Below are 144,179 nucleotides of genomic sequence, written 5' to 3'. Positions count from 1 at the left end.
GGTTTGGAGAACGGTGCACATGGATACAGAAGTTTTTTTTATCCAAGGGTATCTGAAGATTCAGACTGAAAGTGAGTTGTATCTGCTGATGGTTGTCCAGCGGTCAAAGGACTATTTCATTTAGTTGAATGGGCAGTTATTAAAGATTGATGCGATTGTTGGGGGGGCTCAACAATTGGTCTACAGGGAAACTGCCTGTGTCAAGCTCACCATTGTAGTAGGTCTGCTCTACATTCAAAGAATGACAGCAGCTACAGGCAACAGCTCTCAGAAGAACCCAGTTTCATGGATTCCGGATTCAAATCCAATGCTTGTATGGAGATGTATTCTGGTTGGAATGTGTGTGTTGCGCTTTGATAAGACGTGTGTGTGTCTGACTGTCGGTATGTTTCTGGGGGTCTAAATGAATAAATCATGGTTCCTGCCTGTCATATTAAATACGTGTGTGAAGAGGGGGGAAGGGGGGAGAGCGCGCGAGGTCAACCTCAATCTTCTGCTTTTTAACACACCAGACGGAAACAGCGGGCAGGGAATTCAGCACCACGGAGAGAGCACAAGCATTTTAACAAGACAGATGTACCCCTCTCGCTTTGCTTCCCTTGTGTGTATGTGTTCTTTCTGTTTCGGTAAACCTACTAAATTGATGTCAAACCCCCCAGTTAATTCCTTATTAGAACCACCATCCATTGTGTCCGCAACATCCAACCCACACGCCTCAATCACACCGAGAGCCTCATTGCATAACATCGTACGCAGCATCATCTGGAGATGTGTGCAACAAAAGTTCCAACATTCACTTTTTGCTACCATTTCTGTCAAGCCGTCTACGCATAGAATATGATGCATAACACTGTAGGTGTGATCGAGGCTTTAGGCAACCAACTACACAAGAAGTACATTCATTTCCAATGGAACGCTGCGTTTGCCTTGCAGCATTGCGTTGCAGAGGCAGTTGCAATGCGTTCTGTGTGGTCAAATTGTGAGTGGACTTGACAGAAATAGTAGCAAAAGGTGACTGTTGAACTTTTGTTGCACATATATCTACCAATATTCACCTTCTGCTACCATTTCTGTCAAGCCAGTAGTCTACACATACAATTTGATCCATATTTTGATACATCCATTTTATGCACCACACAGCACGCATTGCAACTGCCTCTGCAATGTAATGCTGTATGTGCGATCAAGGTGTTATGATTTACTTTTGCTGGATGTCTAGCCTTATTTTCCGTACTTGACTGCACGTGGTTCGCTTTTCAACTCGCTAAAAGCTAGCTAGTTGGAGTGTGTGTGTACATCAGTTGAAAATATTAAACGCATGCGTACCGCAGCATTTCGGGAACACCAGAATTACATACATTTCCAATGAAACACTGTGTTTGCCTTGCAGCATTGCGTTGCAGAGGCAGTTGCAGTGCGTTCGGTGTGGTGCATAAGTTGTATTTATCAAACGTATGCCTCAAACTGTATGCCTCAAACTGTATGCGTAGACGGCTTGACAGAAATGGTAGCAGAAGGTGAATGTTGAACGTTTCTCGCATACATCTCCAGATTAGATGTCGGCCGATTAATCTGCATGGCCGATTAATTAGGGCCGATTTCAAGTTTTCATAACAATCGGTAATCGTCATTTTTGGATGCCGATTATGGCCGATTACATTGCACTCCACGAGGAGACTGCATGGCAGGCTGACTACCTGTTACGTGAGTGCAGCAAGGAGCCAAGGTAAGTTGCTAGCTAGCATTAAACTTATCTTATAAAAAACAATCAACCTTAACATAATCACGAGTTAACTACACATGGTTGATGCTATTGCTAGTTTAACTAGCTTGTCCTGAGTTGCATATAATCAATGTGGTGCCTGTTAAATTATCATCGAATCACAGCCTACTTCGCCTAACGGTTGATGATTTAACAAAAGCGGATTCGCGAAAAAAGCACAATCGTTGCACCAGTGTACCTAACCATGAACATCAATGCCTTTCTTAAAATCAATACTCAAGTATATTTTTTTAAACCTGCATATTTAGTTAAAATAAATTAATGTAAGCAGGCAATATTAACTAGGGAAATTGTGTCACTTCTCTTGCGTTCCAGTGCAAGCAGAGTCAGGGTATATGCAGCAGTTTGGGCCGCCTGGCTAGTTGCGAACTGTGTGAAGACCATTTCTTCCTAACAGAGACCGTAATTCATTTGCCAGAATTGTACATAATTATGACATAACATTGAAGATTGTGCAATGTAACAGCAATATTTAGACTTAGGGTTGCCACCCATTCGATAAAATATGGAACGGTTCCATTGTCAAGTTTGTCGTAGGAAGGAGTGGACCAAAGTGCAGCGTGTGTATCGTTCCACATTTTATTTTCACTGTGAAACTATGCAAGATATACAAATAAACTAAAGAACAAAAACAACAAACCGTGACGAAGAGGTGCAACATACACTAACTCAAAAACAATCTCCCACAAACCCAGGTGGGAAACACAACTACTTAAGTATGATCTCCAATTAGAGACAACGATGACCAGCTGCCTCTAATTGGAGATCATCCCAAAAAACAACAACATAGAAATACAAAACTAGAACATAACGACATAAAAAATCTAAACTAGAAAGAAAACCTGTCACGCCCTGACCTACTCTACCATAGAAAATACCCCCCCCCCCAATGGTGCGGACTCCAAACGCAACCTAAAACAACAACAACAAAAAAGAAAAAAAGGGAGGGTTAGGGTGGGTGACTAATGTCAGTGGCGGCTCTGGTGCAGGACGAAGAACCTTCTCATCCCGCAGATCCTCCAGCAGAGGAGGCGGCTCCGCCCACTGATCCCTCCGCTTTTGTGTCACCGGACCCTGGATCGTCGCCGAAGGACCTGGACCGTGGATTATCACCAGAGGTTCTGGACTGCAGACCGCCGCTGGAGGTTCTGGACTGCAGACCACCGCTGGAGGTTCTGGACTGCAGACCGCCGCTGGAGACTCCGGACTGCAGACCGCCGCTGGAGACTCCGGACTGCAGACCGCCGCTGGAGACTCCGGACTGCAGACCGCCGCTGGAGACTCCGGACTGCAGACCGTCGCTGAAGACTCTGGACTGGAGGACTTCTCAGGAGGTTCCGGACTGTGGGCCGTCTCAGGAGGTTCCGGACTGTAAAACGTCGCCGGAAGCTCTGGACTGGGAACTGTCGCCGGAAGCTCTGGACTGGGAACTGTCGCCGGAAGCTCTGGACTGGGAAATGTCGCGGGAAGCTCTGGACTGGGAATGCGCACTGGGGGCCTGATGCATGGGGCTGGCACAGGTGGCGCCAGACTGGTAACACGCACCTCAGGGAGAGTGCGGGGAGCAGGAACAGGACACAATGGACTGGAGAGACTCACTGGAGGCCTAGTGCGTGGAGCTGGGACAGGTGGCCCCAGACTGGTGACGCACTTCAGGGCGAGTGCGAGGAGCCGGGACAGGATATACTGGGCGGTGGAGGAGCACTGGAGTTCTGGAGCGTATGGCTGGCACAACCCGTTCTGGTTGGATGCTCAGTTTAGCCCGGCAAGTGCGGGGCGCTGGCACAGGATGAACTGGGCTGTGAAGGCGTACTGGCGACACAGTGCGTAGAGCTGGCGCAGGATATCCTGGATCGAGGAGGCGTACTGGAGACCAGGAGCGCTGAGCCGGCACAATCCGTCCTGGCTGAATGCCCACTCTAGCACAGCAAATGCAGGGCGCAGGCGCAGATCGCACCGGGCTATGAAGCTTAACATCCTTATCATTTATCGCCCTCCAGGTTCCCTTGGAGAGTCCATCAATGAGCTTGACGCCTTGATAAGATCTTTTCCTGAGGATGGCTCACCCCTCACAATTCTGGGTGACTTTAACCTCCCTACGTCTACCTTTGACTCATTTCTCTCTGCCTCCTTCTTTCCACTCCTCTCCTCTAATTGTCATTATTACAAATATATATATATATATATTTGTAATAATGACAATTACAACAATACTGAATGAACACTTTTATTTTAACTTAATATAATACACAAATAAAATCAATTTAGTCTCAAATGAATAATGAAACATGTTCAATTTGGTTTAAATAATGCAAAAACACAGTGTTGGAGAAGAAAGTAAAAGTGCAATATGTGCCAAGTAAAAAAGCTAACGTCTAAGTTCCTTGCTCAGAACATGAGAACATATGAAAGCTAGTGGTTCCTTTTAACATGAGTCTTCAATATTCCACTTACATTCCATTTACATTTACATTTACGTCATTTAGCAGATTCTCTTAAAAATCGTCCAATTAATCGGTATCGGCTTTGTTTGGTCCTCCAATAATTGGTATCAGTATCGGCGTTGAAAAATCATAATCGGTCGACCTCTAATCCAGATGATGCTGCATACTATTTTGCGCAACGACACTGTCGGTGTGTTCGAAGCGTTAGTGGAGCACCCCAACGTAGCATTGTGGACTGCTCCAATGAAAATGAATAACTTACGCCAGAACGCAAAGAGTTTGATACATCTGGTGGACATGAGGCGTAACGCTACAGTACGTTGGGGGTGCCACACTAAGCTGCGGTACGTTCTGTGTCCCGGAGTCGCCTCTTCAATGTTGACGTTGAGACTGTTGTTTTGTGGGTACTATTTAATGAAGCTGCCAGTTGAGGACTTGTGAGGGGTATGTTTCTCAAACTAGACACTCCAATGTACTTGTCCTCTTGCTCAGTTGTGCACTGGGGCCTCTCACTGCTCTTTCTATTCTGGTTAGAGCCAGTTCGCTCTGTTCTGTGAAGGGAGTAGTACACAGCATTGTACGAGATCTTCATTTTCTTTGCAATTTCTCACATGGAATAGCCTTCATTTCTCAGAACAAGAATAGACTGATGGGTTTCAGAAGAAAGTACTTTGTTTCTGGCCATTTTGAGCCTGTAATCGAACCCACAAATGCTGATGCTCCAGATACTCAACTAGTCTAAAGAAGGCCAGTTCAATTGCTTCTTTAATCAGAACAACAGTTTTCAGCTGTGCTAACATAATTGCAAAAGGGTTTTCTAATGATCAATTAACCTTTTAAAATGATAAACTTGGATTAGCTAACACAACGTGCCATTGGAACACAGGAGTGATGTTTGCTGTTAATGGGCCATGTAGATATTCCATAAAAAATCTGCCGTTTCCAGCTACAATAGTCATTTACAACATTAACAACATCTACACTGTATTTATGATCAATTTGATGTTATTTTAATAGACAAAAAATGTGCTACCTTGCTAGCTACATGTCTAAACAAAAAACTCCATCAAATTACCAGGTGTGACTAGGGGTGATAACGGCCATTTGTTGTATTTTATAAACATGTGTACATGTCTAGACAACAGCGACCCATCCACTTAGCTAGATGTGGGTGAGGGGTAGTTATAGCATTTACTTCACATGACCCATCAATTTAGACAAGTGTGTCGGGTTAGCGTCATCTAATAACGATAAAATATTTATAAAATATTTTTATCTGGACACTTTCTGTGTTTGATATTGCTACTATGCAAGTACTATCACTGTACCATTTACACCTTCTGTATCCTGTGGATGTGACAAATAAACATAGATTTTATTTGGTATAGCGTGTGTTTACCACATGGCCTCACATGTGAATCCTTAAAGAGATGGGTGGGACTAAGGCTTAAGAAGGAGTGAACAATGCTGAATGGACGTAGACAAAGAAGCGCTCTCCAGTAGGTGAACAAAAACATTCATGGCCCATTTTCTAAAAAGTTAGGTTTATCAACTTTCAAAGCAGAATTGCTTTCCCGTTGTTCCTCAACTGCAGTGTCTGATATACCATTTTCTAACTCTGAGTCTCTACCTTTTAACCTCTCTAGGGTAGGGGGCAGTATTTTCACATCCGGATAAAAAACGTACCCGATTTAATCTGGTTATTACTCCTGCCCAGAAACTAGAATATGCATATACTTGTTTGATTTGGATAGAAAACACCCTAAAGTTTCTAAAACTGTTTGAATGGTGTCTGTGAGTATAACAGAACTCATATGGCAGGCCAAAACCTGAGAAGATTCTATACAGGAAGTGCCCTCTCTGACCATTTCTTGGCCTTCTATAGCCTCTTTATCGAAAACAGAGGATCTCTGCTGTAACGTGACATTTTCTAAGGCTCCCATGGGCTCTCGGAAGGCGCCAGAACGGGGAATGATGACTCTGCAGTCCCTGGCTGAAAAACAGTAGCGCATTTGGAAAGTGGTAGTTCTGAGAACAATGAAACGGGGGCGCGCGTGCACGTGAAGAGTCCATTTTCTTCTTTGAGTCTTTGAACGAAAACAAGTCTCCTGGTCGGAATATTATCGCTATTTTACGAGAAAAATCGCATAAAAATTGATTTTAAACAGCGTTTGACATGCTTCGAAGTATGGTAATGGAATATTTAGACATTTTTTGTCACGACATGCGTCCGCGCGTCACCGTTCGGATAGGGACCTGAACGCACGGACAAAACAGAGGATATTTGAACATAACTATGGATTATTTTGAACCAAAACAACATTTGTGGATGAAGTAGATGTCCTGGGAGTGCATTCTGACGAAGAACAGCAAAGGTAATCCAATTTTTCTTATAGTAATTCTGAGTTTAGTGAACACCAAACTTGGTGGGTGTCAAATTAGCTAGCCCGTGATGGCGAGCTATTTACTCAGAATATTGCAAAATGTGCTTTTGCCGAAAAGCTATTTTAAAATCTGACACCGCGATTGCATAAAGGAGTTCTGTATCTATAATTCTTAAAATAATTGTTATGTTTTTTGTGAACGTTTATCGTGAGTAATTTAGTAAATTCACCGGAAGTTTTCGGTATGTTTGCTAGTTCTGAACGTCACATGCTAATGTAAAAAGCTGTTTTTTGATATAAATATGAACTTGATTGAACAAAACATGCATGTATTGTATAACATAATGTCCTAGGAGTGTCATCTGATGAAGATCATCAAAGGTTAGTGCTGCATTTAGCTGTGGTTTTGGTTTTTGTGACATATGAAAAATAGCTTGAAAAATGGGTGTGTGATTATTTCTGGCTGGGTACTCTCCTGACATAATCTAATGTTTTGCTTTCGTTGTAAAGCCTTTTTGAAATCGGACAATGTGGTTAGATTAACGAGAGTCTTGTCTTTAATAATGGTGTAAAATAGTCATATGTTTGAGAAATTGAAGTTATAGCATTTTTAAGGTTTTTGAATATCGCGCCACTCGATTCCACTGGCTGTTGACTAGGTGGGACGATTTCGTCCCACATACCCGAGAGAGGTTAATGTATATTTTCCCCCCTTTTTCTCTCCAATTGCGATCTTTTCTCATCGCTGCACCTCCCCAACAGGCTCGGGAGAGGCGAAGGTCGAGTCATGCTTCCTCAGAAACATGACCCGTCAAACCACGCTCCTTAACACCCACCCGCTTAACCCAGAAGCCAGCTGCACCAATGTGTCGGAGGAAACACCGTTCAACTGACCACCGAAGTCGGCCCGCAGGCACCCGGTCCGCCACAAGGAGTCGCTAGAGTGCCATGAGCCAAGTAAAGCCCCCACGGCTAAACCCTCCCCTAACCAGGATGATGCTGGGCCAATTGTGCGCCACCCTATGGAACTCCCAGTCACGGCCGGTTGTGACACAGCCTGGGATCGAACAAGGGTCTGTAGTGACACCTCAAGCACCGCGATGCAGTGCCTTAGACCGCTGCGCCACTCGGGAGGCCCCCTGAGTCTCTACTTTTATCCAACATTCACCTTCTGCTACCATTTCTGTCAAGCTGTCTACGCATACAGTTTGAGGCATAGGTTTGATAAATTCAATGTGTGCACATAGCCGTGGGAAGTAGTTTGGGGGTGGTGGTTGATTCATATATTTTTCTGCAGCACCCTCAGCGCCCCTACTTCCCGCGGCTATGCATATGCACCACACAGAACGCATTGCAACTGCCTCTGCAATGCAGCAAGGCAAACGCAGCTTTCCATTGGAAATGAATGTACTTCTGGTGAACCAAAAGGCAATGTCGCTGTCAGTGTGATCGAGGTGTTAGGCCTATACCTAAACAGCGTTGCATCAACGTTGCTGCTAGTTGATTTCATTTTAAACAAGATTTATTTTTTTAAAGAAGAATTGTAGGTTATTAACTAAATCAGTTATGAATCATAGACTATTGAATGTTGTCCGGACATCTTTGCCCTGTGTTCCAGCTGCTAAATAGTGTTCTAGTTCACCGCAGACAGGTTTGGATGATTAATGCTGGGTCACGACCACAATTATATTTACCACGGATAGCATATCTTCAGCGCACTTCTGTCCGAAATGAGGCTCCTAAAAGACCCATAAAAATGTCAAACACACACTGATTTATGTCGTTTCCCCCTATATCTCAGCGTTCGGTTTGTGCTGTGTGTGTGTGCAGCACACTACTTCCAGAAATTTGTTACGGGTCCAATTATGATGACGATTTGTTCCGTGTGCCAGCTTTACTCAGATGACCTAATTTCCTAGTTGAGTGTGGGGAGAGAAAAACAAGCATTTGTTTTTTTTCTCTCCTTTTTTCTTTTCTTTTCTCCTTTTCTCTTCTGCCATGAAGCTGCATTCAGTCGTCCGTCTGGTGACAAAACAGTGCTCTGTCATGCATTCCAACGGTGACAACGTGATGTGCCTCTTAAATCCGCGTCACCACCCCCCACCACACACACACACACACGAGTAGGCCCTGTGGAAGCAGACAAGCTTCTATAGGTAAACCCGTGCAAAGTGCTCCAACAGCAAATGACATCTGAAGGACTCAGTGGGCTTCATACAAATGGACACATGGACCCAAGTAAGCCACATTTGAGATTTCTGTCATTTTCTCCCTCCCCCCATCTTCTCTGTGTGCCTCTGTCGCTCTCTTTCTGGTGTTTGATCTTCCCTAAGGCTTAGCGTTCATCTCCAGAAGGAAATAGCTTGACAATCTCTTTCTTCCTCTACCTCTTTCTCTCCATCCCTTTCTAAAAAAGCACCGAACCTTCTTTCACTTGTTCTCACTTGTTCTCTCTCTCCCTGTTCTGTTCCTCTTTCATTCAGAGTGAACTGTGAACTTCTGTCTCTCACCCTTCACCCTCTGTAGGTCAGTTTGCTTCCCAAATGAGCACCAAAAACTAACCCTGGTCGCTGGCGCTTTTAAGAGTGTTTGACAAAAAAATGCAAAACAATTTGCCACTACAACCAGGGGTGATTGATTAAGAGAGATCACAACAAAATACAGGTAAAAGGTGGAGCAGAGTTCCTAAAATAGTTTCCTTCAACCTCATACACATAAACAGAGAAGAGGAGTAAGCTTGGGGGGACTGATAGGAGTGCAGAGGTGATGACAGGGTCATCTGCCTAGTCAAGCCCAGACCCCAAAACGCATTCTGGGGTCTCCCCCTCCCTCCCTCCTTTTCTCTCCCTCTTTCAGACTCAGTCATGTGGTAATGTCTCTATTGTGGCAGACTGAAGGCTAAATGGCTGACAGCTTGGAACTGGCATTAACCAGAAAGAAAGACTTCCAGCCCTAATCAGGCTAGTGAGAAGTGAGGGCCTTTAGGAAGAACTGATGTCTGGGTCTGGGTAAGAAGGAACAACACTGGCTCTGATTAAAAAAGAAAAAGCGAGTGTTGGTCTCTCTCTCTCTCTCTCTCTCTCTCTCTCTCTCTCTCTCTCTCTCTCTTTCTCTCTCTCTCTCTCTCTCTCTCTCTCTCTCTCTCTCTCTCTCTCTCTCTCTGTGCTTAGTTTCGCTCTCTTTCTGTCTCACTCTTTCTCAAACACACACTATCTATCTCTATCTATCACATATGCACACACACACACACTTTTTCTATCTCTCTAGTGACATATACACACACAGCTCTTTCTCTTTCTCTCATTCACTTTCTCTCTTTCACACACACACACCCGCACACGCACACGCAGGCAGACAGGGCGATTCGTCATGTCAGAGAAGCTCACAGTGCCGCCACACAAAAGGTGAGTGGGAGTGTGGGAAAGGCCAGTGCACAAAGCCAACCTTGCCCCCGCCTGCCTCCTCTTGGCTGGGGCAGGCACAGCCCTCAGCCCCTCTAACCCCCATCCTCCTCCACGTCCCCCAATGCAGTACCCCAATCCTCAGCCCCTCAACCTCAGACCAGACTGTCATCCAGCCTCCTCCACAAAGACAGAGGATCAGTCCCAAATGGCACTCTATTCCCTATGTACTACACTACTTTTGACCAGGGCCCATAGGGAACAGGGTGCCATTTGGGATGCATAGAGACCACTGCTCTCCAACGGCTCTGGCAGACAGAGATAGAGAGAGTCCGCTCTAACCTCTTCATGCTGCTACTCACAAAGAGAGAAAGTGAAGAGAGAATAGATCTCTACTCTTCGCCAGCTCAGCTGTCCCTACAAAGACAGAAAGAAAAAGAAAGACTCTTCCTCTCCCTTTGTTCTCTCTCTCCGTCATCCTTCTGTGCGTACCTGTCTTCCTGTCCATACCTATGCTGCAGTTGTGCGGCTGGGAAGGGGAAGACTGGACACAAAAAACACATACACACTGGTCTAACTGCTGGGGAAAGATTCACTTACATAACGAGTCATTATTTAATATTTGATAAAAGCTGACCTTTCTTTCCTGTATCATGTTCATGATCCTTGAGGAGTAAAGAAATAAAGAACGCACAGCCTAGAAGCAAGGTGGACACTGCAACAAGGTCTCACAGTCTCTCGTCAGAATTAGACGTTTCCTAAACGTCACATTTCAAAGTTGTTCCAAAAGTCACATTTCTAAGTGTTTAACGTTAAGTTTAGGCATTAACTCCGAAAGGTTAAGGGATCGGTTCAAAGTTTGGCATAGGCTTAAAGCTAAAATCTCAAAAACTACTTTCTATTGCTGGATTTGAACATGCAACCTTTAGCACCAGAGGCAGATGCCCATCTGCCATTCCCGTCTACACCGCTCTAGCACAGAGTTTCCCAATCTTGGTCCTCGGGGGCCCCAAGGGGTGCACATTTTCATTTTTTTTGCCATAGCACTACACAGCTGATTTAAATGATCAACTAATCATCAAGCTTTGATAATTGAATCAGCTGTGTAGTGTTAGGGCAAAAACCAAAATGTGCACCACTTGGGGTCCCGAGGACCGAGTTTGTGAAACGCTGCCCTAGCAAAACCGAAACCTACTTGAAGGTAACAGCACTCACTGTTGCCCCTAGTGGCCAGTTACTGCGTCATCTCCCGACATCCTCAGACATAGATGGACGTCAAATACCGACTTGTATCACGGGTGACATGATTGGGACAGACTGGCAGAGCTATCAGTGAATCAGACAGGTGGACAAATGAAACTGCCGTGAAGGAGCACTGCTGATGGACACCATTTTGTGCCTGTAATCTCCCCACACGGATCTGAGGGCCTGAGTGACAGGCAGCTGGCAGTGCAGACTGTTGAGTCAGGGGAAACTGCACTCATATCCTGCTTGTTAAGAGCCCTATCGATGGAGGGATGTCCAGAGCGAGATAAAGATTCATTTGATTGTATGAGGGATGTCAATCAATCATTCTGCCTCTCACGCTCCACTGTACTCCTCTTTTCCAGCGATTCTTCCTCTCTTCTCCAATTAAACTGATATATCATCACAAAGAAGTTTCGAACAAGGGCAGAACATGTAAGATGAAATGGTTTAATATGTCACCAAACGTTCACAATCTCTCCCCTCATCCATTGTATCCCTGGGCAGACCTAGGAGAAAGAGATATACATGTGTATCTAGCCAAACACACATGATTTGTCACCATCTCTCTCGGCACAGAGTGGCCTGCACTAATGGACACACACTGTGTGTGCTAAACAAATTAGACCCATTACTGAGAGAGAGAGAGAGAGAGAGAGAGAGAGAGAGAGAGAGAGAGAGAGAGAGAGAGAGAGAGAGAGAGAGAGAGAGAGAGAGAGAGAGAGAGAGAGAGAGAGAGAAGAGAGCAGAAGAGAGCAGAAGAGAGCAGAAGAGAGGAAAAATGGTACAGAATGAGAGAGAACAGGAGAGAGCAACAGAGAGAAGGAGATAAAGGAACACTAGATAGAGTGACAGATGGAGGGAGAAGAGTGAAAGTTAATACAGACAGGGGAAGAGTGAGGGGGGACAGAGCAAGATAGAGATTTATGAGAGCTAATAGAGAGAGAGAGAGAGACAGGAGCAGATATGTGAGAGGCACAGTAATGGTTATTGGGCACTCTGCAGTGTGGGTGTGTGTGTGAATGTGTGTGTGTGTGTGTGTGTGTGTGTGTTTCTGTGTCTGTGTTGGATAAGCTGGTCACTGGTTCCCGGAGGTGTGTTCTAGGACCATCACCAAGTCTAGATGTCTGAATAGTGAACACACTCTCATGAGGGGGAGTAAATGCATTATCATTCATCACACATAACTCTCTCTCAATCACGCATGCACACAAACACACAGGCATGCTGGCACCCACACACACACACACACACACACACACACACACACACACACACACACACACACACACACACACACACACACACACACACACACACACACACACACACACACACACACACACACACACACACACACCACACACACACACGTAACACTACACTGACTGTGAGCCAGACTCATCTATCTCCATGCATACATGTGTGTGTGAGGTGTGATTAATTGAACCTGGCAGGGTTGGGAGGGTGATAGCCGTAGTGATTCTCTCTCACGTCCGATTGTTCCATAATCAGATTGACACACAGTCAGACAGGGGGGGGGGGGGGGGGGGGGGTATTCCTCTCCTCCGTCTCCCTTCTCTTCTTTCTCACCACCTTACCCTTTTTTTCTGTCTCCATGCTACACTTCCTCTCCTCCTTGCTCCTTCCCCCTCTCTCATACCACCTCGTCCTCCATCTTCCTCTCTCTTTCTGTCTGCTCCTCTCTTCTCCTCCCTCCCCCTCACTTATCCTCTTTCCTCCTCCCTCCCCCTCGCTCCCCCCATGGAGATATAAACACATCATTGTGTCTGAGCACTGATCACATTACCTGTATTAATGTACCCAATAACCACAGCACCTACTGAGTGTGTGTGTGTGGTGTGTGTGTGTGTGTGTGTGTGTGTGTGTGTGTGTGTGTGTGTGTGTGTGTGTGTGTGTGTGTGTGTGTGTGTGTGTGTGTGTGTGTGTGTGTGTGTATTTGTGTGTCTGCGTATGTTTGTGTGTACAGGCTTACCAGTTGCCTCAGGTCTACAGTGATCTATACAGCTATCTCACTCGCTGATTAATATTTATATTTCAGAGAACACACACACACTGGCGAGAAGGATCCTTTTATATCGGAAAACATCTGATAAAGCAGATACGGTGGCAAGAGCTCTAAATGAAAACACTTCATTGGTAGCACTGGTGCGCCCAATTTAAACAAGTTAGGAGCACCACGTCAAATTTATGAGCACCCGATTATATTTTTTCAATTGATTGATGTACTTATTAAGCACATGTTGTGCCCTAACACTGTAAATATGTGTATGTAAAATGTGTATGCAAAATGTGTATGCAAAATGTGTATGTAAAATGTGTATGTAAAATGTATATGTAAAATGTATATGTAAAATGCGTATGTAAAATGTATGTGTAAAATGTATATGTAAAATGTATGTACAGTCGTGGCCAAAAGTTTTGACAGTGACACAAATATAGATTTTCACAAAGTCTGCTGCCTCAGTTTGTATGATGGCAATTTGCATACACTCCAGAATGTTATGAAGAGTGATCAGATGAATTGCAATTAATTGCAAAGTCCCTCTTTGCCATGCAAATTAACTGAAACCCCCCCCAAAAATTCCACTGCATTTCAGCCCTGCCACAAAAGGACCAGCTGACATCATGTCAGTGATTCTCTCGTTAACACAAGTGTGAGTGTTGACGAGGACAAGGCTGGAGATCACTCTGTCATGCTGATGGAGTTCGAATAACAGACTGGCAGCTTCAAAAGGAGGGTGGTGCTTGGAATCATTGCTCTTCCTCTGTCAACCATGGTTACCTGCAAGGAAACACGTGCCGTCATCATTGCTTTGCACAAAAAGGGCTTCACAGGCAATGATATTGCTGCCAGTAAGATTGCACCTAAATCAACCATTTATCAGATCATCAAGAACTTCAAGGAGAGCGGTTCAATTGTTATGAAGAAGGCTTCAGGGCGCCCAAGAAAGTTCAGCAAGCGCCAGGACCGTCTCCTAAAGTTGATTCAGCTGCGGGATCGGGGCACCAACAGAACAGAGCTTGCTCAGGAATGGCAGCAGGCAGGTGTGAGTGCATCTGCACCCACAGTGAGGCGAAGACTTTTGGATGATGGCCTGGTGTCAAGAAGGGCAGCAAAGAAGTACCTTCTCTCCAGGAAAAACATCAGGGACATTCCGCAAAAGGGACAGGGATTGGACTGCTGAGGACTGGGGTAAAGTCATTTTCTCTGATGAATCCCCTTTCCGATTGTTTGGGGCATCCTGAAAACACCTTGTCCGGAGAAGACAAGGTGAGCGCTACCATCAGTCCTGTGTCATGCCAACAGTAAATCATCCTGAGACCATTCATGTGTGGGGTTGCTTCTTAGCCAAGGGAGTGGGCTCACTCACAATTTTGCCTAAGAACACAGCCATGAATAGAGAATGGTACCAACACATCCTCCGAGAGCAACTTCTCCCAACCATCCAGGAACAGTTTGGGGACGAAGAATGCCTTTTCCAGCATGATGGAGCACCTTGCATTAAGGCAAAAGTGATAACTAAGTGGCTCGGGGAACAAAACATCGATATTTTGGGTCCATGGCCAGGAAACTCCCCAGAGCTTAATCCCATTGAGAACTTGTGGTCAACCCTCAAGAGGCGGGTGGACAAACTCCAAGCATTGATTATGCAAGAATGGGCTGCCATCAGTCAGGATGTGGCCCAGAAGTTAATTGACAGCATGCCAGGGCGGATTGCAGAGGTCTTGAAAAAGAAGGGTCAACACTGCAAATATTGTCTCTTTACATCAACTTCATGTAATTGTCAATAAAAGCCTTTGACACTTATGAAATGCTTGTAATTATACTTCAGTATTCCATAGTAACATCTGACAAAAATATCCAAAGACACTGAAGCAGCAAACTTTGTGGAAATTAATATTTGTGTCATTCTCAAAACTTTTGGCCACGACTGTATATGTAGTAAAAAAAAGTTGTAAAAAAGGGGGGTTAATAAAACATAAAAATAAATAAAAAATAAACATTGGAAATACAGTAATTTATCATAAAAGCTCAAATATCATTGAAATAACAAAGATATTTGTGTAATATTAGGTTTCTACATTGTGTAAAAGCACTATTTTCCTATTGAGATGCAGTACGTTGAACATTGTACACGTCTCTTTAAAAACGTCAGGTTTGTGATGATGACATGCAAGAGATCTGTCATTCATTCATTGCTATGATCCTTGATATCCTGATGAAGCTACCTCTTTTCCTTTCTTTCTGTGCGACCAAATGTTTGGATATACTGGTAAAGTTACCAGAGGTGTATTCTACCAACAAAGCTATTGTCACAGGATCCAACGAAAGTGGCGCCCCTCCTCGGTCGGGCGGCGCTCGGCGGTCGTCGTCGCCGGCCTATTAGCTGCCACCGATCGTTGTTTCTGTGTCTTTTGGTTTTGTCTGTCTGTTCCGCACCTGTTTTGTGTATGTCATTAGTGGGGGCTTATTTAGTGTGTGTTTTCAGTTGGGGTTTTGTGCGGGATTGTTTATTGTCCACTCAGGACGGTGGGACGTGATTTGTACATTTTCACTGACAGTTTTGTCAGAAGATTTACTGGGCTGCGCCCCTTGCTTTTTGTGCCGTGTGATATATTTTTCGTGTTTTATGGGAATGTGTTTTTTCCCAGGCAGACTGTATGTAGCGCCCTGTGCCTTACGGCCTTTTGTGTGTGTCGATTTATTAAAAGACACTCACCTCCAGCACCTCTGTCTCCTGCATCTGATTCCGCCTCTACACTAGTCCAAGTCAGTCGTGACAGCTATACTGAACAAAAATATAAACTGAAAATGTAAAGTGTTGGTCCCATGTTTCATGAGCTGAAATAAAAGATCTCAGAAATGTTCCATATGCACAAAAAGCTTATTTTGCTCAAATTTTGTGCAAAAATTTGTTAGTGAGCATTTTTCCTTTGCCAAGATAATTCATCCACCTGACAGGTGTGGCATATCAAGAAGCTGATTAGACAGCATGGTCATTACAAAGGTGCATATTGTGCTGGAGACAATAAAAGGCCACTATAAAAGGTGCAGTTTTGTCACTCAACGCAATGTCACAGATGTCTCAAGTTTTCAGGGAGCGTGCAATTGGCATGCTGACTGCAGGAATGTCCACCAGAGCTGTTGCCAGAGAATTGTGTGCCCTCTTAATTTTTTTACTTATCGTCAATGCCGTCTTTGCTGTGCTTGTCAATGCACCTTTTTTCCTACTCCTATTTATATTTGTTTTATTAAGTCATACAAAAGTGTTACATTGCGTGAAGTTTAAAATGCTAAATGTTTAACGTGATATGTCTCAATACAAAAAAATAATAAAATAAGTGGATGATGACACAATTATAGCAATAGGGAGGGAATATGATTTCATTGGTCCTCATCTCACGGCTCAGTCATTTCATTTAGGGTAAGTGGACTTAGCTGTGAGTTAGCCTGCGCCAGAGCAGGTTAGTTCTGAAGCATAACCATGTGAAGGAGGAGTGCTGAGGTTGCTATAGCCCCCAACCCCACCCCCTCTCCCCCACTGGAATTACGAACCGCCCTTGCTGTCTCTGCCTGGCCGGTTCCCTCCTCTCCACTGGGATTCTCTGCCTCTCTGCCTATGTCCCTATTACGGGGGCTGAGTCACTGGCTTACTAGGAGGCCTGCTCTTCCATGCCGTCCCTAGGAGGGGTGCGTCACGTTGTGCCAGGCTTTTTTTGTGCTATACTCGACTTGAGTGGGTTGAGTCACTGATGTGATCTTCCTGTCCAGTCTTGTGCCCCATCGGGCGGTGGAGGATATCTTCATGGCCTATACTCAGCCTTTTTTCAGGGTAGTAAGTTGGTGGTCTGTTGATATCCCTCTAGTGGTGTGGGGGCTGTGCTTTGGCAAAGTAGGTGGGGTTATATCCTGCCTGGTTGGCCCTGTCCAAGGTATTGTTGGACGGGGCCACAGTGTCCCCCAACCCCCCCCCCCCCCCCCCCCCCCCCCCCGTTCCAGCCTCCAGTATCTATGCTGCAATAGTCTATGTACCGGAGGGCTATATCTGGTGTAATGCTGGTGTCCTGTGTGAATTTAAGTATGCTTTCTCTAATTCTCTCTCTCTCCCTCCCCTCCTGGAGGACCTGGGCCCTAGGACCATGCCTCAGGACTACCTGGCCTGATGACTCTACCTGGTTGTGCTGCTGACCAGTTTCAACTGTTCTGCCAGCGGCTACGGAACCCTGAACTGTTAACCGGACGTGCTACCTTGTCCCAGACCTACTGTTTTCAACTCTCCCCTCTCTCTCTCTCAATCTCTCTCTCTCTTACTCTACCGCAACTGCTGTCTCGACCTCTGAATGCTCGGCTGTGAAAAGCCAACTGACATTTACTCCTGAGGTGCTGACCTGTTGCACCCTCTATAACCACTTTGAGTATTATTTGACCCTGCTGGTCATCTATGAACATTTGAACATCTTGAAGAACAATCTGGTCTTAATGGCCATGTAATCTTATAATCTCCACCCGGCACAGCCAGAAGAGGACTGGCCACCCCTCATAGCCTGGTTCCTCTCTAGGTTTCTTCCTAGGTTCCTTCCTTTCTAGGGAGCTTTTCCTAGCCACTGTGCATCTACATCTGCATTGCTTTCTATTTGGGGTTTTAGGCTGGATTTCTGTATAAACACTTTGTGACATTTGTTGATGTAAAAAGGGCTTTATAAATCAATTTGATTGATTGATTGACCTGCTTCTATCTGGCACTCGGAAACAACAGTACAAGAGATTTTTTTCACAGTTGAACAGTGCTCTCAAAATAACTCCTTGTCTAACAGCAAAATATTTTGTTGCATATGCAACCAAATTGTATGCACTTTAGAGCACTGATGGTGGCAGTGGTTCAGATTGGGCCCTGTTTACCTGTTTTTTTCTAAAGGGGATTGGGACACAACATTTTCACTGTCAATATGGGTTGTTAGTAAGCTCCAAGTCCACATTTGGTGGGTAGCTGCAAGTCCACATTTGGTGGGGTAGCTAGCTGCAAGTCCATATTTGGTGGGTAGCTGCAAGTCCACATTTGGTGGGGTAGCTAGCTGCAAGTCCACATTTGGTGGGTAGCTGCAAGTCCACATTTGATGGGGTAGCTAGCTGCAAGTCCACATTTGGTGGGGTAGCTAGCTGCAAGTCCATATTTGGTGGGGTAGCTAGCTGCAAGTCAACATTTGGAGGTGTAGCTGCAAGTCCACATTTGGTGGGGTAGCTAGCTGCAAGTTCACATGTGGTGGTGTAGCTGCAAGTTCACATTTGGTGGGTAGCTGCAAGTCCACATTTGGTGGGGTAGGTAGCTGCAAGTCCACATTTGGTGGGGTAGCTAGCTGCAAGTCCACATTTGGTGGGTAGCTGCAAGTCCACATTTGGTGGTGTAGCTGCAAGTCCACATTTGGTGGGGTAGGAATCCATACCTGCTAACAACTGAAAGTATTCTCTGATAAGCAATGAGTCCTTCTTTATCCTTATGCTACCAGCTGCTCAAAGCCAAGTCTCTTCTGTCTACAGTGCTGGACCCTCGACACTGAGGATCAGCAGGCCAGGTCCATCCAGGGGCTTGCCTGAGGACACAGGGCCCAGAAGGAGGCTCCCTGCTGGGCCAAAGGGACACAGTGACTGCCTGTGTTTCCAAACATGGGCCTCTCAATGCCCAGAGGTCAGGCCTTCATTATAATTTAGGCCAAACAGAGGGGCCCTTGCGCTTTCATAGACACACACACATACACACACAAACACACACACACATACACATTCAGAGTTAGAGTTTAAATTCTGACCCTATTTAACCCCACAGCGACAAGACAGAAAGGAAAGAAGGGAAGGAGTGATAGGGGAGGGGCATAATTAAAAAGAGAGGGAGTTAGAGAGACAGATGGGGGTAGTTAGCACTGAGGAGTGTGTTAATAATTTGAAGCAAGTGCGAGAGAGAGAGAGAGAGAGAGAGAGAGAGAGATAAAGAGACTGACTAGATCCTAGATCTGTATTGTTGGTCAACAGGAGTTACACTGTGGAGTGTAGGATCAAAGAAAAAAAGTCAAAGTTAAACCAGAAGAGAGAGATATTAAGTCTAGATGCACAAAGCATTAAAAGGGTCCTAAGAGTAGGCATGTTCTTTGAGCTCAGCAACCATCCACTCACTGTCAGATGTGCGCCATCTAGCGGTACTGCAGTGAAACATCATGATGGAGACCTGTGTGTTGTCGAGGACACTGACATGACTGAATTCACAACTGTTGTGATATCTTGGGGAAAAACAAAGAAAACATTTGTTTGAATTCTGTACGAGGTGTAAGTATCTAGATATGAGTACTTTAAATGCATTTTACAGTCCAAAAACCCCCAACAAAAACAGCAACATAACCATAACCCTCTATGCCTCTGCTACCCCAACTCCTTTTAACAACTTGAAGATGAGGAGAGAGCCAGAGAGGGCAATTTGTGAGCTATTGAAAGGCTAGTGACCAGCAGCCACTGAGGCGGTAAAGACCTCTCTATCTAAAAAGATCGTTTCTGGATCAGCTGGCGGCATTAAGCTGAACTGAACCATGAAGAGCCGTGAAGCCGCGTGCTCTCCCGTAATTAAAGCGCTTATTGATTACCGTGCTTCAGCGTACCATGGACCAGGACCGCAGGACTCGAGGCAGGTCGTGACTGGCAGCAGCTGCTTTGTCAGCCTGATAGGATACTTCAATTGTAGCCTTTACTATCTGAATGGTATGCTAATAGCTTATAGGATTAGTTTCAGTCGATTATTGATGGTTTCCAAGTGGACGGTTGGTCCACATTCGCAGCATTGTGTGGGTAACGTCAAATCGAGAGAAGAGGAGATGGACTGGTGTGAATTCCACTTCAAGTCCATCAATTCGAGAGATTGACATTTAAAAAGTAATCTCTTAAAATGAATGGCACTTGTGGATTCTTCAATTGGGACTTCATTCCATCTCCAGAATTGAATGCATTGAATTGGAATTGAGTCCAGCACAGATAGCTACTTCTGAAGAGGGCTAATTTGCCCTGACGACAGAATGTTCTTTGCCAAGATGTTACAAGAAAGTAGAAAAGCAATTTGATAGGCAGCCTTTGATTCAATCAGCCATAATCAATTCACTGAGAGAAAACATTTAAAATAAGTGTGTGTGTGTGTATGTGTGTGTGTGCGCGTGTGTGTGTGTTCGTGCATGAGAGAGAGACAGAGAGAGAGAGAGGAGCCGTCATATCTAGTATTTATGAACAGAGGGGACACTGTAGAAAGATGACAGCTGGCCAGAGGACAAAGAACAGAGTCTTCTCAGATCAATCCTTGAAAGGTCTGCGTATCGATCTGCGTGACATCTCCACTGTGACATATCAAAACATCGCTCCAGACCTGAACACTTCTGATAGCACAAAATGACTTGGTTCCAGTGCTCTTTACAAAAAACACAAAGAAAGACGATCATCTCCATAGACTTTATATTGCCTTTTATGTCCTATCAAAGCACCTTTTCTCCTTGCCCACTCATTCACGCACACACACACACACACACACACACACACACACACACACACACACACACACACACACACACACACACACACACACACACACACACACATCTGGCAGTCACCTGAAAAAATCTGAGCCGATGTTCTCTATTTCTCTATCTTCAGACATGCAAATGAATAAAAGACTACAGTGGTTCCCTCTAGCCTGATAATAGGCAAGCAGGCTCTAATCATGGCTGCCCAGTCCATCAAGTTGCTACTGTTACTTTATGGATGATAGACAGCCAGACCCCCTTGGCAACGATCACTGTTTTACTGATTAGAGACAGACACACACTGGATCTCAGGGTCCCATTAGCAATTCACCAGTCAGGCATGCATGCTGTTTGAAGGAGCGGACCAAGATGCAGCGTTTGTGTAGTGCCACAAATTTATTAAACGTGAAACTGAATGCAATACACTTAAATACTTGAAAATACAAAAAACAAAACAAAAACAAACCGTGACGCAGAGAGGAAAACACACTACTCAAAAGATAATCACCCACAAAACAGGAAAAGAAAAACCCCTACTTAAATATGATCTCTAATCAGAGGCAATGAGGATCAGCTGCCTCCAATTAGAGATCAACCCAAACAATCCCAACATAGAAATAGAAAAACTAGAACTAAAACATAGAATTAGAAAACACCCCCTGTCACGTCCTGACCTAATCTACCATAGAATATAACAACTAACTATGGTCAGGATGTGACAGTGTGTGTGGGCAGCCACCCAGGGCGGCATCTTGCCGGCGGCGGCACAGGGCGCCCGCACAAAAAAATGTGGAATGGTGACATTTGCGCAAATCAGTTTTCTATCACTCCTTTGCACGTCACGTGAATGATATGTCACCGTGTGGGACTGTGGGTCAATTAACCTTGTCGGAGTGGGTGCCCTGATTCTAGTTTGTGAGCTAGGCAGGCTACTGCCTGGGAAGGTCTCCCACTCAGAAGTATGAGATGAGGAGGGGGACGGGGGTAGGTTGACCTCAGGTCTCCCCACTGGAAGCCTGAGGTAGGGGGAGCGGGGGAATCTATCAAATAGCGCACCTCTAACTTTGTACAGTAATAATGCAATTAGGGTGTCAGACTCATATATTGTATTTCAATGATAATTCAGGGGCACTTCTGAATACGAGCTAGAACCGCCACTGTGTGTGTGTGTGTGTGTGTGTGTGTGTGTGTGTGTGTGTGTGTGTGTGTGTGTGTGTGTGTGTGTGTGTGTGTGTGTGTGTGTAGCGGTGGTGTGTTTAGTCTTGAGCCAGGCAGCGGCCTGGTGAATAATCGACAGATCTGTTGAATCTCAGAACAGACAGACATTCAGTCTTCTCTCCATCTGACGCTGCATCTCTCACCCTGCCTGCCTAGCCACTAATCATACCTGCCTCTGTAATTGACGAAGGCCACACAGACAGCAGATACGCAGAAACAGGGGAGTGAAGAAGGGATTCAGAGGGGGATAAAGAGATAGACTGATACGATGCAGATGGACAGAGAAAAAGGGAGAGAGAACATTTAGAGAGAGAAGGAGATACTGTACATGGATAGTCAGTGTGTTGTCTGTTAATTAAGCTTAGAGCAATGTTCAAAATGTTCTTTAGAAATGAAAACTCCCGCACTAACTTTTTGTAATTTCTTTCCCTTTATATGACTGACCTTTTCACAAAACTGATATCACCAACCTATTCAGTCTAGCTCTCCATATCTAGCTAAGATAATATCTACCTCTCCCTCCCTCACTCCCCCTCCCATGACGATTTTTCCTCTCCCCCTTCTCTTTATTCTCTCTGTCTATCCCCCCCCCCCCACACACACTAGCTACAGTGTGAAGTAGGAGCATCACATTGTACCTCCACAGCCACTTTCTATCTGTGGAATAGTCATTGGGTAGGAGGCAGCCAGTGTTTTGGTACTGTGTTATAATAGTTTACGCACGGCTGCTCTACAGAAGTGTAATTACCTCTGCAGTGTTATTAAGCTGTTTTATTACACACATTCACACTGCCCACCCTCCTGCCTGCCTGTCTGTCTTTCTGTCTGTCAACTCAACCAGGAGTCATAGGTTTTCCTCTCTCACAGAGAGGCCAAATGAAAACATGTAATGAATGCTCAATGTGTCTCAGATAGTGCAGCACACTTGTCAATGTGAATCACTTCTCATATTTCCTCCCTTTCGAAAGGTTCAGGCCACTTGGGATGATGGTGGTACAGTACGTTGCCTCACCTATCTTTGTAGAATGTAGCCTAGTTTTTATATACATTTCTCAGACTGTCATATGTGTCGTCGTCAGACGAAACAGAGAAATCATCGTCTGAGAAAGTTCACCAATACGCAGCGGGTTGCATGCTCATCATGATATTTATTAAACTGTGAACACCAAAACAAAAAACACGAACAACTCCAGACAGGCTAACAGGCTACTTACAAAACCATAGCAGTGTTAACACAACCACCCACAAACCCAAGTGACAAACATACTCCTAAATATATGACTCCCAATCAGGAACAACGATAACCAGCTGTCCCTGATCGGGAGCCACACAGATCAACACAGAAACACAACACCCAGAACAAACAAACACAGATATCTTCTGCCACGTCCTGACCAAAATACTACACAACTACACCCTCTGCTGGTCAGGACGTGACACAGACCTTCTGATAAATGACTAGAATGTACATCTCCACATGGCCTATCTTTCCTATTGGCCTAGACTTACATTAACATGCAATCAAAATGCAAACAACACAGTTCAAATCATGTCATATGTTTTCCTTTCATCGCTGATGTGTCAGTGTGAATCGTTATTCATATTTCCCCTCTTTAAGGGATATAACATTACAATTGTGTAGCTAATAGGCTTTGTGTTTGTAGATCGACTGAGGTGAATGAACCTACTGCAGCCAAGGTGATCATGGCTGGGGTGAATTTTGCTTGTTTTTGCAGTTCTCTAAATACAATTACGTTTTTTTGCATAGAAATGTTTTAAAAGTTGAAGCTTATTTACTGCATCCAGCCCTCACTAAAAATCTAACCCTGGTTACGATCCTGGCAACATGTGCTGGGGGTAAAAGTATGGGTAGAAGTGTATTTAAGCTGAAGGAATACAATGAAAGTTCATGTAACAGTCAAGTGGTTGATCTGAATACCATATAACCCACACATCCCTGCTCACTTCAACAGCGCCATGATAAATGAGTAGAATGTACACTACTGTTCAAAAGTTTGGGGTCACTTAGAAAAGTCCTTGTTTTTTAAATAACATCAAATTGATCAGAAGTATCTCAACGTCAACAGTGAAGAGGCAACTCCAGGATGCTGGCATTCTAGGCAGAGTTCCTCTGTCCAGTGTCTGAGTTATTTTGCCCATCTTAATCTTTTATTTTTATTGGCCAGTCTGAGATATGGCTTTTCTTTGCAACTCTGCCTAGAAGGCCAGCATCCCGGAGTCGCCTCTTCAATGTAGACATTGAGAATGGTGTTTTGCGGGTACTATTTAATGAAACTGCCAGTTGAGGACTTGTGAGGCGTTTGTTTCTTCAAACTAGACACTCTAATGTACTTGTTCTCTTGGTCAGTTGTGCACCGGGGCCTCCCACTCCTCTTTCTATTCTGGTTAGAGCCTGTTTGCGCTGTTCTGTGAAGGGAGTTGTACACAGCGTTGAGGGTTGGTACACAGCGTTGCTCAAGATCTTCATTTTCTTTGCAATTTCTTGCATGGAATAGCCTTCATTTCTCAGAACAAGAATAGACTGACGAGTTTCAGAAGAAAGTACTTTGTTTCTAGCCATTTTGAGCCTGTAATCGAACCCAAAAATGCTGATGCTGCAGATACTCAACTAGTCTAAAGAAGGACAGTTTTATTGCTTCTTTAATCAGAACAACAGTTTTCAGCTGTGCTAACATAATTGCAAAAGGGTTTTCTAATGATCAATTAGCCTTTTAAAATTATAAACTTGGATTAGCTAACATAAAGTGCCATTGGAACACAGGAGCAATGGTTGCTGATAATGGGCCTCTGTATGCCTATGTAGATATTCCATAAAAATCTGCCGTTTCCAGCTACAATAGTCATTTACAACATTAACAATGTCTACACTGTATTTCTGATCAATTTGATGTTATTTTAAAGGACAAAAAATGTGCTTTTCTTTCAAAAACAAGGACATTTCTAAGTGACCCCAAACTTTTGAACGGTGGTGTACATGTAAATAACATGCTTGTCTGTGTTAAAGTTATATTTGTATCTATTACCTACCCTGATACCTCTTAAATGTTCTTTATACTTGTAAATCTTGTACTTGTTAATAAATCAATAAAACTATATAATCATCATAACTTTTGTCCCCTGGTGGTCATGATGTATTTTAATTCTTAACAATACAATAAGCCACTATCACATCAGGTCAAACCACAATGATAATTGTCCCATATGAATAACTACTCAAAAACATTAAATATAAATCCAAATAATGACTTCATCTCCTTTCATTACAGCCCTGTAATTGCTATATGTGTTCCTGAAAAAGTTTTTTTTCATGATGTTGATGTGTGCTTATTTCTGTACTGTGCAGTAAGTGCTTTAAGAACTTATATCGAACCTGGCCCATATTTTAGCAAGCAGTCTCTTGAGGTTTGGGGTGGACTTTGGGGTGGACTTCAATTGTTTTAGTAAAAGACCATGTTCACAAACCTCAAACCTGGTAAGGTACCCAATTGTCATACTTGAGTAAAAGTACAGATACAACGCCCTCCTTTCGGCATTTTGCTCCTCCCTTCCTATAGGTAGAAACTCGAACAGGAAGCACCCATGTTAAGGACTATTCAACGATGGTCTGACCAATCGGAATCCATGCTTCAAGATTGTTTTGATCACATGGACTGAGATATGTTCCGGGTAGCCTCTGAGAATAACATTGACGTATACACGGACACGGTGACTGTGTTCATCAGGAAGTGTATAGGGGATGTTGTTCCCACTGTGACTATTAAAACCTATCCAAACCAGAAACCGTACATAGATGGCAGCATTTGTGCAAAACTGAAAGCGCAAACTGCATTTAACCATGGCAAAGTGACTTTGAATACAAACAGTGTAGTTATTCACTCAAACAGGCAAAACGTCAGTACAGAGACAAAGTGGAGTTGCAATCCAACGGCTCAGACACATGACGTATGTAGCAGGGTCTACAGACAATCACGGATTACAAAGGGAAAACCAGCCACGTCGCGGGCACCGATGTCTTGCTCCCGGATAAAGCTAGACACCTGTGTCGCCCGCTTTGAGGATAACACAGTGCCACCGACGCGGCTCGCTCCCAAGGACTGTGGGCTCTTGTTCTCCGTGCCCGACGTGAGTAAGACTGCCGGGCCAGATGGCATTCCTAGTCGCGTCCTCAGAGCATGCGCAGACCAGCTGGCTGGAGTGTTTACGGACATATTCAATCTCTCCCTATCCCAGTCTGCTTTCCCCATTTGCTAAAAGATGTCCACCATTGTTCCCGTACCCAAGAAAGCAAAGGTAACTGAACTAAATTACTTCTGTCATCATGAAGTGCTTTGAGAGGCTAGTTAACCTGTTATGGCTAGGGGGCAGTATTTTCACGGCTGGATAAAAAACGTACCCGATTTAATCTGGTTACTACTCCTGCCCAGTAACTAGAATATGCATATAATTATTGGCTTTGGATAGAAAACACCCTAAAGTTTCTAAAACTGTTTGAATGGTGTCTGTGAGTATAACAGAACTCATATGGCAGGCAAAAACCTGAGAAGATTTCATGCAGGAAGTGGCCTGTCTGACAAGGTGTCGTTCTTCTTGTCTCTGTTTATTGAAGAGTGAGGATCTTAGCTGTCCCGTGACACTTCCTACAGCTGCCATAGGCTCTCAGAAGGCGGCAAAATGCTGAATCGTGGCTTTGCAGGCTCTGGCTGAAAAAAAGTAGCGCGTTTGGGTAGTGGCTGGTTACAGTACTGTGAGACTCAGGCTCGTGCCCGCGTCGACCGAAAGCTTTGTTTTCTTTCCTCTGTTTAGCTAAATGGACATTCCCGGTCGGAATATTATCGCTTTTTTATGAGAAAAATGGCATAAAAATTGATTTTAAACAGCGGTTGACATGCTTTGAAGTACGGTAATGGAATATTTAGAATTTTTTTGTCACGAATTGCGCCATGCGCACGACCCTGATTTACCATTTCAGATAGTGTCTGGGACGCACAAACAAAAACGCTGGATTATTTTGGACCAAACCAACATTTGTTATTGAAGTAGCAGTCCTGGGAGTGCATTCTGACGAAGACAACAAAAGGTGATCAAACTTTTATAATAGTAAATCTGATATTGGTGAGTGCTAAACTTGCTGGGTGTCTAAATAGCTAGCCCGTGATGGCTGGGTTATGTACTTAGAATATTGCAAAATGTGCTTTCACCAAAAAGCTATTTTAAAATCGGACATATCGAGTGCATAGAGGAGTTCTGTATCTATAATTCTTAAAATAATTGTTATGCTTTTTGTGAACGTTTATTGTGAGTAATTTAGTAAATTGTTAGCAAATTCCCCGGAAGTTTGCTAGTTCTGAACGTCACATGCTAATGTAAAAAGCTGTTTTTTGATATAAATATGAACTTGATTGAACAAAACATGCATGTATTGTATAACATAATGTCCTAGGTGTGTCATCTGATGAAGATCATCAAAGGTTAGTGCTGCATTTAGCTGTCTTCTGGGTTTTTGTGACATTATATGCTAGCTTGAAAAATGGGTGTCTGATTATTTCTGGCTTGGTACTCTGCTGACATAATCTAATGTTTTGCTTTCGCTGTAAAGCCTTTTTGAAATCGGACAGTGTGGTTAGATAAAGGAGAGTCTTGTCTTTAAAATGCTGTGAAATAGTCATATGTTTGAAAAATTGAAGTTTTTGTATTTTTGAGGAATTTGTAATTCGCGCCACGCCTATCATTGGATATTGGAGCAGGTGTTCCGCTAGCGGAACGTCTAGATGTAAGAGGTTTTAATTAAGGATCATATCACGTCTACCTTACCTGACACCCTAGACCCACTTCAGTTTTGTTACCTCCCCAATAGATCCACAGATGATGCAATCGCCATCGCACTAATCGCCATCGCACTGCACACTGCCCTATCCTATCTGAACAAGAGGAATACCTACGTAAGAATGCTGACTATAGCTCAGAATTCAACACCATAGTATCCCTCCAAGCTCATCATTAAGCTCGGGGCCCTGGGTCTGAACCCCGCCTTGTGCAACTGAGTCCTGAACTTCCTAAGGGGCCGCCCCCAGGTGGTGAAGGTAGGAAACAACACCTTGCTGATACAGTGATACAGTTGAAACAAGATGGCCCCCATCTTGAGACCTCCACTTTCCCTCTCTCTGAGCCATAGAAATATAATTCTTAGTCTAATTCTAGAATGCACAGTCTATGGTTGAAACACAGAGATCACTAGATGGCCATGCTAGACTGCACAATCGTGTCAACATGGTCAGATTTGATGAGCAGGTACTAGGTAGAGCTTGTTCTTTATCAATTAGGATAAGAGGTCAAATTCAGGGTAAGGTTGTAGTTCAGGTTTGGGGTTAATAGCATTTGTATAACATTTGTGTCTATCCATCTGTCCTTTCTAGCATGGCCTGATGTGACGAGCATGGAACTTATGGGTCATATAGGTCATCAGTTGTGGAACAAAGTGACTAATATCCACAGCTAGAGGTCAGCAGAAAAAGTCACCTTTAACATCAACATCAATATCTCTGTTTGTCTGTTGCCAGTTCGTTTTGTTCGTCAAGCCTACCAGTGTTTATTCCCTTGCTCCTGTCTGTTTCTAGTTCCTGTTTTCTAGTTTTCCCGATTTTGACCATTCCGCCTGCCCTGACCCTGAGACTGCCTGCCGTTCTGTACCTTGTCACACCACCCTGGATTTTTGACCTCTGCCTGCCCTGACCCTGAGCCTGCCTGCCTGCCATTCTGTACCTTGTCACACCACCCTGGATTTCTACCTCCGCCTGCCCTGACCCCGAGACTGCCTGCCGTTCTGTACCTTTTGGACTCTGATCTGGATTACTGACCTCTGCCTGCCCTTGACCTGTCGTTTTGCCTGCCCCCTGTTCTAGTAATAAACTTTTGTTACCTCGACACTGTTGGCATCTGGGTCTTCTCCTGAAACGTGACAGAGGATGACAGCGGACAACAAATCACCCATTTAAAACTATTATTTTATTAAGAAGCATTATACAGTTGAAGTCGGAAGTTTACATACACTCAGGTTGGAGTCATTAAAACTCGTTTTTCAACCCCTCCACAAATTTCTTGATAACAAACTATAGTTTTGGCAAGTCGGTTAGGACATCTACTTTGTGCATGACACAAGTCATTTTTCTCACAATTGTTTACAGACAGATTATTTCACTGTATCACAATTCCAGTGGGTCAGAAGTTTACATACACTAAGTTGCCTGTGCCTTTTAACAGCTTGGAAAATTCCAGATAATAATGTCATGGCTTTAGAAACTTCTGATAGGCTAATTGACATAATTTGAGTCAATTGGAGGTTTACCTGTGGATGTATTTCAAGGCCTACCTTCAAACTCAGTGCCTCTTTGCTTGACATCATGGGAAAATCCAAAGAAATCAGCCAAGACCTGAAGGTACCACATTCATCTGTACAAACAATAGTACGCAAGTATAAACACCATGGGACCACGTAGCCGTCATACCGCTCAGGAAAGAGATGCATTCTGTCTCCTAGAGATTAATGTACTTTGGTGTGAAAAGTGCAAATCAATCCCAGAACAACAGGAAAGGACCTTGTGAAGATGCTGGAGGAAACAGGTACAAAAGTATCTATATCCACAGTAAAATGAGTCCTATAGCGACATAACCTGAAATGCCGCTCTGCAAGGAAGAAGCCACTGCTCCAAAAACCGCCATAAAAAAGCCAGACTACGGTTTGCAACTGCACATGGGGACAAAGATCGCACTTTTTGGAGAAATGTCCTTTGGTCTGATGAAATAAAAATAGAACTGTTTGGCCCTAATGACCATGTTTGGAGGAAAAAGGGGGAGGCTTGCAAGCCGAAGGACACCATCCCAACCGTGAAGCAAAGGGGTGGCAGCATCATGTTATGGGGTGCTTTGCTGCAGGAGGAACTGGCACTTCACAAAATAGATGGCATCATGAGAAAGGAAAATTATGTGGATATATGAAGCAACATCTCAAGACATCAGTCAGGAAGTTAACCTGTTAGGGCTAGGGGGCAGTATTGACACTGCCGTATAAAAAACGTACCCGATTTAATCTGGTTACTACTCCTGCCCAGTAACTAGAATATGCATATAATTATTGGCTTTGAATAGAAAACACCCTAAAGTTTCTAAAACTGTTTGAATGGTGTCTGTGAGTATAACAGAACTCAAATGGCAAGCCAAAACCTGAGAAGATTCCATGCAGGAAGTGGCCTGTCTGACAAGTTGTGTTTCATCTTGGCTCTTTTTATTGAAGACTGAGGATCTTTGCTCTAACGTGACACTTCCTACGGCTCCCATAGGCTCTCAGAGCCCGGGAAAAAGCTGATCGATATCGAGGCAGCCTCTGGCTGAAACACATTATCGCTTTTGGCAAGTGGCCGATCAGAGTACTATGGGCTTAGGCGCGTGCCCGAGTCGACCCCATGCTTTATTTTCTTTCGTCTGTTTACCTAAACGCAGATTCCCGGTCGGAATATTATCGCTTTTTTTATGAGAAAAATTGCATAAAAATTGATTTTAAACAGCGGTTGACATGCTTCGAAGTACGGTAATGGAATATTTCAAAAAAAATTGTCACGAATTGCACCATGCTCGTCACCCTTATTTACCCTTTCGGATAGTGTCTTGAACGCACGAACAAAACGCCGCTGTTTGGATATAACGATGGATTATTTTGAACCAAACCAACATTTGTTATTGAAGTAGAAGTCCTGGGAGTGCATTCTGACGAAGACAGCAAAGGTAATAACATTTTTCTTATAGTAAATCTGACTTTGGTGAGTGTTAAACTTGCTGGGTGTCTAAATAGCTAGCCCTGTGATGCCGCGCTATCTACTGAGAATATTGCAAAATGTGCTTTCACCGAAAAGCTATTTTAATATCGGACATATCGAGTGCATAGAGGAGTTCTGTATCTATAATTCTTAAAATAATTGTTATGCTTTTTGTGAACGTTTATCGTGAGTAATTTAGTAAATTCACCGGCAGTGTTCGGTGGGAATGCTAGTCACATGCTAATGTAAAAAGCTGGTTTTTGATATAAATATGAACTTGATTGAACAAAACATGCATGTATTGTATAACATAATGTCCTAGGGTTGTCATCTGATGAAGATCATCAAAGGTTAGTGCTGCATTTAGCTGTGGTTTGGGTTTATGTGACATTATATGCTAGCTTGAAAAATGGGTGTCTGATTATTTCTGGCTGGGTACTCTGCTGACATAATCTAATGTTTTGCTTTCGTTGTAAAGCCTTTTTGAAATCGGACAGTGTGGTTAGATTAACGAGAGTCTTGTCTTTAAAATGGTGTAAAATAGTCATATGTTTGAAAAATTGAAGTTTTTGCATTTTTGAGGTTTTTGAATAACGCGCCACGGGATTACACTGGCTGTTACGTAGGTGGGACGATTTGGTGCCACCTACCCTAGAGAGGTTAAAGCTTGGTTGCAAATGGGTCTTCCAAACGGCCAATGACCCCAAATGGGCCAAAGTTCCAAAGTTGTGGCAAAATGGCTTAAGGACAACAGAGTCAAAGTAAAAGACCTCAAGACCTCAATCTGATAGAACATTTGTGTGAAGAACTGAATATGCGTGTGTGAGCAAGGAGGCCTACCAACCTGAGTCAGTTATATTAGCTCTGTCAGGAGGAATGGACCAAAATTCACCCAACTTATTGTGGGAAGCTTGTGGAAGGCTACCTGAAACATTTGACCCAAGTTAAACAATTTAAAGGCGATGCTACCAAATACTAATTGAGTGTATGTAAACTTCTGACCCACTGGGAATGTGATGAAAGAAATAAAAGCTGAAATAAATCATTCTCTCTACTATTATTCTGACATTTCACATTCTTAAAATAAAGTGGTGATCCTAACTGACCTAAAACAGGGAATTGTTACTAGGATTAAATGTCAGGAATTGTGAAAATCTGAGTTTAAATGTATTTGGCTAAGGTGTATGTAAACTTCCGACTTCAACTGTAGATATAAACATACATATAAATACATACATATCTTAGGTAACAATCCTTTGCACAAACTGCTGACATTACTACACATATTAATTGTTAATGATGGAAATTAAGATATCCAAGATATTTGAATATATACAGTATATATTTTTTAACAGCTATATTATAGCTATTAAAAAATAAACATAATGTATATATTAAAATATGATTCTAGGATATGCAAACATTTCCTTTCTCACTCACTTAACGCCATACTTTTCTAAACACCAAAAACACACACCAGACCTTACATCACAACACATCCCCACGTACCCACATCCCCACATACCGTGCCTTCTATGTCTTCTGTCTGCTGTCTATGTCTTCTGTCTCCACCATGCTGAATTAGTCATTTGTGTTCCAATCAGTCATATTTGAAGATGTGTTATTTTGCTAGTTATCCTTGCTTCTAATGCTGTCTTGTCCATTTATAAAATACTATAAATGGAAAATGTAATACAATTCTTTTTTTTACAACATTCCCTATCTTGAAAGGTACAGTGTAGTTGTACTTTATTTATTTAACAATCACTTTATTTATTGCGTTTCTATCATTATTTTTTTCTATTATTACAATCACTACCATGGCTAGTATTTGGTGTTTCATTATTCGCCTCCTCTATGAGAACTTTGTAATTTTTTGAATAGCCATGGTGTAGTCTTTGTGTCTCGGAACATTTGGCTGTCAATATACAGTTTATCGACTACGAGAGCTACACAATTCCCTTTCAATCTATTCTCCTTGAAGATTGGATACAGAACTTTGCGCTGTTCTGCAATCTCCCTCGGGAACTGATCATTCGTGCCTATTTTCGTGCCAGTGAGTGAATATTTTGCCCAGGCTTTTAACTATTACTTTATCCTTAAAGAAAGCAAATTTGGCAACGATTGGGCGTTCCTATCTCTGCAGCCATGTTGATAGGGTGAGCAAAGTGTGTAGGAGAGAATTGGAACTCTGTAGTCCATTATCACAGCCCATGTGTGATCAAAAATACACACTGCACGTTGCCCACACACACACACAGGCCTCTGTTCTAAGCCCGGGGGTGGCTCTCCAGCTGAGAGACAAACAGAGTATAGCCTTAGGGCTAGTCTATGTTAATGTGCCACCAGGATATATTAGCTAAGTCATAGTTAACATACTGTATATGTGCAGAACTCAACTGCAATGTAATTCTCCCTGGCTATATTGCATCAAATAACAGATGTTGTGACTGTATCACCCTGTCTGTTCTATTTCTGTCCGTCTGGGGATTCCTATGGTGGGAGAGACATTGGGACACTCTGACCATCACTTCCCCTCTCTCTCTGTTGTCCTTCCTTCCCTCACATTTGTGTATGCAAATGAATGGGTAAGCATGGAGATAGTCATTTCCAAACTAGTTCTCTTTAAGCCATGTTCTGGGCTGGGATAGGCCTATCTACAGATAACTTCAACTCCTAGCCAATCTGGACACTGAAAGTAATAAAGGTTTGATGAAAGGTTGCACATAATAGTCAGAAAAGGGCAGAGAAGTAAATAACACAACCAGGGTTGGGCTTAATTCCACAAATGCTTTTCTAGTTCAATTCCCCCTCACTGTAAATTCCATTTAATTCAATTCATATTCCTGGTCAGTCTCTGAATTCAGAGATGATTCAATTCCTCCCAATTACAATGTTAAGTACATTCCAAGAATTCAATTCCCCAACAGTTACACAAACTCCAATTATAATTCCCTCAGGCATTCAGGCTGATCATGTCACTGTTAGCTACACTGGCAATATATAAATCCACGTAAAAATGACTTAAAACAAGTCAAGCAGTCAATTTTTTTTATACTAGCTGGAATTTGACATGGAATTGGAATTGACCCCAACCCTGGACCCAACTAGACAGACATCAATTAAATAATAATATAATAATAATAATCATCATCATAATATTATAATATACGCAATTTAGCAGATGATTTTAGCCAAAGCGATGTCATTTGATCATATTACTCCAGTGGGAGCAAGGGCTGATTTCAAGGTTTTACTGCTAACCTACAAAGCATTACATGGGCTTGCTCATACCCATGTTTCCGATTTGGTCCTGCCGTACATACCTACACGTACGCTACGGTCACAAAACGCAGGCCTCCTAATTGTCCCTCAAATTTCTAAGCAAACAGCTGGAGGCAGGGTTTTCTCCTATAGAGCTCCATTTTTATGGAATGGTCTGCCTACCCATGTGAGAGACGCAGACTCGGTCTCAACCTTTAAGTCTTTATTGAAGACTCATCTCTTCAGTAGGTCCTATGATTGAATGTAGTCTGGCCCAGGAGTGTGAAGGTGAACTGAACCGCCCTTGCGGTCTCTGCCTGGTCAGTTCCCCTCTCTCCACTGGGATTCTCTGCCTCTAACCCTATTACAGGGGCTGAGTCACTGGCTTACTGGTGCTCTTCCATGCCGTCCCTAGGAGGGGTGCGTCACTTGAGTGGGTTGAGTCACTGACGTGGTCTTCCTGTCTGGGTTGGCGTCCCGCCCTTGGGTTGTGTCGTGGCGGAGATCTTTGTGGGCTATACTCGTCCTTGTCTCAGGATGGTAAGTTGGTGGTTGACGATATCCCTCTAGTGGTGTGGGGGCTGTGCTTTGGCAAAGTGGGTGGGCTTATATCCAGCCTGTTTGGCCCTCTCCGGGGGTATCATTGGATGGGGCCACAGTGTCTCCTGACCCCTCCTGTCTCAGCCTCCAGTATTTATGCTGCAGTAGTTTATGTGTCGGGGTCTAGGGTCAGTCTGTTATATCTGGAGTATTTCTCCTGTCTTATCAGGTGTCCTATGTGAATTTAAGTATGCTCTCTCTAATTCTCTCTTTCTTTCTTTCTTTCTTTCTTTCTTTCTTTCTTCTCTTTCTTTCTTTCTTTCCTTTCTTTCTCTCTTCTTCTTCTCTTTCTCTCTCTCTCTCTTCTTTCTTTCTCTCTCTCAGAGGACCTGAGCCCTAGGACCATGCCTCTGGACTACCTGGCATGATGACTCCTTGCTGTCCCCAGTCCACCTGGCCGTGCTGCTGCTCCAGTTTCAACTGTTCTGCCAGCGGCTATGGAACCCTGACCTGTTCACCGGACGTGCTACCTGACCCAGACCTGCTGTTTTCAACTCTCTAGAGACACCAAGAGCGGTAGAGATACTCTCAATGATCGGCTATGAAAAGCCAACTGACATTTACTCCTGAGGTGCTGACCTGTTGCACCCTCGACAACTACTGTGATTATTATTATTTGAACATCTTGGCCATGTTCTGTTATAATCTCCACCCGGCACAGCCAGAAGAGGACTGGCCACCCCTCATAGCCTGGTTCCTCTCTAGGTTTTTTCCTAGGTTTTGGCCTTTCTAGGGAGTTTTTCCAAGCCACCGTGCTTCTACACCTTCATTGCTTGCTGTTTGGGGTTTTAGGCTGGGTTTCTGTACAGCACTTTGAGATATCAGCTGATCTAAGAAGGGCTATATATATACATTTGATTTGATGAGTGCATATAATTTTACGTACGAGTGGTCTCAGGAATCAAACCCATTATCCTGGCGTTGCAAGCGCTATCATGATCTACCAACTGAGTTGCAGGTCAACATACTTTCCATGACACAGCACTAGATATGATACATCATCATCAGTCATTAATAAAGGCTTTTCTAGAGCTCTGACTGTAGAGTGGGTTAGAGGTCAGGTCAGATGGATGCTACATACTAAATATTAATACAGAGTTTCCTAGACTGAAGTAGGTGAGAGGTTCACACAGCCAAAGAAAAATTAGACAAGATCAGTCATTGACAGAGGCTTTGCTAGACAGCATGCGACATCACATATTACAGTATGTATTTTTTAGCGTACCCTGTATTTACAAAGATGTTCAAATAAACCTAGATCTAAACTAAACCTAGCATGACATTCCCAGGTAAGAGATAGGTCAAGCTCTAACAACTTGGCAACGATCAAACTCTGGATTATGAACGGGGATTTAGAGAATGCATGAAAAAAGCAGTTCTTCTGTTGTTACACTTTCTCTTTCCTTTCTAATTCATAAACTTAAGACGTTCGCAATAGCTTAAATTACATCTTCATTCAGATAAACGGATCTGAATGACCAAACTGCTGGTAAAGTCTAGGCCTACTTCTGCTTTTCATTAACCGGGAATCACAATGCAGAACTAGAGAATAAGGGTGTTTTCAAACATGAATTCAAGACATTGGTAATTTGTCATTCAATATTTCAGGGTGCAGTTTATCTGAACGATTCTATTATTCAACGACCACAACACCAAAAAAACACCTTGCCCAATGCAGTCTGAAGACAGGCCGTGCCCTGAAAGGCATGACTACCCAACCCATGGGTCCAAACATGACTCAATACCCACACCGTCTACCTGTTTCCTGTCACACCAAACTCATATGTAACACAAACAGACACAGAGCTGTCTCTAAGGAAATCAATGGGACGGATGCATCTCAATAGTGTGAGGCAATACGTTTCTGCATATATTATGAGTTGCCTTTTTATCCACAAAGGCATCTTTTCGCTCAATTCCTATCTTTGCCAAAAAAGTGCAATCTGAAGTACAGAAGAGTGCAGTCTGCAAACTGGAAAAATACATCATCCATATTCACTGTTGAGGTTAACCTTTCTGCCTGATAAGATGCTGCTGGTGGTAAGCAGCTTCCCCTAGCCCAGGGATGGGCAACTAGCCGCCCGCGGACCATTTAAAGGCCCTCGGATCATTGTAATTATTTATTTTTTACTGTTGAGAGTTAGAATAGTAGAATACACAAGGTGACATTTCGTAATATGGTTGTGCATCAGCTGTTTTTCTCTTGTTATGTCAGTCACTGACAGTCTATCTAAACTTGTTGTTATGGTTGAATTACTGACCTGGCTAAGAAAACAAATATTTTGTTAGTCAGTCTCACTCAGATATCAAATTAAAAACTGCAAAATGAGCTCAAAATTATATTTTTTATCTCAGCTGTCAAGAGGAGGGACACTAGTGTGTGTGTGTGTGTGGGGGGGGGGGGGGGGGGTACACAGACCCGCGAGCAACTGGCCCAAATTTTTTGTGTCCCCTACCCCTATCAAAGTTGCCCTTCCCTGCCCTAGGCCAACGGATTGGTGTGGACTGGGGTTGGTGCACTTGGTTTGAGGGAACGGAAAACTCTCCCTTTCTTCCTCTTTTCAGTTTCCTGCTCTGACCGCAAAGGACCGATATGGATGGAGGGAGGAAGGATGGAAGGAGGGAGGGCAGGCAGGCGGGAGAGGAGGAAGGAGGGCTGCGAAATGTGTGCATGATGAGTTGGGCCCTCATGATGAGTTCAGATTTTTGGTGTCCCCCACCCCTATCAAAGCTGCCCTTCCCTGCCTTAGGCCAACCATACCAAACTTCCCCAAAGGATTGGTGTGGTCTTGGGCCGGTGCACTTGGTTTCAGGGAACGGAAAAGCATGCCCAAACACATCTGCTGACATCCTCACTTGTGGACCCCGTCCCCTCACGATGGCACACATACACATACAAATACACGTACCGCAGTTTTGCGGAGCCCCCCTGTAAGGTCTGAGCAAGGATTCACTTCCTGCAATTTTACACATATTGCCATGAGGCATAAAGAAAAATGTGCAGTTTTATAGCTAATGTCATACTATTCTACATATTTTGCAATGAGGCCGATCATTTTTTTAAAGCTAATTCTCTGCTATTCTACAGATTTTGTGTCGTTCATACACACACACACACACACACACACACACACACACACACACACACACACACACACACACACACACACACACACACACACACACACACACACACACACACACACACACACACACACACACACACACACACACACACATCACAATCTGGTCATGGTAGAAAGGACTTGACACTTTCTACCCACAAATGTGATTTTCACCACTGAACTTGACCTTAACCCCTGGCCTTGGGTTTGTTTTGTTCAATGGACTAGGCCCGTGCACATTCAGGTCCCTATAGGACTCATGAAAGAACCATCCCCTAACCTAAATCCAACATAAATACTACATTTTGCAACACTAGAGAAATCCATAGGCCTGAATTCATCTAGTCAGCTGCCTGACCACACATTTTCGTTTCATTCAATAGTTTCATTCAATAAGCACACCATGGTCTTAATTACACAATCTTTACAGGAAACGTCTGATTAAGCAGAAGTTTGTTGGGTGTTCCCCCCCGTCCCCCATCACCCCAGCCAACCCCTTTCTCACTCTGAAATAGAAACACAGATCCAGACGTACCAGATCAGGTTCCTAATTTTAGGGTTTAAAAGCTGAGGCTCTGGCCAAGAAAGATCAGTCATCTCCTCTCCTCCAGCCGGTTCTAGCCTTCTGAATCAGACAAGAACACAGTTGAGAACACTACAGAACATCTCTATGGCAACCATGCAACTGTGCTACGGACCAATGGCGTGCCTCGCTCTCTTCACTGTCGTTCTCTCGTTAACGACCACTGACACTGGTAAGTACAGTCTACTACTGTAGTGAATTTAGGGGGTATAGCCCTTGCAGGACTTGAACCAACAACTTTTCATCTGTTTTCACCACTGAACTTGACCTCATCTCAGGGTCCCATTAGCTATTCACCAGCAAGCCAGGTGCGTGTGTGCGTGTGTGTGTGTGTGTGTGTGTGTGTGTGTGTGTGTGTGTGTGTGTGTGTGTGTGTGTGTGTGTGTGTGTGTGTGTGTGTGTGTGTGTGTGTGTGTGTGTGTGTGTGCGAGCTGTGGTGTGTTTAGCCTTGAGCCAGGCAGCGGCCTGGTGAATAATCGACAGATCTGTTGAATCTCAGAACAGACAGACATTCAGTCTTCTCTCCATCTCATGATGCATCTCTCACCCTGCCTGCCTAGCCACTCTGTAATTGACGAAGGCCAGACAGACAGCAGATACGCAGAAACAGGGGAGTGAAGAAGGGATTTAGAGAGGGATAGACTGATACGATGCAGATGGACAGAGAAAAAGGGAGAGAGAACATTTAGAGAGAGAATGAGATACTGTACATGGATAGTCAGTGTGTTGTCTGTTGATTAGGCTTAGAGCAAGTTTCAAAATGTTCTTTAGAAATGACCATCCTTCCCACCTCGTGCCTGGCGACGGCACTCAGCTGGGGAATAGGGAAGTATGTTCATGAGGTGCAGCATTCCCATCCGAACCCCGGGGGGGGGGGGGGGGGCAGATATCCGGATGTTTGTTCCTGACGCGGTCCGCTCCTCGGTCCTGGAGTGCCTGCCACCCGGGCTCCCGTCGGACCCTGGCCTTTGTGCGACAACACTTTTGGTGACCTACCATGGTTCCTGACACCTCCGCGTCAGAACAAGACTCCTCGGCAAGAACAAGACTCCTCGGCAAGAACAAGACTCCTGTGCAGAACAAGACTCCTCGGCAAGCTCCGACTGGTCTCCTTCAACCTCTGCCTGTCCCTCACCGTCCCTGGTCTCATATATCCCTGGAATTTGTCACGGGTCTCCCCCCGTCTGATGTCAACACTGCCATCCTGACGTCAACACTGCCATCCTGACAGTAGTGGACCGGTATTCCAAAGCCGCCCACTTCACTCCTCTCCCCAAGCTACCCTCTGCCAAAGAGACGGCCCAGCTCATGGTGCAGCACATCTTCCGGACGGATCCATGGACTCCCAGTGGACATGGTCTCCGACCGGGGTCCTCAGTTCTCGTCCCGGTTCTGGAAGATTCTGCACACTCATTGGGTCATCGGCCAGCCTGTCCTCTGGGTTCCACCCCCAGTCCAACGGCCAGTCGGAGCGAGCCATCCAAGACCTGGAGACAACTCTTAGCTGCCTGGTCTCAGCCAACCCAACCACCTGGAGCCAGCAACTAGTGTGGATCGAAGACGCCCGCAACACCCTTCCTTGCTCTGCCATGGGTCTCTCGCCCTTTGAGTGTTCCCTGGGTTATCAGCTCTCGCTCTTCCCTGAGCAAGAGGAAGAGGTTGGCATACCTTCAGCCCAGATGGTTGTCCGCTGATGTCGTCGTACCTGGAAGAGAGCCCGATGGCTCTTCTCAAGACCACCTCCATGTATCGATGACAAGCGGACCGCCACCGGACCCCGTCTCCCCGGTATCGTCTCGGTCAGATGGTATGGCTGTCCACCCGGGATCTGCCTCTCTGGATGGAGTCCCACAAACTTTACGCCCGGTTTATCGGCCCTTTCCCCATCTCCAAGGTCATTAGCCCCTCTGCTGTTTGTCTTCTGTTGCCCCGTACCCTCCGTATATATCCCACCGTTCATGTGTCAAGAATCAAACACATGTCTCACAGCCCTTTGTCTCCTGTTTTTGTTCGTCAAGCCTACCAGTGATTGTCCCCTTGCTCCTGTCTGTTTCTAGTTCCTGTTTTCTAGTTTTCCCAGTTTTGACCATTCTGCCTCTCCTGACCCTGAGCATGCCTGCCGTTCTGTACCTTGTCACACCACCCTGGATTTTTGACCTCTGCCTGCCCTGACCCCGAGACTGCCTGCCGTTCTGTACCTTATGAATCTGACCTGAATTACTGATCTCTGCCTGCCCTTGACCTGTCGTTTTGCCTGCGCCCTGTTCTAGTAATAAACATTTGTTACTTCGACACTGTCTACATCTGGGTCTTCCCTAAAACGTGACAGACTGACCTTTTCACAAAACTGATATATAATTTATAGATCATTAGGTAAGGGTGCTCTCGAGCGGCTAGATGTTCTTTACCATTCGGTCATCAGATTTGCCACCAATGCTCCTTACAGGACACATCACTGCTCTCTATACTCCTCTGTAAACTGGTCGTCTCTGTATACCCGTCGCTTATTTATAAAACCCTCTTAGGCCTCATTTCCCCCTATCTGAGATACCTACTGCAGCCCTTATCCTCCACATACAACACCCGTTCTGCCAGTCACATTCGGTTAAAGGTCCCCAAAGCAAACACATCCCTGGGTCGCTCCTCTTTACAGTTCGCTGCAGCTAGCGACTGGAATGAGCTGCAAAAAACACTCCAACTGGACAGTTTCATCTCCATCTCAAGACTCAATCATGGATACTCATACTAACAGTTGTGGCTGCTTTGTGTGATGTATTGTTGTCTCTAACTTCTTGCCCTTTGTGCTGTTGTCTGTGCCCAATAATGTTTGTACCATTTTTTGTGCTGCTACCATGTTGTGTTGTTGTCATGTTGTGTTGCTACCATGCTGTGTTGTCATGTGTTGCTGCCATGCTATGCTATGTTGTCTTAGGTCTCTCTAGTGTTGCGGTGTCTCTCTTGTCGTGATGTGTTTTGTCCTATATTTTTATTTATTTTTAATTTTTAATCCCAGCCCCCTTCCCGCAGGAGGCATTTTGCCTTTTTGTAGGCTGTCGTTGTAAATACAAATGAGTTCTTAACTGACTTGTCTAGTTAAATAAAAAATACAGTCTAGTTCTCTTTATCTAGATAATAGAATACCTACCTCTCCCTCCCTCCTATTTTTTCCTTTCTCCCTTCTCTTTCTTCTCTCCGTCTAACATACCCCTCTCTCTTTCTCTAGCTAATTAAATATCTACCCCCCCTCCTCTCTCCGTCAAATCCTCCCGCGCTCTCTATCCCCCTCTCCCTCGCCTTTCAGACGTTCACTACCAGCAGGGGGTAAGAGAGAGCTCAGAATTATATTTATTTATTTATTTAACATTTATTTAACTAGGCAAGGAAGTTAAGAACAAACTCTTATTGACAATGACGGCCTACCAAAAGGCAAAAGGCCTCCTGCATGGACGGGGCCTGGGATTAAAAATATATATATACACTACCGGTCAAAAGTTTTAGACCACCTATCAATCAAGGATTTTTCTTTATTTTTACTATTTTATATATTGTGGAATAATAGAGAAGACATCAAAACTATGAACCAAAAAAGTGTTAAACAAATGAAAATATATTTTATATTTCAGACTCTTCAAATAGCCACCCTTTGCCTTGATGACAGCTTTGCACAGTCTTGGCATTCTCTCAACCAGTTCCATGAGGTAGTCACCTGGAATGCATACAATTAACAGGTGTGCAATGTTAAAAGTTAATTTGTGGAATTAATTTCCTTCTTAATGTGTTTGAGCCAATCAGTTGTGTTGTGACAAGGTAGGGATGGTATACAGAAGATAGCCCTGTTTGGTAAAAGACCAAGTCCATATTATGGTAAGAACAGCTCAAATTCAAAGTCAGTTAAGAACAAATTCTTTTCTATAAGGACGGCCTATCAAATTCACTGCGTTGTTCATGGGCAGAAAGACAGATTTTTACCTTGTCAGGTCGGGGATTCGATTCAGAAAACTTTTGGTTACTGGCCCAATGCTCTAACGACTAGGCTACCTGCCACCCCAAATAAACAAAGAGTAACAACAGTCCATCATTACTTTAATAAGACATGGTCAGTCAATATGGAACATTTCAAGAACTTTGAAAGTTTCGTCAAGTGCAGTTGCAAAAACCATAAAGCGCTATGATGAAACTGGCTCTCATAAGGACCGCCACAGGAATGGAAGACCCAGAGTTACCTCTGCTGCACAGGATAAGTTCATTAGAGTTACCAGCCTCAGAAATTGCAGCCCAAATAAATGCTTCACAGAGTTCAAGTAACAGACACATCTCAACATCAACTGTTCAGAGGAGACTGTGTGAATCAGGCCTTCATGGTTGAATTGCTGCAAAGAAACCACTATTGAAGGACATCACTAAGAAGAAGAGACTTGCTTGGGCCAAGAAACACAAGCAATGGACATTAGACCGGTGGAAATTTGTCCTTTGGTCTGGAGTCCAAATTGGAGATTTTTGGTTCTAACCGCCATGTCTTTATGAGACGTTTTGTGGGTGAATGGATGATTGCTTCATGTGTATTTCCCACTCTAAAGCATGGAGGAGGAGGTGTTATGGTGTGGGGGTGCTTTGCTGGTGACACTGTCTGTGATTTATTTAGAATTCAAGGCACACTTAACCAGCATGGCTACCACAGCATTCTGCAGCGATACGCCATCCCATCTGGTTTGGGCTTGGTGGGACTATCATTTGTTTTTCAACAGGACAATGACCCAACATACCTCCAGGCTGTGTAAGGGCTATTTTACCAAGAAGGAGAGTGATGGAGTGTTGCATCAGATGACCTGGCCTCCACAATCCCCCGACCTCAACCAAATTGAGATGTTTTTTTAATTTCTTTATTTAACCTTTATTTAACTGGGCAAGTCAGTTAAGAACAAATTCCTATTTACAATGACAGCCTATGAACAGTGGGTTAACTGCCTTGTTCAGAATGAAAGATGTTTACCTTGTCAGCTCGAGGAGTCAATATAGCAACCTTTCGGTTACTGGCCCAACGCTCTAACCACTAGGCTACCTGCCCCCGATGTGGGATAAGTCTAACCGCAGAGTGAAGGAAAAGCAGCCAACAAGTGCTCAGCATATGGGGGAACTCCTTCAAGACTGTTGGAAAAGCATTCCAGGTGAAGCTGGTTGAGAGAATGCCAAGTGTGTGCAAAGCTGTCATCAAGGCAAAGGGTGGCTATTTGAAGAATCTCAAATATAAAATGTAACACTTTTTAGGTTACTACATGACTCCATATGTGTTATTTCATAGTTTTGATGACTTCACAGTTATTCTACAATGTAGAAAATAGTAAAAATAAAGAAAAACCCTTGAATGTGTAGGTGTTCTAAAACTTTTGACCGGAAGTGTACATATATAAGTATAGGACAAAACACATCCCGACAAGAGAGACAACACTACATAAAGAGAGACCTAAGACAACATAGCAAGGCAGCAACACAATATGACAACAACATGGTAGCAACACAACATGGTAGCACAAAACATGGTACAAACATTATTGGTAATAGACAACAGTACAAAGGGCAAGAAGATAGAGACAATAATACATCACGCAAAGCAGCCACAACTGTCAGTAAGAGTGTCCATGATTGAGTCTTTGAATGAAGAGATTGAGATAAAACTGTCCAGTTTGAGTGTTTGTTGCAGCTTGTTCTAGTCGCTAGCTGCAGCGAACTGAAAAGAGGAGCAACCCAGGGATGTGTGTGCTTTGGGAACCTTTAACAGAATGTGACTGGCAGAACGGGTGTTGTATGTGGAGGATGACGGCTGCTGTAGATATCTCAGATAGGGGGGAGTGAGGCCTAAGAGGGTTTTATAAATAAGCATCAACCAGTGCGTCTTGTGATGGGTATACAGAGATGACCAGTTTACAGAGGAGTATAGAGTGCAGTGATGTGTCCTATAAGGAGCATTGGTGACAAATCTGATGGCCAAATGGTAAAGAATATCTAGCCGCTCGAGAGCACCCTTACCTGTTGATGTGTAAATTATGTCTCCGTAATCTAGCATGGGTAGGATGGTCATCTGAATCAGGGTTAGTTTGGCAGGTGGGGTGAAAGAGGAGTGATTACGATAGAGGAAACCAAGTCTAGATTTAACTTTAGCCTGCAGCTTGTGCTGAGAGAACGACAGTGTACCATCTAGCCATACTCCCAAGTACTTGTATGAGATGACTACCTCATGCTCTAAACCCCCAGCGGTAGTAATCACACCTGTGGGGAGAGTGGCATTCTTCTTACCAAACCACATTACCTTTGGTTTGGAGCTGTTCAGAACAAGGTTAAAGGAAGAGAAAGCTTGTTGTAGAGCATTTAACACAAATTCCCGGGAGGGGCCAGCTGAATATATGACTGTATCATCTGCATATAAATGGATGAGAGAGCTTCCTACTGCCTGAGCTATGTTGTTGATGTAAATTGAGAAGAGCGTGGGGCCTAGGATCGAGCCTTGGGGTACTCCCTTGGTTTATATTTTATTTTTATTTAACTTGGTAAGTTGACTGAGAGCACGTTCTCATTTACAGCAACGACCTGAGGAATAGCTACAGGGGAGAGGAGGGGGGATGTGTAACGTCTGCAGTAGTGGGTGTGGAGTCAGACGCAGGAAACAGGAGTAGTTGCTAACGGGCTTTTAATGAATTGCACCGTAACAGGAAAGTACACCCACGAAAACACAACTGGGTGTGATCCAACAAACACAATGATCCAATAACACGTACCACTGCATAAACAACAGTCGACAACAGAAAGTAAGCCCGCACACAGAACAGGTGGGGAAATGGGCTTAAATACTCCACTAAACACTAATCATACACAGGTGCAAACAATTAAGACAAAACCAACAGAAAAGGGAAAAAGGGATCGGTGGCAGCTAGTAGGCCGGTGACGACGACCGCCGAGCGCCACCCAAACAGGGAGAGGAGTCACCCTCGGCAGGAGTCGTGACAGGATGAATGAGCCAATTGTAAGCTGGGCATGATTAGGTGGCCATGGTGGTATAAAGACTAGATTGGGAATTTAGCCAGAACACCTGGGTTAACACCCCTACTCTTACAATAAGTGCCATGGGATCTTTAGTGACCACAGAGAGTCAGGAGACCCGTTTAACCTCCCATCCGAAAGACAACACCCTACACAGGGCAATGTCCCCAATCACTGCCCTGGGGGATTGGGATAAAACAAATTACCAGAGGAAAGGGTGCCTCCTACTGGCCCTACAACACCACTTCCAGCAGAATCTGATCTCCCATCCAGGGACTGACCTAGACCAACCCTGCTTAACTTCAGAAGCAAGTGGCTAACTTTATACACTGCACTCTTTGAGAGAGGTAGCAAACCCCTCAGAGACAACAATACTCCTTAGCCGGCCCACAAGAATGGAATGGTCTACCATATCAAAAGCTTTGGACAACTCAATAAAAATAGCAGCACAACATTGCTTAGAATCCAGGGCAATGGTGACATCATTGAGGACCTTTAAGATTGCAGTGACACATCCATAACTTGATCGGAAACCAGATTGCATACTCATTTCTCATTTTAGTCATTTAGCAGACGCACTTATCCAGAGCGACTTACAGTAGTGAATGCATACATTTCATACATTTTTTTCTCCGTACTGGTCCCCCGTGGGAATCGAACCCACAACCCTGGTGTTGCAAACACCATGCTCTACCAACTGAGCCACACGGGACCAGGGAGAATATTATAGACATCAAAAAAGCCAGTCAGTTGATTATTGACAAGTATTTCCAATACTTTTGATAAAGGGCAAAATAGAAATATACCTATAACAGTTAGGATCAGCTTTAAGTAAAGGACGAACCCTGGCTGCCTTCCAAGCAATGGGAACCTCCCCAGAAAGGATGGACATGTTAAAAAGGTCAGAGATAGGCTTGGCGATGATAGGTGCAGCAACCTTAAAGAAGAAAGGGTCTAAACCATCTGACCCAGATGGTTTTTTGGGGGTCAAGTTTCAGGATCTCCTTTAACACCTTGGACTCAGACTGCCTGCAGGGAGAAACTTTGTAGTGGGGCAGGGGAAAAAGAGGGAGAAAGCAGCGGGGATAGTCGCATTAGAAGGGGGGGGAGATGAGGAAATGTTGGACGGGAAATGAGGCATGGCTGAGTCAAATAGGAATCCTGACTTAACGAAGTGGTGATTAAAGAGCTCAGCCATGTGCTTCTTGTCAGTAACAACTACATCATCAACATTAAGGGACATGGGCAGCTGTGAGGAGGAGGGTTTATTCTCCAGGTCTTTAACCTTTTTTCAGAACTTCTTTGGGTTAGACCCACAGAGAGATAACTTCTCCTTAAAGTAGCTAACTTTGGCCTTCCGGATAACCTGAGTGTACTTATTTCTCATTTGCCTGAACAACAGCCAGTCAGCCTGAGTATGCGTGTGCCGAGCCTTTCGCCAAATGCAATTCTTGAGGTGGAGTAACTCTGCAAGATCACGGTCGAACCAGGGGCTGAACCTGTTTTTAATTCTAATTTTCTTTATGGGGGTGTGTTTGTTAACAATACCACTGAAAATATCGAAAAAGAAGGTCCAAGCGTCTTCGACAGAGCTGATTCTATACCATTTTACAGAGGTCAGTTCATGAAGGAAGGCTTGCTCATTAAAGTTTTTTAGTAAGTGTCTATGACAAATCAGGACAGGTCGTTTCACTGAGCAGCTACATTACGAACACATGCTGTAAAACAGTGATCACTAAGGTCATTACAGAAAACACCAGACTGATACCTATCAGGATTATTTGTGAGGATAACATTGAGGAGAGTAGCCTTTTCTGGGTGTTTGGAGTCATACCTTGTGGGATTGGTAATAATCTGAGGAAGATTTAGGGAGTACCATTGCTTTAGGAATTGGTCAGGTGGTGTAAGCATGTCCCAGTTCAGGTCACCTAGCAGGACAAATTCAGACTTAGTGTAAGGGGCCAGGAGAGAGCTTAGGGCAGGTAAGTGCCATGGGTGGGTACAGGGTACAGGCCGGTGCTGATGGAGGACGACAGCAACAGGCCGGTGCTGATGGAGGACGATAGCAACAGTCAACAAAGAGCTATTTGAAAGTTTAATGCTTAAAACCAGCAAATCAAATCGTTTGGGGACAGACTTGATGGAGACAACCGAGCACTGAAGGTGATCCTAAAGTAAAGATTGCCACTCCCCAACCTTAAGAATAACAGTTACATGTAGTGGAGTTACTTTTAGTCATTTCCATATTAATTCAACATTTACCAATATTTTTTTTGGCAACATCCATATATGTCATTTACATTCATGTTATAATATATTAACATTAAGATTCATATGTAAACAGAGCTTATCAAAATGTAAACTACATATTTAATCATATTCAGAGACATTTTTCCAGTCTGTTGATACATGGATAGTCAGGTTTCACTAGCCTTATCAACTTGACAGTGTCCATCCCAAATGGCACCTTAGTCACTAATTAGGGAATCTGTCTTGCCGAAAAAGCTTATAACCAGAAAGGTTAACATTAGTAATCAAAACACTCTTCCTTAACCACATCTCAGTAATGACCAACACATCTGGATTGGAGCTGTGAACCCACGCTTTCAATTGATCCATTTTAGGTAATAAGCTTCTAGTGTTAACGTGCAGAAAACCCAGACTTTTACGAGAGCAGAAATCAGTGAAACAGATATCAGAGCACAAGGCAGAATTGGCGCTAGCAGCATTAGACAGGCCAGGGTGTACATGCACATTTCCAGATATCATCAACAGTAATACAATCAAGGCACGGCATAGGACAGGAAGAGCTCTGCAGTGCTGATTTATGACATCTGAATGTGCATCAGATGGCAACAAGATCATATTGTAACAGCAATTTCATCAGGTAACATGAATACAAAGCCGGCGAGAGGTGGTTAGAATAGGATGGGAGGCCAAAAGTCTATGTAACCAATAGAGAGTCAGAGTCCCGAGTGTGGGAACAAACATAGTCTGTCCCACAGTTGGGTAAAGATAGTTCGTAGTCAACAAAGCATGCAGGAGTCATGAGGCAAATAGCAAAATGCACAATATATATATATATTTTTATATATAACGACTTGGGGCTAGCCATTGTAAGTTCCGAGTCACTCGCCCCAACAGTGCTTGTGTGCTGGAGGCGAGCGAAAGCTCAGGAGAGAGGGGGGAGTGTGGTGAGGGTACCTGTACCAGACAGGGGGAGACAGGCCAGGGCAGACGGTGAACAGATCGCCAGGTGGAATCCAAGCAGTGCAGCAGGCAACGGGAGTAGGTGTCACACCCACTTGGGAGAAACTTTTATTTCTGGGGGCAGATTTCTTGTAGAAAATTCCAGTGGATGGTCTTTGAACAGCGGGAGAGGGCTTCAAATGGGGCTTCAAAGACTCCTGCCACTTATTTGGGCCCAAAGGCCTCGGGAAACCTCTCACTTCACACCTCAGTGCTAATTGAAGTTGTATCTGGTCTGTCCTAGCAAACCTGGGAGCCTTAACTCAGCATTCAGTCCCCATAAAGTAAAATATATCATTGTAATGTACTTTATTTTTCTTCTTGGCTTTCAAAATAGCATCAGACCAAACACTACTCACTCAGTTCCAGGTTGGACGGTGTCCTCAGGTCTCTGCTGTTTGTTTGCTAGAGCACCCTCCGTATAGCTTGGAAAAAGGAAACCTTGGTAGCAGTAATCCCTCCGGGTAATTTTGGCCAAAATTTGTTTGTAGGTTTGGAGTTTTGATCTGGAGCGAAGGCCATGCTGTTAGGGGTAGCGTCCTGCATTTGTTCCTTGGCTTCCCTGAAGGAGCAAGGTCATCAACATAATGACATACCATTTAATCAAATAAAATACAAGTTTATTTGTTACATGCGCTGAATACAACAGGTGTAGGTAACAGGTGTTACCGTGAAATGCTTACGTACAAGCCCTTAGCCCTTAACCAACAATGCAGTCCAGGAAATAGAGTTAAGAAAATATTTATTAAATAAAGTAAAAAAAACAAAAAAAAACAATAACAATAAAAGAACAATAACGAGGCTATATACTTCCATGCACACTCTAGTCTAGCCACTACATCCACCCACAGAGAAGTACACACACACACCATGCTAAACATGCAAATGATAAAAGGCTAGAGGAATCAAAGGTTCTGCCACCCCTGTGGGCACTCTCAGTCATGAAAAAGGTTGCCTTGGGGTGGAGCTGACACACACACACACACACACACACACACCTAGCTACAGTGTGAAGTAGGAGCATCACATTGTACCTCCACAGCCACTTTCTATCTGTGGAATAGTCATTGGGTAGGAAGCAGCCAGTGTTTTGGTACTGTGTTATAATAGTTCACGCACGGCTGCTCTACAGAAGTGTAATTACCTCTGCAGTGTTATTAAGCTGTTTTATTACACACATTCACACTGCCCACCCTCCTGCCTGTCTGTCTTTCTGTCTGTCCACTCAACCAGGAGTCATAGGTTTTCCTCTCTCACAGAGAGGCCAAATGAAAACATGTAATGAATGCTCAATGTGTCTCAGATAGTGCAGCACACTTGTCAATGTGAATCACATCATATTTCCTCCCTTTCGAAAGGTTCAGGCCACTTGGGATGATGGTTGTACAGTACGTTGCCTCACCTACCTTTGTGGAATGTAGCCTAGTTTTTATATACATTTCTCAGACCTTCTGATAAATGACTAGAATGTACATCTCCACATGGCCTATCTTCCATATAGGCCTAGACTTACATTAAAACTTCTTCGGGTTTCGGTGTCCCTTCCACGGGATGGTTGAGCTAACGTAGGCTAATGCGATTAGCATGAGGTTGTAAGTAACAAGAACATTTCCCAGGACATAGGCATATCTGACATTGGCAGAAAGCTTAAATTCTTGTTAATCTAACTGCACTGTCCAATTTACAGTAGCTATCACAGTGAAAGAATACCATGCTATTGTTTGAGGAGAGTGCATCATTTTGAAAATGAAAAGTTATTAATAAACAAATTAGGCACATTTGGGCAGTCTTAATGCAACATTTTGAACAGAAATACAATGGTTCATTGGATCAGTCTAAAATTTTGCACATGCACTGCTGCCATCTAGTGGCCAAAATCAAAATTGCACCTGGGCTGGAATAATACATTATGGCTTTTCTCTTGCATTTCAAAGATGATGGTAGAAATTGTATATCTTTTACCAGATCGAATGTGTTATATTCTCCTAAATTCCTTTCCCATTTCCACAAACTTCAGTGTTTCCCTTCAAATGCTACCAAGAAATATGCATATCCTTGCTTCAGGGCCTGAGCTACAGGCAGTTAGATTTGGGTATATAATTTTAGGCGAAAATTGAATTAAAGGGGCGGATCCTTTTAACATGCAATCAAAATGCAAACAATACAGTTCAAATCATGTCATATGTTTTCCTTTCATTGCTGATGCTATGTGTCAGTGTGAATCCGTTCTCATCTTTCCCCCCCTGGCAACAGGTGCCGGGGGTAGAAGTGTAGGTAGAAGTGTATTTAAGCTGGCTCTGAAGGAATACAATGAAAGTTCATGTAACAGTCAGGTGGTTGATCTGAACACCATTCAACCCACACGTCCCTGCTCACTTCAACAGCGCCATGAGCTGACTTTTTTTATAGACAAAACAATCATGGCATGTATTATTATTATTATGCATTGTGTTTACATCTGTGTGACAGGCCAAACTTTGATCAGCTATAATCAATTCACTAAGAGAACAACAAACAAATCTGTTTGTTTGTGTGTGTGCGTGTGTTGTACGGTGGAGATTTGTCTGGCTCTCATGCGCTTATCTGACTCTCCTCAGGGTTCTATAAAACAATAAGCCCATTTAATGCAGCCCTTCATTTGTGTGCATGTGTGTCAGTATTAGCGTATATACGTTTATGTGTGTGTGTGTGTGTGTGTGTGTGTGTAGTGTGTGTGTGTGTGTGTGTGTGTGTGTGTGTGTGTGTGTGTGTGTGTGTGTGTGTGTGTGTGTGTGTGTGTGTGTGTGTGTGTGTGTGTGTGTGTGTGTGTGTGTGTGTGTATGTGTGTGCATTGTTCTATCTCTGTCATGTTTGTTTCCTGGCTGTTTACGATGAGTCTCTCCTCTCAGCTCCCAGATCGATGTCGGGTGAGGATATGAGAGTCAGTATTGATTGTAATTTCCTGCAGCGCTCATTCCAATCGCCTGCCTTATCACCAATCTAATTTCTATCTGCAGCGCAGTCAGTGATCCAAAAGAACCAGGGAATAACCAATAAATGAATAACAAATAAATGAATATTCTACCAAGGCATTCTCACTCCTGCATAGATAAACAGGGTTCTTGTATGGAGAGTTGACAATGACTCTCAAAGTGTGTGTGTGTGTGTGTGTGTGTGTGTGTGTGTGTGTGTGTGTGTGTGTGTGTGTGTGTGTGTGTGTGTGTGTGTGTGTGTGTGTGTGTGTGTGTGTGTGTGTGTGTGTGTGTGTAAGAATATATATCTCCACACAGATTGAATGAGTGTATAGGGAAAAGCAGGTGCCAAGTCCTAATCTAATGATTGGATGCTTGTGATTCAGGCTTTTATGTCGCCGGAGATTTGATGTTGTGTACTGATGGACGAGAAAGGAAACTAATATTTGGGATGCATTCAGCTGTATCCCACGTGGGACAGGATTCAAGTGTTTACTCCTCCTATCAGAGCAAGCATTAGAGTTAAGAGTTATGGTTGAGAATACAAATGTGATGATCATCTCTTTTCTCCAACTGGGGCCTAGTTATTTTCTCCCTCCCTTTTTATTATACCTCTCCTTCGGCCCCTCTCCCTCTCTACTCTTCTTTATCTCTCTCCTTCTACCCCTCTCATTATATACCTCTCTACATCTCCTCATTTCACTGCTATCTATCTATCTATCATCTATCTATCTATCTATCTATCTATCTATCTATCTATCTATCTATCTATCTATCTATCTATCTATCTATCTATCTATCTATCTATCTATCTATCTATCTATCTATCTATCTATCTATCTATCTATCTATCTATCTATCTATCTATCTATCTATCTATCTATCTATCTATCTATCTATCTATCTATCTATCTATCTATCTATCTATCTATCTATCTATCTATCTCTTCCTTTCTCCCCCTCTTTATCCTGTCATTCACCCTCCTCTCGCTCTGTGTGTCTTGTTCTGTTCAGTTAGACGTGGTAATAAGATGGAAAGCAGGTCTATTATACTGCCACTCAGCCTGGCATTAAGTACTTCTCTCCGGAGTGGCTATACTGCTGTGCAAAAGTGTGAATATTTGGGGCTCTGCCCTCTCTCTCTTTCCCTCCCTCCTTCCCTAGCCCTGTCGATCTAGTGCTGTGTTAAAGTGGATATGTGGCGTCCGTTTCAAAGTCCATCCTCAGCAAGTATAGCTGCCATGCACCCTTGCCCACGGTAAACACATCCTCTGTCTGTCACATAGGAAGCCGATGCCACACAACTATACTAAATTGAATTGGAGCAGTGAAGTTTAACTCAGACCTGGCCTGAGCTAAGGACATAATGACATTGACTTCACTGTATGGGACAAGGAGAGACAGTGTGCAGCTATTGTAACTCTACAGGCCCCATTTAGACAATGTACAAAAGCTCTGCTACTGTCACCCACCCACACCCTCTGAAAACCTCACTCCATTTCTCCACTTCAGGGGGGAAAGAATTCACACATTACTACTGCACAGCGTACACTATCATATCACACATTCCCAGTGTCCAGCGTTTAATATTGTACATTGATGGCAGCTCTGTCCTTGAGTTGTTCTTGTCTAATGCCGTTCTGTATTGTGTCATTCTGTATTATGTTTCATGTTTTGTGTGGACCCCAGGAAGAGTAGCTGCACCTTTTGCAACAGCTAATGGGGATCCTAATAAAATACCCAATACCAAACTCACGCTGTCTTCTATGTCTCTAAATAGAAACCTGTGGCCTAGTATAAGAGGTGTGTGTGTGTGTGTGTGTGTGTGTGTGTGTGTGTGTGTGTGTGTGTGTGTGTGTGTGTGTGTGTGTGTGTGTGTGTGTGTGTGTGTGTGTGTGTGTGTGCGTGTGTTAATGCGTTTGTTGTGAGGGGTCTTTTTGTCACAATCTTCCGTTCATAGTGAGCTCTCATATTTTCCTCTCCACCACCACAGCAGAGTTACTCTGTTAGTGATAGACCACAGGGTGGGGGGTGAAATAGTTTCGGAGGAAGAAGAGGAAGATGAAAGAGGGGGGGCTATCAGACCTAATGGTGTGGGTGGAACTTTCTCTTCCTATAAGGCCAGGGCTAAGAGATAACCGATCAGTCAGAACGGCTGGGCAGCACATGAAGACTTCTATACCTAAAGACTTTCAAATCTGAAAACTTCAACACCTGAAAATGAGGTTGAGTCTGGTGTTCTCCTCTCTGCTCTGTGTAGCCACATGGATGACCGGGGTCGATGCAAGTGAGTTCTTACCTCTTATTTTACGGCTGAGAGTGTGCGTGTCGACGGTGTACGTATGTAACGTGCAGCTCTGTGTAAACCAGTAATGTATTGCCATGTATAACCCTGTATAGGCTTTGGACCAGTCAACACTTGCTGTCTTAAGATGACTCAGAAAAGAATCTCTCCTAAGAAAGTAGTGGACTACACCGTACAGACTACAGCACTGTGTCCCATCAAAGTCATAGTGTGAGTACCCTATATTCATACTTCCTACAGTCACACTACACCGTAAAGATAAGAATTTGTCCTATTGAGAGTATCCTACAATGTCATACATAACCCCTGGTTTTACTTCACTAGCAATGTTGTCATCAGAAAAGGACAAAGTGAATAAAAAATAACCTCACCAGAGGAGACAATTGACCTCTTGATTTATCTACTTCCAGGTTACACACCATAGAAAGGAAGAAGATCTGTGGTGACCCAGGAAGTGATTGGGTAAGGAAGGCCATGGGAAAGGTGGACGAAACCAAGACAATCAAGAGAGAGGAGGAGGAGGGAAAGGAGGGCAAGACAGTGACCATGGCACCGGCAGTGCCACATAAGCAGAGAAAGGGACAAAAGAAGGGAGCCAAAAAGGGAAAGGGGAAAGGAGGGAAGAGGGGAGGAAAGAGAGAGGGAAGAGGGCGCAAGAGAACTGGTGTAACAAACCAATTGAGTAACTGAGCACAATTGATGTTAAGTCTAAATCCGTGGACTTCTGCCTCTAGGAGGAGAGCAAGAAAAATTGTTTTTGTAAAAGCAGTACAATGGCAAGGACATCTGCCTATGTTGGCATGTTGTAAATAAATACACATTTCAATGAGGACTGGACACAAAGTTGTTTTTTTACTCTCTGTGTCATTGATATATGGGACCAATGCTGTTTTAGTAAAATATTGAATAAAAAAATCATAGCACAGAACTTTTAAATCAAATTTTTATTCTTGCACTGGCTGCCACTAGCGCATGTTTGAGAAAGGTTCAGGCCACTTGGGATGATGGTGGTACAGTACGTTGCCTCACCTACCTTTGTGGAATGTAGCCTAGTTTTTATATACATTTCTCAGACCTTCTGATAAATGACTAGAATGTACATCTCCACATGGCCTATCTTTCCTATTGGCCTAGACTTACATTAACATGCAATCAAAATGCAAACAACACAGTTCAAATCATGTCATATGTTTTCCTTTCCTCGCTGATGTTATGTGTCAGTGTGAATCGTTTCTCATATTTCCCCCCTTTAAGGGATATAACATTACAATTGTATAGCTAATAGGCTTTGTGTTTGTAGATCGACTGAGGTGAATGAACCTACTGCAGCCAAGGTGATCATGGCTGGGTCAATTTTGCTTGTTTTTGCTCTTCTCCAAATACCATTTTAATGTTGTTTTAGTTGTATAGAAATGTTTTGAAAGTTGAAGCTCATTTACTGCATCCGCACCTCACTAAAAATCTAACCCTGGTTACTGCCCTGGCAACAGGTGCCGAGGGTAGAAATATGGGTAGAAGTGTATTTAAGCTGGCTCTGAAAGAATACACTGAAAGTGTATGTAAGTCAAGTGGTTGATCTGAATACCATATAACCCACATCCCTGCTCACTTCAACAGCGCTATGATAAATTAGTAGAATGTACATGTAAATAACATGCTTGTCTGTGTTAAAGTAAAATTTGTATCTATTGCCTACCCTGCTACCTCTTAAATTATCTTTTTATTTGTAATTTTCTTCTCAATATTGCATGTTTATGTTAAGTCAATAAAACGATATAATCATAACTTTTGTCCCCTGGTGGTCATGATGTATTTTAAGTCTTAACAACACAATAAGCCACTATCACATGACAGTTGTCCCATATGAATAACTTCTCAAAAACATGAAATATGAATCCAAATAATGACTTCATCTCCTTTCATTACACAGGGATGTAAACTGGCGAGGGCCCAAAAAGGTGACACTTTTGTTTTGCACTGAAACATGCAAAGAAAATCGCTGCAGGGGGAAATGCAGCTTTAAACTAATTAAACAACAAATAATATTATCTATTGTACATGATCAGTCTCTGTGTGTAAAATAAAAAGTGGTTAATGTGAACCTAACTCACAGCAGAATGTAAAGAAAGCAATCCAATGTTATTTGTTGCCTAGACTTTACTGCAAATGACACTCAAGTCTCGGGGAAAAAAACAATACACTAACATTGCAGCCATAATAATAGAACGCTTGTGACCACACACATCTAAATATCACACTTATGATTATTTTTTTTTAACTAGGCAAGTCAGTTGAGAACAAATTCTTATTTACAATGACGGCCTACGCTGGCCAAACCCGGACAATGCTGGGTCAATTGTGCACCACCCTATGGGACTCCCAGTCACAGCCAGTTGTGATACAGCCTGGATTTGAACCAGGGTGTCTGTAGTGATGCCTCCAGCATGGAGATGCAGTGCCCCAAACCACTGCGCCACTCGGGAGATAGCTTAAGAAGAAATAGAATGAAACAAACAGGCATTCAATTTTTGCTCTATTATAGTGGCCACTATAGTAGGGAAAGGGAAAGGGGGATACCTAGCCAGTTGAATGCATTCAACTGAAATGTGTCTTCCGCATTTAACCCAACCCCTCTGTATCAGAGTAGACATAGTTCAAGTGCACAAGGCTACAGGTGTGCAAAAATAACATTCACTGAGTAAAACATTTAATAATCCCCCCTCGCTCACACAAAGTGTTACTGTCAAGTTCAACTGGCCCGCAATGTACTGGCCCCCCATGGGAATCGAACCAACAACCCTGGCGTTGCACACACCATGCTCTACCAACTGAGCCACAGGGAAGGCACATATAGCTCACATATAGTAGTTAGTTAGTTGGCTAGTTAACTAGTTAACATTTCCAGTAAGCAACTTATAACGCATTATAACTTGAGGAACGACAAGGAGTCGTATAACATTACCAGTTAATACTATAGCGAATTGGTTAGGTTACTAACGTTAGCTCATCTGATTAAATCTGATCTTCTTCTGATAAAATTGTCTGACTTTATTCGCTGGCTAATTTTCACATCATACACTCAATTATTTGATCATTTAAGTTGGCTAATGTTGCTCAACATTTCTCTGGCTAGCTAACAGATAACTCGATCCGACTAGCAAGATACTTAACAATGCTAACAATACTTGTTCCAACACACTTTCTCCCTCACCTCAAACTTTCCAAATGCCAGTTGTTTTTCGGTTACAGCTCATGAAGTGAGCACCCAATGCGCAAAATCGTGGACTTCCCAATGCCCAAAACAGCACCCAATGTCACAGGAAGGCCAAAAAGATCCTCAAAGACATCAACCACCCGAGCCACAGCTAGGTTCACCCCGCTATCATCCAGAAGGTGAAGTCAGTACAGGTGCCCAGGGGTGTGAAGGTGAACGGCAAGGCACTGGAGCGATGAACTGCCCTTGCTGTCTCTGCCTGGCCGGCTCCCGTCTCTACACTGGGATTCTCTGCCTCTGACCCTATTACGGGGGCTGAGTCACTGGCTTACTAGTGCTCTTCCATGCCGTCCCTAGGAGGTGTGCGTGGTTTGAGTCATAGACGTGATCTTTCTGTCTGGTTTTGCGCCCCCTCTTGTTCGTGTGGTGGAGGAGATCTTCGTGGGCTATACTCAGTGTTGTCTCAGGGTAGTAAGTTGATGGTATGTTGATATCCCGCTAGTGGTGTGTGAGCTGTGCTTTGGCAAAGTGTGTGGGGTTATATCCTGCCTGGTTGGCCCTGTCCGGGGGTATCGTCGAACGGGGCCACAGTGTCCCCCGATCCACCCGTCTCAGTATCCAGTATCTATGCTGCAATAGTCTATGTGCCGGGGTGCTAGGGTAAGTCTGTTATATCTGATGTCCTGTGTGAATTTAAGTATGCTCCCTCTACTTCTCTCGTTCTCCCTGTCTCCCTCCCTCCCCTACCAGAGGACCTGAGCCCTAGGATCATGCCTCAGGACTACCTGGCCTGATGACTCCTGGCTGTCCCCAGTCCACCTGGTTGTGCTGCTGATCCAGTTTCAACTGTTCTGCTTGCGGCTAGGGAACCCTGACCTGTTCACCGGATGTGCTACCTTGTCCAGGACCTGCTGTTTTCGACTCTCTCTTTCTCTCTCTACCGCACCTGCTGTCTTGACCTCTGGATGCTCGGCTATGAAAAGCCAACTGACATTTACTCCTGAGGTGCTGCCCTGTTGCACCCTCTACAACCACTGTGATTATTATTATTTGACCCTGCTGGTCAGCTATGAATGTTTGAACATCTTGAAGATCAATCAATATTTATATATTTCTTAATTACATTATTACTTTTAGATTTGTGTGTATTGTTGTGAGTTGTTAGATACTACTGCACTGTTGAGGCTAGAAACACAAGCATTTCGCTACACCAGCAATAGCATCTGCCCCCCTTAATAGAAAGTTACTCAAGTAAAAGGGAGTCAGCCAGTAAAAAACGACTTGAGTAAAAGTCAATTAAAAAGTTCTGTCAATTGTTCAATTAAAATGTTCTGTCAAAAGTCAATTAAAAATGTATGGTTAGTCAGGGTCACACCAACACTCAGAAATGATTTACAAAATATGCATTTGTATTTAGTGAATACGCCAGGCCAGAGGCAGTAGAGATGACCATGTGTTCTCTTGATAAGTGCGTGAATTTGACAATTGTCCTGTCCTGCTAAGCATTCAAAATGTAACAAGTACTTTTGGTCAGGGAAAATGTATGGAGTAAAAAGTCTAATATTTTCTTTATGAATGTAGTGCAGTAAAAGTAAAAGTTATGAAAAATATAAATAGTAATGTACAGATATTCCCCAAAACTACTTAATCAGTACTTTGAAGTATTTTTACTTAAGTGCTTTACACCACTGGGTAGCTAAAGGTAAATTAAAAAAGTAATAGTGTGTTAATCGGAGTCTTCTAAATAATTGTGGTGTGTCTACCTTTTCACTGGAACTGAATCGTAGCATCGTATAACCAAAAACACCACTTCCTGTAGTCTAGAATCGAGTGTGTTGAAGAGTGTGTGTATAGTGCGTACATGCATGTCTTTATAAAGTCCCGGTTTCAACCACAGGTTACATGACTGGTAGTTTGTTCTCAGAAAAACAAAACAAATACAAATAAAACAAACAAAAAAATGGTGACAAACAGGATATGCATGATGAAGACAGACTGACAGATTAAAACCTTTTCTTTCAGAAGCATTTTTCATGAAAGATTATCTAGGCCTAACTGGTCAAAGCAAATCAGTAATCGATGACAGGGCCCGCGAGAGAATGTGTATAGCTGTTGTTTCAGCCACAGAGCTCTATCTTAGATAGAGATACAGTACAGCCTAGCTGATAATAAAATGCCACAGAAAATGTTTGCTCCTGTTCTAACAATGTCTTCTTCCTTAACCACTGAGTTGCTTTTTATTATTGCTGCCTCCGTCTCTGCTGATGATCCCTCCGTTATAACCTTTCTTTGGTCTCTATAGAAAAGATAGGAACATAGTTTTAATGCAGAAGTGTTTCCACCACTGTGGGTTTTGTCGATTTAACACATGTAACTTACCTAATGGTGGATAACATGTGTTAACCACATCTAGTGGGACCCTCTACTTCTGACACTGGTGAAGAAAGGAACAACAGTAGGAGTCCTAACCTTTCCCCTTCTGACTGACAGACCACAGAGAACCTCTCCATCACTTCTTACTGAACCACAGAGACTACACGCACACACACACGCACGCACACACCACACACACACACACACACGCACGCACGCACACACACACGCACGCACGCACGCACACACACACACACACACACACACACACACACACACACACACATACATACATACATACATACATACATACATACATACATACATACATACATACATACATACATACATACAGAGAGAGACACTAGACACACACACACACAAACACAGAATACTGGAACCTTTTCATTGCACAGGTAACGAGACAGGATAATGATGTCACTGATGATGACAACAAAGCAAAACCACAGATACAGGTACAGTACAAACCAATGACTCAGACTCCGAATCAGACTGCCTCTCATTCCTTTGGAGAACAAGACATTCCCATTCTCAAACAAACTCTTATGGGCTAATTGTAAAATAAAGGCATCACTTAAGAAATGCATTAAAGGGAGTCCTAATCATCGCTACCAGCAATGTAGTAGCAACAAGTGATTGTTTTCTAATCTCCCGCCAGAAGTGAGTGCTTTTATGTAAATGTTTTTCATTAATAATCAGAGTCAAAATGAAGGTACAGTTTGCTTTAACTGCCTTTCAAGACACCCAAGGAGGGTACTGTACACACATGAGGAATTATACAATACAATAATATGGTTATCCAAAGAAACTCATAGTTAGCAACATACTGTACATTGTGTGACTTACACACAACCATACACGTAATAGTATTCATAGTGCACAGAACGATGTGACTTTACAGAGGTGGAAACAGATATGGAGGTGTTAGTAAGCGGCTGTACAGACGGAAGGGGAAAATCCACTGTGACATACTAGAGCATTCACACACCTCAAACACTCATACCTACTCCACAGCAGCCAAGCCCCCAAAACCCCTTCGGTTAACAGAGATACAGCGTTAACTTTCTCTCTTCCCACATGTCGTAACCTATTTAACATCAACCACCACTGTTAGTGTACACCACGCGCTAACCAGTTGTTCCACAGGAGCTCCAGCCATGTTTTACTGTGTACACTGATACAGTTGAAACAAGATGGCCCCCATCTTAAGACCCCCTCCACAGCTTTCCCTCTTTCTTGGAGCCATTGAAATGGCTAATTCTAGAATGAGTCTAATTCTAGAAAGCACCGTCTGGTTCTGACTCTATGGTTGAAACACAGAGATCACTAGATGGCCATGCTAGACTGGACAATCGTGTCAACATGGTCAGATTTGATGAGCAGGTACTAGGTAGAGCTTGTTCTTTATCAATTAGGGTAAGAGGTCAAATTCAGGGTAAGGTTATAGTTCAGGTTTGGGGTTAAAAGCATTTGTGTAACATTTGTGTCTATCCATCTGTCCTTTCTTGCATGGCCTGATGTGACGATCATGGAACTTATGGGTCATATAGGTCATCAGTTGCGAAACAAAGTGATTAATATCCATAGCTAGAGGTCAGCAGAAAATGTCATCTTCAACAGCAATATCTGCTTTTCTTAACTTACCCCTCTTAATCGTTGGAATGGGTTGCTTTTATATAACTTTTTTCACTTATAATATTGTAAAGTGCTGCTCATCCATTACTAATGTCTAGCACGCACCTGGGTGATGCATGGCAGCCAATTTGCACCAGAACCCTCACCATATGTTGGCTATTACATTGGATGACAGAGGACAACAAATCGCCCATTTAAAACAATTATTTTATTAAGAAACATTATACATTGTTTAGCATACTGGCAAATAGCCAGCAAGTTAACACACAATCACAATCATCAAATTCACTGTGGAAGTAAATTAGATGTAATAATTTATAAATATATAAAGATATTCATTAAAGTTACATAAATGTTATAATAGCTGCATATTTAAAATATTCTAACATTCAAAGTCAATAGTCTGATGTACTATGAACTGGAAAAGTCTATGTCCTTCTACGTCTTGTGGTGTGTTGTTGACCATTGAGAAGCAATTTTGGGGTTGTGAGCTGAAAATGTTGTTTTGTGAGGGTTGTTGTTGGCTGGTTGTGCGACAGTGGTGGTTGTAGTAGAAGTAGTAGTTGAGCTGATGTGATGTTTTTGCAGTGTGTGAGACTTGTTCTTCTCCATCAGGTACTGCATGGTTTTCTGTGCCCAGGGGTTGGAAGTATCAGAGCAGATTCGTTTGCCCTTCACTGTGACAAACCTGGGGAAAGAACAGGTTTAAAAAAACAATTAGACCAGTCACAACAGATACACGCTCAAAACCGTCATGCTTTCTATGAACCAACTGTCCATCTGAGTATAATGCATTATAAATGCATTCATATACTGCATTCACAACAGCTGAAAGTAAGGGATAATCAATGGAAAATGAACAATGTGAAAAGTGTGTTCCACGACCTGCTAGCAGAGTGGAACTAACCTTCCACAGTTGCATTATTTTCCAGAGAAAGCATAGAGCCCCGAGTTGATTATGCTTTTTATACCATGGCTATAATTGAACACATTTGCCGCTAGAGATGTGTTCATTTGCAGGTAAAAATGTGCTCAACATCCACTGAAGTAGCTAGCAAGTTTACTCGATAGCTACTGTAGTTGCCTTGGTAGTCAAACAAACAGACTTGCTAGTTTAGCAAACCAAACCATCAGTCCTAGCTTGCTATTCCTAAAATCGAATTCAACAATGCCAATGATGTTTATGAGCACTTACATCACTGCCTTTATGTTACACATGGCTGTGTCCTGTAGGTAGTAGGAAACGATCAGGTTACGCCGCACTGTAGTGCCTTTAAGCTCCAAACAGCAGGAGGTTACCGATCCACCGGCTACAAGAGAGAGAAGAGTTGTATTATCATGTTCATCATCACCGTCATCCATTTCCACTATACTTATAAAGCATGACATTATTTTCGTCACCATGCATTTCCATCATCATCAATTTGCTTCCTATGCTAAGAACAAACATCTTAAGTGGACTCTAACACTGTCTAATCAAATGCACGATCATAGAAAACACACACACCTTGAGCAGAAGTAGTGGACATCAGTAGAGCGGTGGCGAAGAGAAGCAGGAGAGGGAGGAGGGCCTTCATTCTGCCTATGTCACTGACACGGAGTCTGCAGTCAAATGTGTCACGTTCACCAGAACTGTAGCTCTTTTAAAGGCCACAAACCTCATACGCAGCGACCCAGCATACACGTATGCAAATACTTTTCCTACACTCAGAGAGCATCACAGATGGGTTTCCTCCCACAGACCCCCTAACCATGAGGACTGTCTCCCCCACTGTCACTTTCTCATCACTGGTGACAGAGCAGGGTTCCATAGTGGTGGTGAGTGACACTAAAGCCATAGAATTCTAGTTCTATGACTGTAGTACTGAGAGGCTGGTTTAATGCATGGCTATGTGGACACATAGAGGGAAGCCCAGTGTTTTGGTAAGAAATGGCCTGATAACATGCACGACTGTCTCTCAGTATTAGTGTTAGTGAGACGGTTTAATAAAAGGCCCATGTAGCATTTGAGGCTAACCACAAGATAGGTTGAGAATGCAAGGGAGGACATTTTCAGAGGCGTCACATCCAAATGGAAAATGTGGCTTGAGTGGGACGTAAAACAATTCATACGCTAACCCTGACTAACTGTGCATACTGTACTATTCACACAGTAGTGGCAGTAATGTGGCAGACACTGTTAAAATGGAGACTTCAACCTGTCACTGTGTGAGAGTGAGTCAGTTACCACAAGGGTAAAATGAGAAGTTGTCAATTACCTTTTCTTTTTATATCAAAGGTTTGCAGCAGTAAAAATACCTGTAGAATCAATTAATATCAAGCCAAACACATTACTTGTATAATGTATTTATCTTAAACTGATTTAGAAACAGTTTACTAGGTAATAAATGCATAAATAAATAAAAAATAAATCAAATAAGTAAATAAGCATGTTAGTGTTTGTCATGCAAATACTGTTTATGTCCAGTTTGAACAATTCAAGACTGATCTGTAGGATGGCAATGATATTTCCTCCAAATATTCTGCTTGGCCATACAAATACTATGAAGATAGTCCAACTCCTATTATGATGTTATGCACCATGGTGACCATCACTTTGAAGGTAAACTGACAAGGAAAACCCCTAGTCATATTATCTGAAAGTAATGCTTATCACTGACCAGATGATTCATTGGTTATTGTTAGAGATGTGTTTTCTGTTGCTGTAGGTTCTGAGGTAAAGTTTTACCTGATGAATGGAGCAAATCATCTCTCCAACCACAGATAATTCAGACCTCTCTGTTCCACTTACACAAAAAAACACACATGCATGCACACACACACACACACACACACACACACACACACACACACACACACACACACACACACCGTTCCACTGGTTATGATATTTCTGTGGTCACATGGTCTTTAGACCCCTGAAAGTCCCCTTAACGTTCTTGGGACATTGTGTCATGGCCCCCTGGAGGTTTTTGACACGTGATGGTCCCAGGTGCCCCAAACGATTATAAGTGAAGTAATTGAATGGTATGGGGGTTATAAGGTAACTGTTATACTGTTCAGCTAAAATAGTGTAAAATCTTCAATCAATGACTATATGATTGCATTTGACATGATCACTTCGCACTGACTTTTCAATATGACCCCACATGGGTTTGAATTTACAACCTCTGGACTTGGGGTGTGCCGAACTTCCTGCTGGGCCACCAAAATCTGTCAAATTTCAGAAGTCCCCTACACATTCATCAGTGGTTCACCAATCAGAGCCTTAATGGGCTTGGCAACAGTAAACAGGGACGATGTGTAATGAAACTAGGGTGCGTGTGCCCTGGGTAAAATGTCCGTTTGTTTGTTGGTAGAACATTTCTTTGCGACCATTGGGTGACGTCCCCGGGACAAACCGGGAACTAGACAAAAACCTCCAGGGGACCATGACACAACATCCCAAGAACGTTCAGGCGCCCTCCAGGGGACCATGACACAACGTCCCAAGAACGTCCTAAAAACGTCATCGGGGACATTCCCGGGACCAACCCGAGAACTAGACAAAACAATCAAGGGACCATGACACAACGTCCTGACGACTTTAGGCGACTATTACGTGAGTGACATCACCGGGTCGTCTTAATGACTCATTTTTGTTTGCAGGGGTCATATCTGACAGTAATTGTTATCACTGACCAGATGAATCATTGGTTATTATTAGAGATGTGTTTTCTGTTGCTGTGGGTTCTGAGTCAGGTTTTTATCTGATGAGTGGAGCTACTATTCTCTGATTATTCACAAACACGCATGCTCTTTCCACTGGTTTATGATGTGTTATGAAGTGTTCTTAACTCAGGGCCTAGGTGTGACATGGTAAGAACAGAAAGGTGATGTGGGCTGAGGGAGGGACAGGAAGAGAGTGAGAGAGGTGAAGAAAAGACAGGGGCTTACGAGAAAGGAAGTAGGGGTAGTGTTGGTGGTCAACTCAGTCATTCCATCATTGTTTGCATGAAATAAGTAGCAACACAACGACTGTACAGTAACAAGGATTTAAAGTTGCTGCAGACAGAGATTGATTTTTTGTCCTATTCGTAGGGTTCATGCAAATAAGGCAGACACCGTAATACAGTGTAGACAGTTTAAATATAAGTGGCCAAGCATGTATGCATGCATCTGTGCAAAAGACAGAGGAAGAGAGCGAGAGAGTGAGAGAAAGAGAGAGAGAAAAAAGAGAAAAGAGAGAGAGACAGAGAGAAAGAGAGAAAGAAAGAGTGAAAGAAAGTAAGACAGAGAGAGAGAGAAAGAGAAAGAGCAGAGAGCAGATGTGTAGTCTAACCACAAACGTACTGTAGGTGAGATAAGTGTGTAGGAGAGACTGGAACTCTGTAGTCCGTTATCACAGCCCATGTGTTCAAAAATACACACTGCATGTTGCCCACACACACACACAGACTTCTGTTCCAAGCCCGGGGGTTGCTCTCCGGCTGAGAGACAAAGAGAGTATAGCCTCTGGGCTAGTCTATGTTAATGTGCCACCAGGTTATATGAGCTAAGTCATATTTAACATACTGTTCTGTCTGTATAGGGATTCCTATGGTGGGAGAGACATTGGGACACTCTGACCATCACTTCCCCTCTCTCTCTGTTGTCCTTCCCTCCCTCACATTTTTGTATGCAAATGAATGGGTAAGCATGGAGATAGTCATTTCCAAACTAGTTCTCTTTAAGCCATGTTCTGGGCTGGGATAGGCCTATCTACAGATAACTTCAACTCCTAGCCAATCTGGACACTGAAAGTAATAAAGGTTTGATGAAAGGTTGCACATAATAGTCAGAAAAGGGCAGAGAAGTAAATAACACAACCAGGGTTGGGCTTAATTCCACAAATGCAATTCGAGTTCAATTCCACCTCACTGTAAATTCCATTTAATTCAATTCATATTCCTGGTCAGTCTCTGAATTCCGAGATGATTCAATTCCTCCCAATTACAATGTTAGGTGCATTCCAATAATTAAATTCCCAATTCAATTCCCCAACAATTTCACAAATTCCAATTCCTTGAGCCATTCAGGCTTATCATGTCACTGTTAGCTATACTGGCAATATATAAATCCACGTAAAAATGACTTAAAACAAGTCACGCAGTCCATTTTTTTTTATACTAGGTGGAATTTGACATGGAATTGGAATTGACCTCAACCCCGGACCGAAATAGACAGACATCAATTAAATAATAATATAATAATAATCATCATCATCATAATATTATAATATACGCAATTTAGCACATGATTTTAGCCAAAGCGACGTCATGTGTGCATATAATTTTACGTACGAGTGGTCCAAGAAATCAAACTCACAATCCTGGTGTTGCAAGCGCTATCATGATCTACCAACTGAGCTGCAGGTCAACATACTTTCCATGACACAGCACTAGATATGATACATCATCATCAGTCATTAATAAAGGCTTTTCTAGAGCTCTGACTGTAGAGTGGGTTAGAGGTCAGGTCAGATGGATGCTACATACTAAACTCAGCAAAAAAAGAAACTTCCCTTTTTCAGGACCTTTTCTATCAAAGACAATTCATAAAAATCCAAATAACTTCACAGATCTTCATCGCAAAGGGTTTAAACACTGTTTCCCATGCTTGTTCAATGAACCATAAACAATTAATGAACATGCACCTGTGGAACGGTCGTTAAGACACTAACAGCTTACAGACGGTAGGCAATTAAGGTCACAGGTATGAAAACTAGAGGTCGACCGATTAATCGGAATGGCCGATTAATTAGGGCCGATTTCAAGTTTTCATAACAATCGGTAATCGGTATTTTTGGGCACCGATTTGCCGATTTAAAAAAAAATGTAAAAACATTTTTTTTTAGGACCTTTATTTAATTAGGCAATCAGTTAAGAACACATTCTTATTTTCAATGACGGCCTTGGAATGGTGGGTTAACTGCCTTGTTCAGGGGCAGAACGACAGATTTTTACCTTGTCAGCTTGGGGATGCAACCTTATGGTTAACTAGTCCAACGCTCTAACCACCTGCTTTACGTTGCACTCCACGAGGAGCCTGCCTGTTACGCGAATGCAGTAAGAAGCCAAGGTAAGTTGCTAGCTATTATTAAACTTATCTTATAAAAAACAATCAATCAATCATAATCACTAGTTAACTACACATGGTTGATGATATTACTAGTTTATCTAGCCAGTCCTGCGTTTCATCTAATCGATGTGGTTCGCATTCGCGAAAAAGGACTGTCTTTGCTCCGACGTGTACCTGACCATAAACATTAATGCCTTTCTTAAAATCAATACACAAGTATATATTTTTAAACCTGCATATTTAGTTAATATTGCCTACTAACATGAATTTCTTTTAGCTAGGGAAAATGTGTCACTTCTCTTGCAAACAGAGTCAGGGTATATGCAACAGTTTGGGCCGCCTGGCTCGTTGCGAACTGTGAAGACTATTTCTTCCTAACAAAGACAGCCGACTTTGCCAAACGGGGGATGATTTAACAAAAGCGCATTTGCGAAAAAAAGCGCAATCGTTACACGACTGTACCTAACCATAAACATCAATGCCTTTCTTAAAATCAATACACAGAAGTATATATTTTTAAACCTGCATATAACACTTTGTTTTTGCATTATTTAAACCAAATTGTACATGTTTCATTATTTATTTGAGGCTAAATTGATTTTATTGATGTATTATATTAAGTTAAAATAAGTGATCATTCAGTATTGTTGTAATTGTCATTATTACAAATAAATAAATATTTTTAAAAAAATCGGCAGATTAATCGGCAGCGGCTTTTTTTTGGCCAGTGCTCAGACTGTCCGAAATAGGCTGAGAGAGGCTGGACTGAGGGCTTGTAGGCCTGTCGTAAGGCAGGTCCTCATCAGACATCACCAGCGACAACGTCGCCTATGGGCACAAACCCACCATCGCTGGACCAGACAAGATTGGCAAAAAGTGATCTTCACTGACGAGTCACAGTATTGTCTCACAAGGGGTGATGGTCGGATTTGTGTTTATTGTCGAAGGAATGCGCGTTACACAGTGGCCTGTACTCTGGAGCAGAATCGATTTGGAGGTGGAGGGTCCATCATGGTCTGGGGCGGTGTGTCACAGCATCATCGGACTGAGCTTGTTGTCATTGCAGGCAATCTCAATGCTTTTGTGTTACAGGGAAGACATCCTCCTCCCTCATGTGGTACCCTTCCTACAGGCTCATCCTGACATGACCCTCCAGCATGACAATGCCACGAGCCATTCTGCTCGTTCTGTACGTGATTTCCTGCAAGAAAGGAATGTCAGTGTTCTGCCATGGCCAGCGAAGAGCCCGGATCTCAATCCCAATGAGCACGTCTGGGACCTGTTGGATCGGAAGGTGAGGGCTAGGGCCATTCCCCCCAGAAATGTCTGGTAACTTGCAGGTGCCTTGGTGGAAGAGTGGGGTAACATCTCACAGCAAGAACTGGCAAATCTGGTGCAGTCCATGAGGAGGAGATGCACTGCAGTACTTAATGCAGCTGGTGGCCACATCAGATACTGACGGTTACTTTTGATTTTGACCCCCCCTTTGTTCAGGGACACATTATTCAATTTCTGTTAGTCACATGTCTGTGGAACTTGTTCAGTTTATGTCTCAGTTGTTGAATCTTGTTATGTTCATACAAATATTTATACATGTTAAGTTTGCTGAAAATAAACACAGTTGACAGTGAGAGGACGCTTCTTTTTTTGCTGAGTTTATATATTAATAGAGAGTTTCCTAAACTGAAGTAGGTGAGAGGTTCACACAGCCAAAGAAACATTAGACAAGATCAGTCATTGACACAGGCTTTGCTAGACAGCATCCGACATCACATATTACAGTATGTATTTACAAATAAACCTAGATCTAAACTAAACCTAGCATGACATTCCCAGGTAAGAGATAGGTCAAGCTCTTACAACTTGCCAATGACCAAACTCTGGATTATGAATGGGGGAAAAGCAGAACTTATATTGTTACACTCTCTCTTTCCTTTCTAATTCATACATTTAAGACTTTCACAATAGCTTAAATTACATCTTCATTCAGATAAACGGATCTGAATGACCAAACTGCTGGTAAAGTCTAGGCCTACTTCTGCTTTTCATTAACGGGGAATCACAATGCAGAACTAGAGAATAAGGGTGTTTTCAAACATGAATTCAAGACATTGGTAATTTGTCATTCAATATTTCAGGGTGCAGTTTATCTGAACGATTCTATTATTCAACGACCACAACACCAAAAAAACACCTTGCCCAATGCAGTCTGAAGACAGGCCGTGCCCTGAAAGGCATGACTACCCAACCCATGGGTCCAAACATGACTCAATACCCACACCGTCTACCTGTTTCCTGTCACACCAAACTCATATGTAACACAAACAGACACAGAGCTGTCTCTAAGGAAATCAATGGGACGGATGCATCTCAATAGTGTGAGGCAATACGTTTCTGCATATATTATGAGTTGCCTTTTTATCCACAAAGGCATCTTTTCGCTCAATTCCTTACTTACTGTTGAGAGTTAGAATAGTAGAATACACAAGGTGACATTTCGTAATATGGTTGTGCATCAGCTGTTTTTCTCTTGTTATGTCAGTCACTGACAGTCTATCTAAACTTGTTATTATGGTTGAATTACTGACCTGGCTAAGAAAACAAATATTTTGTTAGTGTCTCACTCAGATATCAAATAAAAAACTGCAAGATGTGTAGAATTGCAGCAAACCTGTTTTAAAACTGCAAATTAACTCAAAATTATATATTTTTTTTATCTCAGCTGTCAGAGGAGGGACACTAAAATGTTTTGCTCGTAGTGTGGGGGGGGGGGGGGGGGGGGGGTTACACAGACCCACGAGCAACTGGCCCAAATTTTTTGTGTCCCCTACCCCTATCAAAGTTGCCCTTCCCTGCCCTAGGCCACCGGATTGGTGTGGACTGGGGCTGGTGCACTTGGTTTGAGGGAACGGAAAACTCACCCTTTCTTCCTCTTTTCAGTTTCCTGCTCTGACCGCAAAGGACCGATATGGATGGAGGGAGGAAGGATGGAAGGAGGGAGGGCAGGCGGGAGAGGAGGAAGGAGGGCTGCGAAATGTGTGCAGTCACCAGCACATGATCTCATGACCTCACAGCATGCCCAAACATATCTGTTGACATCATCACTTGTGGACCCCGTCACCCCACCCCACCATGCCACACATACACATACAAATACACACAGTGTCGTACCACAGTATAGAAAAATGTGCCGTTTTTAAGCTAATTCCCTGCTATTCTACACATTTTGAGTAGTGCATACACACACACACACACACACACTCACGCACGCACGCACGCACGCACACACACACCCCAAGTACCTACCGCTGCACAGTGGAAATCACAATCTGGTCACCCCTGGCCCTGGGTATGTTTTGATTCAATGGACTAGGCCTGTGCAAATTCAGGTCCCTATACGACTCATGAAAGAACCATCCCCTAACCTAAATCCAACATAAATGCTACATTTTCCAACACTAGAGAAATCCATATGCCTGAATCCATCTAGTCAGTGGCCTGACCATCATTTTTTCAGAGTTTCATTCAATAAGCACACCATGGTCTTAATTACACAATCTTTACAGGAAATGTCTGACTAAGCAGAAGCACCCATGAGTGTCCCCCGGTCCCCCGTCACCCCAGCCAACCCCATCCTCGTTCTGAAAAAAAAACACAGATCCGGACGGACTGAATCAGGTTCCTCATTTTAGGGTTTAAAAGCTGATGCTCTGGTCAAGAAAGATCAGTCATCTCCTGTCCTCCAGCCGGTTCGAGCCTTCTGAATCAGACAAGAACACAGTTGAGAACACCACCGAACATCTCTCTAGCAACCATGCAGCTGTGCTACGGACCAATGGCGTGCCTCGCTCTCTTCGCCGTCGTTCTCTCGTTAACGGCCACTGACACTGGTAAGTACAGTCTACTACTGTAGTGAATTTGGAGGGTATAGTCCTTGCAGGACTTGAACCGACAACTTTGCATATGATCATCCAACAACTAAGATTATGCCAAGAGATCTGAAACCCTTGGCAAAGTTATTGGTTTAGTCCTATTTTAGTGTTTTATAAACTCTGTAAATACAATATTTTCTGGAATAAAATTAGTTATTACAAATATGCTGTACTAGGGGAAATTAGAGCGGGGTGGTTGTGGTGGGTTAAAACATTTTGTACTTAACCACATTTGCTTCTTTAACTCTTCAGATGCAAACAAGGTTCACAACTGTTGCACAAAGGTCTCCAAGCAGAAAATCACAGGTCTCATCATCGGCGCCAGATTGCAGAAAAAGGCCCTTCCCTGTGTCAATGCTGTCATGTAAGAACCTCCCCATCCAAACAGAACATAGAACTTCACCAATAAAATGTATTAGGCCCACTTTTACAACCTCCAGTCAGATGAATGAGTTACGACAAGAGTAGGACAGTTGTCTAAATGTTGTCATCTTGTGTTCCACACAGCTTCGAGACTGAAGATGGAGAGACCATCTGCAGCCATTGGAAAGAGTCCTGGGTTCGAAAAGCATTCTTTCAACTGGAGTAAGTCATCAACAATATAACCAATGAGTGATCAATAGTCAGTCATATTCATTCATATACATAGTGTAGTACTCACTGTAGGCTAATCCTGTAATACTCACCGGTTGCATATTTTCATGGCTGGCAAGAGTAGGTGACCTGCATAAAGACCTGTACAAGCGCCATAGGAGAAAAGACTGGATGTAAAATAAATAAATGGTTGATGGAAAGTTGAAATGCTTACTTTTGCTGCTCTTTCTTCTAGGATGGCCAGAAAGTCACTGGACACACGGAACACCACCGCCACATACCCATAGAGGACGCTCTTCACCATCATCATCATCATCACTCGCTGAACTTGAGGGATAGCGTTGTTTAAACCTGTAATTGAAATGATAAACTATTACATTATTTATACTAAAGAAGATACATTTAAAGCCATCCAGATATTATGAGTGAAACTGGTGTATTTATTATTTATTGCCAGTTGAAGTATTTATTGGGTGTTTTATATGTAGATTGAATGGCTTTTTATGAATTGCAGTTTACTATATGCTATTAACATTTAGTTAATTAATTTGATGCACATCTTAAAGTCAAAGGTCAACAGCCTATTTCCAAGTTTAAATAAACTGGAGATGTAAGAATGTATGTCAAGTATTTATACCAAATAAAACAACTGAATCCTTTGCTATCCCATCTTATAATCAATCCCTTAGTAATTTCGTTATAAACATGAGTCCTGCGTATTGTACATTCACCATTTGCATGGATTAATTGGCTTTATACTCCATTAATTTCTTCATTCTGGACCACATTTTGGTTGAATCGCCTCGATTTATAGATTCTTGCCGCCACCGGGCGGATTCAACTTAGCATTGCAGCTTGCCTTCAACATGTATGGACCTTTCCTTATTTCATCTCTGTCATTTTTACACTGACTTCGAAGTTCCATCACTTTCTAGGGTTTGCGTTACAGTTGATGCGATATGGTGGACGCCTAACAGAAATGAAAACGGTGTGGAAATATGTTGTGGCCTGCACACCGGTGTAGATGGAAGGGGATAGAAAGTTCCTAACGATCTCGCACTCAACTGGCTTCTTGACACGCGACATTCTGACGTTTCCTTTCAAAAAATCGGAAGCTCCCAACGGACCTTTCTCGTCACTTGCTTACGAGCTAACCGTCTAACGTTAACTACTGATATTATTAACGTTTCACCTGGAGCCTGTCTACCAAATGAAGTGACGCGGAGGTTTGATGAGAAATGTATAACGTTAGTTAGCTAAATTAGATGTCGTGTCATTCGGTAAATAAATCGAGCAAAATGATTCGAAAGATTATGCAGAATATCACTAGTTGGAACCGTTAACGTAACGTTACCTAGCTAGCCAACGTTACTTACTGAACCGTTGGCCAGCAGCTAATGAACTGCTATCCTAAATGTGCTGTACTTGTGTTCTTGACAGGTGCAAACTAGCCACGGTGACATAGTTTGCAAGATGGGGATGTCGTTGTCATATCCACTGGTGAAAGAGCCAGAAAGTTATGTGGATCCTGATTTAAATGAAGGTAATGACGTCAACAACCGTTAGTAGCTAAATGGTAAATGAATAAGCTGTGCACGGGCTGGCGTTACCATTCTTGTTTCCAAAACGCCACACTAGACTCCGACGAGATGAATTTTGCAATGGAAATGCATGAGATTAACCTGAGCTACACATATGACATGATCCAGCAGAGGATCCGCTCTATCAAAGAGACCGCCAAATTTGACAGTGAGTTTTGGACCTCATTATATTTGTTAAATATCCTATCAGAAATACTTGGGCTCCCAAGTACTAGAGGTGTCACTGCAGACCCTGGTTCGATCCTGGGCTGTATCACAACTGGCTGTGATTGGAAGTCCCATAGGGAGGTGCACAATTGGTCCAGTGTTGTCTGGTTTAGGGGAGGCCGGGTAGGCGGTCATTGTAAATAAGAATTTGTTCTTAACTTACTTGCCTAGTTAAATACAAAAAAATTATGTTTGACTTTCAGGAAAAACATATTGGTCAAACTCAGGCACAAATTCCTGTTAGGTGCATAAAATGAATCCCATACAGTCATTGAATAATCTTAAATCCCTGTTAGGTGCATAAAAGGAATCCCATACAGTCATTGCATAATCCTAACTGGTTAAATTTGATTACTTTTCTCTATAATTTAGCCTAACAACAGGGTGGAAATGTATGGATTAGACAAACAGACCATCGTCTAACATGGGAAACTAGATTAAACTGAGTGTATATACACTATATATACAAAAGTATGTGGACACCCCTTCAAATTAGTGGATTTGGCTATTTCAGCACCTGTTGCTGACAGGTGTATAAAATCGAGCACACAGCCATGCGATCTCCATTGACAAACATTGCCAGTAGAATGGTCTTACTGATGAGTTTAGGGACTTTAAACGTGGCACCGTCATAGGATGCCACCTTTCCAACAAGTCAGTTTGTCAAATTTCTGCCTTGCTAGAGCTGCCCCAGTCAACTGTAAGTGCTGTTATTGTGAAGTGGAAACGTCTAGGAGCAACAACAGCTCAGCCACGAAGTGGTAAGGCCACACAAGCTCACCGAACGGGACCACTGAATGCTGAAGCGTGTAAAAATCGTCTGTGCTCGGTTGCAACACTCACTACCGAGTTCCAAACTGCCTCTGGAAGTAATGTCAGCACAAAAACTGTTAGTCTGGAGCTTCATGAAATGGGATTCCTTGGCCGAGCAGCCGCACACAGGCCTAAGATCACCATGCGCAACGCCAAGCATCGGCTGGAATAGTGTAAAGCTTGCCGCCATTGGACTCTGGAGTGATGAATCACGCTTCACCATCACCAACTTCGTGGCAACATTTTGGGGAAGGCCCTTTCCTGTTTCAGCATGACAATTCCCCCGCACACAAAGCGAGGTCCATACAAAAATGGTTTGTCGAGAGATTGGTGTGGAAGAACTTGACTGGCCTGCACAGAGCCCTGACCTCAACCCTATCAAACACCTTTGGAAGGAATTGGAACGCCGACTGTGAGCCAGGCCTAATCGCCCAACATCAATGCCCGACCTCACTAATGCTCATGTGGCTGAATGGGAGCAAGTCCCCACAGCAATGTCCCACCCAAAAAATAATGGCACTTCCTGAACTTGATGTCATTGTGGGAAGGGGCTGTTTTCTTAAAGGAGAATTACTACAAATTACTACAAAGTAACAGGGTGGAAAGTGATATCGGACACACAGAAAATGTTAAATACAAATATAATAAATACAATAATCATGAAAAATAAAATAAAAAACATTTTTGATGAGATACATTTTAAAGGACTATAAAATAATGAAGAAATACAGCCTTAACAGCCAAATGCTCCATCTTAACGTACGCAGGGAAAACCCATGTTGGTGAATTCTGGTATATCATCAAATAAGTCAAATCACAGCATGTTTTTGGACTTAATTAATGTTGAAAATTCCATTTATATTCCTAAAACTTTTGTTGAAAATTATGCTGTTGCTGCTCTTGTTGACAAGACATTTTAATAAATAGCCCAATGTCACAACGGTTTTGAAGTTCCAAATCAATAACCACAATGCAGAAACAGTTTGATATATTGAAAACCTAAACATTAAAGTGTATTATCTACACATATGTGTGCAACAATAGTAATCATATGACTTTTTTTTTTTTTTAAACGAGCACCTAATAAACTGCACACGCACCAAAAACCCTGTTGTTTTTACAAGTGACAATATGTTACTCGTATTGATTAGGGGGGAAATCAGGTTGTACGTGCTGTTGAAACTAACACAACAACAAACAAAAAAACACATGGAAACTGGATATCTTTGTTACATCATGGAGTAGAGGACAACCTGCAGAAGATAGTCAGCTAAATTTCAGTGTTGAATTTTGATAAGGGGGTTGCCAAAACAAAGAGAAACAACACTGTTTTGTCAATTACTCATATCGATATCAAGTTGAAATCAATAGAGCGAGAGGGGGGGGGATTAGGTTCCACATTCTGTTCACTAGCACAACTCAAAAACCATACGGAATCTGGGAATCATTTGTATTTCACTGGTAGAGGACAACTTGTAGAAGACGAGCTACATTTTGAAGTGTTGCATTTTGATTGAAGAGCGTCGCCAACGTGGGAAGTGTAAGGTAACAACACTTTGTTAATCACTCATATCACACGCTGAAATCAATAGAACGGGGGCAAACGTTTGGGTAGTATGTGCTGTTTAAACGTACATTATACAAAGGCCGTACGGAAACTTGGAATAACCTATACATAGTTGGTTAGATGAGAATTAGTAGAAGGCTTCTATCTATATTTTGGAATGGGGGGATGTTGATTTCAGGAGGCTGCCATCATGGAAATGGAAACAAACCCCTTTTATGTTAGTTAATTTCAACGAATCATGACACACCATAGGATATCAACAGCGACAACGGCTGGTTGCTATTGAAGAGAGAGTTTGAATATCAAATCCGTGTATTTGTGTGGGCCAGGGACTTTTGTAGAGAGACCGCCCCCGGATTATCCGTGCCATTTGAGAAATAAAATAATAGCTGCGTTCTAAATCCTGCGACCCCCCCCCCCCCCCCCCCCTTGACAAAATCAGCAGTACAAAACCAAAGGTATTGATCGGTTTTAAGTAATTGATATTGTGTCATCGTGTTGCCTATACAACTTTTCTAATAACATCACCAATCTGAGGTCAAAAGGGTGTGTTCAGAAAGTATTTACTACTTGTGTGGATTATTTGGCCTGCTGTGTTTTATAAATGGAACCCGTGTGCGACTGCCTGTGTGTAGAGTACAGCTACGACTGGAACACCAGCGTGTTGGATCTGAAGAACCAGTTTCCCCACTGGACAGCTGATGACCTGCTCAACCTGAGACGGCAGTTTGAGATTTTTGACACCAACAAAGACCGCCTGCTGGACTTCAGCGAGTTGTGAGTGAACGTAGCACACTCAGATGTGACTTTCGATGTCATGTGGCTACTCGGTGGTATTTAGCTCAAGTCTAGGGGGCTGTAGGTGGCAGCACATGCACACAAATTCCATCTACAATAATGAGGTTGGCCTACTAGTAGTCTTGTTGTGAGTCGTGGTTATAAACCATCACACTTGAATAAAGTGGCTACTACTAACACAGACTTACCTCCCTCTACCCCTTGACAGTTGCGCTTCTCTGAACATGGTCAACGATGCATCAACTATGGAGGCCAGGAAAGAAATGTTTAATACAGCGGACAAGGACAACTACAAGTCCATCAACTTCGAGGAGTACCTCCAGGTAGAGCACATATAATGGCTTTGATGTGAAGTTTCTGCATCTACTTCCAACTCAAACCATGTTAGCTTGTATTGCACAACAGAGGATGAGTGTGTCCCTGTTTCGTGTGTCTAGGCCTATATTGTGATTATACTGGTCTGCATTGTAACTGTTGTGTCCCCTCCAGCTGATGTATGACCTTAAGCAGGGCACGCCGGTCCCCAAGCCCCTCGAGAGCGAGGACGACGAGGACACGGCCACCGGTGACATAATCTGTGAAGTGGCACGCATGGACACCTTCCAGCAGATGTGCTACGGCGTCTTCTGAACACAAATACACACACCTGATAACATGACGGATTTGTTGTGCCTTAACTGGAATTGAGAAAAGGACATTGTATAAATTGGCTTTATATAATTCAAAATGATTAAATATACAGTTATTTTCCCAACCTCTTGGTTTGTCTCAGGTGATTATTTGAAGTCGTGATGGGTTCTGGTTTTGCACTGTAGTGCTGAACTCGGTTTCAATTCACAATCACATTCACAACTACTGTCCATGCCGTTGTCAGCTCTAGTTGTACAGTAATGTGACTCAAATAAATAATCAAGGCTGGCAATATCTCAAATTCTTTATTTCTGCCGACCTTAAAAGAAACAAACGTTCAACATTTAAATGTAGAAAAATCTATTGAATTGATGCCGTTGACTTACTGGCTTATATTGTGGATTCAGAGGACCCCTGTCAGCTTAAGCATGAATAGAGTACTACAATCATCAACAACAGCAAACATCAGAGCTAATGCAATGCGTTATATTTTAAAATAATATCTGCATCATTTCACCACATTACTGAATGTTGTGATTACTGGTGATGTAGGAGAATGTTGCGTTGCTGTGGTTCAATGTTCCTTTCAGATCGGGGTGGTGTGGGGGGGGTTGCCCGTCACAGTGTTGCTGCTAGACATCTTCTTCAGTTTGGAGCTGCACATAACACAGAATATGAAACTCAGAACATTTTGAAGCAGGCTCGTATGATTTTTTTTTTTTAGAAGGCAGTAGTTTGTACATGAAGACACTGGGTAAGACCTGTATGGCAAGTTCGATTGACATCCGGTCTTGTAGTTTTGGTGTATTTGTAGTTCTGAGACATTTTGGTGTGTGTAGTTACATGAGAATGCTTTTGGCAAATTTCCATACAGGATTTAGCACGGTGTTTTACCCAAAAGGCTCAGACTTTTCTGTTTCCATCTACGAGGGCCGGCACCATTTGTCTCACTGGGCCATGGCTCTGGCGGTCCTGCTCTCACTCGGGGCCAAAGCCAGGACACTGGTACTTTTCAGCTGACATTTACATAACACTGGCTAACTGAACTTTTAACACCTCACAAAGCAACTGTTTTGATTATGCAGAGGTTGTTGATTCTGCTCTTCACAAGTCCTCACTGTCAGCACTAGCTATGAAAACACAATATCCTTAGTATAACATTAAGGAGTATATACTAGTGTAACACTGGTGTTACAGTTGAAAAGCAGCATGTGTGTCTTATTAAGAAAAGTGTGTTTGTGTACCTGAGACGAGCCAGAGCCTTCCTCACCCATTCGTCCTTAACTGTGGCGCACACCTTTTTGTTCTTCAAGGTGTAGAAGCTACAACAAAAAACACACTATGCATAAGCTTGTTTTACGCCAATGTTTGTAAACAATGGAAACAAAACAATATAGCCTCAACATGGTTAAAACAACCATGTTTATATCATGGATGGTCAGTCCTTGCATCCATAGCTCTGTCTATGAATTTGAGAGTGGTTATATTTCTCCAGGCCCATACCTCAGCTTTTTTCCAAAACAGAGGCGAGGTCCCGCTTTGTTATTGTTTCAATTAAGGACTGTAGCTTTAACCCTTGACCTCGTAGAGATGACAAAATATGAGCATACCTTCTAAGAGTATGGTAAAGGTGTGTGTGTGTGTGTGTGTGTGTGTGTGTGTGTGTGTGTGTGTGTGTGTGTGTGTGTGTGTGTGTGTGTGTGTGTGTGTGTGTGTGTATACTTTGTTCAGGGCTTACATGATAGCATCGATGTTGCACAGCTCCTTGGAGCTCTGTAGTTTGTAGCCTTTTATCTGCTGGTAGGGTACAGGCTTCTCCTGGTACTCCACACAACAGTAAAGTCTCCTAGGACCGTCTGAACACATGCACAAACATCAGTCAGCCATATGCCACACACACATGCAGACCACAAGAACATGAATGTCAAATGTTTCTTTCGCTGTAATCTATTCTGTGAACTACAATATAGTCTTCTAATCTGATCTAGCCTAACCAACATGACCCCACAAACAGAGTTGGCAGGTCTCACAGCCAGACCTTATCAGACCTTGATAAAACAAAAGTGGTACATTTACATGGGCAAAACTCTTAAACAGGTAAATTGGTTACCAGGTAAACTTACATGCAGCTGAGGTTGAACTGAACATGGTTACAACGCAGCAGAGAAGCAGGATTGTCTCCAGGTATGTGGGAGCCATGGTGATGGTACGTAGGAATCGAGAAGATACACCAAACACGCCTACCGACTGATCCTATATACCCCTACAAACAGGTGTGTGCATCTGAGTGTGTGTTTGTTGATGATACTGATACATGTCAATCATGTCCTTCACTCCTAACCTGTGGTTACTAAATTGAGGACAGGAAGCCCATCTCTGCGCGATGGCTGACAGAGATGCAAACATTGCCTGTTCACCATGACCTGTTTAGTTCAGGCCTTATAACCTGGTTAAGGTCATGTCATAGATGCTTATCTAATGGTGCTTGAATGGTGTGTGTTTCGATGGATATGCATACAGTAGTGTCCTTACAAATCTAGGGACTTAATCTAAAGGTACGGACATCTAGGCCTAATGAATTGTTGGGCTGACAGAGGGTTGCATACTCAAGGCCAACAGAGTAACATCACCCCACATTGGCATAAAAAGGTGTGGTGATCAAGTGTTTAGCTGTCATGTCTGATATTCAAACTCTAATATTCATAAGTCAAGGATCTTTTACAAGCTCAGCATTGTCAGCAATACTATTATGAGAGCACAGGAGGTTGGTGACACCTCAGTGTGGCAGGTAGCCTAGTGGTTAGAGTGTTGGGCCAGTAACCAAAAGGTTGCTGAATCAAATCCCTGAGGTGACAAGGTAAAAATGTGTTGTTCTGAACAAGGCAGTTAACCCACTGTTCCCCAGTAGGCCATCATTGTAAAGCAGAATTTGTTCTTAACTGACATGCCCTGTTAAATAAAGGTTCAATTAAAAAAGAAATGTTGGCGAGAACAGGATTGTGGGAATGGCTGGAGCGGAGTAAGTGGAATGGTATCAAACACATGGTTTCTGGTTTGATGCCGTTCTGTTCCAGCCATTATTATGAGGCAGCCTCCACTGTACGAGAGTGTTTGTGGTGAAGTTATGGAACAATAGCAGGTTGTCAAAACCCCTCGTCTGTGCCGTGACCCATTTAGTGGTTCCTGCAGAAAGCTGACAAGAGCAAACCCAGATTACCTGACCTAGATAAAATAAATGCTATTATTGTGTTCTCATGCAGCACTCAACATTAGTCTCAATAACAAATGCCATGAGAAAAATGGGTAAATACAGCTATGTGGGTTCGATTGAGCCCAGAATCTGGTGCAGCACTATGAAAGAAAATATATGTGGCCTAACTACAGAAGATCAATATAAAGTGCATGTTTCGAAAACGTTTTTGAACAGTTGAATATGGCTTAATAGCTTCAAATCAATTGATAAAAGCTCAAATCAATAATAGTTTAATAGAACTCAGCATTTGCTACTTCTGTGGCAACTATGACAATTTTCGAATGCTTTTTTGTCATTAAGCCACTTTAAACTCTCCAATATTTTTGCAGCTGCTATTGAAAAGCCATCCACATACAGATTTCTGAGAAGTAACTTATTGATTTTGGGTCAGCTACATTGTGTTTTTCACATAAAGTATTTTAGTAATACTCCAACATATTAGCAGGGGAGTGGCAGTGTGGGTGTGAGTTTGGGACAATGTATTTGTATATATTATGGATACCCATTCAGCTACTCTTCCTGGGGTCCAGCAAAATTAAGCCAATTTATACAATTTTAAAAACATTATAATACATTCACAGATTTCACAACACACTGTGTGCCCTCAGGCCCCTACTCCACCACTACCACATATCTACAGTATAAAATCCATGTGCATGTATAGTGCGTATGTTATCGTGTGTGTGTGTGTGGTGTGTGTGTGTGTGTGTGTGTGTGTATGTGCGTGCGTGCGTGTGTGTGCGTGTGCGTGTGTGTGTGTGCATGTGCGTGTGCATGTGTCTGTGCCTATATTTGTGTTGCTTCACAGTCCCCGCTCTTCCATAAAGTATTTTTTTAATCTGTTATTAAATCTAATTTTACTGCTTGCATCAGTTCCTTGATGTGGAAAAGAGTTCCATGTAGTCACGGCGCTATGTAATACTGTGTGCCTCCCATAGTCTGTTCTGGACTTGGGGACTGTGAAGAGACCTCTTGTGGCATGTCTTGTGGGGTATGCATGGGTGTCCGAGCTATGTGCCAATAGTTCAAATAGACAGCTCGGTGCCCTCAACATGTAAATACATAAATACAAGTAGTGATGAAGTTAATCTCTTCTCCACTTTGAGCCAGGAGAGATTGACATTAATATTAGCTCTGTGTACATCCAAGGGCCAGCCGTGCTGCCCTGTTCTAAGCCAATTGCCAATCTACTGTAAGTCCTTTTTTGTGGCACCTGACCACAAGACTGAACAGTAGTCAAGGTGCGACAAAACTAGGGCCTGTAGGACCTGCCTTTTGTTGATAGTGCTGTTAAGAAGACAGAGCAGCGCTTTATTATGGACATACTTCTCCCCATCTTAGCTACTGTTGTATCAATATACACTGCTCAAAAAAATAAAGGGAACACTTAAACAACACAATGTAACTCCAAGTCAATCACACTTCTGTGAAATTAAACTGTCCACTTAGGAAGCAACACTGATTGACAATAAATGTCACATGCTGTTGTGCAAATGGAATAGACAACAGGTGGAAATTATAGGCAATTAGCAAGACACCCCCAATAAAGGAGTGGTTCTGCAGGTGGGGACCACAGACCACTTCTCAGTTCCTATGCTTCCTGGCTGATGTTTTGGTCACTTTTGAATGCTGGCGGTGCTTTCACGCTAGTGGTAGCATGAGACGGAGTCTACAACCCACACAAGTGGCTCAGGTAGTGCAGCTCATCCAGGATGGCACATCAATGCGAGCTGTGGCAAGAAGGTTTGCTGTGTCTGTCAGCATAGTGTCCAGAGCATGGAGGCGCTACCAGGAGACAGGCCAGTACATCAGGAGACGTGGAGAAGGCCGTAGGAGGGCAACAACCCAGCAGCAGGACCGCTACCTCCTCCTTTGTGCAAGGAGGAGCAAGAGAAGCACTGCCAGAGCCCTGCAAAATGACCTCCAGCAGGCCACAAATGTGCATGCGTCTGCTCAAACGGTCAGAAACAGACTCCATGAGGGTGGTATGAGGGCCCAACGTCCACAGGTGGGGGTTGTGCTTACAGCCCAACACCGTGCAGGGCGTTTGGCATTTGCCAGAGAACACCAAGATTGGCAAATTCACCACTGGCGCCCTGTGCTCTTCACAGATGAAAGCAGGTTCACACTGAGCACGTGACAGACGTGACAGAGTCTGGAGACGCCGTGGAGAACGTTCTGCTGCCTGCAACATCCTTCAGCATGACCGGTTTGGCGGTGGGTCAGTCATGGTGTGGGGTGGCATTTCTTTGGGGGGCCGCACAGCCCTCCATGTGCTCGCCAGAGGTAGCCTGACTGCCATTAGGTACCGAGATGAGATCCTCAGACACCTTGTGAGACCATATGCTGGTGCGGTTGGCCCTGGGTTCCTCCTAATGCAAGACAATGCTAGACCTCATGTGGCTGGAGTGTGTCAGCAGTTCCTGCAAGAGGAAGGCATTGATGCTATGGACTGGCCCGCCTGTTCCCCAGACCTGAATCCAATTGAGCACATCTGGGACATCATGTCTCGCTCCATCCACCAACGCCACGTTGCACCATAGACTGTCCAGGAGTTGGCGGATGCTTTAGTCCAGGTCTGGGAGGAGATCCCTCAGGAGACCATCCGTCACCTCATCAGGAGCATGCCCAGGTGTTGTAGGGAGGTAATACGGGCACGTAGAGGCCACACACACTACTGAGCCTCATTTTGACTTGTTTTAAGGACATTACATCAAAGTTGGATCAGCCTGTAGTGTGGTTTTCCACTTTAATTTTGAGTGTGACTCCAAATCCAGACCTCCATGGGTTGATAAATTGGATTTCCATTGATTATTTTTGTGTGATTTTGTTGTCAGCACATTCAACTATGTAAAGAAAAAAGTATTTAATAAGATTATTTCTTTCATTCAGATCTAGGATGTGTTGTTTAAGTGTTCCCTTTATTTTTTTGAGCAGTATACTTTGACCATGACAGTTTACAATCCAGGGTTACTCCAAGCAATTTAGTCATCTCAACTTGCTCAATTTCCACATTATTTATTACAAGATTTAGTTGAGGTTTAGGGTTTAGTGAATGATTTGTCCCAAATACAATGCTTTTAGTTTTAGAAATATTTAGGGCTAACTTATTCGTTGCCACCCACTCTGAAACTAACTGCAACTCTTTGTTAAGTGTTGCAGTCATTTCAGTTGCTGTAGTAGCTGTAGTAGCTGTAGTAGCTGTATAGTGTTAAGTCATCACCATACATAGACACTCTGGATTTAGTCCAAGTTAGTGGCATGTCGTTAGTAAAGATTGAAATAAGCAAAGGGCCTAAACAGCTACCCTGGGGAATTCCTGATTCTACCTGGATTATGTTTGAGAGGCTTCCATTTAAACTTCTTAAGGATTGGTGTCCCGCTAGCGGGACAACTTCCAGTGAAACTGGAGGGCGCGCAATTCAAATAAACAATAATAAATATTATGGATTTTAAACATTTATGTACATATAAGTGTTATATATCGGCTGAAAGCTTAAATACTTGTTAATCTAACTGCACTGTCTGATTTACAGTAGCTAGTACAGCGAAAACATGCAATGCGATTGTTTGAGGACGGCGCCCCACATCAAAATATTTTTCCACCGGCACATTCACATATAACGATTAAATATTCACTTACTTTTTGAAAATATTCCTTTGATTTGTCATCCAAAGGGTCCCAGCTATAACATGTAGTGTCGTTTTGTTAGATAAAATCATTCTTTATATCCCAAAAAGTCTGTTTAGTTGGCGCCATCGATTTGAGTAATCCACTCGTTCAACTTGCAGAGAAAGGAATCCAAAAATCTACCCCTAAACTTTGTTTCAACAAGTCAAAATACATTTCCATTTACTTCTCAGATACCCTAAAATGTAATCAAACTATATTCTTTTGGAAAGAAGTATGTTCAATAGGAAACCGATTTTAGCAGGTCCATAATGTCTTCATGGCGCACGCAAACAAGAATTTCCAAGACTGTGTCCTTCTACTAAAACTGATATTCTTTAAAAAAAAAATTGAAGTTACAAGCCTGAAACCTTGAACATAGACTGCTGACACATTGTGGACGCCATAGAAGTTGCATCCAGGGAGCTAATCTTCAATATGACCTTTCTCTTGCATTTCTAAGAGGATGGTCTCTTAAAAAAAAAAATCTAGTTGGTTTTCTTTGGATTTTCTCCTACCATATCTATTGTGTTATATTCTCCTACATTATTTTAACATTTCTACAAGCTTCAAAAGTGTTTTCTTTCCAATGGTACCAATTATATGCACATCCTGGCTTCAGGGCCTGAGCTACAGGCAGTTTACCTTGGGCACGTCATTCAGCCAGGAAGTGGAGAAAAAAAGGGGCCTAGCCCTAAGTTAAAGAATGCTGTGGCAGATGGCAGGGAAAGGTGAGGGGAGTGGTTATTGAGGGGAGATATCTTGCAGCCCCCTGGCTCCACACCCAAGCCTTATTTGGACTTCCTGCCTCAACGAGGCAAGGCTGTGGGTGTGCTTTACTGTAAAATAGCATTGTATCTGGTCAAACACAATTTTTTCCAGAAGTTTACTAAGAGTTGATAACAGGCTGATTGGTCGGCTATTTGAGCCAGTAAAGGGGGCTTTACTATTCTTGGGTAGCGGAATGACTTTAGCCTCCCTCCAGGCCTGAGGGCACACACTTTCTAGTAGGCTTAAATTGAAAATGTGGCAAATAAGAGTGGCAATATCCTCTGCTATTATCCTCAGTAATTATTAGCATCACACTGTTGCTGCTTAATAAATACACCTTCATCCTATAACCCACTAGGCCTATTTATTTGTAGCATTGTTCAAGACCAGAATTACCAGACTAGACCAATAATATAGTATTATTGAAGATGTTTGGCATATTAGAATCATATTTAACAATATTATTTTAAGATTCAAAATGAGTTTTTTGTTTGTCTATTTGTTTCTAAACGGCTTTCTTCACCTCTTCCACACTGACTTTATGGAATTCAAAACTACAATTCTTGTCTTTCATAATTTGGTCCGATATAAGTGGATGTGTAGTGTCAGCGTTTGTTGCCGGCATGTCATCCCTAAGTTTGCTTATCTTGCCAATGAAAAAGTCATTAAAGTAGTTGGCAATATCAGCGGGCTTTGGGATGAATGAGTCATCTGAATTAATGAATGATGGAGCCGAGTTGGATTTTTTTCCCAAAATGTAATTTAAGGTGCCCCAAAGCTTTTTACTGTCATTCTTTATATCATGTATCTTTGTTTCATAGTATAGTTAATTTTCGTTTAGTCACATGATTTCTTAATTTGCGGTATGTTTGCCAATCAGTTGTGCCGCCAGACTTATTTGCCATACCTTTTGCCTCATCCCTCTCAACCATACACTTTTTCAATTCCTCATCAATCCAAGGGGATTTAACACTTTTTACAGTCATTTTCTTAATGGGTGCGTGCTTGTTAGTAACTGGAATAAGCAATTTCATAAATGTGTCAAGTGCAGCATCTGGTTGCTCCTCATTACACACCACAGACCAGCAAATATTCTTTACATCATCAACATATGATTCACTGCAAAACTTATTGTACGACCTCTTATACCAGCCTTTGGAACTTTGGTTTTCCTAGACATGGCTACTATATTGTGTTGACCTTCTACAAATGCCTCTTCTGATATTGAAAAGTTCCAAGGATCTCACAAAAGATCATATTTTTCCTGAAATATCTATATCAGCAGTTGAATTTGTGTACTCTGAAATGGTGCATTGCCACCCATAAACTTTCACCACAGAGAGCTGATGTGGAGGAAGGGGTGCATGTTTCTGTTTCAAACAAGATCAGAACTTCTCAGCGACGTCTGAATGCATGGCTCACTGTGCCCTTAGGTTGGATGTTGACACACTCATCTCAAGGTTTTCTCTCACCCACCAACCACCACCCACCACCCACACCCACACTCCACAGCCTTTTTGTCAATGTTGTAGTTTTAATCATAACCAGTGGAGGGGGATATGGTACAGTAATTCAAATTAAAATAAATGTAATCTGCATGAATAGATTTAGTATAATCTCATTCCATTCTGTATTGTTAGATTTGTCAGTAGACATCAGTGATGCATATAAACACTAGATTGCTGTTGCTATGTATTGGCCAATGAGAAGCCTCACGTCGGCCATATTGGTACTCCTCAGAAAAAGCAGTCCTCCATAGGAATGTACAGTATGTAAATTAAATGTTTCAAGGACAAAATAACATGTATTTAAGTATTATTTTGTTGTTGTGGGGACAGTAACGTAAGTACTCTCAAAATGTTTTTATTTTTTATTTGTATGTTTAACTCACATAATATAATTTAAAAGTATGCGTTAAGTAGTCTGTAATAGAATAAACGTGGTAAAAATGAATGTAGACCTCAATAAATGCATTTCTATGGCTTCCAAAATCTGTTTTACAATGGTGGGGGAGTAGTAAAATGGAGGCGCGATGGCAGTCATGTAGTGTATGTATAAATCATTGATAGGCACATATGCAAGCTCTTGGTCTCTGTCTGACCCTCTCATGTCTGTCTGTGTCATATCTGCACTGACTGGCTCTAGTGTTCATTGTCCAGCAGTCTTTGACCTTGTGCATCCCCCGCACCTTGGAGTCTTTTGGTATACTCCAGTCAGCTATCTCTGACCCTGGTGACCCCCCGAAGTCTCAGTCCTTTGGTACAGACTGATAAACTCTATCTCCAGAATGCAGTGGCATCAGAGCAAGTTTTCCTGCTGATCTGTAGACTATCATTGACTTTGATGAGCCCAGTCCTGGAGTTGTGTCAGACAGCCCCATACTTAGATCATCCTCAGTTTAGGCAGAGAGAGAAGGAATGAAAACATGGTGGGGATGTCTAAGTGTAGCACAAACCAATAGACATAACCTTGAACCCGGAGCTCCCAGGTTTAGGATAGAATCAGCCACTAGAAGATGCTGAATAACACCTATAGAAAGTAAAATGGATCAAGCAGGTTCAGAGGAACTCTCTCCGTGAGTTGGTCTATCTTGGTGTTTGTCTCTCCCTGTCTGTCTCTCCCTCTCTCTCTCTGCCATGCAAAACACAGGGCCTTGTTGTCCTCTCATCCTTGAAGAACTGAGAGATAAAGAAGGCAAAGAAAGAAGTGATGATTGGTTATTTGACACTTCCCTCCTTCACCCTCCTCCTGTATGTGTGTGAGTGTTGTTAGTTTGGTGTGAAAGAACAAACATGGCAGAGTGGGCTGTCAACAGACAGAGACAGGAAGTCAAAGGTGACGAGTGACAGATCTCAAAACCAACTTCCTGTTGGGAGTGTCTACTGTTCTCCTCCTTATTTTCTGTCTCCTCTTCTCTCCTTTCTGCTCTCAAAGCTTTGCTTTGTAATACCCAAGTTAATGCTTTGTTATCAGAGGGCTGGTGTAGAGCTGCTTTGTAGTGTGTTTGTGTTTGTATGTGTGTGTGTGTGTGTGTGTGTGTGGTGTGTGTGTGTGTGTGTGCACGTGTGTGTGCACGTGTGTCTGTCCTGTCTCATCAGTGCAACAAGGGCCTGATATATGCAATCATCTGTTTACATCTAATCCCCAAGTAATCTCCCTCATAACACAGTTCACTTTGTTTCCTTCCCTGTGCTCACTCATAGAGAGATCTACAGAGAGATCCTTCTCTGAGAAGACACCTTTAATCTCTTTTGCTCACTCACTCTTCCTCTCCCTCTCTTTCTCCCCTCCTCTTTCCCCACATCCTCTGCCACTTTGATTTATTGTGGCTCTTGTGCCCTGTAATCATGTGTTTGTTTTCAGTAACAGTGGCAAGTGAGCCTGTGTTTATTTAGTGGTGCTCCCATACAGTGGCATGTGAGTGGTGATGTGTGTTTGAGTTCAGCGGGAATGTTGTCCAACACAAAAGAGCTAAATGTTTGCACAAGCAAACACGTGTGTGTGTGTGTGTGTGTGTGTGTGTGTGTGTGTGTGTGTGTGTGTGTGTGTGTGTGTGTGTGTGTGTGTGTGTGTGTGTGTGTGAGCAAGAAATAAAGTCTTCCCTGTCCACATATGTCTCGCCTTGGGCCTCTCTCCCACTCGCCCTCCCAAAATGGTGGAAAAGGGAGTCCCTTTGAGTTGCCCACCCACACACTGTGTCCTCTGGTCACCTCTCTCCTGCATGGGCTGTGGGGCAACAGAAGCTGCAAAGGCGTTGCCTTAAACTTTCAGTGGAAGCTTGTGTTCCTCGAGTCCTCTCCAATTGAACAAGTACTGTGTTATTAAGTGTGAATTACCAGCAATGATTTAGATACTAGATTACAATGATTCTCATTCTAGAATGTCACACGCACACATACAGCGGAGCATCGTCTTGACTGACATAATTAATGGCTGGTGAATAGTGGTTAGCCCTAAGCCTTTTTCCTTGATGAATATCATCCATCAACAGAGTGACACAAACTACCAAGACGGATGAGAATCATAGTACATTCCCTCTGGAAGTAAGGACACACACACACACACAAACGCGCACCCAAGACACACACACTTTGAAACTATTAGTGGTTGGTTATATATATAACCATGTGAGTCGTGTCGGAGACCTCAGGGTGTGCGAGAGACGGAGATGTTGAGAGGTGTATTTGTCAGTTTTCGTGTGGTTTGGTCAAACATACCCACAAATACAAACACGCACACACACACACACACATGCGTGGGGTGAGAGGCAGGATGGAGCCTGCGGGGTCACCAGGTGACCTGAGAGTGTGCGTCGCAGCCTGTGCTGACAGAGAGACACAACCAAGGCCACCACGGAATCTACCACCACCCCACAACTCTCTCTCTGTTTCCTATCTTTCTTTCCCAGTCACTCTCTCTCTCGCTCTCTCGATTTTTTCTCACTCACTCTACCCGTCTCGCTCTCTTTCCCTTGGGACTGCCGTGATCTGTTCATTCTGCCTTAGTGTACCAGTTGGAGAGAGGGAGAAAGTGTTCCCCTGTTTCTGAGGAGCGAGCCGCCAACGAGACGCCAGCACAACAGATGGATGGATGGATGGAGAGAACAAACGTGTTCTGCATCATATCACTTCACTTTACATAACCGCACACACTGACTCACGCACTCACAGATACCCACACATAGATTAACGCGTAAAAAGTTATCTTTCTACCACACGCTAACAAGAAAAGACAGCAATAGAACGAGAGGGAGGGGGGAGAGAAGGAGAATAAAAGAGGGGAGAGGTTCCCTGGCTATGTTCTTTTAGCGTCAAAGTAAGCAAACAAATAAAAGGACACACACTCCTCCTGGGTTTACTGACGACACCTGCTGCTGCCCTCTTCTTCCTCTGTTGGCAACTTAAAACTTTTTCACACACACACACACACACACACACACACACACACACACACACACACACACACACACACACACACAAACGCTTAACAGACAAATGCCAGTAGATACATTATGGCAGAGGATTGCAAGGAGATTTGACCTCTTTAGTCCTTTCATCAGAGCATATGAAGGAAAAGAGAGGAGAGGACCATTATGCTAGACTTGATGCACCTGGAGTCTTATTCCGCCAACTCTCCCCCAGCCCTCCCTTAGAGCAGCCGGTGGCTCAGTGGAATCACGTCAGCTGTGTGTACACTCATGTGTGTGTGTGTCTGTGCTCCCTCAGAGTGGTGTGACAGATGCTAGCGATCCCTAGGTCTCGCCACTACGCCTCAGGCATGTTAATGATGCTCCGTTAACTGTGGGCTCTGGTCACACACGAGAACATACACACAAATATCTGCTACCCTCTTTCTATGTTTGAGCCCCAATATAATAGCACAGATTGTGTTGTCAGTTGACCCGTATTCTTGTTCGTGGAGTGTACGTGATATAGGAGGAGGTTTTTCCACTAGCAACACTTCTGTCCTCTTCTTCTCCTCCTTTGTTCTTCTGTCTTAACCACCCACATATCTTTTACATCCCTGGAGCCTTTACCAGACCTGCAGCTGATACATACATACATACATACATACATACATACATACATACCTACATACCTACATACCTACATACCTACATACCTACATACCTACATACATACATACATACATACATACATACATACATACATACATACAGAGAGAGAGAGAGAGACACCAGGTTGCTGTTGACCAGGACGTTGCGGGCAGCCAGGTCCCGGTGAACATAGCTCATGTCAGACAGGTACTTCATGCCCGACGCGATGCCACGCAGCATGCCCACCAACTGGATCACTGTGAACTGACCATCATGTTTCTAACACAGAGAGAGAGAGAGAGAGAGAGAGAGAGAGAAGGCGCGAGAGTGAGACATGCTATTTGAAAATATCTCGTTGCCCGAGCTCCTTACACACACACAACACATGTCCAACATCTCTCCATACACAAGCATCCCCCTATCCTTCTCAGCGATGTGTCTACAAAGCAGTTAGACTTATATTTGTCACACTATTAAAGGGCCCTTCTGTGAACTTCTCCCCATGACTCCTTTTATCACTACTTCTATGACGAGTACCCGATGGTGTCTGTGGGAGGCATGAGGAGTTAGTTGGTGATTTGAGGAGGGGGTTTGGAGAGGGCCAAGATGACTTCACTGTGGCTTCAGGAGCTCTTCTGGGGGTTAGTGGGTTTGGTGGGTTTAGGCTTTCTAGTAATTAAGGGAAGCTAGAGTATCCCTAGGGGGTTGAGGGGTGCTCACACACACACAAACACACACTCTCTCACACACACACACACACACACACACACACACACACACACACACACACACACACACACACAATATAGATGTGTGGGCAGTAGGAGCCATCTGGGGCCCTATAGGAACAAAACGTGTGTGTGGGGGCCGAAGGTTCGGGGCCGCAGTGGGAGTTAACTCTTCAGATCTGGGAATCCCACAGGAGAATGGGAACACCATCACGACGGTCATCAATCAAAACTACACTGACACAAACGAGCCTAAACAACGGCCTGCAACTCCATAATGTCACTGTGTCACCTCCGACCCGTGGCGAGGTTCTGCCCACTGGAACCCGCGTTCGATAGGCCCCTGCCCTCCACAGCTCGATGTGATTGGACACCGGCTCCACAGCGAAGCTGCCACCCGCTCTCGGCTAATTGGGTCTTTGTGATTGCGCAGTCTGTCGTGGGTTTGGAGGAAAATAAGATGGTGAAAACGGCATTATGGTCTGCGGCGGTGAGTGACGGGTCGATGTGAGGTGATGGGTTTCGGTCTCAAAGCACCAGATGCTCTTCCTAGTTCCATTATGGTGCATTATGGGGACGGGATGATTTCGCCTGAGCAACCGAAATGACACAAAGACGTTCAGAATAGGACCCTGGAGAAACACAAACCCACAGCACCCTGTACTAAGGGCCCCGCCCGGACCTGAGAATGGCCCCATACACTGAGATGGAAAGTGTATGGCGAACACATACAATTCACATACAGGTCTCACACACAATAAATTCTCCCTCTGTCTCTAAATTGAGGTCAGCACAAAAGTTACACACTCTCAACACTCTCTATCGAGCTGAACAAGTTCCCATGTGACAAAAGACCCTCTAGGTAGAGCTCTAAACAAAACACATACAACTCGCGTGACCCTGTTGAAAGCGATATTAGACGTGGATAGGACGGAATTAAAGATCGAAGACTTCCAAGTCGGGGAGGGATAAACAGCTATAACAGGCTGTAGTAAAGGACCTGTGTCTTTTCTCTTGAGAGATACCCACTGAGTTTCTTTGTGCAACAGCTCCACTGAGAGAGAGAAGGTGTGGGTGGACGCAAACCCCTCTCTTTGTTCTTCCTCTACGCTTTCACAGCCTGCACAAGATGGAGACTGACTTCTTTTAGAACAGTGTGTAATAATGGCTGTGGTGCGTGCTTGCCTCAGTGGACTACCTGTATACGGTCGATGTAAGGATAGTACGACCTTTGCCAAGAGGTCTGGATCGTTATGGCACGGTAGTGCGCTTGTCCCATAACAGCAAAGTTGCTGGTTTTAAGACCCTTTTTATGTTGACAGTGTCACAGTTCTTATTGTGTAGTTGTCATAGCCTTAGGCAGGGTTGGGGAGTAATGGATTACATGTAATCCGTTACAGTAAGGGATTACAACAAATATGTAACTGTAATCCGTTATGTTACCTGTAAAAAACTTGTACTTGTTACCTGTACTTTTGAAAAACTAGATGATTACTTTGAGGATTACTTTTAAATTCAGAAAGCTGCCTAACAATCATTGTTTTTGAAACCAGTGGACAGCCAGTGAAAAAATGTGCTCTTGCACCAGCTGCATATTGCGGATCCCAGCCTTTGGAATAAAAGTGGAGCTTTTATTGCTCAATCTAATTCCATTGGCCTAATGGACACATGTTCAAACTCGCACACTTTTGACAGCCTTAAAGGGGCAATCTGTAGTTGCTACGTCCATTTTTGGATTTGTAAATTCTATACATGAATGTGAAGATATAATTTAATATTATTATTATATGTATTAGAAAGCAATGGGTTAGAAGAAGCCTACATAACCAACCCATAAAATTACATTTAGATGTCGTTACATTGGTAACATACATTTTTGTCTTCTAATGCCTCTTAAGGGGAAAGTAATCTCAAAATAACTAAATGTTACTTTACCTTTATTTAACTAGGCAAGTCAGTAAGGAACAAATTCTTATTTACAATGACAGCCTATGAGGAAACACTGTGTTAACTGCTGTTAACTGTTCAGGCGCAGAACAACAGATTTTTACCTTGTCAGCTCAGGGATTTGATCCAGCAATCTTTTGGTTTCTGGCCCAACAACATAAGCACTAGGCTACCTGCCGTAATTAGATTACATTACTGAGTTTGGGTAATCCAAAAGTTATGTTACTGATTACAATTTTGGACAGATAACTAGTAACGGTAACTGATTACATTTAGAAAGTAACCTACCCAACCCTGGCCTTAGGCTATTGAGATTCATCAGCATCACTCCAGATCTCACTCCCAATGGAGGGGCGTCAGGTAGAGAGAGATATGAGCTAACGACAGGGGGCGCTATCTCCCTCTTGTTTTTCCTCCATCCTTTTCAGTGAGGTATTGTAATTCTGCAAGCAACAAACAACCTACTGACTGGGAAGAATGTCAGTTCAACGTCTAGTTTTGATTTATACTAACATGAATTCAATGTGAAATCAACAAAAAAGGTCACTATGTCATTGGATTTAGGTTAAAAGTTAGGTGAAAAAAAGACGAAATGCCCTTAAATTGATTACTTTCAGCAAATCGAAACCGTTTTTCACGTTGATTAAATGTCATCACATATATTTGTTTGGCTTGAAATAACGGGGAAACAATGTTGATTCAACCAGTTTTTGCCCAGTGGGAAGAGGTCTTCATATTTGATGTGTTCACAGTTCCAAAGCGACAATAAATAGCCAACAATACACTATTTTATCTATCACTTTTGTTTCAATCTATAAGCAGTTTTCGATCTTAAATTAGTCATATTCAATGCCAAACAACAAAAAGGTTATTATTTGTCACATACTACAAATGTTTCGTTAAAAGCTTGTCTGTTGATTTATCGAAACGATCACGTTATATTGGCTCATCATGACGAATCAATGACGCAGGCTTAGTGTGATGTTGTCACACTACTGTCAGTGACTTAATTGCCAGGAACACAGGTAAAAGAGTAAAAACACGCAGACATTACAACATAATCTACACATATGACATATAACAACTCACACGTTGACAAACACTTACAACCTATGCCAGCGAGATACCACTGAACAGAGAAGCGAAGATACCTACAACTGCGTCAGGAGGGCGAGAGACCTCCTTTTGCCCACAGCGTTCCAAGTATCATTCCCACACACACAGTTTTCCAACAGGGATGCGCGGAGGTAAACGGACACACTTCCATACAGCACAAATGGCTGCGAGTTTTTGCAAAACAACTTGTGCGTTTATATGGATGTTTACAGTTATTTCCACCGCCCGAGTGTATCCACCGAATGAAGGTAAGGAAATCAGTGTTTTGGAATTGTTTAGGCTTAAGGGGGTTAAGGGGTACGGTTCTCCAAAATATTTGGTTAGGCTACTTAACGTGTTTTAATTGTGGGTCCGTTTTTCCCTTCATATTCGGGCACTATTGGAAACGGATATTTCTTATTTCGCATGTACATACTTGGAGTTCCTACCCGCTGCCTGGAAAGCACAGTTGTTCCTCTTTCATTTGACTTTTATCCAACAATTTGTTTCACAAGCTTAGAATGATGAATGATAATCGCAATCGCTGCAATCAAAAAATGTATGCAGTTGCCTCCCATACTATCTTTCTTTATCAGGTTCAGTCTTTTACAGTTTCATTTTAGCTGAATTTCAATGTTATGCAGTCAGTAGCCTACTCAGCCTAAAGCAGTTTGTACAGGGGCACAAATGAAACCTCCAAATTCTGACAAATGTCACATTTCTAACAAGTAAAACGTCAAACATTTTCGATTTAAGCCGTGACCTACGGCCTTTGCGCAACGGGTTTTACCCCAAATCAAATCAAATTGTATTTGTCACATGCGCCGAATACAACAGGTGTAGACCTTACAGTGAAAATCTTACTTACAAGCCCTTAACTAACAATGCAGTTTTAAGTAAAAAATCATTATAGAGCAGCAGTAAAATAACAATAGCAAGCTATATATAGGGCATACCGGTACAGTGTCAATGTTGGAGCTCCCAGAGTGGCGCAGTGGTCTAAGGCACTGCATCTCATTGCTTGAGGTGTCACTACAGCAGTGGCGGTTCTAGACCAGTTCAACTGGGGGGGCCAAGCTGGGGCCAGTTGTACTGTTAGAGGGGCCAGTTACATGAGACGTTATTGTTGTCATGTAGTTTTCTTCACTGCATTGCAGGCATTAGCAGGCAAAAGACCATGTTCATAATCATCATCGTTGCCAGTGTCTAATAATGGATGTAAAAAAAGAATGATAGCAAAAATGTGTTATGTAAAAATTATTTCATACTCCACATTTAGGGGGGCCACAAGGGGGTCCCCCCCCCCCCCACCAGAACCACTAGTGTACTACAGACACCCTGGTTTGAATCCAGGATGTATCACAGCCGGCCATGACTGGGAGTCCCATAGGGCGGCGCACAATTGGCCCAGCGTCGTCTGGGTTTGGCCGGTGTAGGCTGTCACTGTAAAAAAAACAATTTGTTCTTAACTTACCTGCCTAGTTAAATAAAGGTTAAATAAAAAATGTACAGGGGCACCTATATATATACATGTGTAACGTTTAGCCCAAAATCTACATTCGTTCCAGTATATTTGGGATATTTTATCGATCTTATAATTTTCTATTTATATCTGCATCTGTATGAATACAGTATGTATGGGTTCTTGTTGAGCCTAAGAGTAGCTGAAAATTGAATAATTTTCAGTGTACTGCCAATGGAAAGTGGAAATCACCTTCCCTACCTGCTTGTAACTGTGTGTTTCAGAAACGTTACTGGACACAAGGACAGTTCCTGGCGAGCTGAAATGGGCGGCCAGTCCAACAGAAGGAGGGGTGAGTGGTCCTGCCGAGACAAAATAACCTATTTCAGTGAGAATATGTGTTTGTAATGCATAATTGTACACAGGTAGACTATGGGTGAGTATTTTTTTTATTCTCCATCTCCCTCTGCCTTTATTGCATGCACACCCGCTCTCGCGCTCACTTTCACTCTCTCCAGCCTCTTTGTTAGTTTAAGAGTTATTGGTGAACTTGACTCCTCTCCAGGCTCCCTGCGCTCACTTTCTTTTACTGAACTGCTTGATTGACAAGGTCCTGGTCCCCACACACTGAGCCCTTTGATTGCCAGCATAGACCACCCCCCACCCCACCCATTGCTTACACACACACACACACACACACACACACACACACACACACACACACCCCTCTCCACATCACAGTCGGGGCCAGTGTACAGCTTTACGACTGTGACAGCTGTGATTTCTGTCCTTCAACAAAGACTCCAAAGGAGGGAATAAAACTTGGAGTCATACTCTATGACAGCTCCTATAGAACACCTCAACACACACACACTCTCTGGCTCGGTACGTCTAAAGCTCTCACCAGCAGGGAGTGGGAGGCCACATTATTATTCCATGGTAATAAGATGCCATAGTTAGGCAAGGTCACCATCCAACTCCATAAACGTCCTTGATAAACTATCCAAGATAAACGCATGGAAGGTTTTGTTGTCACTGAAGCTGATTAATGACTAGAAATGACTTTGGTCTAATGATCAGAATGTGTGTGTTCCCAGTGGGAGGAGGTAAGCATCATGGATGAGAAGAACGTCCCTATCAGAACGTACCAGGTGTGTAACGTGATGGAACCCAGCCAGAGCAACTGGCTTAGAACCGACTGGATCCCTCGGTCTGGAGCGCAGCGCATCTACGTCGAGATCAAGTTCACCCTCCGGGACTGTAACAGCCTGCCTGGAGTCACCGGCACCTGTAAGGAGACCTTCAATCTCTACTACTATGAGTCTAACAACGACAGAGAGCACTACATCAGAGAGAGCAACTTTCTCAAGATCGACACCGTAGCAGCCGACGAGAGCTTCACTCAGGTTAGGACTCTTGGTTTGTTTTTAATCTCTTTGTTCAATTTTAAGATCTGATGGTGTGTTGATTATGTTTTTTCAATGTGAAAATTACAATGAAGTAACGTTGTTGTGTTCTTATGGCTATTTATTATCAGTAATGATGTTATTATTACGATGATCAGGTGGACATTGGGGACCGCATCATGAAGCTGAACACCGAGGTGCGTGACGTAAAGGTCACAACCCGGAAGGGTTTCTACCTGGCGTTCCAGGATGTTGGCGCCTGTATCGCTCTGGTTTCCGTACGTGTCTTCTACAAAACCTGCCCCCTCACTGTCCGCAACTTAGCAACCTTCCCAGATACCAACACCGGCGCTGACACTTCCTCGTTAGTGGAGGTCAGGGGGTCGTGCGTGAACCAATCAGAAGAGAGGGAGGAGCCCAAGATGTATTGTGGCGCAGACGGGGAATGGCTGGTCCCCATTGGTGGGTGTGTCTGTAACTTGGGATACGAGGAGAAAAGCGGAGCCTGTCAGGGTAAGGCATTTGATTTACTTTTAATTTAATGACCACATTTTCTTCTAAATTGTATCGAACCCCCGGGCGTATGCACTTAGTCGACTGAGCTAAAGTTAAGTCATCAGCTCTTGGACCTCTGGAAGAGAGAGTGAGGGAAATAGGCGAGACTGGAGGGAACAGACGTTCTGAAGACAGTTTTATAGCACGCCATTACTCTCTCTGAAAAGAGAGTCTCTGTTCAACACACACACACTCACACACCAGTTGAGCGTCAGTGCTTCAGTAGGGAATGATATACAGCTGTGGGTTTATTCTCTCAATCTTATTTATTATGGCCATCCCAGCAGGCTAATTATATAACAAAAAGCTTAAACTTTTAAATGCCTGCGGACCGAGCAGAAGGTGTGTGTTTGTCAGTGATAGTAGAGAAAGGGATAGCTATCAAACTTTTCTATATGTGACAGACACCAGGTTCTCTCCCTCCCTCTCTCTTCCTCTCCATCCCTCTCTCTCCATCCAGACCTCCCTCTCTTTATCCATAGCAGAGTTAATGATATCTAAAGGCTGTTTTCTTTAACAAGATTTAACTAGACCCTTGACTCTGATCACCTTTGAACTGAAGTGAAGGACTAGCTCTTTTTAAGTATTTCCTTTTCCCCACTCTAAGTTGAAACAGCCCACTCAGGACTGGAGTGCTCTGGTGATTTGCCATTGTACTGTCAGGCTTGACGACCGAATGGTCCCTAGATTACATTTTTTCGTCATATCAATTAGCGGACTGCAAACAATGGACGGGTGACCAATAGGGAGAGAGAAACGACAAAGTGAGGCAGGGAATGAGTAGAAGACTTTTTAGCGCTATAGAGTGCTATGAAGAGACAGAGAGAGAGAAATAGAGCAGTGCAGAGAGATACCGGCGGATAGCGGTGGAGGAGTAGGGGTGGATAGAGGTGGAGGATTGGAGAGAGAGAGGGGGAGGAAAGGAAGGAGGAATTAGTTTGTGAATAGAGAGGGGGATCTATAAGGAGGCCATTTACGGCATAAGGCATCAATGATAGCCCAGCCCCCCCAATTGTTACTATGTTGGGGTGTTAGAGGGGGTGCAGTGGGCTCACACGGGGGCAAGAACACAAACATAAGAGAGGTTACCCCCCCCCCTCCCCTCAACTTTATCCCCCTATGTCCCTTACCCCCAACCCCCCCACACACGCACATACACACACACCTTTAAGAGCAGGGTCATGACCAGGCTTGATGAAGCCGTCAAAAACTTTGACAGGCACACACACACACACACACAAATACACTCTGTTAAGTTGTGAAGGGCAGGGTCATGACCGAGGTTGATAAAGACGTCAAAACTCTGACAGCTGTGATTCGGGCTGAGAGGAGAGGAAGCAAGGGAGGGGCAGAGAAGGAGAGGAGAGACAACAGAGGTGGTTTAAATGTGAATGGAACAGCCAGACTCCGGAATGAAAAAGGATCTCTGCGTTTTGTTCGAGTTTTGACGACGCCTTTTTAGAGGGACTTTGTTAAGCTGTGGTTGCTCATCTGCTGCTATTACTGTGTGTCCATGTGGGCGTTATCTGTGTGAGAGTGTATGTGTGTTTCTATTTCCTGCAGTGTGTATATGTGTTTGTGTACGATATACAGTGCCTTCGGAAAGTATTCAGACCCATTGACTTTTTCCACATTTTGTTACATTACAGCCTTGTTCTAAAATGTATTTAATCGTTTTTTCCCCTCAAAATCTACACACAATACCCTATACTGACAAGGCAAAAACAGTTTTTTAGAAATTCTTGCAAAAGAAAAATGTGAAAATAAATAAAATATCACATTTGCATAAGTATTCAGACCCTTTACTCAGTATTTTGTTGAAGCACATTTGGCAGTGATTACAGCCTCAAGTCTTTCGGTGTATGACGCTACAAGCTTGGTACACCTGTATTTGGGGAGTTTTTCCCATTCCTCACTGCAGAACCTCTCAAGCTCTGTCAGGTTGGATGGGGAGCGTTGCTGTACAGCTATTTTCAGGTGTCTCCAGAGATGTTCGATCGGGTTCAAGTCCGGGCTCTGGCTGGGCCACTCAAGGACATTCAGAAACTTGTCCCGAAGCCACTCCTGCATTGTCTTGGCTGTGTGCTTATGGTCGTTGTCCTGTTGGAAGGTGAACATTTGCCCCAGTCTGAGGTCCTGAGTGATCTGGAGCAGGTTTTCATCAAGGTTTTCATCCGTTCATCTTTCTCTCGATCCTGACTAGTCTCCCAGTCCCTGCCGCTGAAAAACAACCCCACAGCATGATGCTGCCACCACCATGCTTCACCGTAGGGATGGTGCCAGGTGCCAGACGTGACGCGTGCCATTCAGGCCAAAGAGTTCAATCTTGGTTTCATCAGACCAGAGATTCTTGTTTCTCATGGTCTGAGTCTTGGAATGGATGCACCTGAGCTCAATTTCGAGTGTCATAGCAAAGGGTCTGAATACTTGTGTAAATAAGGTATTTCTGTTTTTTCTAAAAACCTGTTTTTGCTTTGTCATTATGGAGTATTGTGTGTAGATTGCTGAGAAAAACACATTTAATCCATTTTAGTATAAGGCTGTAACATAACAAAATGTGCAACAAGTCAAGGGGTCTGAATACTTTCCGAAGACACTGTATGGAGGGAGAGGTACTCATGTGTATCCTACCGCGGAAGAGTTTTGAAATCTGAATCCCATTTGTTTTGCCAGATGAGAAAAACATGCACACATATAAAAACAATATGCTACTTCTCATGTTATCTATAAAATGTATTGCACAACTAGGGCTGTTGCGGTCACGAAATGTTGTTAACCCGTGATTGTCAAGCAAATAACTGACGTAATATAGCCTACACCTTCACAATAAATTCAATCTATTTTTTAGACAGGTATAAAGAAACATGATATGAAGAAAATGTAGTCTATTTCAGAAGAACAGAAGTTGAGTTGTCCTTATGTTAGGTCCTGATCTGGCTGTGCCAAATGGCTGTGGGCTACACTAGTTCATTTAGCAGACAAGATTAGCTTAGAATTCCGTGGCATTATTTTATATTATAGTATGAAGAATACACTTGAACTAAAGCTGAATTAAATAGAAAGGGTATTTTCTCCAAACGATTTGAGGGAGTGCACATATGCGGCTATTCCGTGTGGAGGTTAACAAAGAAATGTGACTTTAGTTGTTCTACAAACGTTGGGCTATATGTTTTGATGTTTAATACATTGTAAGGCTGCATGATGCGAGTCTAATGGTGATTTGAAAAAAGTCGCTTCAAAGGCATTAGCTCTGCTTTGTTTTTTGCACAGGCTGTACACACTTCATCTGTCTCTCATTCACAATTTGACAAGCAACGGCTCGAATTTCCCGGCGGCATCCCCTTTGTTTGGCCGTAATGCACCATAAAAATATCCATGCCTTTTGCGACCAGTGGCCATTGTGCCCTTGGCCCGGAGTGCTGCGTTGTGCCCTTCTCCCTGAGTGCTGCATGTTCCGAAGCACCTCTCACTCACATGGCTCTCCCTCAAGTGATCAGGTTTTTCTCGCAGGCTACAAGTGAAGACAGACACATCGGGTACACAACTGTGCGTGTCCTTATCCAATTCCGAGGTACATATTGAAGATATTGGAAGAACTCTCCACATTTACTTTTCGTCAGCCAATATGATGAGTAGGCCTAACAAATGGCAAAATAACTAGCCTATGTCAATTTACTATCTTTCATAGTACAAAAGTTAACCTATTCTGTGCAAGACATAATTGTGTCTCGTTTCAGGAAACTAGGCCTATGCCACGGGCCACTACTTCACAGGAGAGCCATTTGAACGTTAACTTTTTTAAAAAATCTAAATGCGTTTTTTTGCCAGTAATACCTTCTGGAACATGTGAACTTTCATGTTCCTTAATAACAGACTTGTATGCCATCTGTAAATACGATTAAATCATTTAACCTGTCTAGTCAACAGCCAGTGGAATCGCGTGGCGCGAAATACAAATACCTCAAAAATGCTATAACTTCAATTTCTCAAACATATGACTATTTTACACCATTTTAAAGACAAGACTTTCGTTAATCTAACCACATTGTCCGATTTCAAAAAGGCTTTACAGCGAAAGCAAAACATTAGATTATGTCAGGAGAGTACCCTGCCAAAAATAATCACACAGCCATTTTCAAAGCAAGCATATATGTCACAAAAACCAAAACCACAGCTAAATGCAGCACTAACCTTTGATGATCTTCATCAGATGACACTCCTAGGACATTATGTTATACAATACATGCATGTTTTGTTCAATCAAGTTCATATTTATATCAAAAACCAGCTTTTTACATTAGCATGTGATGTTCAGAACTAGCATACCCACCGAAAACTTCTGGTGAATTTACGAAATTATTCATGATAAACGTTCACAAAAAACATAACAATTATTTTAAGAATTATAGATACAGAACTCCTTTATGCAATCGCGGTGTCAGATTTTAAAATAGCTTTTCGGCGAAAGCACATTTTCCAATATTCTGAGTACATAGCTCGGCCATCACGGCTAGCTATTTTGACACCCACCAAGTTTGGGGCTCACTAAACTCACAATTACTATTAGAAAAATTGGATTACCTTTGCTGTTCTTCGTCAGAATGCACTCCCAGGACTTCTACTTCAACAACAAATGTTGTTTTGGTTCCAAATAATCCATAGTTATATTCAAATAGCTCCGTTTTGTTTGTGCGTTCAGGTCACTATTCGAAGGGTGACGCGCGAGCACATTTCGTGACAAAAAAATTGTAAATATTCCATTACCGTGCTTCGAAGCATGTCAAACGCTGTTTAAAATCAATTTTTATGCTATTTTTCTCTTAAAATAGTGATAATATTCCAACCGGGTGATGTTGTATTCATTCAAAGGCTGAAATAAAAAAATTGAGAATTCTCGTGAATGCGCTTCTCAGTTCCACTGTCCCCAGGTTGACCACTTACAAACTCTCCTGCTGTTCTTCGCCCAGAGACAGCAGACACTTTCTGGCGCCTTCTGAGAGCCAATGGAAGCCTTAGAAAATGTCACGTTACAGCACAGATGCTGTATTTTCGATTGAGATGCAACAGAAGGACAACAAATTGTCAGACAGGGCACTTCCTGAATGGAATCTTATCAGGTTTTGGCCTGCCATATGAGTTCTGTTATACTCACAGACACCATTCAAACAGTTTTAGAAACTTTGGGGTGTTTTCTATCCAAAGCCAATAATTATATGCATATTCTAGTTACTGGGCAGGAGTAGTAACCAGATTAAATCGTGTACGTTTTTTATCCGGCCGTATCAATACTGCCCCCTAGCCCTAACAGGTTAAGAGGGTGTGAATGATGCTGAATATGTTTAAACAAAGAAGAGCTCTCCAGTAGGTACCAAAATATTCAAAGGCCATTTTATCAAAAGTGAGGTTACAATTTATCAACTTTCAAAGCAGAATTACTTTCCCATTGTTCGTCAAATGCAGTGTATGATATACCATTTTGTAGCTCTGTGTCTTTGCTTTTATCCCATGTAAAAAAAAAAAAAAACAATTTCAAATTTTGCTACATAAGACAGAATCAAGGCGGTCGGTCACAAATATTACAAATATTGCATTTCTATGGTGAAAAAGCCATATCAAAACATAAAGGCCTGTGGGCTAGGCCACATGTGGTGTGCGACTATGATTAGAAAAAGTTGCCAAAAAAAGGCATTGTTTCTTGCCTTACGCTGGACATCATTCACAAGAAAATGCCATAGCTTCAGCCACTTGCAAGTCGGCAAGTGCACTGTTTGGATGCTGGAATTATTTTGGATGAACATGCGAATGTAACCTTCGTTTTGAAGTGATTCGTTTGACAATTAGTCGAAAACATGACTGGTTGTGTTCATGCCACATTAAATGTAAAACATTTCTACAGTTAAATTACATCTTTACCTTAAAACCCATAAACAAAACACACACATAGAAGGTCCAGTGAAAAAAAACGACTGATTTTGGAAATGTGTGTGTGTATGTGTGATCACAGTTCTGTGCTGTGTGTTGCTTCTCCTTCTGTGTCTGTAAAACAAAGGTATTGACAGTCTGAATATTCATATCCTGTCTGCTTCTCTCTGTGGGAGAATACTGAATACATGATCATCACCTGTCTACTGAAAGAGAAGAGAGCGAGCAAGAGAGACGAGCGAGACCGATAGAGAGATGAGATAGGTGTAGGGAGTGGGAGAACAAGAGGAGAGAGTGAAAGAGAAACATTCACAGTAAAGGTGCCCTTTTATTGCTATCATCTTGGTCATTTACATATTCATTTTTTTTGCGCAAATGCAAATCCAGATAAAATGCAAATCTATCTCATTACATACAGTGTGTGTGTGCCTGCCTGTGTGTGTGTGTGTGTGTGTGTGTGAGTTTCTCTATGACCCTGTCCTGTCGTCCTCTCTCTCCCTATCTCTCTCTCTCTCTCTCTCTCTCTCTCTCTCTCTCTCTCTGTGAGTCGGAAGTGCCCCTGACCGCTCCAGTGTGTCATCTGTCTAGGTGATGGATAGAGGGAGGGACAGAGTGATGGATGGATGGAGTGATAAATGAGAGGGAGGGATGGACATCAGAGGGAGATATGGGTGCCCGGTAGACCTGGGGAAAACGAGATGAGTTTTTCAGAGTTAATCATTGTAGATTAGTGATCCCAAGGCTGTTCCCATTCACTCCTCTGTGATCAAGGGGCTCTTCAAAATTGTAGCAGAATATAGCTACTTAAATTTTGCAATCTAGTCTGATTACGTAATCCCTCTTGTGTTCCGGTACTTCCTCTTGTGGCTTGTGAACAAAATGAGAGTTCCTAACCAGAAGAACTATGATTATCCTCGATGGAGATGTGTCACCTCTGCAGTGACACACAGTGTGTGGTGCAGTTAAACACAACAGGACATCTGTATGAGAGCCTGGTTAGATGTTATATATGGCTTTTCTGAGTGAGTGAGATGTCTGTCTGTCTGACTGTCAGCCTGCCTTTCCCTTAGGGTAAACCAGGATTAGCTCCTACCTCACCATCGCACGCACAGATATGCAAGCACAGCCCTGTGTGTTTGTATGTGGAATGCATTTGTCATTGTAAAGGTGTTGACACTCGTCGTCTTTGAGGATAATTACAGAGTTCATCGCTCCTCTTCCTCCATCAGTCACCCAGACCTGCTAGTTACACACTAGTCTAGGTGGATTTAGTTCCACATTCACACAGTGTTTAGTGTGTGTGCCCAGGCTGGGGGAGGGGCAGTTGGAACTGACCGTGAGAATATTAGCATGTCAAAAGCCCCTGCAACAATTACCCCCTTCTCTCTCTCTCTCTCTCTCTCTCTCTCTCAATTTTATTTTTAAGGGGCTTTATTGGCATGGGAAATATATGTTTACATTGCCAAAGCAAGTGAAATAGATAATAAGCAAAAGTGAAATAAACAATTAACAGTAAACATTACAATCACAAAAGTTTCAAAAGAATAAAGACATTTCAAATGTCATATGATGTCTATATACACTGTTGTAATGGTGTGCAAATAGTTAAAGTACAAAAATAAATAAACATAAATATAGGTTGTACAGTATTTACAATGGTGTTTATTTTTTACTGGTTTCCCTTTTCTTGTGCCAACAGGTCACAAATCTTGCTGTTGTGATTGCACACTGTGATATTTCACCCAATAGATATGGGAGTTTATCAAAATTGGATTGGTTTTTCGAATTCTTTGGGTCTGTGTAATTTGAGGGAAATATGTGTCTCAGATATGGTCATGCGTTTGGCAGGAGGTTAGGAAGTGCATCTCAGTTTCCACCTCATTTTGTGGGCAGTGTGCACATAGCCTGTCTTCTCTTGAGAGCCAGGTCTGCCTTCGGCATCCTTTCTCAATAGCAAGGCTATGCACACTGAGTCTGTGCATAGTCAAAGATGTCCTCTCACTCACTCACTCACTCACTCACTCACTCACTCACTCACTCACACAGTTTATGGAGTTTGTAGTACAAATGAAGTAGCCTACACTCATTTACTCACTCTACCCAACTCAGCATTTTCTGTAAAATGAAGAGCAAAGGGGAAGGAGAAACTACAGGAGTGGAGAGGGATCTCTCTCACACACAGAGAGAGAGAGTTTAGAGATAATAGAGAGTAATGTGAGTTGTCTACCCCTTACCTGCTGGGTTTAGCTAGCAGCTTCAGCTGCTCTCATCAGGAGATTGGAGACAAGAGCCAAGAATCTGACTGTTTACAGTGCGTGTGTTTGTGTGTGTGTGTGTCCTACTGTCCTTCCTCCTCTGTCAACTGCCACCCCCCCCCTCCCTCACACACACACACACACACTCCTACTGTGTGCGTTCCTGTGGGCGGGACTCCTGTCTCTCTGAGTCTGACGGACGACCCCGGGGCTGTCCATCAAAGAGACACGCGATACCTGACCCACCGTTGACATGAACACACACACACACACTCTGTCTCTCTCCCACACATGCACAAACACACCGGCACACATACAGCCATACTGGCACACCGTGAGCTATTGTGTTGTAACAGGAGGACGGGACTCAAGGCTGTGAGCTGGCTTTGTCTCCATCCCACCCTGCCTTTCTCCCTTTTTTCCACAGTGAACAGAGGGAAGGTGAAAGATAGAGGGGAGAGAATAAGAAAGGGAGGGAGTGTGGCCACCAACCCATAAACACTCCTTCGTCTTTTTTGTTTCTTTCTTTCTCTCGCTCATTCCCTATCTTCTATGTTTCTGTCCCCCTCTCTTTTCATTCCCCACAGTCTCTGATATTCTCTATTTTTCATCATTCCTCTCTCTGAAGGGAAAAGGCTTGTGTGTATGTGTGTGTGTGTGTGTGTCATGATTTGTGTCTGTGCTGCAAAGGGAGAGTGAGCGTTGACCTGGAATGACAGCTCATAAAGGTGTTATTAGCCCTATATAAGTCCCTATACAGTCCCTGTACAGTGGACTGCTGCTCTCCTTCTCTCTCTCTCTCTCTCTCTCCCCTACTCTCCACTCCTCTTTCCCCTCTGTCGCACCCTCACAAAGACCACCACCCTCAAAAGGTTATGACCTTATGGTGTCACACACACGCACACCAAGGTCTTTACTGATAGTATTACCCGGAACTTCACTCACTCATTGATAGCGGGGCTCAGTCAAAAACAAACCTGCACTTGCCTTTTGCTACTAGCACTGACTTTCTGATAACTTCTTCATTGAGGAAAGATGCATTTACTGTGACTGTGATATGTGGTTGTCTGCATTCATCTTAAGATGAACGCACTAACTGTAAGTCACTCTGGATAAGAGCGTCGGATAAGAGCGTCGGCTAGCTAAATGACTGAAATGTAAAATGTCGACATCAAGGCCTACAGCTGTAAAATGTTTGACATAGAGCCATAAAAGCAGGGTTAACGGATGTGAATGGCTCCTATCTGTGTGTGTTAGTGCGCGTGTGTGTGCATGTTCTTATACAATCAGTGTTTAACTGGTATCGATTGAGCTATAAAAAAAAATAAAAAATAACAATCTTCAAAGCATTCCAGAGAGAGAGGGAGAGAGAGAGCGAGAAACAAACAGAGAGAGAGAGAGAGAGAGAAACAGAGAGGGAGAGAGGAAAACAGAGAGGGAGAGAAGAAAACAGAAGAGGGAGAGAGAGAGAGAGAGGAATACAGGGAGAAAGATAGAGCGTGAGAAAGAAAGTGTGTGTGTGAGAGAGGTAGAGCCTCCCAGAAGAGAGGGATGGTTAGGACAGCGTTGATTACAGAGACGGGACATTCCTATGGGAAGACTTCCTCTCCTGATGAGTGTCATAAAACACTCATCCCACATTCCGAACCACTCCCACTGCGATGACTTGGTCACCCCCTGGAAATGAAATAGGGGGAGAATAGAGATAATAACGTAATTACTTCTAGAAGAGTTGTGAAGGATTTCATGAATGGGTTGACAGCCATAGGGGTTGGGCATTCTGAATAAGTCAAACTAAGTGTTGTCATGTCAATGCATGTGTTGATTGTACTAGAATAAAAATGAATGGAATCCCCCTCCCCCCTCTCTCTGTAGCGTGTAAGGTCGGTTTCAACAGAGCTGTGTCTACAGACGGAGCATGTTCTAAGTGTCCTCCGCACAGTCACGCAGAGAAGGAGGGGGCTACTGTCTGTGACTGCAACCCGGGATACTACCGTTCTGAGAGTGACCCTGCATCTATGCCCTGCACACGTAAGAACACACACACACACACAACATTTCCCCCCAGGGGGTCGATTAATCGATCAATCTGTACTCTTTCTCCTCTCTATTCCTCTTCTCTCTTTTGTCCTCTCTCTCTTTCCTCTCAGTCGTCCCTCTGTACTGATCTAATGACTTCTGACTAATCCACCATGTCCTGGATGGGAGATAAGGCGTTGCGATCGAATGAATAGTCCTCGGGCTCAGTTCCACGTCACGTTCTGTCCCTCTCTCTCCTTCTCGCTCTCTCGTTCTCTCTTTCATTCTCTCTCTCTCTCCCTCAGCAACTGTGATCTGACTGAGACCTTGGTCTGTTTGTCATAAACTTAATTATGCCTATATACAGCACAGGGTTTAGCCAGTCAGCCTGAGAAAACAGACAACACTCTCTCACACAAAAACATAACGAAAAACTGTACCACAGAGGAAAGAATATATAACCATAACCACAATATATTTTCTAACTCAACCTCCCTGTCCTATGTATCCCAGAACCCCCATCTGCTCCGCAGCAGCTGATCTCCGAGGTCAACGAGACGTCAGTGGTTCTGGAGTGGAGCGCCCCCCTCAAGCTCGGAGGGAGAAGTGACATCAGCTACAGTGTGGACTGCCTGCTCTGCCACGGACCTGAGAGTCAAACCGGGAATCAAACTCAGATTGGGAGTCAACTTGGAGACGCTGGTAGCCTAGGGGCTCTTAAGGGTCCTCTTGGGGCCCAGCTCTGCCTGCCCTGCAGTCAAGATGTCCTGTTCTTTCCCCAGCAGAGTGGCTTAAGGGCCACCAGGGTGTGTGTGAGCGAGCTGCAGGCACACACACGCTACACCTTCACCATCCTCGCCCGCAACGGGGTCTCCCAGGGCCACAGTGCAGGGGCAGGACAGAGTGTGTCTGTCACTCTCACCACCAACCAGGCCGGTGAGTTTGTGTGAAGGAGTATGTAAGTAACGAGGGGAGTGTTGTGTGTGTGTGTGTTTTCAGGCGCCAAGAACAGGCTGTGCATTGCATGGAGTGTGGGGGATTGAGGGGTGTGTGAGAGTGTGTGAGAATGTCTGTGAAGCAGGTAGCCTTTAATGGGGGAATGTGAACTGGATTAAGTTGGAAGAAGTTTGTGTGCCTACTGGTGTGTGTCTGTATACAGTGCCTTCAGAAAGTATTCATACCCTTTGACTTATTCCATATCTTGTTGTGTTACAGCCTGAATTCAAAATTGATGAAATATACTGCTCAAAAAAATAAAGGGAACACTTAAACAACACATCCTAGATCTGAATGAAAGAAATAATCTTATTAAATACTTTTTTCTTTACATAGTTGAATGTGCTGACAACAAAATCACACAAAAATAATCAATGGAAATCCAATTTATCAACCCATGGAGGTCTGGATTTGGAGTCACACTCAAAATTAAAGTGGAAAACCACACTACAGGCTGATGATCCAACTTTGATCTAATGTCCCTAAAACAAGTCAAAATGAGGCTCAGTAGTGTGTGTGGCCTCCACGTGCCTGTATGACCTCCCTACAATGCCTGGGCATGCTCCTGATGAGGTGGCGGATGGTCTCCTGAGAGATCTCCTCCTAGACCTGGACTAAAGCATCCGCCAACTCCTGGACAGTCTGTGGTGCAACGTGGCGTTGGTGGATGGAGCGAGACATGATGTCCCAGATGTGCTCAATCGGATTCAGGTCTGGGGAACGGGCGGGCCAGTCCATAGCATCAATGCCTTCCTCTTGCAGGAACTGCTGACACACTCCAGCCACATGAGGTCTAGCATTGTCTTGCATTAGGAGGAACCCAGGGCCAACCGCACTAGCATATGGTCTCACAAGGGGTCTGAGGATCTCATCTCGGTACCTAATGGCAGTCAGGCTACCTCTGGCGAGCACATGGAGGGCTGTGCGGCCCCCCAAAGAAATGCCACCCCACACCATGACTGACCCACCGCCAAACCGGTCATGCTGGAGGATGTTGCAGGCAACAGAACGTTCTCCACGGCGTCTCCAGACTCTGTCACGTCTGTCACGTGCTCAGTGTGAACCTGCTTTCATCTGTGAAGAGCACAGAGCGCCAGTGGCGAATTTGCCAATCTTGGTGTTCTCTGGCAAATGCCAAACGTCCTGCACGGTGTTGGGCTGTAAGCACAACCCCCACCTGTGGACGTCGGGCCCTCATACCACCCTTATGGAGTCTGTTTCTGACCGTTTGAGCAGACACATGCACATTTGTGGCCTGCTGGAGGTCATTTTGCAGGGCTCTGGCAGTGCTCCTCCTGCTCCTCCTTGCACAAAGGTGGAGGTAGCGGTCCTGCTGCTGGGTTGTTGCCCTCCTACGGCCTCCTCCACGTCTCCTGATGTACTGGCCTGTCTCCTGGTAGCGCCTCCATGCTCTGGACACTACGCTGACAGACACAGCAAACCTTCTTGCCACAGCTCGCATTGATGTGCCATCCTGCTTCCTAACTGGACAGTTTGATTTCACAGAAGTGTGATTGACTTGGAGTTACATTGTGTTGTTTAAGTGTTCCCTTTATTTTTTTGAGCAGTGTATATATATTTTTTCTTCTTACAGGCAAAGGGTAAATGTGTTTTTAGAAAAAAAAATGTTTTATTGGTAATGAAATACAGAACTATCACATTTACATAAGTATTCACACCCCTTTGCTATGACACTCCAACTTGAGCTCAGGTGCATCCAATTTCCTTTGATCATCCTTGATGTCACTACAACTTGATTAGAGTCCACGTGTGGCCAATTCAATTGTTTGGACATGATTTAGAAAAAAACACACCTGTCTATATAAGATCCCACAGTTGTCCGAGCAGAAACTATACCATGAAGTCCAAGAAACTGTCTGTAGATCTCTGAGAGAGAACTGTGATGAGGCATATATCTGGGGAAGGGTATGAAACCATTTCTAGAGTGTTGACAATTTCCAAGAGCACAGTGGTCTCCACCATTGGGAAATTGAAAAAATATGGAACTACCCAGACTCTGCCTAGAGCTTGTCGGCCGACCAAACTGAGCAACCGGGAAAGAAGGACCTTGGTCAGGGAGGTGACCAAGAACCCAATGACAACTCTGACAGAACTACAGAGTTCCTTGGCTGAGATGGGAGAACCTGGCAGAAGGACATCAGTCTCTACAGCACTTCACTAATCTGGGCTTTTTGCTAGAGTGGCCAGACAGAAGCCACTCCTGAGAAAAAGTCACATGACAGCACGCCTTGAGTTTGCAAAAAGGCACGTGAAAGACTCAAAGTATAAGGCAAAAGATTCTGTGGTTTGATGAGATAAAACACTTTGGCCTGAATACAAAGCGCTACGTCTGGATATAACCGGGCACAGCTCATCACCCGTCTAACACCATCCCTACCGTGACGCATGGTGGCGGCAGCATCATGCTATGTGGATGCTTTTTGGTGGCATGGACTGGGAGAAGGGTAAGGATACAGGGGACAATAAATGGACAATGACCCCTAGTATACAGCCATAGCAAGGCTGGAATGGCTTCAGAACAAGAATGTGAGTGGCCCAGCAAAAGCCCAGGCTTGAATCCCATGGAAAATCTGTGGAAAGACTTGAAGATTGCTATTCAGCGCCGATCCCCATCTAACATAACAAAGCTTGAGAAAATTAGCAAGAAACAAATTCAGATGTGCAAAGCTGATACAGACATACCCAAGACGACTTAAAGCTGTACTAGATGCCAAAGGTGCTTCTACAAAGTATTGACTCGGGCGTGTGAATAATTATGTAAATTAGATATTTCTGTATTTCATTTTCAATACATTTGCATGTAATCCATTTAGAATTTAACACAACAAAATGTGGAATAAGTTAAGGGGTGTGAATACATTCTGAACAGTACATGGGAGTTACGTGTGTGCGTGTCTGAGTGTGTTTGTGAGTGACTTGTCTCGGTGACATGAACAGAATTCCACGGAGATCATCATCTTATTGGCTTATGCCACGGTGTGTGCGTGTGTGTGTATTGAGTGCGGGGAGAAAGTGTGTTGGTTTGATCACCTCTACATTTAGGTCTGTAAAGTTTTATGAGGTGTTTCATTTGAGCGTCTACGGGGAGTGTGAGTCAAATGGAGTGTGTGCTTATGTACGTGTTTTTTCCGTGTGGTTTACTGTACGTGAACTGGAACACAGCCCACTGACTCTAGTATCTCTAAAATGTCATTGGCTGCATTTACACAGGAAGCCCAATTCTGATATTTTTTTTCCAGGAATTGACCTTTTGACCAATCACATCAGATCTTTTGACATCAGATCTTTTTCAGAGCTGATCTGATTGGTCAAAATATCAATGAATGGAAGAAGAAAAAAGATCAGATGCCTAGGTAAACGCGGTCTCTGAGTCCCAGATAGTGGCAGACACACCTGCTCTGACTACCTGTGGGAAGTGTGTTGTTTCCCTGTGTAGCGTAGCGTAACCTACTGGTTGGTAAATGAGAGGGCTGGGAACTATTACTCAAAGGCAGAAACAGTGTTGTCATTCAATACTCATTCACTCTGAAATAACTATTTTCTGTCTTTAGTCAGTATCATACACTGTACAGTCACATAGACCAGTGACTGAACCCCCTTCTGTCATTCAGTATGTCAGAGGGACTATCACAATAATACAGGGACATAAGAGGAAGACTATATTAGAGGGATAGAAAGGGAAGGGACAGACATTGATGGAGGGATGGAAAGAAAGTGGGAAAGACAATGATAAAGGGATAGAAAGGAAGTGGAAAAGACAATGATAAAGGGATAGAAAGGAAGTGGAAAAGACAATGATAAAGGGATAGAAAGGAAGTGGGAACGGCAATGATAAAGGGATAGAAAGACAGGCTGAAAAGAGGTGAGAAAGGTCGTGGCCTGTTCCCTAGAGAAAAGGTCAAAGTGTCATCCAGGACTCAGCTGTGGTGAATTGGGTCATTGTGATTGCCATCAAACATTCAGGGAATTGTTTTTTTTTATAACTCCAAATGTGGATTTGGATGAAAACCTGTCAATCCTGTAGCTTGAATTATTTTATTTTGCGGATGTTATGCCAATGTGTCTTTATATATTATTTTCTGGTAAACTATTCAAGAGATTCAATACACAAACATAAAAGCTGTGATATATCTTGGGCTGTCCTAGTTCTTCAACTTGTGTACCTCTCTCTCTCTCTCACTCACTCAGCTCCCTCCCCAGTTACATCCATCCAGGCTGGTGATGTCACCAGGCATGGTGTGTCGTTGGCATGGCAACAGCCCGATCGTCCCAATGGGGTGATCCTGGAGTATGAGGTCAAGTACTACGAGAAGGTGAGACGCCTCATGGGAACCGCGGTTCAGAAATCAGATTTTTTTTTTTTTTACACTCTTAGAAAAAAGGGTTCCAAAAGAGTTCTTCGGCTGTCCCCATAGGAGAACTCATTTGGGTTCCAGGTAGAACCCTCTGTGGAAAGGCTTCTACAAGGAACCCAAAAGGATTCTATCTGAAACCAAAAGGGGTTCTTCAAATGGTTTTCCTATGGGGACAGCCACTTTCTTTTAGTAAGAGTCTATGGAAAGCTATAACTGGTGTGTGTGTGTTCTGTGTATCTATGCATGTTTGTGAGTGTTCACATGCTATCTGCTTAAACTGGTATCAATAGACCTATAAAACAACCAATAAACAATCTTCAAAGCATTCCTTGTGTTTGACATGGAAAAAGAGAGAGGGAGAAATGAAGGGAGAGAATACGAGAGACACATTTTTTGTGGGACTTGGGAGAGAAAAAGAGAGCTAGATGGGCGGGAGTGATTTGTAGTTGATTTGGAATTGTGTGGCTACAGTTTGTCCTTGCTTGTCTGGTTTTGTGATTATAGGCCTAGAGTCCACAGGGAGAGGTATTTCGCTCCAGAACCACACAGATCACATTGTTCTGCAACTTCAAGTTACATTTTAGGATCATGACCTCATCCGTTACCCCTTTTCTTTACACTTGCCAATTAAAATGGGGTGTATTTAAGTTATGCTGTATCTGGGAAAGGTTCATGTATTTGACCGCAGGTTTCTGCTCAGGCATTAACAGATCCCTCCCCTGTTTCTCTCTTCCTGTCTCCTCCAATCAGGATCAGAAGGAGAGCTCCTACCGCATCATGAAGACAGCGTCTCGCAGTGCTGACATCACTGGGCTGAGTCCGCTTACTGTTTACTTGTTTCAGGTGCGCGCTCGCACCGCCGCCGGATACGGAGAGTTCAGCGGCCCCTTGGAGTTCTCCACCAACTCAGGTAGAAGACATTCTAATGTATTCTATTCTATTTGGCTGTTTTTGAGCAAGATATATTGCATTTTTTTTGGAACCTGTTTTTAATGAAAACATCCTGGTTTATAACCTGTTGTCCCCTCCCACTGACAGATCCCTTGCCTCTGATTGGTGATGCTGCTAACTCCACCCTGCTCCTGCTGTCAATCAGTGGAGGTGTGATTCTACTGCTCATCTCCACCGCAGTCTTCATCATCAGCCGCAGGTACAAACAAGCACAAACACATATGGCCTCAGAAACACAAGCAACTGCTAAAACACACACACACACACACACACACACACACACACACACACACACACACACACACACACACAGAGATCACCTGGGGCTTTGGAGGGGGATTAAAGAGGAGACAGTTTGTCCTTCTAAAGGTCTGATTGTTCACCTGGTAATCCCCTTGTCCCTGACTATCATCAGTGTCTCCTCAACAACACAGCCACTGTATCAGCTTCCCCCTGGCCTCGGAACACTCACACACAACCTTTCCCTTGAGACCTCTTTTTACTGACAGTGGCTCTCAAGGTATGACACACACACCGCTTAAAGACACAATGGGTAGTGTTACAGACAGGTTCTGTAAGATAACACACCTTTCCTCCTATATTACCCGAGGCACTATTCTCTCTCCTTCCCACCCTCCATCCCCCTTCTCCTTCTTCCCTTCTACTCACCTTGAATAGCCAATCTCTGCTTGGATTGGTCAAAGTAGCTGTCAATCACTCACATTGTGTGTTCTGTGACGCTCGCCACTTCTTCCTCTAACTTTCTTCTTTCAGGAGGGGCAAATACAGCCAAGCCAAGCAAGACTCAGATGAGGAGAAACACCTAAACCCAGGTAAGACCACACATGCACACCACACATGCACACGCACCCTTCATCCTATTCCACGAACACGGATTGCGTGGAACTCATTTTCCCAACCCATCTCCTTCCCTTTCTCCATCTGTAGGTGTGAGGATATACGTGGACCCGTTCACCTATGAGGACCCGGACCAGGCGGTTCATGAGTTTGCCAAAGAGATTGACGCCTCCTACATACACATAGAGAAGGTCATTGGCATCGGTAAGGGAGCCTGACACACACGCTCACAGTAAATCATCAAGGTTTGAAGGTGTGTGATGCTAATGCTGTGTGTGTTGTAGGTGAGTGTGGGGAGGTGTGTAGTTATTTATACTGTGTGTGTGTGTCTGTGTGTGTTGTAGGTGAGTTTGGGGAGGTGTGTAGTTATTTATACTGTGTGTGTGTGTCTGTGTGTGTTGTAGGTGAGTGTGGGGAGGTGTGTAGTTATTTATACTGTGTGTGTGTGTCTGTGTGTGTTGTAGGTGAGTTTGGGGAAGTGTGTAGTTGTTTATACTGTGTGTGTCTGTGTGTGTTGTAGGTGAGTGTGGGGAGATGTGTAGTTATTTATACTGTGTGTCTGTGTGTGTTGTAGGTGAGTTTGGGGAAGTGTGTAGTTATTTATACTGTGTGTGTGTGTGTGTGTGTCTGTGTGTGTTGTAGGTGAGTTTGGGGAGGTGTGTAGTTATTTATACTGTGTGTGTGTGTGTGTGTTGTAGGTGAGTTTGGGGAGGTGTGTAGTGGCCGTCTGCGTCTCCAGGGAAAGAGGGAGATCTACGTGGCCATAAAGAGTCTGAAGGCAGCATACTCCAACAAACAGAGGCAGGACTTCCTCTCTGAGGCCAGCATCATGGGACAGTTCGACCACCCAAACATCATCAGACTGGAGGGCGTGGTCACGCGATGTGAGTGATTGACAGCTACTTTGATCAATCCAAGCAGAGATTGACAGGTTCTGTCTGCATTTATAAAGATATAAAAATGCGGAGGACCCAAAACTGATCCTTGTGGAACACCCCCCTGTCTTAATCGCTGCTTGTTTGTCTCCTGTGCAGGTAAACCAGTAATGATCATCACAGAGTACATGGAGAATGGATCTCTTGACGCCTTCCTTAGGGTAAGAGGTCCTCATGTTCCTTGGAGTGTCAGGTAGCCTAGTGGTTAGAGCGTTGAACCAGTAACCAAAAGATTGCTGGATCAAATCCCCGAGCTGACAAAGTGTTGTTCTGAACAAGGCAGTTAACCCACTGTTCCCTGGTAGGCTGTCATAAATAAGAATTTGTTCTTAACTGACTTGCCTAGTTAAATAAAGATTAGAAAGAAGTTCTGTCTTTGTACTGTGTGTTATATTCTAAAGCAGGGGGGTTTATTTTCAATTAAGACCTAGACAAACAGATGAGGGGAGTTCCTTACAAGTCAGTGACCTGAATTCATCAATCAAGTACAACGGAGGAGTGAAAACCTGCAGACACTCAGCCCTCCATGGAATGAGTTTGACACATGTTCTAAAGTCTCTCTCTCTCTCTCTCTCCATTAGAAACACGATGGTCATTTCACCGTGATCCAGTTGGTGGGCATGCTGCGTGGCATCGCGTCGGGCATGAAGTACCTGTCTGACATGAGCTACGTTCACCGAGACCTGGCTGCCCGCAACATCCTGGTCAACAGCAACCTGGTGTGTAAGGTGTCTGACTTCGGCCTGTCCCGAGTGCTGGAGGATGACCCTGAGGCTGCATACACCACACGGGTAAGAACACAGAGGAGAACATAGAACACTAACGTGCCTATTACACTGGGGTAATGATTTAGTATGTGAGATTCATGTTCAAGATTCAAGTTCATGTTTCAATGGTTGTAAGATCACTCTCCTTTGAAATATGGGTCCTTAATGCTAGACTGTGGTTTCAAATAAAATTCTCTTCCCGTGTGTTACAGGAGGTGACTGGGACGTACCACTCTCCAGGGGGGAAGATCCCCATCAGATGGACCTCTCCAGAGGCCATCGCCTACAGGAAGTTCACCCCATCCTCTGACACCTGGAGCTATGGCGTGGTCATGTGGGAGGTGATGTCCTATGGAGAGAGACCATATTGGGACATGAGTAACCAGGATGTAAGTGTGTTTTCTATGTAATAACTCAAACCTGGATTTTCCCCTGAATGTGGAATAAGTTATACGTTTACAGTGCATTTGGAAAGTATTCAGAGCCCACTTTTTCCATATTTTGTTACGCTACAGCCTTATTCTAAAATGGGTTAACCTCTATGGGCTACGTGGGACGTCACCGTCCCGCTCTATTCAACAGCCAGTGGAACAGCGTGGCGTGAAATACAAAAACCTCAAAAATGCTATAATTTACATTTTTCAAACATACGACTATTTTACACCATTTTAAAGATAAGACTCTCGTCAATCTAACCACATTGTCCGATTTCAAAAAGGCTTTACAGCGAAAGCAAAACATTAGATTATGTTAGGAGAGTACATAGCCCAAAATAATCACACAGCCATTTTCCAAGCAAGCATATATGTCACAGAAACCCAAAACACAGCTAAATGAAGCACTAACCTTTGATGATCTTCATCAGATGACACTCCTAGGACATTGTTATACAATACATGCATGTTTTGTTCAATCAAGTTCATATTTATATCAAAAAACAGCTTTTTACATTGGCGTGTGATGTTCAGAAAATGTATCCCCACCGAAAACTTCCGGTGAATTTACTAAATTACTCATCATAAACGTTGACAAAATACATAACAATTATTTTAAGAATTATAGATACAGAACTCCTTTATGCAATCGCTATGTCAGATTTTAAAATAGCTTTTCGGCGAAAGCACATTTTGCAAAATTCTGAGCACATAGCTCAGCTATCACGGCTAGCTATTTTGACACCCTCCAACTTCGGGGCACACTAAACTCAGAATTACTATTAGAAAAATTGTATTACCTTTGCTGATCTTCGTCAGAATGCACTCCCAGGACTGCTACTTCCACAATAAATGTTATTTTTGTTCCAAATAATCCATAGTTATGTCCAAATACCTCCGTTTTGTTCGTGTGTTCAGGTCACTATCCAAAGGGTAACGCGCGAGCGCATTTCGAGACAAAAAAATTCAAAATGTTCCATTACCGTACTTAGAAGCATGTCAAACGCTGTTTAAAATCAATTTTTATGGTATTGTTCTCGTAAAATAGCGATAATATTCCAACCGGACAATAGTGTATTCATTCAAAGAGGAAAAGAAAAAACAGTGTGGTCTCGTGAACCCGCATATCCAATCTCTTAGTCACCAGGCAGACCACTGAGAAACTGAGCTACCATACTCTGCCCAGAGACAGGAGACGCCTCAATCTGCTTTCTGAAGGCTTTAGAGAGCCAATGGAAGCCTTAGAAAGTGCTATGTAACCCCAGAGATACTGTAGTTTCGAAAGGGACTAGAAAGAACTACAAATTCTCATATAGGCCACTTCCTGCTTGGAATTTTCTCAGATTTTTGCCTCACAGACACCATTCAAACAGTTTTAGAAACTTCAGAGTGTTTTCTATCCAAATCTACTAATAATATGCATATTCTCGTTTCTGGGCAAGAGTAGTAACCAGTTTAAATCGGGTACGTTTTTTTTATCCGGCTGTGAAAATACTGCCCCCTAGCCCAGACAGGTTAAATCAGTCTGCACACAATGCCCCATAATGGCAAAGTGAAAACAGGTTTTTAGAAATGTTTGCAAATGTATTCACTGTAGACAAAGTTAGTTAAACATGCTTTCTTACCCTCTTTCTCTATACCCTGGTCTCTCTCAATTCAATTTAAGGGCTTTATTGGCATGGGAAACATATGTTAACATTGCCAAAGCAAGTGAACTAGACCAACTTAAAGTTTATTTGTCACGTGCACCGAATACAACAGGTGTAGACCTTTCAGTGAAATGCTAACTTACAGGCTCTAACCAATTGTGCAAAAAAGGTATTAGGTGAACAATAGAAAAGTAAATAAATTAAACAACAGTAAAAAGACAGGCTATATACAGTAGCGAGGCTATAAAAGTAGCGAGGCTACATACAGACACCGGTTAGTCAGGCTGATTGAGGTAGTATGTACATGTAGATATGGTTAAAGTGACTATGCATATATGATGAACAGAGAGTAGCAGTAGTGTAAAAGAGGGGTTGGCGGGTGGTGGGACACAATGCAGATAGCCCGGTTAGCCAATGTGCGGGAGCACTGGTTGGTCGGCCCAATTGAGGTAGTATGTACATGAATGTATAGTTAAAGTGACTATGCATATATGATAAACAGAGAGTAGCAGCAGCGTAAAAAGAGGGGTTGGGGAGGGCACACAATGCAAATAGTCCGGGTAGCCATTTGATTACCTGTTCAGGAGTCTTATGGCTTGGGGGTAAAAACTGTTGAGAAGCCTTTTTGTCCGAGACTTGGCACTCCGGTACCGCTTGCCATGCGGTAGTAGAGAGAACAGTCTATGACTGGGGTGGCTGGGATCTTTGACAATTTTTGGGGCCTTCCTCTGATACCGCCTGGTGTAGAGGTCCTGGATGGCAGGCAGCTTAACCCCAGTGATGTACTGGGCCGTACGCACTACCCTCTGTAGTGCCTTGCGGTCAGAGGCCGAGCAATTGCCGTACCAGGTGGGGATGCAACCAGTCAGGATACTCTTGATGTTGCAGCTGTAGAACCTTTTGAGGATCTCAGGACCCATGCCAAATCTTTTTAGTTTCCTGAGGGGGAATAGGCTTTATCGTGCCCTCTTCACGACTGTCTTGGTGTGTTTGGACCATTCTAGTTTGTTGTTGATGTGAACACCAAGGAACTTGAAGCTCTCAACCTGGTCCACTACAGCCCCGTCGATGAGAATGGGGGCGTGCTCGGTCCTCCTTTCCCTGTAGTCCACATCTCCTTAGTCTTGGTTACGTTGAGGGATAGGTTGTTTTTCTGGCACCACCCGGCCAGGTCTCTGACCTCCTCCCTATAGGCTGTCTCGTCGTTGTCGGTGATCAGGCCTACAGCTGTTGTGTCGTCTGCAAACTTAATGATGGTGTTGGAGTCGTGCCTGGCCATGCAGTCGTAGGTGAACAGGGAGTACAGGAGGGGACTGAGCACGCACCCCTGGGGAGCTCCAGTATTGAGGATCAGCGTGGCAGATGTGTTGCTACCTACCCTCACCACCTGGGGGCGGCCGGTCAGGAAGTCCAGGATCCAGTTGTAGAGGGAGGTGTTTAGTCCCAGGATCCTTAGCTTAGTGATGAACTTTGAGGGTACTATGGTGTTGAACGCTGAGCTGTCGTCAATGAATAGCATTCTCACATAGGTGTTCCTTTGGTCCAGGTGGGAAAGGGCAGTGTAGAGTACAATAGAGATTGCATCATCTGTGGCTCTGTTTGGGCGGTATGCAAATTGGAGTGGGTCTAGGGTTTCTGGGATAATGGTGTTGATGTGAGCCATTACCAACCTTTCAAAGCTACGGACGTGAGTGCTACAGGTCTGTAGTCATTTAGGCAGGTTGCCTTTGTGTTCTTGGGCACAGGGTCTATGGTGGTTTGCTTGAAACATGTTGGTATTACAGACTCAATCAGGGACATGTCGAAAATGTCAGTGAAGACACCTGCCAGTTGGTCAGCACATGCCCGGAGCACACGTCCTGGTAATCCGTCTGGCCCCGCAGCCTTGTGTATGTTGACCTGTTTAAAGGTCTTACTCACGTCGGCTACGGAGAGCGTGATCACACGTTGGCCGGAACAGCTGATGCTCTCATGCATGCCTCAGTGTTGCTTGCCTCGAAGCGAGCATAGAAGTGATTTAGCTCGTCTGGTAGGCTGGTGTCACTGGGCAGCTCGCGGCTGTGCTTCACTTTGTAGTCTGTAATAGTTTACAATCCCTGCCACATACGACGAGCGTCGGAGCCGGTGTAGTATGATTCAATCGTAGTCCTGTATTGACGCTTTGCCTGTTTGATGGTTCGTCGCAGGGCATAGCAGGATTTCTTGTAAGCTTCCGGGTTAGAGTCCTGCACCTTGAAAGCGGCAGCTCTACCCTTTAGCTCAGTACGAATGTTTCCTGTAATTCATGGCTTCTGGTTGGGGTATGTACGTACAGTCACTGTGGGGACGATGTCCTCGACGCACTTATTGATAAATCCAGTGACTGATGTGGTGTACTCCTCAATGCCATCGGAAGAATCCTGGAACATGTTCCAGTCTGTGATATCAAAACAGTCCTATAGTTTAGCATCTGCTTCATCTGACCACTTTTTTATAGACCGAGTCACTGGTGCTTCCTGCTTTAATTTTTGCTTTTAAGCAGGAATCAGGAGGATAGAGTTCTGGTCAGATTTACCAAATGGAGGGCGAGGGAGAGCTTTGTACGCGTCTCTGTGTGTGGAGTACAGGTCATCTAGAATTTCTTTCCCTCTGGTTGCACATTTATTAACATGTTGATAGAAATTTGGTATAACTGATTTAAGTTTCCCAGCATTAAAGTCTCCGGCAACTAGGAGCGCCGCCTCTGGGTGAGTGGTTTCCTGTTTGCTTATTTCCTTATACAGCTGACTGAGCGCGGTCTTAGTGCCAGCATCTGTCTGTGGTGGTAAATAAACAGCCACGAAAAGTATAGCTGAAAACTCTCTAGGCAAGTAGTGTGGCCTGCAATTTATCACAATATACTCTACTTCAAGCGAGCAAAATCTAGAGACTTCCTTAGATTTCGTGCACCAGCTGTTGTTTACAAATATGCACAGACTGCCCCCCCCTCGTCTCACCGTGTGCTGTTCTATCTTGCCGGTGCAGCGTATATCCCACTAGCTGAATATCCATGTCGTCATTCAGCCACGATTCCGTGAAACATAGGATATTACAGTTTTTGATGTCCCGTTGGTAGGATATTCGTGATCGTACCTCCGTGTAGTTTATTGTCCAATGATTGCACGTTGGCGAGTAGTATTGATGGTACGGCAGCTTTCCCACTCGCCTTCTCCGGGTCTTGACCAGGCATCCGGCTCTTTGTACTCTGTACCTGCGTCGCTTCCTCTTGCAAATAACGGGGATGCCGGCCCTGTGGGGTGTTCGGAGAATGTCTTGTGCGTCGTCCTTGTTGTAGAAATCCGGCAAGATAGAACAGCACACGGTGAGACGAGGAGGGGGCAGTCTGTGCTCTCCCATGGTCCCGTGTGGCTCAGTTGGTAGAGCATGGTGTTTGCAACGCCAGGGTTGTGGGTTCGATTCCCACGGGGGACCAATACGGAGAAAAAAAAGTATGAAATGTATGCATTCACTACTGTAAGTCGCTCTGGATAAGAGCGTCTGCTAAAAATGTAGAAAAAAATCTTCTTCTAGTCCGAGGTGAGTGATCGCTGTCCTGATATCCAGAAGCTCTTTTTTTGGCCGTAAGATACGGTGGCAGAAACATTATGTACAAAATAAGTTACAAATAACGTGAAAAAAACACATAATAGCACAATTGGTTGGGAGCCGTAAAACTGCTGCCATTTCTTCCGGCGCCATTTTCCCTTAGTAAACAAAAGTGAAATAATCAATACAAATGAACAGTAAACGTTACACTCACAAAAGTTCCAAAAGAAGAAAGACATTACAAATGTCTCTTTCCCTCCCTCTCTCTCTCCAGGTGATAAAAGCAATAGATGAGGGCTACCGTCTGCCCCCTCCAATGGACTGTCCTGTGTGTCTACACCAGCTGATGTTAGACTGCTGGCAGACAGATAGAACACACAGACCCAGCTTCACACAGATCCTCAACATGCTGGATAAACTGATCCGCAACCCGACCACCACTCTGAGGAGGACAGGAGGAGACAGGTACACACACGGGACACGATGTCTTTCATTGCAAGCTCTTTCAATGTGTTTTTCCAGCAGAACACTCACTCCCCATAACTATCTCATCCTCTGTCTTTATCTCTCTGTGCAGACCTGTTCCCAGTCTGTTGGAGCCTGTAGTAGGCCCAGAGTTTGTGTCAGTGTGGTCAGCAGAAGACTGTCTTCAGGCTATCGGGATGGGCATGTATAGAGACACGCTCACTACTGCTGGATACACCAGCCCTGACAGCCTGCTAACCCTCACACATCAGTGAGTCTCTCTCTATCCCCCCCTCTCTATATACAGTGAGGGGAAAAAGTATTTGATCCCCTGCTGATTTTGTACGTTTGCCCACTGACAAAGAAATGATCAGTCTATAATTTTTGTGGTAGGTTTATTTGAACAGTGAGAGACAGAATAACAACAACAAAATCCAGAAAAACGCATGTCAAAAATAAGTATTTGACCCCTCTGCAAAACATGACTTAGTACTTGATGGCAAAACCCTTGTTGGCAATCACAGAGGTCAAATGTTTCTTGTAGTTGGCCACCAGGTTTGCACACATCTCAGGAGGGATTTTGTCCCACTCCTCTTTGCAGATCTTCTCCAAGTCATTAAGGTTTCGAGGCTGACGTTTGGCAACTTGAAACTTCAGCTCCCTCCACAGATTTATGGGATTAAGGTCTGGAGACTGGCTAGGCCACTCCAGGACCTTAATGTGCTTCTTCTTGAGCCACTCCTTTGTTGCCTTGGCTGTGTGTTTTGGGTCATTGTCATGCTGGAATACCCATCCACGACCCATTTTCAATGCCCAAGCTGAGGGAAGGAGGTTCTCACCCAGGATTTGACGGTACATGGCCCCGTCCATCGTCCCTTTGATGCAGTGAAGTTGTCCTGTCCCCTTAGCAGAAAAACACCACCAAAGCATAATGTTTCCACCTCCATGTTTGACGGTGGGGATGGTGTTCTTGGGGTCATAGGCAGCATTCCTCCTCCTCCAAACACGGCGAGTTGAGTTGATGCCAAAGAGCTCCATTTTGGTCTCATCTGACCACAACACTTTCACCCAGTTGTCCTCTGAATCATTCAGATGTTCATTGGCAAACTTCAGACGGGCATGTATATGTGCTTTCTTGAGCAGGGGGACCTTGCGGATGCTGCAAGATTTCAGTCCTTCACGGCGTAGTGTGTTACCAATTGTTTTCTTGGTGACTATGGTCCCAGCTGCCTTGAGATCATTGACAAGATCCTCCCGTGTAGTTCTGGGCTGATTCCTCACCATTCTCATGATCATTGCAACTCCACGAGGTGAGATCTTGCATGGAGCCCCAGGCCGAGGGAGATTGACAGTTCTTTTGTGTTTCTTCCATTTGCGAATAATCACACCAACTGTTGTCACCTTCTCACCAAGCTTCTTGACGATGGTCTTGTAGCCCATTCCAGCCTTGTGTAGGTCTACAATCTTGTCCCTGACATCCTTGGAGAGCTCTTTGGTCTTGGCCATGGTGGAGAGTTTGGAATCTGATTGATTGATTGCTTCTGTGGACAGGTGTCTTTTATACAGGTAACAAGATGAGATTAGGAGTACTCCCTTTAAGAGTGTGCTCCTAATCTCAGCTTGTTACCTGTATAAAAGACACCTGGGAGCCAGAAATGTTTCTGATTGAGAGGGGGTCAAATACTTATTTCCCTCATTAAAATGCAAATCAATTTATAACATTTTTGACATGCGTTTTTCTGGATTTTTTTGTTGTTATTCTGTCTCTCACTGTTCAAATAAATCTACCATTAAAATTATAGACTGATCATTTCTTTGTCAGTGGGCAAACATAAAAAAATCGGCAGGGGATGAAATACTTTTTTCCCTCACTGTATCACTATGGCTGTCTCTATTTCTCTGCTAACCCTCACACATCAGTGAGTCTCTCTCTCTGTATCTCTCTATCCCCCCCTCTCTATATATCACTATGGCTCTCTATTTCTCTCCCTCTATCCCCTCGCTCTTTCTTTCTTTCTTTCTTTCTTTCTTTCTTTCTTTCTTTCTTTCTTTCTTTCTTTCTTTCTTTCTTTCTTTCTTTCTTTCTTTCTTTCTTTCTTTCTTTCTTTCTTTCTTTCTTTCTTTCTTTCTTTCTTTCTTTCTTTCTTTCTTTCTTTCTTTCTTTCTGTGTGGGTACTCATCGTCTTCTTAACTCTGAACATGTCTAATTGAATTATTCCATGTTTACAGGGACATGACCAGTATAGGAATTATCACACCATCACACCAGGACCAGATCCTTGCCAGTGTGCAGCAGGTATTGCTGTCCCACATGCAACAAATACAGGAACAGATGCCAGACAGTATGGTTCCCGTCTGAGCCAGTGAATGGATACAAAACTAAAACAATTTGTTTTTAATGAATTTTATTTACCTCATCCATGCACTTTAGAATGAGATTTTCACAAGGAATTACATCAACATACAAAAAACTACAACAGAAAATATGAACGGAAGAGAGAAAAGCAGCACTTTTATAAACCCTATAAACTTTGACCTTTGAACTATGACCTGAGGTTTGACCTGAGGCTGAAGAAGCTGCTGAAGATAGTTTCACCGCAACACTGAGGAAACAACGAGACATTTTGCCCCTTTTTTGTTTACTTTTTGTACATACGTGTCCGTGTAAATAACGTTTCATCTGCTCCTGATTTTTTTTTTTGTACATTTTTTGTTGTTGTTGATTTTGTGTCACATCGACTTGTCATGCGGGAAAAGTGTCTGTCGCTCGTTCAGAGTGGTGCCATTGTTTTCAGTTTAGAAACTGTTTTCTCTCCCGTACACATTTCAAAACGGAATAGACACCTCCAGTTTGCCTCATATGCATCTCAGGACTACACTACCCATTTATCTTTATACCAGAAGGACTCCAGCTCCCATTCCCACTAAGAAGTCATCCATCCATTGAGCTTTGTAGACAAGGACTGAGTGCTACAAATATTCACCAACAAGGACTTGTAAGTTAATAGTGAAGCATAGTTCAACAAATAAAAACAGGACAAATTGAATGTCGTCTGGAAGTCGAGAAAAACTTAATGGACGAGCTGATAAAGTGTAGTTCTGAAGCATCACTGTGTGTGTGTGTGTGTGTGTGTGTGTGTGTCAGGGTTGGGGTCAATTCCATTTAAATTCCAGTCAATTCAGAAAATACAATGACATTCCAACTCCAATTCTCTTCCAATGCTTTTCAATCAGTAAAATGTTCAATTAGAATTTGGTTTACTTTCTGAATAGACTGGAATTGAAATGGAATTGACCTCAACCCTGGTGTGTGTGCTCGTCTTTGAGGACCAGTTTGGGATATTCAAAGACAGAAATGTGGGCAGGAAAGCGTTTTGTGATAGAATGTATGTGTGCCAAGCTCTTAATGGCTTTTTATTTAGGATGAACACATTAACAATGGTATTAGCTAGTTTTATCTAGTCAACGATTAACATATACTCTAGGTATTACATGTCTTTGTAAATGTTACTGTTTGGAAATACAATCAGGTACATAAAGGATTTCATTCTATTTATAGTCTTCTTATTATCTAGGTTGTACATTGTAAAATAGGAATAATGAAAATGACTCAAATGGGTAATTTCTGTCTGAACTTCTTTTTGACGCAGATGCGGAAGTGTGTGTGTGATTGGGAAGTGTGTGTGTGTGTGTGTGTGTGTGTGTTTGTGTAACTAAGGGAAGTGTGTGCACTGGTGTGGTCTGACCGGCGGCAAAGCCAGGTGGATTAAAGTGAAGGGTGCTGGGAGGCATTCTGTTAAAACGTTCAGTGGTGTGGAGAGAGCCATCTGCTAAACACACACGGAGAAACGCATACACAGTGTGTCACACACACACACACACACACACAGTGACACACACACAGCAGGAGAGAACTTCGGGCACACACATGGACAGCATAGGTGAAGGACATCCATAGTAGTACAACACAGATATGTCACTTTAGCAACGACATGTACTTGCACAAAACCAAACCTCAATTTCACATTCAAATCAGGGATATTTGATTTTGGATTAAATAAAATCCTTGCCAGCTGGAGACAACAGGCATATCACCTTGGATACTCAGACATTCTACACCAGGGTTTTGCATATGATCTGAGATAGACACACAAACACACACACTCACACCAACACAAAGCTGCCCTGTGGGTTAGGGGTGTGGGGCAGATATGCTGGGACAGTCTTTTTGAAGAGTTGATCCCGTTAATAGTGTTAGACACACTCCTCTCTCCCACAGACTAAACCCTCTCGCACAAAACACACTCTGTCCTATAGATACATGTGCACCCACTCGCCCACTCTAATAGAGTTTGAGGGAGACCGGAGCACGAAGATAGACACCCGTTCTTAATCTGTCCGTCTGTCTACGCAGGCTGCCACTGAAGAAACCATGTTAAGAGAATGGAATCGCTGTTAGAATGAATGCTTAAATTAAAAAATTCTCCCCTCTGTCTCTCGCTCTCTCTCTCTCCCGCTCTCTGTAGGGTGTCATTGTGGTCTTTTGGTCACTAGATTAGTGTGGTAATAGAACAGGCTAATCTCGCCTGGTCTTACACAGGGGGAGTGGCCGTGGGGTGTCTTTAACAGCCAGCCAACCGTACCCTAATGTGTGTGTGACTGGGAGGAGAGAGACGGGGTTTAGACACACAAACACACACGCACACAGTCGCATGCACGCACATACATACACACACACACACACACAGCCAGGGTTTGCATTTCTTTCAGGATTTCCATTTAAATGCATCACCTCATTGACCAACGCAATGCCAGAGGCATTCCCACGGTAACCCTGGTGTGCGTGTTTTGTGTGTGTACGTGCATGCAAGTTTGAATGCCCACTGGTACTGGTAGAGAGGTGACAGGCAGTCCACCCAGCGTAAAATAGCATACACTGAGTATACAAAACATTAAGAACACATGCTTTTTCCATGACATAGACAGGCCAGGTGATTCCAGGTTAAAGCTATGATCCCTTATTGATGTCTCTTGTTAAATCCACTTCAGTCAGTGTAGATGAAGGGGAGGAGACAGGGTTAAAGAAGGATTTTTAAGCATTGAGACAATTGAGACATGGATTGTGTATGTGTACCATTTAGTGGGTGAATGGGCAAGACAAAATATTTTAGTGCCTTTGAACAGGTATGGTAGTAGGTGCGAGGAGCACCGGTTTGTGTCAAGAATTGCAGTGCTGCTGGGTTTTTCCACGCTCAACAGTTTCTCGTGTTTATCAAGAATGGTCCACCACCAGCCAACTTGACACAACTGTGGGAAGCATCCCTGTGGAACACTTTCGACACCTTGTAGAGTCCATGCCCCGACAAATTGAGGCTGTTCTGAGGGCAAAAAAAGGGGGGGGGGGTGCAACTCAATATTAGGAAGGTGTTCTTAATATTTTGTACACTCAGGTGTATACAGAAATGCCTAGTCCCTCTTTTTATCTCCCTCTCTCACGCCATCCTGGTGTAGCCACCTGTCCAATTTGGCAACCCGTGCTCCCTTTATTACTGAAGCCACTGACTCGAGTCATGTGATCCATCTCTCCCGCTGCCAGTGGACAGATAACATCTGACAGACATTAAAAGCTGACTAATGAGTCTGAGACAGACATTAGCAGCCAATTAATGAGTCTGATGTGGCATCTTACTACAGCACCTTTCACCCTAAAAACAGTTCAGGCAGTTGGGTAATAGCTCTACGACTTTTCTGCGGAATAGTTATCAGGAATATTTCAAAATAGCCACAGCCATTTAATGGAGTCTTGTCAATGAAAGTAAGTGGTTATAATGAAAACCAACAAACAGAGTCTCAGAGTGGAAATGCTGATATAATGCTGATCATAATGAATACATTGACAGAGGGGACCTGATCCTAGATGGACCCAGACTTGAGGAGTCCTGGTCTAAAGGTCATAGAGGGGTCGCTGAGGGCGTAGTTGTCTGGGGTCGGGGGATGAAGGGTGCGGTCTGCAGACCTACCATGTCTCTGTCATTGTCTATTCAGAATCTCCTTGGGGAATATCAGTGTGATTAACACTAATCTTGTTACACTCTACGAAACCCTCCTCCCCCCGTTACATTACACTAGGACCACCAATTGCCAATCACATTTACAGACGGCAAGCCCCAGTCCCCAACCCCAAAGATATTCTCCTTAGATGCACGCATCCATGCATGCACATAGTGAAAGAGAGAGAGGGAGAGAGAGAGAGTTGAGAGATACAGCAACACCTCATGAAGATGGCACCGACAGAGAAGGGCGACATCTTACGAGTTCAACCCCAACTTTGGTATATAGTGACTTTAATCGTGTTTATCTTAATTAATTTTGTAAAGAAAGTGTATACTATTATCACACATGACCACCAAGCACTTCTGGACATCAGATCAACAGTTACAAACCTCGATTTCAACTTCAAATGCGACTCAGCTGTTCCACTTTTCATACCGGACCTTATTCATTGTTCCAGGGGCTACCAAAACGCAGCTGGTGGAGACGAGGTGGTGAAATTGGTTGCGATGAGAAAACAGAACGCCGCTCCCCTATGTTCTACTGGCAAATGTCCAGTCACTGGAGAATAAGATGGATGAGCTTCGCTCGAGAGTCTCCTATCAGAGAGACTTGAAAAGCTGCCATATTATATGTCTTACTGAAACGTGGCTGGATGATGACGCTACGCACGTAGTACTTGTGGATTGTCCATGCAGCGGCAGGATTTGAAGGCGGCCTCGGGGAAGTCGAAAAGAGGTGGATTGTGGTTTTTCGTAAATAACAACTGGCGTGCTGCTTCAAGTGTGAAGGAAATCTCAAGCTTTCACTCACCTGATATAGTATACCACATGGTAAGCAGCAGGCTTTTATCTACCAAGAGAGTCCTCATCCGTAATTATCACAGCTGTCTACATCCCTCCATAAGCCAACACCACTCTGGCACTCAGCAAACTGTAAACTGGGGCCATAAACATTAAAGAAACCGCTCACCCAGAGGCAGTGTTTCTAGTGGGCGGAGACTTTAACCCAGGAAGACTTAAAACCGTCCTACCTCACTCCTACCAACACGTTCCATGCGGCACTTTATTCTACCCACAGAAATGCATACAAGGCCCTCCCTCGTCCTCCTTTTGGCAAATCTGACCACGACTCCATTCTCCTGCTTCCGTGTTAGAAACAAAAGCTCAAACGGGAAGTACCAGTGATGCCCTCAATACGGAAGTGGTTGAATATAGAAGACGCGCGGCTACAAGACTGTTTGGCTAGTACAGATTGCGATGTGTTCCGGGATTCATCCGATAGCATTGAGGAGTTTACCACAACAGTCACAGGCTTCATCAATAAGTGCATAGATGATGTCGTCCCCACCGTGACTATAAGAATGGATCCAAATTAAAAAACATGGATTATAGGCAATATCCACAATGGGCTAAAGACTAGACCTATCGCTTACAATGAACGGGACACGGACATGGACACATACAAGAAAGCCCCCTACACAATCTGACGAGACATGAAACAAGCTCCAAGGTAACCTGCCTAAATGACTATCGTCTTGTAGCACTCATTTGTAATTGTGAAGTGCTTTGAAAGGCTGGACATGAGACACATCAACACCATCATCCCAGACATTGTAGACCCACTCCAATTCGCATACCACCCCAAGAGATCCACAGATAACGCAATCTTAATTGCACTTCACACTGCCCTCTCCCATCTGGACAAGAGGGGAAATAACTATATGAGAATGCTGTTCATCGACTACAGATCAGCGTTCAACACCATAGTGCCCTCAAGGTCATCACCAAGCTAGGGACTCTCAGACTGAACCCCTCCCTGTGCAGCTGGATCCTGGACCCCCTGATAGGCCGGCCCCAGGTGGTGAGGGTAGGCAACAACACCTCCGCCATGTTGACCCAACACGGGGGCCCCTCAGGGGTGTGTACTTAGTCCCGTCCTGTTCAACCACTACTGAATGGCCATGCATGACTCCAACACCATCATCAAGTTTGCTGATGACATGATGGTGGTAGGCCTGATCACCGACGTGATGAATAAGCCTACAGGGAGGGGGTCAGAGACTTAGCAGTTTGGTGCCAGGACAACAACCTCTCCTTCAACTTCAGCAAGACCAAGGAGCTGATAGTGGACTATTGGAGAAAGAGGGGAGAGCACGGGGCTCTTGTGGAGTGGGACAAGAGCTTCAAGTTCATTGGCGTACACATCACTAAGGACTTAAAATGGTCCACACACACCCGCACAGTCATGAAGAGGACCCGGCAGCACCTCTTCCCCCTCAGAAGGCTGAAAAGTTTTGGCATGGGTCCTTGGATCCTCAAAACGTTCTACAACTACACCACTGAAAGCATCTTGACTGGATGCATCACCACTTGGTATGGCAAATGCACCGCCCAAAGTGCTACAGAGGGTGGTACGGACAGCCTAGAACATCACTGGAGCAAAGCTCCCTGCCATCCAGGACCTCTATATCAGGCGGTGTCAGGGGAAGGCCCAAAAATGTACAAAGACTCCAGCCACCCAAGCCATAGACTATTTAATCTGCTACCGTGCAGCAAACGGTACTGGAGCTTTGGCTCTCGGACCAACCGACTCCGTGACAGATTCTACCCAAAGCCATTAGACTCCTAAATAGCCAGATTGCTAAATAGTCAATGAATGGTATCCGAACTATGTGCACTGACTCTACTCACACTTACTAGACTATGTATACACGCTCACTCACTCACACACACTACATTGACACTCCCACACAAGACCCACACACATTCACATACACTACATATGCACACACACACATGCCGACACAACACAAACACACATACATACATACACATTACACATTCACACTCACACTTTTACACTCAGAATTTGCCGCTCCTACACTGTTCTCTATTTTAATTGTTTTATTATCTATCCTGATGCCTAGTCACTTTACCCTGCCTTCATATACTGTACATTCAGTTGAAGTCGGAAATGTACATACACCTTAGCCAAATACATTTAAACTCAGTTTTTCACAATTCCTGACGTTTAATCCTTGTAAATATTTCCTGCCTTAGGTCAGTTAGGATCTCCACTTTATTTTAAGAATGTGAAATGTCAGAATAATAGTAGAGAGAATGATTTATTTCAGCTTTGATTTCTTTCATCACATTCCCAGTGGGTCAGAAGTTGACATACACTTAATTAGTATTTGGTAGCATTGCCTTTAAATTGTTTAACTTGGGTCAAATGTTTCGGGTAGCCTTCCACAAGCTTCCCACAATAAGTTGGTTGAATTCTGGCCCATTCCTCCTGACAGAGCTGGTGTAACTGAGTCAGGTTTGTATGCCACCTTGCTCGCATACGCTTTTTCAGTTCTGCCCACACATTTTCTATAGGATTGAAGTCAAGGCTTTGTGATGGCCACTCCAATACCTTGACTTTGTTGTCCTTAAGCCATTTTGCCACAACTTTGGAAGTATGCTTGGGGTCATTGTCCATTTGGAAGACCCATTTGCGACCAAGCTTTAACTTCCTGACTGATGTCTTGAGATGTTGCTTCAATATATCCACATAATTTTTCTTTCTCATGATGCCATCTATTTTGTGAAGTGCACCAGTCCCTCATGCAGCAAAGCACCCCCACAACATGATGCTGCCACCCACCGTGCTTCACGGTTGGGATGGTGTTCTTCGGCTTGCAAGCCTAACCCTTTTTCCTCCAAGCATAACGATGGTCATTGTAGCCAAACAGTTCTATTTTTGTTTCATCAGACCAGAGGACAATCCTCCAAAAAGTACGATCTGTGTCCCCTTGTGCAGTTGCAAACCGTAGTCTGGCTTTTTTATGTGGTTTTGGAGCAGTGGCTTCTTCCTTGCTGAGCGACCTTTCAGGTTATATCGATATAGGACTCATTTTACTGTGGATATAGATACTTTTGTACCTATTTCCTCCCGCATCTTCGCAAGGTCCTTTGCTGTTGTTCTGGGATTGATTTGCACTTTTCGCACCAAAGTACGTTCATCTCTAGGAGACAGAATGCATCTCCTTCCTGAGCGGTATGACGGCTGCGTGGTCCCATGGTGTTTATACTTGCGTACTCTTGTTTGTACAGATGAACGTGGTACCTTCAGGCGTTTGGAAATTGCTCCCAAGGATGAACCAGACTTGTGGAGGTCTTGGCTGATTTCTTTTGATTTTCCCATGATGTCAAGCAAAGAGGCACTCAGTTTGAAGGTAGGCCTTGAAATACATCCACAGGTACACCTCCAATTGACTGAAATTATGTCAATTCGCCTATCAGAAGCTTCTAAAGCCATAACATAATTTTCTGGAATTTTCCAAGCTGTTTAAAGGCACAGACAACTTAGTGTATGTAAACTTCTGACCCACTGGAATTGTGATACAGTGAATTATAAGTGAAATAATCTGTCTGTAAACAATTGTTGGAAAAATTACTTGTGTCATGCACAAAGTAGATGTCCTAACCGACTTGCCAGAACTATAGTTTGTTAACAAGAAATTTGTGGAGTGGTTGAAAAACGAGTTTTAATGACTCCAACCTAAGTGTATGTAAACTTCCGACTTCAACTGTATCTACCTCAAGTACCTCGTACCTTGATCTGGTACTCCCTGTATATAGCTCCATTCTTGTGTACTTTATTGTATTCCTCTTGTGTTACTATTTTAAACTCTGCATTGTTGGGACGGGCTCGTAAGCAAGCATTCCACAGCAGTTTTCACCGGTTGTATTCGGCGCATACAGGGGTGAAAGTAAATTGGTACGGTTTGGTACGGCGTCCCTACAAAATATATAATGGGGGTAGGCCGTATCGGTAAAACATGAGCATAACAAAATAATTAAAACAAAATGTCAAGAAAACTGTAGGCTATCACACCACTTTTTATAATTACCACATTTCAGAAGCATGAAAAATTTGTGGTATAGCCTACGCTCCAAAATGCGATGTCGTTCTACGAGAACACAAACATTTTGCCAAGGCAGAGATGAGTGGTCAACTCCTAGACGCACGCGGACAGCAATGGATTCATAAATTCTGGCCTAATGACAATCGCCAAATGTCATGACACTTTGTGGTGTTTTGTGTAACAGATGTCTCTTTCCATTCACCACTGTTTAGACGGCCTTCAGAAAGTATTCACACCCTTGGACTTTTTCCAAATCTGGTTGTGTTACATCCTGAATTTTAAATTGAGTAAATTAAGATTTTGTGTCACTAGCCTACACTCAATACCTCATAATGTCAAAGTGAAATTATGTTTTTAGAAATGTTTACAAATGAATACAAAATGAAAAGCTGATATGTCTTGAGTCAATAAGTATTCAGCCCCTTTTGGAATGGCAAGCCTAAATAAGTTCAGGAGTAAAAATGTGCTTAACAAGTCGCATAATATGTTGCATGGACTCAATCTGTGTGCAATAATAGTGTTTAAACAGATTTTTGAATGACTACCTCATCTCTGTACTCCACACATACATACATGATCGAAAGTATGTGAGTCCTCCACCAAACTTTACAGTTGGTACTATGCATTGGGGCAGCTAGCGTTCTCCTGGCATCCGCCAAGCCCAGATGCATCCATCGGACTGCCGGATGGTGAAGTGTGATTTATTACTGCTGACGTTGCTTCCAGAGGCAGTTTGGAACTCGGTAGTGAGTGTTGCAACCGAGAACAGACAATTTTTACACGCTATGCGCTTCAGCACTCGGTGGTCCCATTCTGTGAGCTTGTGTGTCCTACCACTTCATGGCTGAGCCATTGTTGCTCCTAAACGTTTCCACTTCACAATCACAGCAATTGCAGTTGACCGGGGAAGCTCTAGCAGGGCAGAAATTGAATGAACTGACTTGTTGAAAAGGTGGCATCCTATGACAGTGCCACGTTGAAAGTCACTGAGCTCTTCAGTAAGGCCATTCTACTGCCAATGTTTTATATGGAGATTGCATGGCTGTGTGCTCAATTTTATACATCTGTCAGCAACGGGTGTGGCTGAACTAGCCGAATCCACTAATTTGAAGGGGTGTCAACATACTTTTGTATATGTAGTGTACAATTATCTGTAAGGTCCCCAGTCGAACAGCAAATTTCAAACACAGATTCAACCACAAAGACCTAGGAGATTTCCCAATGCATCGCAAAGAAGGGCACTTACTGGTACAGCAGATGGGTAAATAAGCAGACATTGAATATCACTTTGAGGATGGTGAAGTTATTAATAACACTTTGGATGGTGTATCAATACACCCAGTCACAACAAAGATACATCCGTCCTTCCTAACTCTAAGAGGAAGGAAACTGCTCAGGTCTTTCACCAAATTAGTTACAGAGTTTAATGGCTGTGACAAGAGAAAACTGAGGATGGATCAACAACATTGTAGTTACTCCACAATACTAACCTAAATGACAGAGTGAAAAGAAGGAAGCCTGTACAGAATAAAAATATGCATACTGTTTGCAATAAGACACTAAAGTAAAACTGCACAAAATGTGGCAAAGAAATTATGTCCTGAATACAAAGTGAATGTTTGGGGAAAATCTAACAGGACACATCACTGAGTACCACTCTTCATATTTTCAAGACTTTTTTTTATTTAACCAGGCAAGTCAGTTAAGAACAAATTCTTATTTACAATGACAGCCTAGGAACTATGGGTTATCTGCCAAGTTCAGGGGCAGAACAACAGATGTTTACCTTGTCAGCTCAGGGATTCGATCTAGCAACCTTTCGGTTACTGGCCCAGTGCTTTAACCACTAGGCTACCTGCCACCCCAAAGGTTGGAAGGTGGAAGGTGAACCTTTGCCTTCCAGAATGGTGGTGGCTGCATCATGTTATGGATATGCTTGTCATTGGCAAGGACTAGGGAGTTTTTTAGGATAAAAAGAAATGGAATAGAGCTAAGTACAGGCAAAACCATACAGTAAAACCTGGTTCAGTCTGCTTTCCACCAAACACGGGGGAAAAATGCACCTTTCAGCAGGATAATAACCTAAAACTCAATAATTGAAACAAAAATAATGTGTAAATATTGTACAATCCTGGTGTGCAAAGCCCTTACAGACTTACCCAGTAAGACTCACAGCTGTAATTGCTGCCAAAGGTTATTCTAACAGGGGGTGTGAAGACTTATATAAATGTGATATTTCTATATTTAATTTTAGAATACATTTACATTTTAAAAAAATTACATTTTAGTCATTTAGCAGACACTCTTATCCAGAGCGACTTACAGTAGTGAATGCATACATTTCATTTCATACATTTTTTTTTTCCTGTGCTGGCCCCCCGTGGGAATCGAACCCACAACCCTGGCGTTGCAAACACCATGCTCTACCAACTGAGCTACAGGGAAGGCGAATACCTTTGCAAAAATGTCCAAAAACATGTTTGCACTTTGTCATTATGGGTTATTGTGTGTAGATGGGTGAGAAAGAAATATATTATCCGTTTGGAATGCAGGCTGTAACACGACAAGATGTGTAATAAGTCAAGGGTTATGAATACTTTCTGAAGGTACTATACGTTGCAAGTGGACGAACGTGCGCGTGTAGTCTAGTAAAGGAGCCCTTTGAAGTGATTGTTTTACATCAGGACTGGTTGTGTTTATGCCACAATAAATGGTAATACATTGAGTCAATTAATAGGGATTCTATACAGTGCATTCGGAAAGTATTCAGACCAGCTGACTTTTTCCACCAGTTGATTTTTTCACGTTACAGCCTTATTCTAAGATGTGTCAAATGCTTTTTTCCTCATCAATCTACACAAAATACCCCATAATGACATAGCCAAACCAGGTTTTTGAATTTTATGCAAAATGTATAAATAAATAAAAAACTGAAATATTACATTTACATAAGTATTCAGACCCTTTACTCAGTACTTTGTTGAAGCACCTTTGGCAGCGATTACAGCCTCTTGTCTTCTTGGGTATGACGCTACAAGCTTAGCACACCTGTATTTGGAGAGTTTATCCCATTTTTCTCTGCAGATCCTCTCAAGCTCTGTCAGGTTGGATGGGGAGCGTCGCTGCACAGCTATTTTCAGGTGTCTCCAGAGAGGTTAGATCGGGTTCAAGTCCAGGCTCTGGCTGGGCCACTCAAGGACATTCAGAGACTTGTCCCGAAGCCACTCCTGCGTTGTCTTGGCTGTGCTTAGGGTCATTGTCCTGTTGGAAGGTGAAACTTCACCCCAGTCTGAGGTCCTGAGAGCTCTGGAGCAAGTTTTCATCAAGGATCTCTCTGTACTTTGCTCCATTAATCTTTCCCTTGATCCTGACTAGTCTCCACCACCATCCTTCACCGTAGGGAATGTGCCAGGTTCCCTCCAGACGTGATGCTTAGCATTCAGGCCAAAGAGTTCAATCTTGGTTTCATCAGACCATGAGAAACAAGTAATTTAGGTGCCTTTTGGCAAACTCCAAGAGGGCTGTCATGTGCCTTTTACCGAGGAGTGGCTTCCGTTTGGCCACTTTACCATAAAGGCCTGATTGGTGGAATACTCTGGAACTCTGTCAGAGTGACCATCACCTCCCTGACCAAGGCCCTTCTCTCCCGATTGCTCAGTTTGGCCGGGCGGCCAGCTCTAGGAAGAGTTTTGGTGGTTCCAAACATCTTCCATTTAAGAATGATGGAGCCCACTGTGTTCTTGGGGACCTTCAATGCTACAGACCTTTTTTGGTATCCTTCCTCAGATCTGTGCTTCAACACAATCCTGTCTCGGAGCTCTACGGACAATTCCTTCGACCTCATAGGCTTGGTTTTTGCTCTGACGTACACTGTCAACTGTGGTATCTTATATAGACCGGTGTGTGGCTTTCCAAATCATGTCCAGTCAATTGAATATACCACAGGTGGACTCCAATCAAGTTGTAGAAACATCACAAGGATGATCAATGGAAACAGGATGAAACTGAGCTCAATTTCGAGTCTCATAGCACAGGGTCTGAATACTTATGTAAATAAGGTATTTCTTCTTTTTTTGCTTTGTCATTATTGGGTATTGTGTGTAGATTGATGAGGTAAAACATTTATTTAATCCATTTTAGAGTAAGTCTGTGACGTAACAAAATGTGGATAAAGTCAAGGGTTCTGAATACTTTCCGGATGCAAAGTATGTAATTCTATGGTTAGGCCCATAAAAAAAATTCATACACTCGCAAGCGCATGCACATATAGGAGGTCCCGTACCGGGAATAAATTAATTATACTTTCACCCCTCGGCGCATGTGACAAATAACATTTGATTTGGTTTAAGATGCTGTTGACTGTATTGTATTTGTCTGGTCCAGGGCACAATGACAAAGTGCAGGTTCCTCCTCTCCTTCTCTCTCTTCCCCATGTCCGTGAGTGTGTCCACTGATTCTGGTAGAGAAATGTGGGTTCTCTCTCCTGAGCTGCCAAGGAACCAGACTGCTCCCCATCTGCCACCAGATACACCCCTCCAGTGTGTGTGTGTGGTGGTGTCCTAATTGTGTGTGAGTCCTCTATTCTTTCATGTCTGTGTCCTCTGTGATACACTGTTTAAAAAAAATCTACCATTCCAGTGTTTTACTTGCTATATTGTATTTACTTTGCCACCATGGCCTTTTTTGCCTTTACCTCCCTTATCTCACCTCATTTGCTCACATTGTATATAGACTTATTTTCCTACTGTATTATTGACTGTATGTTTTTTTTACTCCATGTGTAACTCTGTGTTGTTGTATGTGTCGAACTGCTTTGCTTTATCTTGGCCAGGTCACAATTGTAAATGAGAACTTGTTCTCAACTTGCCTACCTGGTTAAATAAAGGTGAAATAAAAAAATACAAAAAATAAAATAAATAAACCAATTAATCAGCGTTATTCTGTGAGTTGACTGGACTTCAAAAGGAGAAGAATTTGAGCTAATGTGTTAAAAATGTGTATACTGAACAAGCTTAAAGTGAGCTGAATATAAAACTACAAATTCATGTTTGCTCAAAACCACTCTAAACCATGCCCATCATTATCATATTTCCCACTATGCTCTATTGGAGGTTGCTTTTCAGAATTGTTTGTTTCAACACCTGTGTTTGTGCATGTACATTGATTAGTTAGTTGATTAATCTTATGCCACACAAACATAAATAAGATAATTTTTTTCTAAATGTATTTAATCTGTTAGTAGTTGGATTTATTGCACCCGTTACTGAGACGGCAGTTCCAGCTTATATGATTTAGGTCGTCTCAATTCTTCCCTACCCTGGCAGTCATTCTCAATGCAGGTTGTGGGTGATTAAAAGTTGAAATTGTTGGATATCCTCACTCTGGCTGGATTCCAATAGGAATTACATATCACTTTGCTAGCCAGCATAAAGTGACTTGCAGGTTTGATGTGGCCTTTTAACCAAGAGTTTCAGACCACTGTGTTGGGATGTAGGGCGATTCCATGCTAACATACCGTAGGTGGAAAAGCTTTTTGGTATCTCAGATTGTTCTGGCAATTCTCACATAGAAACTTCATTGGGAGGATGTTTTTTACATTTGTATCACAAACCATTTTTTAGGAAATCGTGATGAAAGTGGCCATTTCGGGCCCTTTTTAGACCTATACATGCCTCCTGTAAGACCCTATGATCTGTGAACCGTACATGATACAGACACCATCTTGGTGTCATTATACTACTTATAGTGGGCTCTAACATATGGAGTATGTCTTGATTCAGATTTATTTTTCTTTACAATAATGTATTTAACATAAAAAATATTTGTATTCATATCTCAAAAGTACCCGTTTTGATATTGCTTATTTTTAGACATTGTTTGGAACAATATACTCTTCAAACACGTCAAGTTTCAGAGTGGGCTCTCTGGTACTTTTAACGATATGACCCATTTTATACATTGTAATTGCCATTATAGTCCATTAACCAATACCAGCCCTCCTTTGGGATTGCACATTCAGCAAATCATCAGCAGAAGGAATTTCCTTTGAATCCATTTAGCATTCACTTTGTTGCTTGTGCTCATAACATTTTTCACAACTTTAGAATTACCAGAGAGCCAACTCTGGAAATGTGATGCACTTGTAGAGTATATTCTTTCCAAACAATGTCTTAAAATTAACAAAATCAAAAAGGGTACTTTTGAGAAATTCAGATTCATATAATGTGTATTTCAGAATCAAGACATACTCCATATGTTAGAGCTCACTATAAGGAGTATACTGAAACCAAGATGGTGTCTGTATCATGTACGGTTCACAAATCATACGGTCTTACAGGAGGCATGTATAGGTATAAAAAGGGCCCAAAATGTCAATTTTCATCATGATTTTCTAAAGAATGGTTTGTTCCTAGCTCCAACAGCACAGTAGTATCTAACAATTCACAACAATACACACACATCTAAAAGTAAAAGAATGGAATTACGAAATATACTGCTCAAAAAAATAAAGGGAACACTTAAACAACACAATGTAACTCCAAGTCAATCACACTTCTGTGAAATCAAACTGTCCACTTAGGAAGCAACACTGATTGACAATACATTTCACATGCTGTTGTGCAAACGGAATAGACAACAGGTGGAAATTATAGGCAATAAGCAAGACAGCCCCAATAAAGGAGTGGTTCTGCAGGTGGAGACCACAGACCACTTCTCAGTTCCTATGCTTCCTGGCTGATGTTTTGGTCACTTTTGAATGCTGGCGGTGCTTTCACTCTAGTGGTAGCATGAGACGGAGTCTACAACCCACACAAGTGGCTCAGGTAGTGCAGCTCATCCAGGATGGCACATCAATGCGAGCTGTGGCAAGAAGGTTTGCTGTGTCTGTCAGCGTAGTGTCCAGAGCATGGAGGCGCTACCAGGAGACAGGCCAGTACATCAGGAGACGTGGAGGAGGCCGTAGGAGGGCAACAACCCAGCAGCAGGACCGCTACCTCCACCTTTGTGCAAGGAGGAGCAGGAGGAGCACTGCCAGAGCCCTGCAAAATGACCTCCAGCAGGCCACAAATGTGCATGTGTCTGCTCAAACGGTCAGAAACAGACTCCATAAGCGTGGTATGAGGGCCCGACGTCCACAGGTGGGGGTTGTGCTTACAGCCCAACACCGTGCAGGGCGTTTGGCATTTGCCAGAGAACACCAAGATTGGCAAATTCGCCACTGGCGCTCTGTGCTCTTCACAGATGAAAGCAGGTTCACACTGAGCACGTGACAGACGTGACAGAGTCTGGAGACGCTGTGGAGAACGTTCTGTTGCCTGCAACATCCTCCAGCATGACCGGTTTGGCGGTGGGTCAGTCATGGTGTGGGGTGGCATTTCTTTGGGGGGCCGCACAGCCCTCCATGTGCTCGCCAGAGGTAGCCTGACTGCCATTAGGTACCGAGATGAGATCCTCAGACCCCTTGTGAGACCATATGCTAGTGCGGTTGGCCCTGGGTTCCTCCTAATGCAAGACAATGCTAGACCTCATGTGGCTGGAGTGTGTCAGCAGTTCCTGCAAGAGGAAGGCATTGATGCTATGGACTGGCCTGCCCGTTCCCCAGACCTGAATCCAATTGAGCACATCTGGGACATCATGTCTCGCTCCATCCACCAACGCCACGTTGCACCACAGACTGTCCAGGAGTTGGCGGATGCTTTAGTCCAGGTCTGGGAGGAGATCCCTCAGGAGACCATCCGCCACCTCATCAGGAGCATGCCCAGGCATTGTAGGGAGGTCATACAGGCACGTGGAGGCCACACACACCACTGAGCCTAATTTTGACTTGTTTTAAGGACATTACATCAAAGTTGGATCAGCCTGTAGTGTGGTTTTCCACTTTAATTTTGAGTGTGACTCCAAATCCAGACCTCCATGGGTTGATAAATTGGATTTCCATTGATTATTTTTGTGTGATTTTGTTGTCAGCACATTCAACTATGTAAAGAAAAAAGTATTTAATAAGATTATTTCTTTCATTCAGATCTAGGATGTGTTGTTTAGGTGTTCCCTTTATTTTTTTGAGCAGTGTATATAAATATTAGGATGAGCAATGTTGGAGTGGCATTGACTAAAATACAGTAGAGTAGAATACAGTATATAGATGTGAAATGAGTAAAGCAGTACGTAGATATTGTTAAAGTGACTAGTGTTCCATTATTAAAGTGACCAGTGATTCCATGTCTATGTACATAGGGCAGCAGCCTCTAAGTTGCCGGGTGGTAGCCGGCTAGTGATGGCTATTTGACAGTCTGATGGCCTTGAGATAGAAGCTGTTTTTAAGTCTCTCGGTCCCAGCTTTGATGCACCTGTATTGACCTCGCCTTCTGGATGGTAACGGGGTGAACAGGCCATGGCTCGGGTGGTTGATGTCCTTGATGATGGACCGCACCACCCTGTGGAGAGCCCTGCAGTTGCGAGCGGTGCAGTTGTCATACCAGGCGGTGATACAGCCCGACAGGATGCTCTCAATTGTGCATCTGTAAAAGTTTGTGAAGGTCTTAGGGGATGATGACGACAGAAGTGAGTGCTATGGGGCGATAGTCATTTTGTTCGGGTACCTTTGCTTTCTTGGGTACAGGAACAATGGTGGACATATTGAAGCAAGTGGGGACAGTGGACTGGGATAGAGAGAGATTGAATATGTCCCTAAACACTCCAGCCAGCTTGTCTGCGCATGCTCTGAGGACGTGGCTAGGGATGCCGTCTGGGCTGGCAGCCTTACAAGGGTTAACATGCTTAAATGTCTTACTCACGTTAGCTAAAGAGAATGAAAGCCCACAGTCCTTGGGAGTGGGCCGCATTGGTGGGATTGTGTTATCCTCAAAGCGGGCGAAGAAGGTGTTTAGCTTGTCCGGGAGCAAGAAGTCGGTGTCTGCGACATGGCTGGTTTTACCTTTGTAATCTGTGATCGTCTGTCGTCCCTGACACATACGCCTTGTGTCTTAGCCGTTAAATTGCGACTCCACTTTGTCTCTGTACTGCCGTTTTGCCTGTTTGACTGCCTTATAGAGAGAATAACTACACTGTTTGTATTCGACCATATTCCCAGTCACCTTAGTTAAATGTTGTGGTTCGCGCTTTCAGTTTTGCCCGAATGCTGCCATCTATCCACGGTCTCTGGTTTGGGTAGGCTTTAATAGTCACAGTGGGAACAACTTCTCCTCTACACTTCCTAATGAACTCAGTCACCGTGGCCGTGTATACGTGAATGTTATTCTCAGAGGCTACCCACAACATATCTCAGTCTGCATGGATTCCGATTGGTCAGACCAGCATTGAATAGACCTTAGCACGGTACTTCCTGTTCGAGTTTCTGCCTATATGAAGGGAGGAGCAAAATGGAGTCGTGATCTGATTTGCCGAAGGGAGGGCGGGTTAGGGCCTTGTAGGCATCCCAGAAAGGGGAGTAACAGTGGTTGAGTGTTTTAGCAGCGCGAGTACCTCAGAATATGTGGTTTTAAGATTGCATGAAGTCCAGTGTACTTCCTTGAGGGCCGCCGGGTTATCGGCTTGAGGGGGAATACATATAACTGAAGAGAATTATCTTGGGATGTAATACGGTCAGCATTTGATTGTGAGGTATTCTAGGTCGGGTGAACAAAAGGACTTGAGTTTCTGTATGTTATCACAATCACACAATGAGTAGTTAATCATGAAACATACACCACCACCTTTTTTCTTCCCGGAGAGTTCTTTATTTCTTTCTGCGCGATGTACTGAGAACTCAGCTGGCTGTATGGATGGGTGACAGTATATCTGGAGAGAGCCATGATTCCGTGGAACAGAGTATGTTACAGTCCCTGATGTCTCTCTGAAGGAGATCCTCGCCATGAGCCCATCTACTTTATTGTCCAGAGACTGAACATTAGCAAGTAATGTACTCAGAAGCGGTAAATGGTGTGCCCGCCTCCTGAGTCAGACTAGAAGTTCACTCCGAAAACCTGTTCTCCACCGCCGGCGTCTTGGAGCAGCCTCTGGGATAAGTTATATTGCCCTGGGGGTTACGAACAAGGATCCAATTTGGGAAAGTTGTATTCCTGGTGGTAATGCTGGTGAGTTACCGCCAC

The 144,179-nt window shown here is 43.4% G+C and overlaps 6 protein-coding genes across 13 annotated transcripts; 4 read left to right on the top strand and 2 right to left on the bottom strand.

Moving 5' to 3' along the window:
* Positions 1 to 53,760: 53,760 nt before the first annotated feature.
* LOC106600445 (C-C motif chemokine 2) lies at positions 53,761 to 54,684 on the top strand. The gene is made up of 3 exons (XM_014191805.3): positions 53,761 to 53,967; positions 54,081 to 54,195; positions 54,396 to 54,684. The coding sequence occupies exons 1-3, from the start codon at positions 53,901 to 53,903 to the stop codon at positions 54,673 to 54,675; spliced, it is 462 nt and encodes a 153-aa protein (XP_014047280.1). The 5' UTR covers positions 53,761 to 53,900; the 3' UTR covers positions 54,676 to 54,684.
* A 6,733-nt stretch (positions 54,685 to 61,417) lies between these two features.
* Positions 61,418 to 62,863, bottom strand: LOC106600446 (C-C motif chemokine 4-like). Its single transcript, XM_014191806.3, has 3 exons — positions 62,736 to 62,863; positions 62,424 to 62,538; positions 61,418 to 61,916 (listed from the first exon to the last, which is right to left on the bottom strand). The coding sequence occupies exons 1-3, from the start codon at positions 62,803 to 62,805 to the stop codon at positions 61,667 to 61,669; spliced, it is 435 nt and encodes a 144-aa protein (XP_014047281.1). The 5' UTR covers positions 62,806 to 62,863; the 3' UTR covers positions 61,418 to 61,666.
* An 8,196-nt stretch (positions 62,864 to 71,059) lies between these two features.
* Positions 71,060 to 72,512, top strand: LOC106600447 (C-C motif chemokine 4-like). The gene is made up of 4 exons (XM_014191808.2): positions 71,060 to 71,217; positions 71,512 to 71,623; positions 71,767 to 71,844; positions 72,089 to 72,512. Exons 1-4 carry the CDS (start codon positions 71,142 to 71,144, stop codon positions 72,138 to 72,140), a joined length of 318 nt encoding a protein of 105 aa, XP_014047283.1. The 5' UTR covers positions 71,060 to 71,141; the 3' UTR covers positions 72,141 to 72,512.
* A 419-nt stretch (positions 72,513 to 72,931) lies between these two features.
* Positions 72,932 to 77,593, top strand: si:ch211-122l24.6 (calcium-binding protein J). Of its 7 annotated transcripts, none has more exons than XM_014191473.3 (6): positions 72,932 to 73,079; positions 73,294 to 73,396; positions 73,492 to 73,602; positions 76,677 to 76,818; positions 77,048 to 77,162; positions 77,329 to 77,593. In XM_014191473.3, exons 2-6 carry the CDS (start codon positions 73,327 to 73,329, stop codon positions 77,467 to 77,469), a joined length of 579 nt encoding a protein of 192 aa, XP_014046948.1. In that variant the 5' UTR covers positions 72,932 to 73,079; positions 73,294 to 73,326; the 3' UTR covers positions 77,470 to 77,593. The 7 variants fall into 7 exon arrangements, with proteins under 7 accessions (XP_014046948.1, XP_045570772.1, XP_014046945.1 ...); XM_014191470.3 differs by having other exon boundaries at positions 72,948 to 73,100; XM_014191466.3 differs by having other exon boundaries at positions 72,948 to 73,133.
* A 162-nt stretch (positions 77,594 to 77,755) lies between these two features.
* Positions 77,756 to 79,788, bottom strand: LOC106600142 (C-C motif chemokine 20). Its single transcript, XM_014191476.3, has 4 exons — positions 79,593 to 79,788; positions 79,208 to 79,325; positions 78,714 to 78,791; positions 77,756 to 78,125 (listed from the first exon to the last, which is right to left on the bottom strand). Exons 1-4 carry the CDS (start codon positions 79,666 to 79,668, stop codon positions 78,056 to 78,058), a joined length of 342 nt encoding a protein of 113 aa, XP_014046951.1. The 5' UTR covers positions 79,669 to 79,788; the 3' UTR covers positions 77,756 to 78,055.
* A 14,575-nt stretch (positions 79,789 to 94,363) lies between these two features.
* Positions 94,364 to 126,910, top strand: LOC106600145 (ephrin type-A receptor 4). Of its 2 annotated transcripts, XM_045714814.2 has the most exons (18): positions 94,367 to 94,759; positions 96,237 to 96,304; positions 97,050 to 97,358; positions 97,517 to 97,871; positions 107,966 to 108,121; positions 108,623 to 109,045; positions 113,315 to 113,439; positions 114,232 to 114,391; positions 114,520 to 114,631; positions 115,207 to 115,265; positions 115,381 to 115,494; positions 115,989 to 116,174; positions 116,325 to 116,386; positions 116,807 to 117,016; positions 117,205 to 117,381; positions 122,914 to 123,104; positions 123,217 to 123,375; positions 125,334 to 126,910. In XM_045714814.2, the coding sequence occupies exons 1-18, from the start codon at positions 94,633 to 94,635 to the stop codon at positions 125,461 to 125,463; spliced, it is 3,123 nt and encodes a 1,040-aa protein (XP_045570770.2). In that variant the 5' UTR covers positions 94,367 to 94,632; the 3' UTR covers positions 125,464 to 126,910. The 2 variants fall into 2 exon arrangements, with proteins under 2 accessions (XP_082829617.1, XP_045570770.2); XM_082973491.1 differs by lacking the exons at positions 115,989 to 116,174; positions 116,325 to 116,386; positions 116,807 to 117,016; ... (2 more) ...; positions 123,217 to 123,375; positions 125,334 to 126,910 and adding an exon at positions 115,635 to 115,825 and having other exon boundaries at positions 94,364 to 94,759.
* Positions 126,911 to 144,179: the final 17,269 nt, after the last annotated feature.

The sequence above is a fragment of the Salmo salar genome, chromosome 03, assembly GCF_965601325.2.
Source record: "Salmo salar chromosome 03, fSalSal1, whole genome shotgun sequence".
NCBI lineage: Eukaryota > Metazoa > Chordata > Actinopteri > Salmoniformes > Salmonidae > Salmo > Salmo salar.
Note: the sequence above shows the minus strand (reverse complement) of the source record. Positions and strands in the feature narration are given on the sequence as shown.

What these genes read in the sequence shown, in the direction of transcription:
- LOC106600447 (XM_014191808.2), top strand. Translation starts at nt 71,142, where the DNA reads ATGCAGCTGTGCTACGGACCAATGGCGTGCCTCGCTCTCTTCGCCGTC. An exon ending in GTTAACGGCCACTGACACTG is followed by an intron (nt 71,218 to 71,511) that starts GTAAGTACAGTC and finishes TTAACTCTTCAG; the next exon opens with ATGCAAACAAGGTTCACAAC. An exon ending in CCCTGTGTCAATGCTGTCAT is followed by an intron (nt 71,624 to 71,766) that starts GTAAGAACCTCC and finishes TGTTCCACACAG; the next exon opens with CTTCGAGACTGAAGATGGAG.
- LOC106600145 (XM_045714814.2), top strand. Translation starts at nt 94,633, where the DNA reads ATGCGCGGAGGTAAACGGACACACTTCCATACAGCACAAATGGCTGCG. An exon ending in TCTCACCACCAACCAGGCCG is followed by an intron (nt 109,046 to 113,314) that starts GTGAGTTTGTGT and finishes TCACTCACTCAG; the next exon opens with CTCCCTCCCCAGTTACATCC. An exon ending in GGAGGGCGTGGTCACGCGAT is followed by an intron (nt 116,175 to 116,324) that starts GTGAGTGATTGA and finishes TCTCCTGTGCAG; the next exon opens with GTAAACCAGTAATGATCATC.
- LOC106600446 (XM_014191806.3), bottom strand. Translation starts at nt 62,805, where the DNA reads ATGAAGGCCCTCCTCCCTCTCCTGCTTCTCTTCGCCACCGCTCTACTG. An exon ending in GTCCACTACTTCTGCTCAAG is followed by an intron (nt 62,539 to 62,735) that starts GTGTGTGTGTTT and finishes TCTCTCTTGTAG; the next exon opens with CCGGTGGATCGGTAACCTCC. An exon ending in TGTAACATAAAGGCAGTGAT is followed by an intron (nt 61,917 to 62,423) that starts GTAAGTGCTCAT and finishes TTCTTTCCCCAG; the next exon opens with GTTTGTCACAGTGAAGGGCA.
- LOC106600445 (XM_014191805.3), top strand. Translation starts at nt 53,901, where the DNA reads ATGAGGTTGAGTCTGGTGTTCTCCTCTCTGCTCTGTGTAGCCACATGG. An exon ending in GATGACCGGGGTCGATGCAA is followed by an intron (nt 53,968 to 54,080) that starts GTGAGTTCTTAC and finishes AACCCTGTATAG; the next exon opens with GCTTTGGACCAGTCAACACT. An exon ending in TGTCCCATCAAAGTCATAGT is followed by an intron (nt 54,196 to 54,395) that starts GTGAGTACCCTA and finishes ATCTACTTCCAG; the next exon opens with GTTACACACCATAGAAAGGA.
- si:ch211-122l24.6 (XM_014191466.3), top strand. An exon ending in AGAGACCGCCAAATTTGACA is followed by an intron (nt 73,603 to 76,676) that starts GTGAGTTTTGGA and finishes GCCTGTGTGTAG; the next exon opens with AGTACAGCTACGACTGGAAC. An exon ending in ACTTCGAGGAGTACCTCCAG is followed by an intron (nt 77,163 to 77,328) that starts GTAGAGCACATA and finishes TGTCCCCTCCAG; the next exon opens with CTGATGTATGACCTTAAGCA.
- LOC106600142 (XM_014191476.3), bottom strand. Translation starts at nt 79,668, where the DNA reads ATGGCTCCCACATACCTGGAGACAATCCTGCTTCTCTGCTGCGTTGTA. An exon ending in CAGTTCAACCTCAGCTGCAT is followed by an intron (nt 79,326 to 79,592) that starts GTAAGTTTACCT and finishes GCATGTGTTCAG; the next exon opens with ACGGTCCTAGGAGACTTTAC. An exon ending in TGCAACATCGATGCTATCAT is followed by an intron (nt 78,792 to 79,207) that starts GTAAGCCCTGAA and finishes TTTTTGTTGTAG; the next exon opens with CTTCTACACCTTGAAGAACA.